Genomic DNA, 144,179 nt, shown 5'->3' with positions numbered 1-144,179 from the left:
TTCACATCATTTGTCAGCAGGATCAAAGGTCACAAGTCTAGTTCCAGCACCAGGGGCTCCTTAAATATCTGTGTGATAAATGATACCAGTGATTCCCTCTTTTTATAGTTAAATATGTCCAATCCTGAGAAAGTATAAATACCCGTGGTCAAAAACTGTTGTCTCTTAATTGAAATGTAAAATCTGTTGTTACAAATGAACCTATCTATAAAACAGAGTCATAGACAAAGAGAACAGCTGGTGGTTACCAAGGGGGTGAGGGCTAGGGGAAGGACGGAGGGGGAGGCTGGGGTTAGCAGATGTGAGCTTTTATGTTACTGTTTAGTCGCTAAGTCATATCTGACTCTTTGCGACCCCATGGACTGTAGCCCACCAGGCTCCTCTGACTGTGGGCTTCACCAGGCAAGAATACCAAAGTGGGTTGCCATTTCCTTCTGCAGGGGATCTTCCCAGACCAGGGATCAAACCCAAGACTCCTGCTTTGGCAGGTGGGGTCTTTACCACTGAGCCACCAGGGAAGCCCTAAGCTTTTATATAGAGAATAGATTAAAAAAACAAGGTCCTACTATAGAATATAGAGAACCATATTTGATATCCTATGATAAACCATAATGGAAATAATATTTTAAAGAGAATACATATACATGTATAATTGAATCACTTTGCCATACAGCAGTAATTAACACAAAACATTATAAATCAACCATACTTCAATAAGAAATAAAGTAAAATTGTTGTTACAAATAAAGAAGAAAATATAACTGCTGATAGCCCCACCTTCACAAACAGTATTTACTTCCAGTGTTATTTCTATATGCATATTTATAAGGAGAGACCATAAACATAATTTACATCTTTTTCCCACTTAGCAAAGCATCAGAAGCATTTGTATGACCTTGAAGATGTCTTTGGAAACAGGATTTTTGTTTCTTAAGTTTTTACATAGGTAATACATAACCAAGGTAAAAAAAAAAAAAAAAATGTAAAAAAATGCTGGTAAGCCTCAAGGATACCTCTCTCTCTCTCTTCTCCCAAGATGCTTTTATCTTGGTAATATATCTCATCACCATCCATTAATACCAATGCTTTTCCATTAACAAGAATGTGTAAGAGGTGGGTAATATTTTTCTGACACTTGGATGAAAAGCTATGACAAACCTTGACAGCATATTATAAAGCAGAGACATCACTTTGTCGACAAAGGTACCTATAGTCAAAGCTGTAGTTTTTCAATAGTCATGTACAGATGTAAGAGTTGGACCATAAAGAAGACTGAGCACCAAAGAATTATGTTTTTGAATTGTGGTGCTGGAGAAGACTCTTGAGAGTCCCTTGGACTGCAAGGAGATACAAGTCAATCCTAAAGGCAATCGACCGTGAATATTCATTGGAAGGATTGATGCTGAAACAAGTGCCAATATATTAGCCACCTGATGCAAAAAGCCAATCATTGGAAAAAAACCCCGATGCTGGGAAAGATTGAGGGCAGGAGGAGAATGGGGTGACAGAGGATGAGATGGTTGGATGGCATCATTGACTCAATGGACATGAGTTTGAGTAAGCTCTTGGAGACTGTGAAGGAAAGGGAAGCCTGGTGTGCTGTAGTCCATGGGGTCAAAAAGAGTCAGACATGACTTAGTGACTGAACAAGGACAAATATTAAAAGCCTGGGGAAGAGCATTAGGACCCATCAAGGTCCACCCAACGCTGCTGCTGCTGCTGCTAAGTCACTTCAGTCGTGTCCGACTCTGTGTGACCCCATAGGTGGCAGCCCACCAGGCTCCCCCGTCCCTGGGATTCTCCAGGCAAGAACACTGGAGTGGGATGCCATTTTCTTTTCCAAAGCATGAAAGTGAAAAGTGAAAGTGAAGTCGCTCAGTCGTGTCCGACTGTTAGCGACCCCATGGACCACAGCCTACCAGGCTTTTCCGTCCATGGGATTTTCCAGGCAAGACCACCCAACGCAATGTCTTGCAAAAATTCTGAAATCCCACACTGACTGGAAACACCTATGGAAATCCAGAAACCTGGCAATTTCTCCAGGGCTCAAATAGAGTTTCATTCTCAGAACAACTAAGACATTATTTTTCCTGATGAAATTTCAATGAGAAAAGTAACTTAAATATTTGTAAATCCTAAATATTTATTGAACCAAATCAGCCTTTGATCACAATTAGATTAAAGGTCATTTTTTAAGAATAAAATTGACCCTATTTCTTACCATCCCAAGCACTTTTATACATGTTAAGTCATATAATACCCAAAGCACCATCATTAATTTTACAGCTGAGGCAACAGAGGCACAGAGAGGTTAAGTAACCTGGCCAAGGTCACACAGTTTGGGAGCAGGAAGCCAGGACTTGAGAGAACCACAGCTTGTGGTGAAGGCTGAGCTCCTCCGCCTTGTGGGTGTGGGGTGCAGAGAGCAGTTGGAGGGTTTGATTGTGTAGCTTCTGGGGAGCAATTTCTTTCACTTTTCCTTAGGAGCTGTCTCTCTCTCTCTCTCCATCACCACCAGCCTTGGCAATAACAAGGAGCTGTTTATCATTTCTTTTCACCCTTTTGCCTGTATAAGCAAGCTTTATAGCTGCTGTTCTCTGTGGACAACATTCCACAATGTTTTCTGTTGCTTCCCTTAATACTTAAAAATTCTAGTGACCTCCCTGGTGGGCCAGTGGCTAAGATCTCACACTCCCAGTGCAGAGGGCCCAGGTTCTATCCCTGGCCAGGGAACTAGATCCCATGTGCTGTAACTAAAGATCCTGATGGATCTTGAAAGTAATAAAAAATATTACTTTAATATTATTTTAAAAACCTCCCAGATTCTAGATCCTCACCAATCCCCTTATACCAGGTAACAGGATGCGAAGCTTTTGTCCTTACTAACCCACTGAAAACTGAAAGTATTAGTTGCTTTGTCGTGTCCAACTCTTTGTGACCCCATGAACTTTAGCCCACTAGGTTCCTATGTCCATGGGATTCTTCAAGCAAAAATACTGGAGTGGGTCACCGTGCCCTCCTCCAGGGGATCTTCCCCACTCAGAGATCGAACTCAGGTCTCCCGCATTTCAGGCAGATTCTTTGCCGCCTGAGTCACCAGGAAAGCCCTATTAACTGGTTGCCAAGTATCTAACTTAAGAGATGGAATCCCATGCTGTGGCAACCCTGCCCTTAGCTCCCAAGTCATATTTAGAATCAGCCCCACTTCTGGAGTTCCCCTCTACTGATCTTGTCATTATGAGGGGCTAGGGCAGCAGCAATTATAAAAGTCCAGTAATTTGAACGTGCATCCAGGGCTGAGACCCACTTTGGAGAGAGACGGTCATGTGTGTGGAATCACTTGATGGAGAAAAAGACTTCTCAACAGAAGAATCATCATGAAAGAATGAGAGAGGTTTGTACATATTGTCTATGGTGCATCCTTTCCTGAAGGAAATAACTGGTTTTCCAAGCAGAAAAAGATTATTAAAAAGGTTTCACTTCTTTTAGAATTATGGTTTTGTCTGGGTATATGCCCAGGAGTGGGACTACTGGATCATATGTTAACTCTATCCTTAGTTTTTGTAAAGAACCTCATACTGTTCTCCATAGTGGTTTTACCAACTTACATTCCCACCAACAGTGTAGCAGGTTTCTCTTTTCTTCACACCCTCTCCAGCATTTATTCATTGTAGACTTTTTGAGGATGGCCATTCTGACTGGTATGAGGTGATAACCTCATTTCAGTTTTGATTTGCATTTCTCTAACAATGATATTGAGCATCTTTTCCTGTGTCTCTTGGCCATCTGTCTATCTTTCTTGGAGAAATGTCTATCTATTTTCAGGGCAGGAATAGAGACACAGATGTAGAGAATGGACGTGTGGACATGCGGGTGGTGGTAGGATGAAGTGGGGGACTGGAACTGACTTATATACACTACCATGTGTAAAAAGATAGCTGGGTGCTCTGCTCTGTGATGCCATAGATGGGTGGGATGGGGGCGGGTGGGAAGGAGGTCCAAGAAGGAGAGCATATACATGCATATATATATATTTACATATGCATATACATATAGCTGATTCACTTTGCTATATAGGAGAAAGTAATGCAATATTGCTTAACAACCATACTCCATTTTTTTAAAAAGTGAAATAAAGACAAGTTGTGAATGTCTAGGTCTTGGTCCAAAGTGGCTGAGTTTTCTCAGCTTCACATATGGGCAGTGACAGAACTGGGATGAGGGTAACCAAGGAAACTGGTCCCCTAGATGGAGGGGATGGATTGTGGGTTCTTGGGATGCACAACCAGCACCCTGAGTTGGGAGAACATCAGATGGAAGGAAGGTCCGGAATCACCCATTTCCTCTGCAGGGTTCTGTGGCTTGAAGGATGGGAATTGGTCGTCACTGAGTGGACACTATAAATCTAGGAAGGAAGACCGCAGGGGCAGCAGTTAGGATGAAATGAGAGCCGGAAGCTTCTTCAGTGTTTCAGGGTTGTACAAATCTCTGTGTTCCTGAGAATCACAGACAGAGAGGGAAATTTTCCACCGAAATGATTCGACCCTCTTTCCTGCCATCCCTGATGGCGGGGACTCAGCCAAACTAAGTAAACTTAGGGCCCTGAGTGGAGTGCGTCATTTACCTTGAGTGCATTTGCATTTTCCGTGTGTATTAATTTGTGCTCTAATGGACTTGAGGAAGTGGGTGTAATCAAGCTCTACCACTGCGTCAGAGAGGATGGAAAGGAGAAGGAAAGACTCATCCATCCTGAGAGTATTTGATGAAGAAGGATTGGCTATTTCTTGACAAGGTGCTTAGACTCTGAGAAAACAGGAATGGCCTGACCTCTGAGAGTTTTCAAAATAGCAACGATGATGTCACCCCAACAGGAAAACCAAATAGGTTGTTAGAGTCTTTCATTTTGTGTTGAGCTTTTGAAGGAGATGAAAACAGAAATCGATAAATCTGGGTCAAAAGTAGTGAAATGAAGTGAACAGAAAATACACACTTTATCACTCAGTCATGTCCAACTCTTTGCAACGCCATGGACTGTAGCCTGCCAGGCTTCTCTGTCTATGGGATTCTCCAGGCAAGAACACTGGAGCAGGTTGCCACTTCTTCCTCCAGGGGATCTTCCTGACCCAGGGATTGTACTTGTGTCTCCTGCATTGGCAGGTGGATTGTTTACCACTGAATCACCAGAGAAACACAGATTTTGTCTGGACTTGGTTAAAACGTGGCAAAGCCAAAGATGTTCTCGTGGGGTTCATCATGTTGCTGTCTCTTGGAGAAAGCAATTTCATTTTTATTTTTCACATGATAAGTTAAAATAGAATCAATCTACATATTTAAATAACGTGACAATGACATTCCTAAATGATAATTTATTGAAAATTAGCTGGAAATATTGAAAATCATTATTTTCCACTAGTCATCTGAAGCTGAATTCTTTTCTATCTATATGCAAATGTTGGATTCCTTAGCCTACTTTTTTTTTACAATATTGTAGAATTGCCTATTTCATAAAGTTAAAATTAATAAAGTTCTGTTATGATTGTGAGGCTTTTTGATAGCAGGTTTGAAAAATTCTTGCCTGAATGTAAATGTTGCTATCGTATGCTTTTATACTGGCATGAAGCTATAATTTACATTTTGATATTTAAGTATAATGAATTATTTTAATATCTTCCCATCACTACAAGGATTATTGATTCTTTGGAAAAAAAAATCAGACATTTTAAAATGAACATGCGCTTCTTAGAAGTAAAGCCAAGCAGTCGAGTCTCAGAGTTCATCTCTAATTATCTGAACCCTGTTCTCCATGCCAGGATCTTTGGAGATTTCTCTTTGTTCCTTGTTATTTCCCCGGGTTTTATTTGTTTATCTAATTTTTAACTGTAATTTAAGTCTTCTTTGGGAGAGCAGCATGTAATTAAAATTGGTCCTAATTGTGTGTTTTTATTTCACTGCAGCTTAATGAGAAATTATAAAACAATTTGGTACAAGCTAGGAGATCTGAGCCCAGAGAGAGATTGCAGTTGTGGGAGGCTTTCTGTCTTTTTAAGCCCTGAGATGCAGACGAAAACCTAGGTGGTCCCAGCGTGTTTATGGGGCTCAGAGCTGTGGAAATGAGGTAGAGGACACAGGCTGTCAGCTTTTGCCTGGGTTACCCATAGACATTCAGATGCAGGTTCAGAAAAGAACTGGAGGCTTCCTGTGTCTTCAGGAAATGACCAGATCCAGTTACTGCAGCCAAAAATTCTGCCGACCCTCAGCCTCTGTTACCCAGCTGGCTTTTAAGATGTTATGTGCACGTGCCTTCTCAGTGGCTCAGTCATGTCAGACTCTTTGTGACCCTATCAACTGTAGCCAGCCTGGCTCCTCTGTCCATGGGATTCTCCAGCCAAGAATACTAGAGTGGGTTGCTATTCCCTTCTCCAGCAGATCTTCCCGCCCCAGGGATCAAACTGGCGTCTCCTGCATTGTCAGGCAGATTTCTTACCACTGAGTCACCAGGGAAATCCCATAAGATGTTATGTATACCCTTCGTGCTTATTTCTTTATTCCACTCATTTCCTCCTTTTCTGCCCCATTCCTCAATCACCAGGATCCTCTCTACAAAATTATTAAGACGAGAATCCCATCAGTGTAAACAATATCACAGCTTGCACGTGTAAGACTTGCCTGGAAAGAAAAAAACTTTGTATCTTCAGTACAGTCATTATAGCCTGCATGTGAATATACTCTAGTCAACAAAAGAAAAGTGCCTGGTGGCAAAGCCAAAATAAATAAATAAGAGTGAGGAAGGGTGGGGGGATAGAGGAAGTAACAAGTGGGAGATACATTCTCTGTGATCATCAACGTGCCAGTGTTCACAGAAAATTCTGTGAGCATAACTTACGGAAGCTTTTGTAAAGAAGTAATGACCTCCCAGGGCTTCCTTGGTAGCTCAGTGGTAAAGAATCTGCCTGCGAACACAGGAGACACAAAAGACTCAGGTTTGATCCCTGGGTTGGCAAGATCCCCTGGAGGAGGGCGTGGCAACCCACTGCAGTATTCTTGCCTGGAGAATCACATGGACAAAGGAGCCTGGCAGGCTACAGTCCATAGGGTTGCAAAGAACTGGACACGACTAAAGCAACTTAGCATGCACACAATGACATTCCCACCAATAGTGCAAGTGGGAATGTCATTACTTCTTTACAAAAACTTCCACAAGTTATACCCATAAATGGTACAGATGAACCTCTTTTCAGGGCAGGAAGAGAGACACAGACATAGAGAATAAGCATGTGGACATAGGGAGGGTGGGATGAATTGGGAGATTAGCACTGACATATATACGCTACCATGTGTAAAATAGAGAGCTAGTGGGACACTGCTGCGTAGCAAAAGCTTGGTGCTCTGTGATGACCTAGAGAGGTGAGGGAGGGACTGGGAGGAAGGTGCAAGAGGAAGGGGATATATACAAATACATGTATGTATGCCTGATTTACTTTGTCATATGACGGAAACTAACATAGCACTGTAAAGCAGTTATACTCCAATTAAAAGAATGACACTGGGCTAGCATTCTGCTAAAATATCTTCCAATGTCATTCATTTTAACTCTTTACTTATGATACAATAGCTGTTAATGAAGTTCTGGAAATTATGAGTGGATTCATCAGGTAAGAAAAAGGAAGCCCAGGTTTTTCACTATGATTGCTGCCATTGCCCTAAGTTTCAGGGGTTCTCCACAGTCCAGGGATTTGGCTGGGATATACACAAACAAGGCAGGTCAAAAAAGTACTAAGCATTTCCTGAATGTTTTCCAAATTGGTCCCTAAAAAATTGTTATAGGAAATGGAGGTAAGGACAGGATGCTCTAGAACATAGAGCAGGGATATCAAAGTCTGGAGAGCAGCATTCAGCCCGTGACAATAGGATTCAATGATTGCATGCCTCCCCCCACCTCCAAAAATGCATTCAGGGTTCATGCCCTGTTGGACCCATATCCAGCCAAGTGGTACGTTCCCAGCTCATTGGACCTATTGCTTCTACACAACATCTGTACCTCTGGCCATCAATCTGGTGAAGGAATTGACTCCAGAAAGAAGGAGGTGGGGAAGAATGGGTGCATTTATGAACAGAAGTCCAAGTTCAGTAAAAGAAAGCTGGGAGAACATTTTGAAGTGCTTGATTACCTCTGTGAAATAGGAAACACACTCCTCTGCTAAAAATAAGTTGAAAAGTGATGACAGAAGGAATAGAGGGGGGACTTGGAAAAGTATTTCCAGCAGGTGAGACGGCAGAAAACATGGCAGAATTCCCACACTTTGTTGAGGACATTGGCTTCATATGATGGGGATGTGCCCTCTTGCAAGACAAACCCAGTGGAGTTTGGCCACTTAGATCCAAGCAGAGAAATTAGATCATCATTTTTATTTAAGGCTGTAAACGGAAGGGCCAGGGAGTCTGGAGGGTTGTCAAGAGTGTTTTACACATACGTACATAAGGTGCAGATTTAAGTGTTGTTACTGGGCAGATAGTAAGCTAGTCCACAGGACAAGCTTCAGGTTAAGATATTTTTATGTTTTGTATTTTAATATACATTCTGTTAAAATATCTTTCAATGTCATTGATTTTCTTTTTTTTTAAATAAGATCAAGTGGCATTCTTAGGAGACTATTACAGTTCAAACCAGGATGTCTCTTAACACTGAGATTACAGGGGATTCTCCTGACAGTGCGTTTAAAATGATACCAACCTTGGGACTTCCTCGGTGGTCCAGTGGTTAAGGAGCCACCTTCCAATGCAGGGGACATGGGTTCAATCCTTGGTCCGGGAGCTAAGATTCCACATGCCTCCAGGCAACTAAGCCCATGTAACACAGTAAAAGATCCCGCATGACACAATGAAAGACCCTGCGAGCTACAACTGGACTCAATGCAGCCAAAAAGTAAATAAACAGATATTTTAAAAAGGTAAATAAACAGATATTTTAAAAAATGATATCAGTCTTACTTCATCCAGCCATGAAAATGCAGACTCAACAAGAGTCTTCCTTCTTTAGGGAAGAGTCAATCAATCATCTCTTTTAGTTATCTAAACATCTATCTGCTTAAAAATCCTCATATAACACATGGTTAAGTTTTTATTCATCCTTCCTTTATTTTATCAAGAGGCTGGGCTTCTACTGCAGACTGTAATTGGGGTTATGAAAGGACAGAGTGTATTCCCTCATAAAGCTTCTATGCCAATGACTGAGCAAAAATGGTATCACTCTCCTGGCTTACAAAATTAATTCTGGAAAGTCAAGGACTCAATTTTCATAAGGAATCCAGAACCTCCTGGTCAGGTAGAAGTAGATACTCTAATTTCTCTAACCTGATGGGTACATTTATGCTAAATAAAATCACCTCATGGAGAATGCTAGTCTCAGCTAAAGGTCATACAGATCCATCCAGAGGGTTGTTTTCAAAATAATTCGAGGCTAATTTATCAGAATATTCATCAGAGACAACATCACTGAGCACGACCCTATGAGCTCTTCCCGGAATAGAACCTCACCCATGTCCTCTGCCCACCTTTTGTCTGTAGAAAAACTTTAGTCAAAGAATAAATTTAATCAGAGAAGTGAGAACATGTAGAGAAAAGACAGACAAGCCAAACAAAATGGTAATACTTCAGCCACCAAAGTCAAGGACCCTTAGTTCTTCCTCAAAGACTACAGATATAACTCTGAGCCACGTCCTTTGATCTGTTTTGCAGATACTGAAACCCCCATCAGGTGGGAGAAGTTTATTGTCTGCTCCCCACAAGCAGGTAGACCCCAGATCAGCTGGAACCAGAAGGTTGTTGATGCTGACTCCCAGTTACCTCACGACCAATCAATCAGAAGAATGTCCATGAGCTGACCATGCCCTTCTCTTTGAACCATCACTATAAATCTCATCCCTACCTACTGCGGGGGTGGGGCACACAGTCTTGAGGGCATTAGCCCACCATGGCCCCCTTTGCCTGGCAAAGCAATAAAAGCTACCCTTTTCTACATCACCCAAAACTGTCTCTGCGTTTCTATTCAGCACCGGCGAACAGAGGGTGAGTTTTGACAACAATAGTGATGTGGAGGAAAATGGCTATAGCTGCACATGAACTAAAAAGAACAGTAATGTGGCACGGAAAAGGAGCGGAACTTTGGTATCTGAGCAGCAGCGAATCACGGTTTGCAAATCCACACAGAACCACTCTTCAACACTGACCTCATGTGGTCAGATAGAGTAATGACAACCGTGCCTTTTCCGCTTGCTATTTAAAAGATGAACCTGTTTGCAGGGGAGGAAAAGATAGGAGATCGGACTCGCGGACAGCCCTGTTCACGAGGAAGGAGAAGGAAGGGGTGGGACACATTGAGGGAGTAGCATTGGCATATGTACACTACCGTGTGTAAACTAGCTAGCTAGTGGAGAGCTGCTGTAGGGGATGGGGAGCTCAGCTTGGTGGTCTGTGATTACTTAGGGTGGGATGTGGGAGTGGGAGAGAGGCTCAAGAGGGAGGTGATATATGGATACAAATACAGAAAGATCCCCTGGAGAAAGGAATGGCAACCCACTGCAGTATTCTTGCCTGGGAAATCCCAGGGACAGAAGAGCTTGGTGGGCTACAGTCGATGGGATCGCAACAGAGTAGCACAAGACTTAGCAACTAAGCAACAAGAAGCCAGTTGTGGCCGTTTTAGTCCTGTGTTCTTGGTCTGGAAATGAATCTGTTGGCCAATCCAGGCTCATGCAATATATTTGGAATTTTCTGGGATTTCTTGGAAAGATCTCTGAGAAAGAGAACACTGGAAGGGAAAGAGCCTGTTTCCATCTGCCCTATCCCATCCTGCTTGGAAGGTTGTCCTGTGAGGATGTGATGCCTGAAAGTGTACAGGCATTACAGTCATGGGGAGAAAAAGGGAATTCCAAGGAAATTGGTAGTAAGGAATATTACCAATAATAGCTCTGCCCCAGGTGGCACTGGTGGTAAAGAACCTCCCTGCCAATGCAGGAAAGAGATGAGGGCTCGATCACTGGGTCAGGAAGATCCCCTGGAGGAGGGCATGGCAGTCCACTCCAGTACTCTTGCCTGGAGAATCCCATGGACAGAGGGGCCTGGCAGGCTCCATGGGGTCTCACAGAGTCAGAGATGACTGAAGTGACTTAGCACACATGCCCTGAATAGTCACCACACTGCCTGTCTCCACAGTTGTTAATTTCAGTTCTTTCTATGTGACAGTTTCCTTGTCTTAGCACAAAATGCTCCCTAAATGCAGCTTTGTTTCATTACACTGAAATACACAATTGAGAAAAATTAAAAATAAAAATGCACACTAAAAATTAAAAAAAAGTTCCCCGGTAAAAATTTAAAAACATCATGCACTTCTACTTGGTAAGTCTTATCTCAAATGTCACTCAATGATTGATTTTGAAATTCATCATTTCTTATCTGGCTTTTGACTTGATAGCAGCTTTCACCAAGGGGGCAGGAGTCAAGTGTTTTGTTCATCCCCTGACACATAACAGAGGGCCTGGTAAAATAGCTGATGCTTAAAAATATCTGCCAAACAAAAGTTGGATGAGCCAAAGAAATGTTATTTCAGATTTCTATGAAACACTGAACATTGTTACCAAATTCCAGGGCAGGCTACATTTCAACTGAAAGGCAAGGGCACCTTCCAACTGAACAAATACATCTTGGAATTGAAATTATTCCTCCAAACTTTTGATGTATAAGGAACAGGTGCCCAGTTCAGGCTTCAGCAATCGCTCATGTTTGATTGATTGTGTGTCTTCAGAGGTAAAAGTTACAAATTGGCTCTAAAGGAGTGACTCACCAAGGAGGGATTGATTTTCTGTAAGTGTCCCAGGGGCAAGGCTGGTCCCTAGACAGGCAAGCACTCTGCAGGCTGCCACATCCTCTAAAGCAGAAAACCAGCATCATAAATACCACTGTTAGTGTTCCCATTGAAATCTTGCCACTATTTGCACCGAATTGTCCAGCATCTTTCCAATCATGGATTGAGTGGAGTCAAACCCTATTGGTTCCTCCAAGTATATCACTGGTCCCAAGACTATTTACACAGAAAGAGTAGATCTGCATGTGCTGAAACCCTCAAAGTTGGACTGCAGAGGGAGAGTTACAGGCACTTGATCACAGGTTGGAGTTTGTTTGGCTATACTTTGCAAAAGAGAGTCCCACTTAGTGCAGAGAGGACCTCTTTGAGCGAGGGGAAGGGAAAATAGCATGTATTTTAGTGCTGTACTTGGCTATTTATATTTGCTTAATCTTCAAAGATTTATTTTCTCTATTTTCCAAGGGACAAAATTGAGACTTATGATAGTTACACTGTGTACATCCACCCGGATCGCAGGTGTCAGATGGAGCTGGTATTTGAACCCAAGACCTCTGCACGCTCACGTCCAAACCCTATCTGTAAAGAATGGCCATTGACGCTTCAGTTCATACATCAAATCCAAAAGGATGGTTCCCCGTCCAGAGCTGTGCTGAGATATTTCTGAACGGACATCTGGGGTAAGAAGGACAAGTATCAAGATTGGCTAATAATGTGACCAAGGCTTCATTAGAACTACTTATTTGCTATTCCTGTCCCAGAGCATAATGAATGTCGAAGTGTGCCAACTTCACTTGTGTTTGTTCTATTATTCTAGATTCAGGCTTTCTTTTTTTACATTCACTTATTTTAGCAGATTTTTTGAAACAGTCAGTAACCAAAAATATCTGGTTATATTACAGAGAATGCCCTCATTCTTTTCTAGAAGTAAACATGTGCCTCATTAGGGTAGTCAAAGCATCACTTTGGAATGGCCCCAGAAGGTCAGGGATGGGCCTTGACCCAGTGAGATGAGAAGAGCAAGAAATCTACTTTGTTTTAATTATTTATGCTATTTTTGAGAAGGAAGACAAGTTTTTTGTTTTCATTTTATTTATTTGGCTGTGCCGGGTCTTAGTTGAAACACACCGGATCCTCACTGTGGCATGTGGGATCTAGTTTCCTGGCCAGGGATTGAACTTGCACCCCTTGCATTGGAAGTGCAGAGTCTTAGCCACTGGACCACCAGGGAAGTCCCCAAAGACATGCTTTCAACAAGACTTGAGTTGAAAAGGATACTGCCCTTTGCTGATTGCATCTTTCTGCCATGTGAAGCTTCACAGTTACATCAATATGCAGGAGAAATGAACCAGGAGGGGACAATAGGCCCTGGAGCCATTGTTTCAGACACCAATCCCTGCTCTGCCTGAATGCAATACTCCTCATGGACAGTTACACCAACAAACTCCCTTTTGTACCTGCACTATTTTGAATTAGATGTTTTGTGTTGCTCAAATAGTCAGGCAAGTAGCCTGAAGACATGGGGGCACCCTTTTTGTACTCAGGATGCTAACCACCTTGAGTTTGTTTTACAAGGTAGAATAAAGGGTGCATTTAGCCATTTCATCCATCCATCCATTCATTCATTCAATTACCAAACATTTACCAAGTGTCCTCTTCATATCAGGCTTGATGCTGGCTGACATCCATCTTGGTCTAAATCCCTCAACTCAACCAGTTCACCTTCTGTCATTTCAAATTCCCATAATCAGAAATCAACACCAAGCCCAGGTCTAATATCAGGTCTGTCCAGGGTCCCCTCCACATGGACACTTTTGCAGATGTGGTCACTGTCACTCCTCTGGGCATTTAGGAGGTGTTGTCAGAGATGCTCCCCTTCTGGGTGATAAGAGTGATGCTGGAATTTCTCTGGCTGTGTTCTTGTTGAGCTTGATAATAATCCCACCTCTCTTATGGATACAGTATCTCTTCTATGATACTCACTCCCACAGATCCTTCTCTGTTAGCACCTCTGATGTGTGCAGATCAGACACTTCTCATTTTTTATCAGCACTAATAAGGTGCAGGGTTTATTGATGAACACACTCTGTGATGTTCAATCACTAGTTAAGTGCTTTGATCCTGAATGTTCGAATGCAGATCTGAACAATGTCACCACCCAAGCAGGCATCTTCAATAGCTTAGATTATCAGTCCCTAATTAATGAGGATGATGAAAATTTCACCATGATGTTTTCCAAACTCCGTACACTAGGCAATGGGTTGGCTTTCTTATTTCTTTCTTTTGACTGTTAAACTCTTTTGGTGGGGGAGAGGTTTTACCGTATATTTTGAAGTCACTTTGACATACAAGTAGCCACAAAATCAAATGGCCAAAAGAGAGAACATTCTGATATTTGTCCATCTGAATGGGTTGGAATTTATGTTCTGGTTAATTTCTTTGATCTATATGTTGCTAAACCACTCAATCTAATGGTTTCCTCTTTCCTTGCAGTGAATTGGTGGAATCAACCAGCTTCATGTTAGAACGTGATGCAGAGAGAGAATTGCCAGTGAAACTCAGGGGGACCAGTGTCTCTCAGTCTCAAGCATGCTCTCCACCCAAGTTAGCTGTGCCCCCCAAAATGTGTTCTGCATCACCATGCCCACCATGGCAAACACCTCTAAAACCCATTCCAGATGTACTGAACCTGGACAGGAGTGTCTCTTTCAGCTCTTCTCCGCCTACTTCAGGCACCAGGAATATCTTTCAGTGTCGTTCCCATTGATCTTGAAAAGATCCTTTAGTGCAGGGAGAACAGATTTGGTGCCTTCTTGTCTAACTGAGTTCAGAGTGAAACTGAGCAGGACCCTGTGGGGCTCCTGGGCACAAAAGTCTTTCTGTATCTCCCCTTTTCTTGCTTGCAGGAAATAGGCTTTATTCAGCCACCCTGACCTTCCCTGAGTTCCAACGGGCAAGTTCAAACAGTTGCTAATCAGGAGAGGGAGGGCATGCAGAGACTAGGGAGAAGCAGTGGAGAAGCAACAGGGCAGCCTTGGGGCAGGGTTCTGGTCCCCCCTCAAGGGATACACAGAACAGTATCTTTGAGATGTTTTGCAGATACTGAAACCCCTACCAGGTGGGAGAAGCTAACTGTCTGCGGCCCACAAGCACATAGACCCCAGACCTGTTGGAACCAGAAGGTTGATGAGGCTTACTCCCGATTACCTGACCACCAACCGATCAGAAGAATATCCATGAACTGATCACCCCCTCTTGAACCATTTCTATAAAATTCCTCACCCGTCCAGGTCAGAACACATAGTTTTGAGGACATTAGCCTGCTGTGGCCCCCTTTTGCCTGGCAAAGCAATAAAGCTATTCTTTTCTACTTCATCCAAAACTCTGTGTCTGTGATTTAGATCAATGTGGGGGTACAGAGTCCCGAGTATCAGATTCAGCTCCAAGAGACAATGTCAACCCAATCAGAGACCAGCTGTTTGATCTTGGAAAATATGTCATTTGTTCAATGACCTGAGTTTAATATGGTACTTGGGAACATAGATGGTGGAGCCAGGCTACCTTGGTTCCAGCCCCAGCCTTGCCACTCACTAGCAAGATGACCTTGAACTAATCTCTTCATTCAACCTCCCACAAGTATATATTGTTTGAATCGTCAGCTCTCTTGCAAGCACTCTCCTTGGTGCTGAAGATATATCAGTGGAAAAAGAGAAAAAATGCTCAGATAGCTTACATCTCATAACATGTAAACAGTAGAATATGAAACTCAGAATTAAATAAGTTGCATTAAATACTGAAAAGTCATTAAGTACAACAGGGAACGAGAAGGGAACAGATAATGGGGATCACGACTGCTGATGATAAAGGTAGGTGACAATTTGAAACAGGTGGTGAGTTAATAGTCTTTTAAGCTATAGTTGATCAAAAACCTGAAGAAAATGTGAAGGATTTAGCCATGTGACTATCTGCATCTTAAAATACCACCATCACTCCAGTATTCTTGCCTGGAAAATCCCATGGATGGAGGAGCCTGGTAGGCTACAGTCCATGGGGTCAGTCAAAGAGTCAGACATGACTGAGCAACTTCACTTCACTTTCAATGGTGACAATAATATCCTTCCCCTCATAGCCTTATTGTGAAGGTTGGAATGACTCTTGTACATGAAATGCTTAAAAAAATACTTGGCTTGGACTTCCGTGGTGGTCCAGTGGTTAAGAATCTACCTTCCAATGCAGGGGACGTGAGTTTGAAGTTGCATCAAAACACTAAGATCCCACATGCTGCAGGGCAACAGCTGAGCCCACAACTCCTGAGCCAGCACGCTCTAGAGCCCAAGCTCCACAATAAGAGACCCTCTCACCACAACTAGAGAAGCCAACACATGGCCACTAGAGAGAAGCCCGTGCGCTACAACAAAGACCGAGCACAGCCGGAATTTTAAAGATCGCCTGGTTCATGGGAAGCTTCAACAAGTGTTCGTACTTAATTATCTGTAATGTCATATACAAGGATGGGGCAAAATGCACAGCATTTGTGTTATATATCCACATAATATGCAAAGTCTATAAATGGTGGCTGCTATCAGTATTCTTGTACTAGCTGTTACCATTTATGAGGAGAAAATACCTACATTTCAGAGTGCTCCATGTCTAGCTGGATAGAACATTTTATTCCTTCTTTGAGCTAAGATACATCACCCCGTGGGGTGCAGGTTTCAGCTCCATCAGGAAATCCAGAATCTACATGTTATTAACACTCCCAAGAAAGTCAAACACTTGCTAAAGGTTGAGATGTAATATGTGACACATGAGGATGGTGGTGGTGAATTGGGATGGGCTAGGTGTCTTCTGAGCTATCTCAGGCATGCAGCTAGGCCAGAGGCTGTATCTTCCTTTGTAGTCTGTATCCATGTGTTCTCTTGGTATCCCTGATCCTTGAAGGGGACTCCAAGTTCTCAGATGCGTCACCATCACATAAGGAAATTTGGTAAAGAATGGCAGTGAAGGTTGGAAGCCTCTTAAATGAAGAATCATCCCAAGTTCATGTTTGAGATGGAATTAACTTGAAGTCAAGTTCAGTTCAGTTTAGCCACTCAATCATGTCCAACTCTTTGTGAGCCCAAGCACTGTAGCATGCCAGGCCTCCCTGTCCATCATCAACTCCTGGAGCTTGCTGAAACTCATGTCCATTGAATTGGTGATGCCATACAACCATCTCATCCTCTGTCATCCCCTTCTCCTCCTGCCTTCAGTCTTTCCCAGCATCAGGGTCTTTTCCAATGAGTCAGTTCTTTGCATCAGGTGGCCAAAGTATTGGAGTACTGAAGTCAAGATCACTTTTTTTTTTAATGTATGGAGGTATAGCTGCTCAGAAAAAGGCCTCCAGAAGTCACAGCAAATCATTGTAACACAAAACCCATTCTCTCTTTAAAATTTTTTATTTTTCACCATTTCCCTCTAAATCCCCTATGCTCAAACCAAAGGTTGTTCACCAGGCTTCAAGAGCCTAGAACATTTTAAACTCCAGTGACTTGTTTTATTTTCTCTATCTCTCAGTACAATAACTGTTAATCCAATGAATAGCATGCTTGAAAACATTCATAGCAATAGCTTCTTGGAACTGTCCCCAAGGTTGCTACCCAAGAAACACCATAACAAAACAAAATAAGCAAAAATTGAAACCCTAGTATTAAATTTATTGTTTAACCCAGGCTGATTCTAAGAAATTTGAGCTAATTTACAATCCACTTCTAATGTTGAAGCTGAACCTCCAATACTTTGGCCACCTGATGCAAAGAGCTGATTTATTTGAAAAGACCCTGATGCTGGGAAAGATTGAAGGCAGGAGGAGAAGGTGATGACAGAGGATGAGATGGTTGGATGGCATCACCGACTCAACAGACATGAGTTTGAGTAAACTCTGGGAGTTGGTGATGGACAGGGAGGCCTGGCGTGCTGCAGTCCCTGGGGTTGCAAAGAGTTGGTCATGACTGAGTGACTGAATTGAACTGAACTGACAATCCACTTATTTTTTAACTTTTTCGCCGAAGTACAGCTGATATACAGTGTTGCTCCAATCTCTGCACAGCAAAGTGACTAATTTATACACATATACATATTCTTTTTCTTTATATATCATTTCCCATTATGGTTTATCCCAGGATATTGAATATAGTTCCCTCTGCTATATAGTAGGACGTTGTTGTTTATCTATCCTATTTATAATAGCTTGCATATTAACCCTAAACTCCCAGTCCTATTCTCCTGCACTCCTGACTCCGTCTACAACCACCAGCCTGTTCTCTATGTCTGTGAGCCTGTTTCTGTTTTGTCAATAGGTTTGTTTGTGCCATATTTTAAATTTCACATATAAGTACTATATGCTATTTGTCTTTCTTTTTCTGACTTAGTTCACTTAGTATGATAATCTCTAGTTGCATCCATGTTGCTGCAAATGGCATTATATCATTCATTGTTCATACTACTCAATGACTGAGTAATATTCCATCTTACAAATGTACCACCTCTTCTTTACCCATTCATCTGTCAATGGACATTTAGGTTGCTTCCATATTTTGGCTATTGTGGATACTGCTGCTATGACCATTGGGATGCATGTATCTTTTTGAATTATAGTTTTGTCCAGCTAAATTCACAGGAGTGGAATTGTTGGATCATAGAGTAATTCTATGTTTAGCTTTCTGAGGAACATCCATACTGTTCTGCACAGTGGCTGCACCAACTTACCTTCCCACCAACAGTGTAGGAGGTTTCCCTTTTCTCCACACTCCCTCCAGCATTTGCTATTTGTAGACTTTTTGATGATGACCACTCTGACTGGTGGGAGGTGGTACCTCACCGCAGTTTTGATTTGCATTTCTTTAATAATGAGAGATGTACAATAATCTATTGACTTCCTGCTTACACCCTGTCTCTGATCACCCTTTGAATGGAGTGTCTGTATTGTTCACTTTGTAAAGAGCGACTATATTTATCAGGAGGCACGATTCATCTTTAGCCAAATCAACATATTGGGGCTTCCCTGGTGGCTCAGAAGGTAAAGCATCTGTCTGCAATGCAGGAGATCCGGGTTCGATCCCTGGGTTAGGAAGATCCCCTGGAGAAGGAAATGGCAACCGACTGCAGTACTCTTGCCTGGAAAATTCTATGGACTGAGGAGCCTGGTAGGCTACAGTCCATGGGGTCACAAAGAGTCGGACACGATTGAGCGACTTCAGTTTCTTAAAGCAACGTATTTATCCCGTATCTAATGAACCAGGATCACATGTTGACAACCCAACAGGGAAGGAGAGAGAATAGTGGATTTACAGACTATGGAAACACTATTACGTCTAGGGGCAGAAAATAGAAACACAAACATCACAGAAAAGAGTGGACATGGATTTCCATCCTAGAATGATTTGCTGCATAAGTAACATCCTGTTACCCATCCAAAGAATCAAAGGTAGAATTTGGGCTACTTCCTTAGGAGAGTTAAATTTAAATTTCTTATGACCACAAGCCAAAGTTCCAAGAGGAATGGAATTTCTGGGTCCTTCTTGAAACCAGGGTTCGAACTAGTTTCTATTAGAATTCTTTTTTTTTTCCTCCCTTGCCATTTGTTAGTGTGAGAACAGCCAAGCAGATATTGGCTTTTACTGCATGCATGAGAATGACCTTGGGGTTTCTTTAACTCTGTTTTTTTTTTTACTGTATGTTTTGTCTTGATTTATACAGAAATATTAGCTTGTCAACATTCCCTCTAGCAACCTGTGTGGGAATTCAGTCCAATGTATATTTTCTTATTGCTTAATTTCTTTGCTTGCCAATAGAACCATTCATTTTTATTTCATCTAATTTTATATTGTGACTTGCTTTTGAGTCACCATATTTCCTGAATTGCAGTGCCTGCCATTTGCTTTTATAATACCACAAATAAAAGATGAGAATCCATTTACTAGTATTTTTTGTGGCATTTCTTCTCCTGATTTGTACCAGTACTCACTTAAGCCAACCTATTTCTTTTATTTCTGTAATTTTACACCCTTTTTTCAGAGCTAATGGACTGTTATTTTATATCCCAATCAGTTTCCTGCTATATTCCAATATAGAATATGATGTATTTACATGGGCAGAAGAATATATTTTCTCTACAAAACTCTTTAATATCACTTTCAGTGAATTCAGTATAAAAATCACTCAGATGCTTCTACAAATATTCCACATGAAACCAGAATGCTTTGTAATCTGATGTGTTTTAAGTGGCAGAAAATAAAATACTTGTGATTTCTTAAATGGGCCCTGAGTGAGTGATACTGAACCAGGTTTTGCTAGACACACAAGCCTCTTTGAGGCTTCCCTTGAGTTCGGTTGGTAAAGAATCTGCAATGCAGGAGACCCAGGTTCAATTCCTGGGTCAGGAAGATCTCCTGGAGAAGGAAATGGCAACCCACTCCAGTATTCTTGCCTAGAGAATCCCATGAACAGAGGAGCCTGGTGGGCTACAGTCCATGGAGTTGCAAGAGTCGGACACGACTTAGCAACCAAACCACCACCATCACCACACACCTCTTTGCACAAAATATTTAATTTCCCCAATACCCGAGGTTGTGTTGGTACCGATAACTGTGGACCTAGAGGAAGGACTACCATCCAGGTGCTGTGTTGCCCCCAGAACGTGGCAGAGGGACCCCCTCTCTGGGAGGTTGAGGGTTGAGACCCAGACTTTCTGAAGAGGTGGCACTACCCAGGGTGGGGTGATGCCTTGAGGCTTGTGATGAGGCTAGTTCTGGGAGTGTGAAAAGCAGATGTTACCACCAATTTTTGTTTGCAGTAGAAAGTTTTAGCAAATGAGATTTGACCCAGAGATGAGCAAGCAAGTGGGGAGCCAACAGAAGCTCAGACCGGCTGGGACCTGGGACCATTTGCTGCAGGGTTTGCACCTGTTGGCAAATGTCTCCTCCAGCAACAGATACAAATAAGAGACTAAAAATAACTTCATGCTTGTGCAGTTGGGGCAAATTACAAACAATAAGATACAAAAAGACCACAAACCAACTGCTGCTTCCAAGGTGCTGAAAACAGCAACAGAGGAGTCCCACACATGATTCCTGCACAGGGCATTACCAAGAGGGTGCGAAGACCACCGGAGCTGTCTGTCCTGTAATACCCACGTGTCCAAACCCCACCTCACTCCATGCAAGGAACCAGCCCAGTCTCCTCGGGGAACCCTCAAGGGAGCCTGACATTTGCCTGAATTTCTCTTCTGGCCTCTTACCAATTTCTATGAATTAAAGAGTCCAATGAATTCCCTGGTAGCTTAGCTGGTAAAGAGTCCGCCTGCAATGCAGGAGACCCCAGTTCGATTCCTGGGTTGGGAAGATCTGCTGGAGAAGCAATAGGATACCCACTCTAGTATTCTGTGGTTTCCCTGGTGCCTCGAATGGGTAAGAACCTGCCTGCAACGCAGGAAACTCAGGGTTTGATCCCTGGATTGGGAAGATCCTCTGGAGAAGGGAACAGCTACTTACTCCAGCATTCTGTCCTAGAGAATTCCAGGAACTGTATAGTCCATCGGGTCACAAAGAGTCAAACACAACTGAGGGACTTTCACTTTCCCTTTACTTTCCAAGAGTTCAATGTCTCTGGTCAGTAACAAGGCAGTAAGGATGGGACACAGCTAGAAATACCCAGGTGCCAAGCTGCCTGGTGAAAATGACCTCCCAACTGCCTGGGATAGAGTCAGTTCCACCCTCTGCCATCTGTGTGACCCTGAACAAGTGACTGGACATCTTTAAGCATGCATTTCCTTACCTATAAAATGATTATAAAAAAAGCATATGCTTTAAGAGTTTTCGTACAGACTCAGTGAGTCAACTCATGTATTATGCTCAGAAAAGCATCTAACTTAAGGGTTCCAAGATACTACTGTCACTGCAAGCTAGGTCGTTTTAATTTAATATTTCTGAATCCCAGTTTCTTCAGTGGTAGAATGGATAATATGTACAGTTTTATAGGATTAATTCACCCTGCAAATGGTTGCAAGTTACACACTATGCCAGGCGTGGCTCCAAGAGCTGGGAAAGCAGGGTTGAGGACTTCCTTGGTGGTCCAGCCGTGAACAATCCACTGGTGAGAGCAGAGGACACAGGTTCCATCCCTGGTCCAGGAAGAGTCCACATGCCTTGGGGCAACGAAGTCCGTGTGCCAAAACTACTGACGCCTGTGCACCCTAGAGCACATGCTCTGCAACGAGAGACACAACGGCAATGAGAAGCCCATGCACCACAACTCGAGAAAGTCAGCATGCAGCAATAAAGATCTAGTGCAATCAAATATAGCAATTAAGAATTTTTTTAAAAGGCAGAGTTGAATCAAGTTATACTCCACAGAGTTTTCACTGAGGGCTAGATGAGTAGCCCTGTAACAGACAATCAGCAAGGAAACAAACAAATGAACAACATAATGGGGAAACAAAGGCCCATAGCAAGGTTCAGTAAAAAGTAGCTATATTCTTATCGGGTGAGGCCTAGGCCAGACTAAATATTTATCCAGGAAGAGATACAGAGACAAAGGGCATGAGGATACAAAAGAAGGGAAGATAAAAGCAGTGTTTCTCTGTTGATGGGAATGCAAATTAGTACAGCCACTATGGAAAACAGTGTGGAGATTTCTTAAAAAGCTGGAAATAGAACTGCCATATGACCCAGCAATCCCACTTCTGGGCATACACACCAAGGAAACCAGATCTGAAAGAGACACGTGCACCCCAGTGTTCATCGCAGCACTGTTTATAATAGCCAGGACATGGAAGCAACCTAGATGCCCATCAGCAGACGAATGGATGAGGAAGCTGTGGTACATATACACCATGGAATATTACTCAGCCATTAAAAAGAATTCATTTGAATCAGTTCTAATGAGATGGATGAAACTGGAGCCCATTATACAGAGCAAAGTAAGCCAGAAAGATAAAGACCATTACAGTATACTAACACATATATATGGACTTTAGAAAGATGGTAATGATAACCCTATATGCAAAACAGAAAAAGAGACTGAGATGTATAGAACAGACTTGTGGACTCTGGGAGAAGGCGAGGGTGGGATGTTTCAAGAGAACAGCATTGAAACATGTATATTATCTAGGGTGAAACAGATCACCAGCCCAGGTTGGGTGCATGAGACAAGTGCTCGGGCCTGGTGCACTGGGAAGACCCAGAGGGATCGGGTGGAGAGGGAGGTGGGAGGGGGGACTGGGATGGGGAATACATGTAAATCCATGGCTAATTCATTTCAATGTATAACAAAAACTACTGTAATGATGTAGAGTAATTAGCCTCCAACTAATAAAAAAAAAAAAAGTATTAAAAAAAAAAAAAGCAGTGTTTCTTCAGTTCACTCCCTTATCATGGATACCAGGCAGGCAGAAAAGGGTTTTGTGATTTTCCTAGTAGTATTTTTTCAAAATCATTTTGGCCGTGCTGCACAGCATGTGGGATCTTGGGTCCTTGACCAGGGATCGAACTTGTACCCCTGCACTGGAAGCGCAGAGTCTGACCACTTCCCAGTGGTATTCTGGACCAGGTCCTATATGAATTTTGCAACTTGAGAGTAATATTCAGGACTGGAAGGGAAGAGATGATGGGGAAGTAAGATTTGCAGATCATAAGACTGCAAAAAAGATGGAAAGGAGGGGAACTCTGAGTACATTTTTAGGACTATTTTTATGACTTTAGTGTTCATATGACCTTCCCTTGGAGGGAAAGGTGAACAGGCCCTGATTAATCAATTCATCAGTCAGGGATCACACACTGCTGGATGAGTTCAGAAGGTGAGAAATGTGTGTGTGTGTGTGTGTGTGTGTGTTTGGGCTGGAGAGGGAGCAGGAAAGAGAGAGGAGAGAAGGGGCAGAAGCAGATAGAAAAGAAGATAGTCCTTCTGCTTTAGGAGCACCACATAGTCCACATGTATTTTAGAACTACATCTCCTTTTTTTTTTAACTTATGTATTTGGCTGCATGGGGAGAAGGCAATGGCAACCCACTCCAGTACTCTTGCCTGGAAAATCCCATGGACGGAGGAGCCTGGTAGGCTGCAGTCCATGGGGTCACACAGAGTTGGACATGACCGAAGAGACTTAGCAGCAGCAGCAGTATTTGGCTGCGTGGGGTCTTCATTGCAGTAAGCATGATCTTCACTGTATCATTTGGATCTTTGGGGTACCTGGTTGCAATGTGTGGGCTTAATTGCACCTGGGCATGTGGGATCCTAGTTCCCTTACCAAGGATGAAACCTGGGTCCCTTGCACTCCAAGCCAGATTCTTTTTTTTTTTTTTTCCCAGTTTTATTTATTTATTTTACTTTACAATACTGTATTGGGTTTGCCATCCAAGCCAGATTCTTAACCAATGGACCACCAAGGAAGTCCTTACCCCTGCTTCTGAGGTCACATCTAGGGAGCCAAATGGAAGGAACTGTGGGAAATTATCAACAAGAGTTTTATTTTTTTCTTTTAAACAAAAACAAACAAGAAAAGCCTCAACTCTTGGCTGCCCAGACCTATTGTGCATACTAAGTTGCTTCAGTAAAGAGCAATATTGCATAGGAACCTGGAATGTGAGGTTTGTGAATCAAAGCAAATTGGAAGTGGTCAAACAGGAGATGGCAAGAGTGAACATGGACATTTTAGGAATCTGTGAACTAAAATGGACTGGAATGGGTGAATTTAACTCAGATGACCATTATATCTACTACTGTGGGCTAGAATCCCTTAGAAGAAATGGAGTAGCCATCATAGCAAACAAAAGAGTCTGAAATGCAGTACTTGGATGCAATCTCAAAAATGACAGAATGATCTCTGCTCATTTCCAAGGCAAACCATTCTATATCACGGTAATCCAAATCTATGCCCCAACCCGTAATGCTGAAGAGGCTGAAGTTGAACAGTTCTATGAAGACCTACAAGACCTTCTAGGACTAACACCCAAAAAAGATATCCTTTTCCCTATAGGGGATTGGAATGCAAAAGTAGGAAGTCAAGAAACACCTGGAGTAATAGGCAAATTTGGCCTTGGAGTACGGAATGAAGCAGGGCAAAGGCTAACAGAGTTCTGCGAAGAGAATGCACTGGTCATAGCAAACACCCTCTTCCAACAACACAGGAGAAGACTCTACACATAGACATCATCAGATGGTCAATAACAAAATCAGACTTATTATATTCTTTGCAGCTGTAGATGGAGAAGCTCTATACAGTCACCAAAAACAAGATCAGGAGCTGACTGTGGCTCAGATCATGAGCTCCTTATTGCCAAATTCAGACTTATATTGAAGAAAGTAGGGAAAACCACTAGCCCATTCAGGTATGACCTAAATCAAATCCCTTAAAATTACACAGTTGAAGTGACAAATAGATTCAAGGGATCAGATCCGACAGACAAAGTGCCTGAAGAACTATGGATGGAGGCTTGTGACATTGTACAAGAGGCAGTGATCAAGACCATCCCCAAGAAAAAGAAATGCAAAAAGGCAAAACAGTTGTCTGAAGAGGCCTTACAAATAGCTGAGAAAAGAAGAGAAGCTAAAGGCAAAGGAGAAAAGGAAAGATATACCCATTTGAATGCAGAGTTCCAAAGAATAGCAAGGAGAGATAAGAAAGCCTTCCTCAGTGATCAGTGCAAAGAAATAGAGGACAACAATAGAATAGGAAAGACTAGAGATCTCTTCAAGAAACTTAGAGATACCAAGGGAACATTTCATGCAAAGATGGGCACAATAAAGGAAAGAAATAGTATGGACCTAACAGTAGCAGAAGATATTAAGAAGAGATGGCAACAATACACAGAAGACCTATACAAAAAAGGTCTTCATGACCCAAATAACCACAATGATGTGATCACTCACCTAGAGCCAGACATTCTGGAATGTGAAGTTAAGTGGGCTTTAGGAAGCATTACTAAGAACAAAGCTAGTGAAGGTGATGGCATTCCAGTTGAGCTATTTCAAATCCTAAAAGATGATGCTGTTAAAGTGCTGCACTCAATATGTCAGCAAATCTGGAAAATTCAGCAGTGGCCACAGGACTGGAAAAGGTCAGTTTTCATGCCAATCCCAAAGAAAGGCAATGCCAAAGAGTGTTCACACTACTGCACAATTGTACTCATCTCACACGCTAGCAAAGTAATGCTGAAAATTCTCCAAGTAAAGCTTCAACAGTACATGAGCTGTGAACTTCCAGATGTTCAAGCTGGATTTAAAAAAGGCAGAGGAACCAGAGATCAAATTGCCAACATTTGTTGGATCATCAAAAAAGCAAGAGCGTTCCAGAAGAACATCTACTTCTGCTTTATTGACTATGCCGAAGCCTTTGACTGTGTGGACCACAACAAACTGTGGAAAATTCTTAAAGAGATGGGAACACCAGACCACCTGGCCTGCCTCCTGAGAAATCTGTATACAGGTCAGGAAGCAACAGTTAGAACTGGACATGGAACAACAGACTGGCTCCAAATCAGGAAAGGAGTATGTCAAGGCTGTATAATGTCACCCTCTTTATTTAACTTATATGCAGCATACATCATGAGAAATGCTGGGCTGGATGAAGCACAAGCTGGAATCAAGATTGCTAGGAGAAATATCAATAACCTCAGATATGCAGATGACACTACCCTTATGGCAGAAAGTGAAGAAAAACTAAAGAGCCTCTTGAAGAAAGTGAAAGAGGAGAGTGAAAAAGCTGGCTTAAAGCTCAACATTCAGAAAACTAAGATCATGGCATCTGGTCTCATCACTTCATGGCAAATAGATGGGGAAACAATGGAAACAATGAGAGACTTTATTTTCTTGGCTCCAAAATCACTGCAGATGGTGACTGCAGCCATGAAATTAAAAGACTTGCTCCTTGGAGGAAAACCTATGACCAACCTAGACAGCATATTAAAAAGCAGAGATATTACTTTGCCAATAAAGGTCTGTCTAGTCAAAGCTACGGTTTTTCCAGTAGACATGTATGGATGTGAGAGTTGGACTGTAAAGAAAGCTGAGCACCAGAGAACTGATGCTTTTGAACTGTGGTGTTGGAGAAGACTCTTGAGAGTCCCTTGGACTGCAAGGAGATCCAACCAGTCACTCCTAAAGAAAATCAGTCCTGAATATTCACTGGAAGGACTGATGCTGATGCTGAAACTCCAATACTTTGGCCACCTGATGCGAAGAACTGACTCATTTGAAAAGACCCTGATGCTGGGAAAGATTGAAGGCAGGAGGAGAAGGGGATGACAGAGGGTGAGATGGTTGGATGGCATCACCGCTGCAATGGACGTGAGTTTGAGTAATTTCCGGGAGTTGGTGATGGACAGGGAGGCCTGGTGTGCTGCGGTTCATGGGGTCACAAAGAGTCGGACGTGACTGAGTGACTGAACTGAACTGAATTGAAGCTGTTTCAGTGGCATCCAACTCTTTGCAACCTTATGGACCGGACCATAGCCCGCCAGGTGCCTTTGTCCATGGGATCCTTCAGGCAAGAATACTGGAGTGGGTTGCCATGCTCTTCTCCAGGGGATCTTCCCCACCCAGGAATCGAACCCTGTCTCTTATGTCTCCTGCATTGGCAGGTGAGTTCTTTACCACTAGTGCCACCTGGTGCCCCAGATGTATTAGAGCCCACATGTAACTATGATCCCTCTGGCCTGGTGTCCTGTTTTTCCGGCTGCTTCCTCCCCATGGCTGACAGGTGGGATCAACCTGGAAACCCAGTGAACTGCCTTCACTTCAGCCTGGGTCCAGATTCTCCAAGGTGCTCTCTGGGGGGACCTGCTCCCACCCCAAGTGGTTTCTCCTGCCCACCCCCAGCTCCTTGTAGGCCTGAGTTAGGGTACACAAATGGATTTTCCCCGAGAAGGGAATGGCAATCCACTCCAGTATTCTTGCCTGGAGAATTCAGTGGACAGGGGAGCCTGGAGGCCTACAGTTCATGGGGTCACACAGAGCTGGCCACAACTGAGCAGCTAAGAACACACACAATGGATTTTCAGTTTGCTCAGAATCTCTCTAATTCTCTTTCACTGGCTTTCATTTTGTTTTCTTTTCTTTCAGAATGCTTTCTAGGCTCAGGAAGCCCTCTGTTGCTCTAATGAAACAGAAAGAAGGTGACACAGGACACAGACAGCTTGGTTTCCTTTCTGAGGTTGGACTGAACCTCCCAGGAGAGAGAGGGGTGGCCTGATCCCTTTCCTAGAAGACGAGATGGAGGCGGAGGTCCTAGCACTGGGAAAGGGGTGTGGGGAAAGGGTGGCAGCTGGGGGCTGAGTGCTGTCTGGGCACTGGGGTATGGTCAGGAGAGGGGTCCCTCTGGCTCCCACTCCCCACATATTCAGAGGAACAGGAAGAACCTGATTAGGGTGGTGGCTGAGGCAGCCAGGAGGGGAGAAGTTCCCAGTGCTCCTGAAAATCTAGAAGAAAGAGGCAGAGCAATGGGAAGTTAGGCTTTCCCCAGCCCAGTACCCCCCACCTCCGCACAAAAAAGAAAAAAGAAATGCTATTTCGGGAAACAATTCTGCAGGAGAGAGGGTTCTTTCTTCTTCTTTCTTCTTTAATAGTTAACTGAAGTGCAGTGCGTTTAAACTCCATGAGTACATAATCCCAAAGAGTCAACCGTTAACCTTTCTAACGTTACCAGTTTACGGTGGGTTTTTGCACATAACCTTTTGAGCCTTAACACGGCGTAACCAAAACACAGGTAAAGTGTGGAAGGTGCTCTCTCGTGTCCGACTCTTTCCGATTCCCTGAACTGCAGCTCGCCAGGCTCCTCTCTCCATGGCATTTCCCAGACAAGAGTATTGGAGTGGGTAGCCATTCCCTTCCCGATCCAGGGAAGGAACCCAGGTCTCCTGCATGGCAAGCAGATTCTTTACCATCTGAGCCACCAGGGAAGGCCAAATACTGGTAAATGTCCACCTCTGTAAACACAGATTCCGTGCTTCCTGTTCTCCCAGTGGAGGTCGAGGATGGTTATGCAACAAATGCATGGGATTTTTAATTCCTGAAGTCAGGAGCGTCCAAGACGACTGAGCAATTTACAAGTCGGAGGCGCTGATCGCCTGCTGAGAGGGACCGAGGGTAGATGGGGAAAGAAAGGACCCTTCTCCATATTCGGGCAGAATTCCCGAGGACCCCGCTGCAGGGGGCGAGGGGCCGAGTCTGCAACCTCGACCTCGCAGTTTCCCCGCGGGAGGACTCGGTTCGCGGGGACAAGAGATCAAGGCTGAGAGCCATCTCACCTGGTCCGTCTGCCTCCCGCGGCGCCACTTCTCCAGCGCTGGGGGCGCCCTGCGTCCCCGCCGGCGCCCTTCTACCCTGCGCCCAGCTCTCCTCCAGCTCAGCATCAAGCGCGGGAGGGTGTGGGTGCTGGGCGCCCCCGGAGGGCTGGGGATAGTCCCGGAACCCCAGAACTGGGAAGGAAATGAGGGTGGGACCGGGAAGCGGCGGCAGGAGAAAAGTTGGTGGCGGAGCGCGGACAGCGGCGAGGGCCGGGGCGCGGACAGCGGCGAGGGCCGGGGCGCAGTCTTCAGAGTCGCGACCGGGCTTGGGACGCATCAGAGTCCCTCACTCGCGCGGGTCAGCGGCGTTACGCGAATGCGGGACAGCGGGAGGCGCCCCAAGTGTGCGCCCCGGGGCTGCGCCGGTCGCTGAGCTGGATGCTGGAGAACCCGAAAAGGTGAGTGCGGAGCGCCTCTGTTCCCCTATCCCCTGTCCCTGGAGATGGGCAAGTTCTCCAGGCTTTTGGGCGCACGGGGCAGAGAGAACTTGAACTTGGGGTCCATCTCCGGGACCTAGCAAGGGCGCTGGTCCCACCTGGAGCACCTCGACGTGGCACCCCCATCCCTGGAAGCGAGGGCGCTGCGTACCCGGTCTCCCCTACCTGTGACCACCTGCAGCAGATTGCTGGTAGGTCACCCGTGGGGCTGACGAGGGGGCGACGAAGAGGATGCTGTATACTGTTTGTCCCGCACCCCAATACCCCGAAGGACTGTAGGACCGAGAATGGGGAGCCCGTTTTTTTGCACTCTCTTTCCCCAAACCCTGGGACTCCATCCGTCTCTCACCTAGATTAAACCACACAGGAAATGAGAGTTCTAGGGGTGAGCTGGCCTCTGACCCCATCTTTTCCCAGCACTCTGGTCTCGAGAGCCGACTTTAGCCCTGGGGGGACTCTCCGTGAAGCTCCCGGGGAGACCCCTGCTTGTCGGAGGCGTGGGATCATCCCCGCGGGCAACTCCCAGGGTCCTCGGCGGTCCCTGCTTGTAAGGGTTGTGGGTCTCAGTGCGCTGGTGTCCGGGAACAGTGGGTGCATCTCCAGATTTACAGTGAGTTTACTACCTTTGCCGATTTTATGATGTACTCGCGGCACCTGGGAGGAGCCAAGTACACGGGTCAGAAAGGGAGGAGGCGTCTTCCACGCCTGGGAGCAGCGTTGCGTAAGCCCTCCATGCCCCGCTCAGGGAATAAAGAGTCTCACCCCCATCCTGCCTGAGGTTGCACTCACAGTGGCTCTTCAGGTATGCTGGGATGCCTGAGCTTGAGGACAGGACGAGGTAAGAAAAACACTTTCCTCGCAGGGTGAGGGGTGTGCAGGTTCCTGGCGACACCTGTAGCTTGAACTCCTTCAAAGCAGGGGGCAGGGTCTGTCTCCTCCTTTCAGCGCCCGAGGTTCTACCGCAGTCCTGATACACATCACTAATGCTGACGCTGAAGCTCCAATACTTTGGCCACCTGATGCGAAGAACTGACTCACTGGAAAAGACCCTGATGCTGGGAAAGATTGAAGGCAGGAGGAAGAGGGGACGACAGAGGACGAGATGGTTGGATGGGCATCACCGACTCTTTGGACATGAGTTTAAGCAAGTTCTGGGAGCTGGTGATGGACAGGGAAGCCTGGGGTGTTGCAGTCCGCGGGGTCTCAAAGAGTCGGACACGACTGAGCAACTCGACTGAACTGATACAGAAAATAGATAACCAACGAGGACCAACTGTATAGCACAGAATTATATTTAACATCTTGTGAAAACCTATACTGAATATGTAATGGAGCAGGACCCTGTGAAACAGGAGGGGAAGGGTACTGGACTTCCCCCATAGCCTCTGCTTTAGCTCCCCTCTGAAGTACCTGCTGCTGCTGCTTCTGCTAAGTCACTTCAGTCGTGTTCGACTCTGTGCGACCCCATAGACGGCAGCCCACTAGGCTCCTTCATCCCTGGGATTCTCCAGGCAAGAACACTGGAGTGGGTTGCCATTGCCTTCTCCTCTGAAGTACCTAGATAATAGTATTTGATGCACATCTCCTGAGTTGTTTTGTAGATGTAAAGACCCTCACTCCCCCACCTTCCCACCCTGCACTAAATGGAATATGTTAACTATTAGATGACCCTAAAGCACATAGTCTTAGGCCTCCTGGAGCTTAAGGACTGATAATGTTAACCCCTGTGACCCCACCCTGTTCCCTCATCATTAGACAATTGGAGAATTGTGCACAAACTGATCACAGACCCTGCAATACCCCCACCCCTCACTTCAGTTCAGTTCAGTTCAGTCACTCAGTCGTGTGTGACTCTGCGACCCCATGGACTGCAACACACCAGGCCTTCCTGTTCATCACCAACTCCTGGAGTTTACCCAAACTCATGTCCACTGAGTTGGTGATGCCATCCAACCATCTCATCCTCTGTGGTCCCGTTCTTCTCTGTGTTCAATCTTTCCCAACATCAGGGTCTTTTCAGATGAGTCAGTTCTTCGCATCAGGTGGCCAAAGTATTGGAGTTTCAGCTTCAACATCAGTCTTCCAATGAATATTCAAGACTGATTTCCTTTAGGATTGACTGGTTGGATTTTCTTGCAGTCCAAGGGACTCAAGTGTCTTCTCCAACACTACAGCTCAAAAGTATTAGTTCTTTGACACTCAGCTTTCTTTCCCACATCCAAGGTCAGAGAAACTCCTCACGTCACTGGACTTTAGAAAACTTTTTAAAAATTTATTTATTTTTAGTTGGAGGAGAATTACTTTGTAATATTGTACTGGTTTCTGCCATACATCAATATGAATCAGCCATAGACATACATGTGTCCTCTCCTTCCAGAACCTCCCTCCCACCTCCAACCGCTCTAGGTTGTCTCAAAGCACCAGATTTGAACTTCCTGCTTCATACAAAAAATTCTTACCGGCTATCTATTTTACATATGGTAATTTACATGTTTCCATGCTACTCTCTTAATTTGTCCCAACTTCTTCTGCCCCCACTATGTCCACAAGTCTATTCTATATGTCTCATCTCAATCTCATCTGGCTTTTAAAAGTCCTTTGCCAAAATCCTTGGGGGAGCTTAGGGGTTTTTTAGGGCATGAGCCACCCATCTCCTTGCATGGCCTGCATCAAAACTTTCTCTGCTCCAAACTCCGATGTTTCAGTTTGTTTGGCTTCACTGTTTGTCAGGCACATGAGCTTGGGCTAACGGGAAAAGAATCTATCTATCTTTCTCTATACATAACTGAATCACTTTGCTGTACATCTAAAACACTCACACAGCATTGTAAATCAACTATACTTCAATAAAAAAAAACAAATAAATACATTTTTAAAAATTAAAAAAAGAAAACTATGGCTGTAGAGGGGAAAAGTTGGAAATCAACGTTAAACACTTCAAGGGCATGTGGGTATTTATAGCCGGATGACAAATCGAGGGGCATCGGTGGGTGGGAAACTGGACATCAAGGAGGCTTCTTGCTAAACTGTCTTAGCAAGATTCTTGCTAAAGATAAGCCAAAGGCATAGAGGTCAAAGATGGGGGCAAAGGAAATGCTATGGACTGAATGTTTGCCTCTCCCCCCACCTAAAAAAAATTGTATGTTGAAATCTTAACCTCTCAGTGTGATGGTGTAGGAGATGGCACTTGTGAGAGATGATTAGGGCATGAGGGTGGAGCCCTTGTGAATGGGGTTAATGCCCTTATAAAAGGAGACCACAGAGACTCCCTCACGTCTTTCTCCATATGAGGGCACAATGAGGAGATGGCCATCTGTGAACCAGAAAGCAGACCCTCACTAGACACAGAATCTACCAGAGCCTTGATCATCATCTTTCAATCTCAGAACTGCGAGAGACACATATCTGTTGTTTATGCCCTCCAGTCTACTGTATTTTCATTATAGCAGTCCTGATGGACTAAGACAGAAGTCAGTGGTGTGAAGATCCTTGATGAATTGATTTAGCAGCCTCAGGACATGGAAGCCACCCAATGTTAAGAACTTGTAGACTGATGCATGTGCATAGCCGTGTGTAAAGCAGATAGCTAATGGGAATCTGCTCTATAGCACAGGGATCTCAGCTCTGTGCTCTGTGATGACCTAGATAGGTGGGATGTGGGGCGTGTGGGAGGGAGGTCCAAGAGGGAGGGAATATATATGTAGATATATATAGAGATGTATAGATAGATCTCTCTATATATATACACACACAGACACACACACAGACACGGCTTCTCAGGTGGTGCTAGTGGTAAAGAACCCACCTGTCAATGCAGTAGATTAAGAGACTTGGGCTTGATCCCTGAGTCAGGAAATGCCCTGGAGGAAGGCATGGCAACCCACTCCAGTATTCTTGCCGGGAGAATCCCGTGGATAGACGAGCCTGGTGGGCTGCAGCCCATAGGGTCGCAAAGAGTCGGACACGACTGAAGTGAATTAGCACGCATGCATAGCTGATTGACTTCATTGTACAGCAGAAACTAACACAACATTGCAAAGCAATCACATCCCAATTAAGAGAAAAAGAACTTCTTTCTAAGAAGGCTCCTTTCCAAAGTAGTCTGGCTGAAGTTTGATCAATGAAGGAGTTTTTGCCAGTACTAAAATGCAAAAATCTGGAGCCAGGCCATATCAGAAATCCCTTTGCTTGTTTTCCTAACTTCATGGGTTTAAGTTCTTAAGAACCAATGCATTTTCAGCTAGTTTGGCGACAGCAGTTCTGTTGTGGTGTAGGAAAGCATCCTGGACAGAAGCCAGGAGAACAATTAGAAAAGTATTAACAGATGATTTAATATAAATGAGAATATTACAAGTCGTAGGCTTGACATGCCTCTATTAAGCATTATTAAGGCAGAAATTGTACTGCATATAATGCCACAATCTATTTTACTGAAAAGATATATGTATAGACTCTAAATGTGCCAGTGTAATTAACAGCATTCTTCCAGTGAATCTTAAAGCATCCAATTTACTCAGATTGCACTTTGCAACTCACTGCACTTACTAATCAGCTTGTCAAGCATAATAGCCATTTGGGGCTAGATGTATTTAATCCTATGTGAATACACTTATAAGAAATGTCTTAGAAAGACAATGCATGACTTCCTGGTGGAGAAATGGCTGCAATTAGGTGGTAATCATGCAATGTCTTGTTACTCTAGTTTTTAAAATTTACCAGGCTAATTCTGTGGTAGAGGAATTCAGAAGTTACAGCAGAAAGTTCAAAGTATGATTATACTGGGGATCAGAGCATTCTTGGAAGGTATTTGTTCAAGACTTAGCTGTAAAGTTCAATTCTGAAACCTTTGAGTTCATCTGTGCTGAGAAAGCATTTGCTCTGACACCTGACTCAATGGATGTGGATTGTATAGCTAATATGGTACCCAAAGTCCTGGGAAGAACTGATGCTGTTATATTCATTAGAGGGCCCTGGTATACATGGGCCGCTGGCTGGATTTGGGGACTGGACTACTTGTATTCTGCATGAGCAAAAGCACATGTGTTCAGAGTGGAATGAAGTCATTTAGTATCTTAGGTTACGACTTCTTTTTTCTCTTCATTTATTAAGGGGACATCAGTTATAACAATGCTTTTGAATAGGAGCAGAATGTCTAGAGCACCTGATCTCCTGACACAGAGCAATCAACTCCTTCTACAAGATCAGGCTGGTGAACTTAGAAATTCATAGGACCAGTGATGCAGCCTAGATCCTACAGAATAAAAGGTAGGTGAACCAACTGTCATGTCTTTTTCATCAAATATTTGTGAGTATACATCCTTGCTTTTAAAACCATGTGTCAGTACTTCCCTGGTTGTCCAGTGGTTAAGATTCTGCCTTCCAATGCAGGGGACATGGGTTCCATCCCTGGTTGGGGAACTAAGATCCCACAAATCTCAGGGCAACTAAGCCCAAGTGCCACAACTACTGAGCTCATGCACTCTGGAGCCTGCCCACCACAATGAAGATTCTGGAAGATCCTGCATGCCGCAACTAAGACCTGATGCAGCCAAAACTAAATAAATATTAAAAAATGAAATCACATGTCACAATCATAATTTTTTGCATTTTTATTATTAAAAGGAACATCACTTTTGTTACAGTTCACTCTTTCCCAAGTAGGTGATGCAAGTTGTGTAAATAGGAAAAATACATTCCAGTAGCATTTCATTTACTCCATCATCATGAATGGTCTTTGGAAATCATACAGCTCTTCAGTCTAAACCTTTTCATTTGTAGATATTACTAAACTGGCTCCCATAGAGAATCTATTGTGTATGACCTTCATCTCCATGTACATCAAGACAAAGGTCTACAATTACTGAAGACAGTTTCATTGAAAGGTATTTGGGACACAGAGTGGACACAGTAGTTTCATAAGTCAAGAAACCATCCCCCTTGGATATCTTCTTTGCTCTGAGAATCTCCTAGCTTCTCATGGACTGGAAAATCTGAAATGCAAATACAGTTAAAGAGCCTTGTTGGGAGATGATCACCTAAATATGGAGGGGGTTCCAGCATTTGTCTTGTGTTTCTGTTTCATTGGCCTAGTTGGAACCAAATTTCTCCCCCTGAGCATGGTTAAAGCTCCATATACAACAAGGCTCAGAAGCCACACCTGAGAACAGAGGTCCTGGAACCTGGAACCTGAGGTACTAATGGGTCACAAGGATGATAAAACCACCCATGGGATTGCCCGATGCTCAATACCTTTCATTGCTTCTAGAAAGTGTCCAGAGGTATTCTGTCTTGCTCTGCCTGGCTAAGATGAAGAATGAGGTCACAAACCTAAATTATCATAAGAGAATCAGTATGAATATTTACTGCACATTCAGATAGGGTTAATAGTGTTCCTCCAAATTTATATCCATCCGGAAAACCCAATGTGTCTTTGTTTGGAAATAAGACCTATCTATGCTGATGCCATTACTTCAAGATCTTGAGATGCAATTGTCCTGGATTTAGGGAAGTTCTGAAATCTGATAACTGATGTCTTTGTAGGAAGAGGTGAGAGTGCTTAGGGGCACACAGGGAGGAGAAGGTCATGTGACCTGTTGTTGCTAAGGTCATGTGACCTGTGTTCAGTTGCTAAGTTGTGTCTGACTCTGTGTGTGCAACTCCGTGGACTGCAGCAGCCAAGGCTTCCCTTTCCTTCACTTTCTCCCAGAGTTTGCTTGAACTCATGTCCATTGAGTCGGTAATGCCATCCAACCATCTCATCCTCTGTTGCCCCCTTCTCTTCTTGCCCTCAATCTTTCCCAGCATCAGACTCTTTTCCAATAAGTCAGCTCTTTGCATCAGGTGGCCAAAGTATTGGAGCTTCAGCTTCGGCATCAGTCCTTCCAATGAATATTCAGGGTTGATTTCCTTTAGGATTGACTGGTTTGATCTCTTTGCTGTACAAGGGACTCTCGAGAGTCTTCTTTAGCAGCACAATTAGAAAGCATCAATTCTTTGGTGTGCAGCCTTCTTTATGGTCCAATTCTCATATCCATAAATAACTACTGGAAAAACCATAGCTCTGACTATATGAACGTTGGTCAGCAAAGTGATGTCTATGCTTTTTAATATGCTGTCTATGTTTGTCATAGCTTTTCTTCCAAGGAGCAAGTGTCTTAATTTCATGGCTGCTCAAGAAAATAAAATCTGTTGCTGTTTCCACTTTTTCCTCATCTGCTTGCCATGAAGTGGTGGGACTGGATGCTATGATCTTAGCTGTTTGAGGAGGCAAAGATTGGAGGGATGCTGCCATAAGCCAAGGATGCCTGAGACCACCAGAAGCAGGAAGAGGCAGGAAGGATTCTTCCCTGGAGAGCATAGTCTTGCTGGTTCTTTGATTTGGAAGTCCTGGCCTCCAAGTTCCCCAGACTTGGCTTCTCTTTAATAAGTTCTCAGTACAAAATCATCTCCTTACCTCTCCTTAGAGATGCTGTCCCCAGCCTGCTAAAATAGCTCTTCTACCCTCCTCATTCATCACTCTACTCAATTTATTAGACTATTCCATTTTCTGCATAATTATAATTATTTTAGGTTTGTGTCTCCATTTGCTCCTGGTGTGTGTGACTGCATTCCATATGCACAATCAGTTAGGGAAGGAACTTGTCTCTTTTGCCCCCACTATATCCTCAGCACCTCCAAAAATGCCTGGTACAGGTAAGCATGCTGTTAATATTTGTTAAATGAGTGAATGAATGAATGAGTGAATCTCATGCTTTAACCCAAGCTTCCAAGGACATCTAATTCTTCATAACTGAGGGGAAATGTCCCCATCAGCAGGATCTGGGTTTTGGTTTTGGTGACTCCATGTCACAGCAGGGACAGAACTTGATAAAAGGCAGCAATGAATTGTTGTAGATTTTAGGGCAGAATGATGCTGTCCTATATTTTTCCCCTTGGAGTCCTTCTGTAGTTTCTCTGAAAGATGTCTCTGCTTTGGACAAAGAGACATGCCATCTCAAGCCAAACTCCCACAAATGAATCCTAACTAGTGGAAGAATTTTTCCTGCTTCACTTGTAGTCTCCACTCACTGTGGGTCCTAAAGTCCTCCAATATGACTGAGGGGGAATTTTAAAGGAGAGCATCATGGGCAGTTATGAACTCTCAATAGGCAGTTATGAATACTCAGAAGACATGGGGGAAATGGGAGCTTACACGCAGGGCCATGGGACCAGGTCCTAAGGGACAATCTTGGGCTCTCAGCACAGCCAAGTTCTCATGGTGCCTCAAGCACTGACAATCTGAGGGATCTTGTCTTGGAAACTTCCCTTTTCTAGGTGCATTTTCATGTAGGCACTCTTTTAACCAGTGTTTACTGAGCACTTACTACATACCAGGAAGCATTCTAGGTGTGAGGGATTCAAAGAGGAACAAAACAAAGTCCCTGGAGGTCATACTCTTTCAGGGCCAGTGAGCCATAAAGAAGTGAGTAAATAGAAAATATGGTTCTCATAGTGACAAGAGCTCTGAATTAGTGCAGAGAAAAGGGCTGGAGAAGAAAGGGGTAAGACTATTCTATATAAGGGGGCAACTAAGTCCTCTCTGATGAGTGAGTGCTCCTGTAGAGACTGGAAATAATACATAAATGTTATTTAAAATATACATTTAAAAATAATGTCCATTTTTAAAATAAGTTACTCTATGTGTTACTATTTGCATATAATATGATTTTGTTTTGCTTTAGTTTCCTCATTTAAAATTTTGTTGTTGATGTATAGCTGATTTTGAATATTGTGTTAGTTTCAAGTTTAGAACATAATGATTCAGTTATTATTTCAGATTATATCCCATTGTAGGTTATTATAAGTTATCATTTATAGATACTGTGCTATAGAGCAAATTCTTGCTATTCATGTATTTTATACATAGTAGTTTGTATCTCAGAGTCCCATATTCCTAATTTATCCCTTCCTCTACCACTTTCACTTTTAGTAACCATAAGTTTGTTTTTTATGTCTATGAATATATTTCTGCTTTGTAAATAAGTTCATTTGTATCATTTGTTTAGATTCCAAATATAAGTGATATTATATATTATTTCTCTTTCTGACTTACTTCACTCAGTATGAAATCTCTAGGTCCATCCATGCTGCAGTGAATGACATTATTTCATTCTTTTTTATGGGTGAGTAATATTCCATTGTATGTGTATACATCTTCTTCTTAAACCAGTCATCTGTTGAGGGCCACTTGGGTTGTTTCCATGTCTTGGTACAAAGATGTATTTTCTGATTAATTCCTCTAGCAGTGTAAATAGTTCTATCTCATTTTTTCACCCACTACAAAGTATTATCTAGTTGTACCAACATGTATTCAGATTTCTTCTGTTGATAATCACTTAGATTGTTTCTGTTTTCAGTTTTTTGTTTTTTTTTTTGTTGCTACAACACAGTCTCGTTAAGCCCTATCTGGTACCGGTAGAAAATTTGCTGAAGGGTGGCACTTTTAAGTACTGGGGCTGGAAGGATTCTCAGGTCTATTTGGGGTTCAATAGGAAAAGAATGATATGACTGATTAGCAGTCCTGATCTCAGCCACAGGAAGTGGAGAATGATGCTTTTAGTACCAAGTGTCTGCCATGATGTTTCTGCATCTCGATTTCCAGTTAGAATGAACTTTGAGAGTCATGACTCCAAACGCACCTGATGATCATCAACAACCCCCCAAAACATCTTACCTTTAGTAGTGTGACTGGATTTTGTGTGCTAAACAGTGAGTTTTTATATATTGGGGATTTATTTTCTTTTAACCCTTACTCCATACGACCACTGAGGGACTTCCTGCAACTCTCTCTGCCCCAAAGCAAGTTGGTCAGTGATTTTCTGAGGCTGTCTATCATCTAGCAGTCAGTCTGCTGTTTGGCAGAGGGTTTCCAGAATAAACTTCAAGCAGATGGTGCTTTTATGTTCTCCTATAAACCAGAATGAGCGAGGTGTTCTGCAAACAGCTGCTATCTCAGTTATATAAAAATGATTTCACAGCTGAGAAGAGCAATTGTAAAATGTCAAGGAGAATGGATATGTGCTGGGTACACCAAGCAAATGGCCAGAAATAACCACCTTTGTCTGGCCAGATTAAACACTGTGTACTTTCTAAATGTTCTGTTATGCCGATTTCTCCAGAGTGGGTGGCCACACTTGAAATGTTCCATGGAATTCAACTCCCTACGGCTAAGTATTGCTGCAGTATATGAGCCCTAATGATTATGTTCAGTAAACCTATTATGTCAATGTGCACATAATAAGGTTTAGATGTTTTGTCATTTCCTAGCACACATCAAAATATAAAAGCATAAAAGGATTTTCCTGGAGAATGAACTAGATTCTGAAAAGTGGAGAAGACAGACAAAAACCATGAAGGTGGGGGTTGTATTTATCTGTCTATATTCAATGTATGAATATGTACTGTTACTTTCTAACATGTATTTTCTCAAATATTCTTGCCTGGAGAATCCCCATGGACAGAGGAGCCTGCCAGGTTATAGTCCATAGGGTCACATAGAGTTGGACATGACTGAGCAACTAAGGTGAAAAAATGTATTTTCTGAAGGTAGAAGAGGGAAAAATAAAACCAGTTTCACAAGTTCAGGAAAGAAATTTGTTGTTGCCAGTCTGTTTCAGCCAGTGATAGATTCTGGGTATTTCTATGGCAGGAATGTGATGTGATACATGTTTAAAGCTTCCACTGATATATTAATATTTGGGAGAATTTATTCAATATCCTAAGATAAACCATAGTGGAAAGGATTGTAAAAAAGAATTGCCCTTATTCTTCCCAGCATCAGGGTCTTTTCCAATGAGTTGGCTCTTTGCATCAGGTGGCCAAAGCTTCAGATTCAGCATCTGTCCTTCGAATGAATATTCAAGGATGATTTCTCTTAGGGCTTACTGGTTGGATCTCCTTGCAGTCCAAGGGACTCTCAACAGTCTTCTCCAGCACCACAGTTCAAAAGCACCAATTCTTCAGCACTCAACCTTCTTTATGGTCCTACTCTCACATCTGTACATGAGTAATGGAAAAACCATAGCTTCGATTATATGGACCTTATACTTTGCTGTACAGAAACTTTGCAGAAACTAACACAACATTGTAAATTGACTATACTTCAATAATAAATATTTATGATATGTTCAAAAGTCAGCTATCACTGTTTATAATTGCCAGGACATGGAAGCAACCTAGATGCCCATCAGCAGATGAATGGATGAGGAAGCTGTGGTACATATACACCATGGAATATTACTCAGCCATTAAAAAGAATTCATTTGAATCAGTTCTAATGAGATGGGTGAAACTGGAGCCCATTATACAGAGCGAAGTAAGCCAGAAAGATAAAGACCATTACAGTATACTAACACATATATATGGACTTTAGAAAGATGGTAACGATAACCCTATATGTAAAAAAAAAGAAAAAGAGACTCAGATGTATAGAACAGACTTGTGGACTCTATGGGAGAACCTGGGGGTGAGATGTTTCAAGAGAACAGCATCGAAACATGTATATCTAGGGTGAAACAGATCACCAGCCCAGGTTGGATGCATGAGACAAGTGCTCAGGCCTGGTGCACTGGGAGGACCCAGAGGGATGGGGTGGAGAGGGAGGTGGGAGGGGGGACCGGGATGGGGAATACATGTAAATCCATGGCTAATTCAATGTATGACAAAAACCACTGCAATGCTGTAAAGTAATTAGCCTCCAACTAATAAAAATTAAAAAAAAAAAAAGTCAGCTATCAGTGGCATAACTGTTCATCATTTACCTTTGTTAATAAAGTTTTATTGACATAGCCATACACATTTATTTTCTCTTCTACTTTTGCACTACAACACAGAATAGTTGGGATAGAGGTCTAAATTATTTTCTATCTGGCTAATTACAGAGAAAAGTTTGCTGACCTCTGATACTTTCTACTCAGCTGCCTAGATGCAATTCCAGCTTTCCATGTACAAGCTCCATGACCTCAGGGAGTCTACACAAGCTCTGGAGTCTTGCTTTAATTAATTTTGAGTCAGTCTGCGAGAAGCAAGACCATCCCATGGGCAGACTCCTGTGTTCCCCACCTGCCTCTTGCTTGTAGAAAATCTTTAGCCTTCTAGGCCTTCTCCAGATTCCAAAGAACATATGTAATGAGAGAAGTGAGAAAATGCAGAAGCAAAGGAAAACAGTCAAGCAAGACGAAGTAATAATAATTTAGCCATAAAACAAAGTCGAGGACCTTTAGTTCCTCCTCAAGGACTATAGATAATATCCTGAGCCATATAGAGTGGTTTTGCAGATACTGCGTTCCACGCCCCTCCCCCACAGACGTTAACTACCTGGTTCCCACCAGCAGCTAGACTCCAGACCAGTTGGAACCAGAAAGCTATTGATATCGACTCCTGATTACCTCACCCCCAACCAATCAGAAGAATGTCAGGAGCTGATCAGGTACCCTGCAACCCTGTCCCTCACCCAATCTTTAAAAACCTTTCCATAGGTAAACAAAAACACCTACTGTATAACAAGTATACCATATTCAATATCTCGTAATAACCTATAATGGAAAAGAGTCCAAAGCATTTATATATTATATATAACTGAATTACTCTGCTGTATACCTGAAACACTGTAAATCAACTCTACTTCAATTTTTAAACTAGCAATAAAAAAAACTCTTCCCTGAAAGCAGTGGGGGAGTTTTGGTTTTTTGAGCAAAAGCTGCCTGTTCTTGCTTGGCCTCATGTTGGACACCCTCCAGTCAGCACTGTACTTTCCTTCACCACAAACCCATGACAGTAGATTCGCTTTACTGTGTGTGGAGAAGTGGGTCCAAGTTTGGTTTGGTTACAATTTTGCAAATTATCCAGGTGACAGTTTTAGCTGTGCTTGCTTTATCCCCTTTCTAGTCTTATGGATCGATGGGGGCTTATGCATTTTTCATTGGTGGTACTAGCACTTTTATTAACATGCTTTATTGTAAAAGATTCTAAATAGCCTAGCAAGATGAGACCAAAAATTCCCTCAAATTACAACACCCTAAAACCACCATTAATAGTATTAACAAGTTATCACTTCTATCATTTAAATCCACATGGCTGCAAGGAGATAGATACAAATGCACAGAGGGAAGGATAAATCACTATTCTAAAAAAAATATATTCTGCATGTTTTTGATAAATAGTGCTGAATTTGTTCTTGCTTGTATCTAACAGAAGACAAAGTATCCAAAATGAATTGCTAGACTTCAAGTAAAAGTTAATTTGACCTCAGAAATATTGGTGTTGAAAACATTCTGCTAAGATTGAGGGGAAAAATAGTCGGGTAAAATTAATGTTTACAGCCATCATTTAAAGTGTTGATCCTGTTCTTGTTTTAAATGTCTTGACCTCATTGTTGCTAATAAGCTGAGTCTAGTTTTAGAAGGTGAAGGGATGACCGGCTTCTTATTTCTTCCCTCTATTACTAATCATTATGATATGCTTGCATGCGTGCATGCTCAGCCTTGTCCGACTCTTTGCGACCCTTTGGACCACCCTGCCAGGCTCCTCTGCCCATGGATTACTGGAGTAGCTTGCCATTTTCTCCTCCAGGGAAATCTTCCTGATCCAGGATAGAACCCATCTCTCCTATGGCTCCTGCATTGGATTTTTTACCACTGAGCCATTATGACCTGCAGTACTCGTTAAAGTTTATAGCATTTACATTCCATAGTGCATTTCCAATCCCTGCATTTCTGAATCTTAGTTTCATATGAAGATTATCCTGCTTCTTCCATCCCTGACTTTGGATTCATCTGCTTTCCACCTTCTAGAGAAGTTTTATGTGTTTTCTTTATCTATTGTGACTCCTCAGCCAATCCCCTTCAATTAACTTACAGAGAGAGATTTCTTCGTTTCATCCTTTCACCATTTTTATGTGGCAGAAAGGAGATCAAACTGTATGTTCAAAACATTTTCTTGGGTTGGAAATCTCAAAAAGCTTTTTCAAAAGATACTATGTAGTTGTAAGGGATTCCTATTCAATCATCTGTTTAATAACTACTGATTGGTGTCCTGGGTGCCAGGCTGCGTGCCTAGTACCATGTTTATTACTCTGTTGTTGGCATCCGCGAGCTCACTGAGACGTGTTTCCTGCCCATTAACGGGCTTCTCCTTCTTTCTGGTGGAAATTTCTCTAATGAGAAATGAAGGATTATCTCATAATTAAAGTCTGAGCCTAGAACACTGATGCCCCCAGGGCAAGTAACTGCCTTCATTTATTCAGCATTTATTCACTGCTGGAGAAGTTCTGCATTCTTTCCAAAAGGCAGAAAGAAGGAAGGATGAGGGATACTTAGAAAAAGAAGAAGAAAAAGAAGAAAACCATGTATTGTGTGAACCTCAGGGTTGATTTCCTAATCTTTTCAATCTCCCCAGAAACATATCTGCTTCTGAAAAATATTTACCTTTGGCAGGTTGAGTCACCCTTTATAGACGATGATTATATAACTCTGTTCCCAATGGTGGTTGCCAGAGGGGAGGGTTTGGGGGAACGGAGGGGAGGGAGATTGGGGTTAGCAGATGTAAGCTTTTATGTATAGACAAGGTCCTACTGTAGAGGACAAAGAACTATATTCAAGTGATAAACCACAATGGAACAGAATATAAAAAGAGAAATATATTTTATATACATATATATTTATACACATAACTGAATCACTTTGCTCTACAGAGGTAATTAACACAACATTGTAAATTAACTATACTTCAATCAAAAAATAATAAAATTCTATTATCTTTCCAGGGGAGGGAAGCTTAGAGAGTGAGGTAGTAACTCAGTGCAATGAAACCTAATGGAACAGAACACAGCCTAATTCCTGGGAGACCTGTGCAGCCACTCTGAGACTTTATGACCACATCTGACTTCTCCTGTGGGTGTTCCTTATAAGGCTGCTCAAAATTCCCTAATGAGAGGCAATCACATAAAACCAGACTGGCTTCTGCACGATGATGATTTGGGTCTGGTTAGCAGAGACCTGCGTTTGCTCTTTGCCTGGTGTCTGCTGGGGACATGAGGGGTGGGGTGCTCAGAACTTTGACTCACAAGGTGTTTGGATCTTCATCCATCTTCGCTTCAAGGTAGTGACTGCACAGTGTAATGAGACATCAGAGTTAAAATGGGTCGTTTCCTAAGGAAAATGACATACATCTGATTGTTTTATGGTGTAAAGAAATAGGAAAACTCAATTAGTCAAACACGTGTGCTGACTAGTTCTTCCAGATCACTACTGTTTCGTTTTGCCTTCTGTATTAAGAGTGCCATAGGTCAGGATTGAAAATAACATTTCTCCAGGCAACCAGGCTTGTAATCTCAATGAAGGAGAAGGGTGAGTATGAGAGACAATAGGAAGTAAGGAGGCAGAGACCTGGAGAACACGTCCACTTCTTCCCATGTTTGACTCAGAGCATTGCTGGTTCTTCCAAGTGTTTTCAAAACAAAGTGTTAGTCACTCAGTTGTGTCCAACTCTTTGTGACCCCATAGACTGCATCCTACCAGTCTCCTCTGTCCATGGGATTCTCCAGGCAAGAATACTGGAGTGGGTTGCCATTCTCTTCTCCAGGGATCTTCCTGACCCAGGAATCGAACCTGGGTCTCCTGCAGTGCAGGCAGATTCTTTACTGTCTGAGCCACAAGGGAAACCCCTGATCCTGAGCTCCCTAACTATCCCTCCCCTCATCTTCCCCACCCCTCACCCCCTCAGCCATAAGTTCCTTCTCTAAGTCTGGGTCTGTTTTGTAAGTAAGTTCATTTGTATCATGTCTTTTGTATACAGTGCTATATCTGAAATGTATAACCAGCAAGGACCTATTGTATAGCACAGGAGAACTGTGCTCAATGTTACCTGGCAGCCTGGCTAGGAGGGGAATCTGAGGGAAAATGGATACATGTGTATGTATGGCTGAGTCCCTTTGCTGTCCATCTGAAAACACCACTACATTGTTAATTGGCTATATATCAATATAAGATTAAAAGTTTTTTTAAAGCTGAAATCCACTGCTGTTTTGAACGTAAAATGCTCCCCTTATTAAAAGTGACTCAGCCAACAACCAAACAAATCCATGTGCGGCCAGTTTTGCAAATTGTAAGTGTGGTTAGTCATCAAAGATTTCTGGGATCAGTAACTTTTAAATTTTTTCCTTTTCTGTACCATGCACATCATCCATCCCTCATGATGCTTGGTGTGAGGGACTATTTTGATATCACCATGTTTTTCTGGCAAAGCCCTTGGGCCACTGTTTCATCACCCTGCTAAGTTATTTGTAGAGTCACATACAACAAAAGCCCAAGGATGGCTGCAACAGTGAGGTCCTCAACTGCATTAGATTTTTATTTTTTTTTTAATCTCTACCACATTTACCAGAACTGAGTTGTTTAAAACAATATGATTATATCATTTTTGCTGTTTTTCAGGTCAAAAGTTTGAAAATGGGTCTTACCAGGCTGAAACCAAGGGGTGAGCAGAGTCATGTTTCTGACTTTTTGGTTTCTGGTTTCAAATTCAGCTCCACTAGGTTGTGGGACAGGCTTCTTTTATGCTTAATGGGAGGGGGTGTGGTCGGTTGTTGCAAATTTCTTGGTGCAAGAATCTTTTGCTCTTGCAGCTGTCCATGTAGGTCAGGTCAAGATAGATGCTCCTGGATAAATTAGAAGTTTGGGATTAACATATACACCTTATTATATATAAAATAGATAAACATGGACCTACTGTATAGCAAGGGAACTCTACTCAGGAACTTTAAATTCCTGTATCAGAAAAGAATCTGAAAAAGAATGGATATATGTATATATGTAACTGAATCACTTTGCTATATACCTGAAACTAATACAACATTGTAAATCAACTATCAGCTCAGTTCAGTCACTCATTCATGTCCGACTTTTTGTAACCCCATGAACCGCAGCACGCCAGGCCTCCATGTCCATCACCAACTCCTGGAGATTACCCAAACTCATGTCCACTGAGTCGGTGATACCATCCAACCATCTCATCCTCTGTCGTCCTCTTCTCCTCCTGCCCTTAATCTTTCCCAGCATCAGGGTCTTTTCCAATGAGTCAGCTCTTCGCATCAGGTGGCCAAAGTATTGGAGCCTCAGCTTCAGCATCAGTCCTTCCAATCAACACCCAGGACTCATCTCCATTAGGATGGACTGGTTGGATTTCCTAGCAGTCCAAGGGACTCTCAAGAGTCTTCTCCAATACCACGGTTCAAAAGCATCAATTCTCTGGTGCTCAGCTTTCTTTATAGTCCAATTCTCACATCCATACATGACCACTGGAAAAACCATAACCTTGACTAGACAGACCTTTGTTGGCAAAGTAATGTCTCTGCTTTTTAATATGCTGTCTAGGTTGGTCATCATTTTCCTTCCAAGGAGTAAGCGTCTTTTAATTTCATGGCTGCAATCACCATCTGCAGTGATTTTGGAGCCCCCCCAAAATAAAGTCTGTCACTGTTTCTATTGTTTCCCCATCTATTTGTCATGAAGTGATGGGACCGGATGCCATGATGTTAGTTTTCTGAATGTTGAGTTTTAAGCCAACTTTTTCACTCTCCTCTTTCACTTTCATCAAGAGGCTTTTTAGTTCCTCTTCACTTTCTGCCATAAGGGTGATGTCATCTGCATATCTGAGGTTATTGATATTTCTCCCGGCAATCTTGATTCCAGCTTGTGCTTCCTCCAGCCCAGCATTTCTCATGATGTACTCTGCATAAAAGTTAAATAAGCAGGGTGACAATATACAGCCTTGATGTACTCCTTTTCCTGTTTGGAACCAGTCTGTTGTTCCATGTCCAGTTCTAACTGTTGCTTCCTGACCTGCATACAGGTTTCTCAAAAGGCAGGTCAGGTGGTCTGGTATTCCCATCTCTTTCAGAATTTTCCCCAGTTTATTGTGATCCACATAGTCAAAGGCTTTGGCATAGTCAATAAAGCAGAAATAGATGTTTTTCTGGAACTCTCTTGCTTTTTCGATGATCCAGTGTATGTTCGCAATTTGATCTCTGCTTCCTCTGCCTTTTCTAAAACCAGAGGAGTTACCCCACACCCAAGGTCAGGAGTGGCGCCTGAGAGGACATACCCCATGTCCAATGTAAGCAGTAGTGGCTGCACTTTGCTGGAGCAGCCATGAAGAGATACCCCAGGTCCAAGGTAAGAGACACCCAAGTAAGACGGTCGGCACTGAGAGAGGGCATCAGAGGGCAGACAGACTGAAACCACAAGCACAGACAACTAGCCAATCTGATCACAGGACCACAGCCTTGTCTAACTCAATGAAACTAAGTCATGCTCTGTGGGGCCACCCAAGACAGACGGGTCATGGTGGAGAGGTCTGACAGAATGTGGTCCACTGGAGAAGGGAATGGCAAACCACTTCAGTATTCTTGCCTTGAGAACCCCATGAACAGTATGAAATCAACTATATTCCAAGATAAAATTAAGAAATAAGGAAACAAATATTTTCTATTTAAGAAAATAAGATAGATGTTTTTGTAAACCTCCAACAAAGAGCAATGTTATTCCCTGTTCTGCAACTTTTTATCTCTATATGAATGGAAAAGGGCTATGCCTTTAAAGGTCAGAGCCTCAGGTTTGGGCTATCCTATGTATTTCAGGCTATAGGCAACATTCCTAACTTGCAGCAAAAGCAGTACAATACAAAGGTTAAAGTAAAAGAAATAGATCCAATATGGAGCCAGATTTGTTTTTCCCTATCACAAGATCATTTCTCAAGGCAAGACCTTGACCGCTAACTCAGGTCCCTCTGTGACCTGAGCTGGCATGACAGTCAAGCACCTGTGGATTCTGGACTGGTCTCTGTAAAAATAAAGCTCCAGTGGTCAGTCATGTTTATGTTCGGGGCATCCCCTTTAAAGTTACTTTCAGCCAACAGGAAAATAAGAGCCCAAGGAAAAGTCTAAGAAGAAACCTTTCTGAGCCATGCATAGAAAGTCACTGCATAAGAGAGACTTTGGCAGCTGTTGTGACATATTGTGTATCATTGTGGGTCTTTAAAAAAATGCTTGCTGTGATAACAAGCAATCTGTTGGAACAGCTGCCAAGAAATGTTAAGGTTAATCTCCTTTATTAATGAAGACGAATGTGTCTCTGGGTGCCTGCCTTTCTGGCTCTATGGCATTAGAGATGAGGAAGTTTGTGGTTGTGTGCCCACCTGAACAGGAAACTGGTCTTTCTTTCAGACCCTGCTGTGCTTGTTAAGGATTTATTTGTCACATTACTTATTTGCAGCATTTAGGTGGGAGGGTTAGGGTTTTCTGCCCCATTGAAGAGAGAGGTTGCAAAAGGATGCTAGCAATCTCCTTCATTCACATTCTTCATGCTCCAGGGAAAAATAGTACAAAGCTTCAGAATCTTCCACAGACATCGATCACTCATCACTCTCATCTAAAGGATGTTAAGAAAGGCCGACCGGATGGAGGATGTTAAGCACTGTCCTGGGAAACACATTTTATGTTTCTCTCCTTGGCTGAACTGGTGTATGTTTGGGGGCACATTCCTTAACCTCACAGTTTTCACTTCCTCTGTGAGAAACTGAATTTCTACCAAGTTTAAAGTTTTCACCAGTTAGCAAATTCTCTCACATAGAGCAGAGTTTTATCAATTACAGGGTAAGAATCCACCGAATGGGGAGCAGCCCACAGACCTACTGGAGCCTAAAGATTGATAATGTTAACTCCTATTATCTCATCATCACCCCATCAGAGAATTGTGCACTGGCTGATCACATACCCTGGGACTCCACCTCCCTCGCACGGCTTTTAAAAATGCTTTCCTGGGACTTCCCTTATGTTCCAGTGGTTAGAACTCTGTACTTCCAGTGCAGGGGTGATGGGTTTAATCCCTGATCAGGGAACTAAGATGCTGCATGCTTGCATGAAGTGTGGAAGTGTTAGTTGCTCAGACATGTCTGACTCTTTGCAACCCCATGGTTGCTCATATGTAGCTCATCAAGCTCCTTTGTCCATGGAATTCTCCAGGGAAGAATACTAGAGTGGGTAGCTATTCCCTTTTCCATGGGAACCTACTGACCCAGGGATCAAACCTGGGTTTCCCTCATTTACAGTTAAAAAAAAAAAAAAAACTTTCCTGAAACCCACTGGGAAAGTCAGCTATTTTGACAACTAGCTATTTTGACAACTGAACTCCTTATTTGGCACCTGCAATAAATACCTTACTTCCCTTCCCTTCACCACAGCTATCAGGAAATTGGCTTTAGTGTTTGCAGGCAAGTGGACCCAAATTTTATTCAGTAACTTCAATGTTGCTTGATATTGCAATCTGAATTTTTTGTAAAATTGATGGCTTAAAAACAACTAAAATCTTAGACCCTTAGCAGCTTCAGTTTTCATTGACTTGCTATGAAAAACCTATACTTTATAATTCCAAATTAGGGTTCACTATTTCCATTACAGAAGGACTGTTTCCTTTGAAACAGACTCAGCCTTAGATCCTTAAATAATAGCAATAGACAGTTCTTATGCACTCAGCTCTTAGACAGAGTTTGAAGCATTTAGTGTTTCATCTAAATGAAGGAAAAAGGGGCAAAGAAATGTGCATTTAAAGCATGAAAAGCTGATAAGAAATACAGGAGACCAGCAGTATTTTTATTAGAAAAAGTAAGAGTTTCTTTAATGAACACACATTCATCACATGAGTCTTACAAACCATGCACTGCACATTTTGTATTAAGAGTTTTTTTCTTTTATTTTTTAGTTTATTTCTTTCACTTAAAAGGTTTGCTGCTGAGGTGGTTGGGTAGTTTTTTGCTGTACTTTGAAAGAGAATTAGATCATTAATGGAAACTAGTGCCTAAAACCTGAGACTAGTGAAGACACCCAATACTGATAAATATGCTGAAGAAAAAAAAAGAGTCGTGTCTTGGAAATGACAGTTTGCCAAGAGAAGTCAGGTGAGTGGTCATTTACAACTTCTCTGGCAGGTGACCTTTGAATCAAGACTAAAAATAAAGGAGACAGTCATGCCATAACCTGAGAGAATTTTACAGAGACTGGAAACAGCCAAGGCAAATATGCTGCTCATGTATACTCCCATTACATGAGGACCATAGAAAATCAACATGGATATAGCAGAGGGAGGGAAGGTGTGAGTGTGGGCAGTGCAGTAGGCAGGGAGTACATGAGAGAGAGCTTTATGGGTTGTGGTCATGAACTCAGATTTACTCTAAGCAAAAGGAACATGTGGGAAGCAGCCTTATGGAGAGCTAAAAGTTCCTTCACCCTTCAACATGATACCATTGTACAGTAGAACAAATAGTGGTATCAAGGTGTGTTCTTATAGTGTCACTTGCCTAGGACTATAGTAATGATGCTAGGACTAGTTCACAGGGGTAGAAGCAAAAATATTTAGTGAGCACATATTCCAACCATGAATAAAACATCTTCTGTTCTTATGAAAATCTATGATATTTTCAGCTCCTATTAGTTTCCCCCTGGTTGAGACCACGGAGCACAGCTGATCTCTGTTACGATCAACATGACCAGCCCTAGATAAGCCTGTCTTCAAAGAGTGAGGTGCTACATAAACTCATTTCCTGGGTCACAGGAAACAGGAGGACAAATTTGACCTCAGGGCTCAGAATTCCATGTTTTAGATGCTAACACAGAAGTCCTGCTCACAGTGGGTATGGTGGGAGAGGACTTGTGGACTCATCCAGTGTAGATCCAAAGATAAGCAAGCAATAGGAGAAAGGGATGGGATAAAGAGTCCCAGATGGTTGCAGAGGGGTGACTGTATGTATATAAGGATGCTCTTGTCTTGGCAAAATTGCACTGAACCAGCTGTGTGACTTTGAATAAACCAAGCAACCTCTCCAATCCTCAATGTCCTAGCCTAGTAAATTACAATAGCACTTTTCCTACCTGCCTCCCAGGACTGTTGTTTTGGGATCCATGGATGGGAAGGTGTTTAGACAAGTGTGATATGTGCAAGTGAAGGCATGGTCTTTGCAGAAGGTGGGAGGTGAGTGACGCTATAACTAGGTCAGGGAATGGGTGGTAGCTGTTTGTGCATGCAGCTCCACTGGTATGGACTCACAGCAAACCAAGAGAAGTGCTCTTGCCTCTAAATGAAACTGACTTTCTAAATGAAGATTCCATTTTTAAATTAGGCAGTGACTGAATTGGTGCCAGTACTTGTTAAGACTGTTTCCCTGTGTTTGCTAGCAAATTGGATCAGAGGCTGACATATTTGGTTCTGCAGATATTTGAAATGATTGACAGTACTTTGGAGCCAATCAGAAGCTCTGAGAGTGAATTCCAACCCTGCCACTCTCTGACTCTATGTACTTGGGCAGCAAGGTCTGTCTTCAGCATTCTATCATAGAAAAACAGTGAGATCTCTGGCGGGGCATGTAGGGAGGATGCAGTGTCTGTTCAAGGTCTATTCCTTGGGCAGGAAGGCTTGGATGGCAAATGATGGTGTTACCAAGCCCAAGCTGGTACTGCTCACTGCGTGACAGGCCAATATATCAAGAGACAAGGTGTTGGGGAAAGGAATAATGGGACTTAATTTGGAACCAGGAGACACAGAGAAGACATCGTACTAATGTCCCGAAGAACTATCTTCCCTGAGTTAGAATTCAGGCTTCTTTTATATTAAAAGGGGAAGGAGTGTGCCTGGTTCTTGCAAACTTCTTGGTGCCAGCCAGACTCGCAGATGATGTAATAAATAATCCTTTGTTTTCACAGCTATCCACCTGTCTGGTCACAATGTTCCCACACATCTTCAACAAGACAAATGTTATTCTCTGTTCTACAACTTTTTCTCTCTGTGTGAATGGGAAATGCTATACCTTTGACAGTCAAGCCTGGGAGTCAGAGCCTTGAGAATGGGCTTTCTTGTATATTTCAGGCTTCAGGCAACATTCTTTTACAAAATGTGCAGAACCAGCATGACTCAGCACAGGCCACAGAGCACAAGGGTTATAGCTGAAGGAATAGATCCAATATGGATCAGACTTGTTCTTTCCTGTTACAGTGAGAAACCCCTTCCCCATTTTGGTTGGATAAACGGAGCCAGGTGCTATTCTTGAAACAATCAGAAAAGGCCAGAATAATTCCAGGCTCTGATTGATTGATTTGGGATCTGGATACCAAACTCCACTTTTGGAGCTGGTTCCATGGTGAGCAAGTTGTCGAGGCTGAAGGAAATCAGAGGAGATTGGGGGACACTGCTTCTCTGACCTGACCACACTCATTTAAATGTGGACTCTGTCCTGAAATAATATCACCTGCCTTCTTCCTCTCTGTCGGGTTTATAACACAACACTTTTAGTGGCACTGTTGAAATCCATTTCCAATTTCCATCATGACAAATGAAAATACAGATGGTATTCACTGAGGGAGTCTGTGAGATTCTGGAACATCACACAGTCTAAATTATTTGACATAGTATCTTCATTTCTTTTCTTTGGTCACAGTCCAGTTGCCTTCTCAATGCAAAAACCAACTCCTTAAATTGAAGTATCCAGTGAGGGCATGGATTTTTTTTCTTCCTGTCTGGTAACCAGATAAGCTTAGATCAAATATCTATATTTGCTTGTCTGCCCCTCTATTACTGAATGAAATTTAGAGGCATTCATATCTGGGAACCTCCAGCCTCACCTTAGAAAAGCACCTCATTTATATTGAAAGCAGAATTAATGGACAAGGAATTTCTGAGTTGCATTTGGTGACCTGCTCTCATGTAACCATAAATATATTCATTTTCCTTTTCCCCAGGAGTTTAGCAGAGTTAATATTCCTATTATTAAATACTGTTTAATCACCTCCCTCTGTATGGCACCGAGAGGAGGTAATAAAACAGGTTTTTCCAACCAGCAGTTCTTTTTGACCTGTGAATCCCAGGTCTGATTGTTTTTTTCAGGGAAATGTGTGTAATTGACAGCATTTGAGAAAAGAGCACTGTTCAGTAGAAACAGTGAAGTTAAAAGTTCTTTCCTTTCATGAAAACAGACAAGCAGAATTACCTGGGATATACATTTTGAAAGCAAAATTGAAGCACTCAAGATTACCTGGAGTTTTTAGGTCATTGACTGTTATAATTCCCAGTAGAGATAAAGAAGCACGGACCTTTAGATAATTATTCCCTGCCATTGAGGCAAGAACCATCTGAGCTTTCTATCAAATGCCCCATAAATCAGTCAGGAACTTGATCATGATCATTAATATAGTTTCTCTTGGATGGAAACTTTTATTTGGAAAAAAAATCAGTATGTATATTTTTCTGTTTCCTGATACTTAGCATGATGCTTTCTCATAAATTTTATTAGTCTGGATGCTATTTGTTTGCAAATGACAGAAAATTTAATTCAGACTGACTTATACAAGACAGCTCGCAGGGCTGTCATTCCAGAGATAACCTGCTTCAGGCACAGCTTGATCCAGCATCCCAGACATTATTCAAGAACATGGCTCTCTCCACCCCTTTGAATATGATTTCTTTCATTTGGAATTCAGGCACACCTTTACCTTGAAAAACTCCTAGCACCCCCCAGTCTGTGTCCTTATAGCTTTGAAAACCTCAGGGAAAGATAATTGCTTATTTGTTTTTCTCCAAAACAGTTCCAGCCAAAATTGTAGGATTTAATCTCATTAATCCGAGTTGGGTCTCATGATCCCATCTGAGCCCACCAATCAGGGAACAGAATGCAGTAAGTCCCTTACATAAGAATGAGTCTCATTCCAAGAGCACCGTTTGTAAGTCCAATTTGTTCCTAAGTCCAACAAAATTAGCCTACATACCCAACTAACACAATCAGTTATATGGTACTGCACTGCAATAAGTTTACATTACTCTTCACACAAATAATACATAAAAAACAAACAAATGCAAAAAATAAAGGAAACATTTCTAATCTTACAGTACAGAATCTTGAAAAGTACAGTACCATATAGTACAACAGCTGGTGTACATGGGCTGGCATCAAGCGAGTAGGCAAGAAGAATTACTGACTTGAGGAGAGAGAGGAGGTGGGAGATGGTAGAGCTGAAGGATCATCAGCAATAGGAGATGGAGGGCAAGCTGCAACTTCATTCACACCTGACTTTGATGAAGTACGGTTTCAAGTTTCTGAAAGTTCACAACTTGAAGGTTCATATGTAGGGGACTTACTGTTCTGTGATTCTTTAGATGCGAGTTATGTGCTCAAATTCAAATCTGTGAATGGATGCCCTGGGCTCTGTCTTACCCAGGACACACCCCCAGATATTGGGAGAAGATGGCATCTGAGGGATAACCACAATGCTGCTATTAAAGGCTATGGGATTGAGTATTCATAGATATAATCACTAGCACAGAGTCCTGGTTTATAATGCAAATTATGGAAATACTATGCAGTGAAAGACTGGGTGCTATGAGAGAATAATTCTTGGGGTGCTCAGGGAGAAATATTTGGACGTCCAACTGCTCTTGGCTGCAGTCAGCATTACTGTATTTTGGCTGCCAAGTATTTTTGACTTTCTTCCTTAAAAGCCTCTCTTCAGTAGAAGTGTGGAAAACATGAAGCTTGAGGATCTTTCTTTTCTTTGTGACAAATTTATGTGCAAAGTGTGAGCCCTAAGATTGTGGTTTCAGTACACGTGCAAATAGCACATAATTAAAAGTGTTTATGTAGACAGGTTTAATGAGTGATGCAAGAAGCTGTATGGTACCATACGCTGGGTTTTAACCAGGCAAATGAGCCTTAATTCTGTTTCATGTGTTCATGCTTGCTGAGTCGTGTCTAACTCTTTGCAATGTTATGGACTGTAGCCCACCAGGCTCCTCTGTCCATGGGATTTTCCAGGCAAGAATACTGGAGTGGGTTGTCATGCCCTCCTCCAGGGGATCTTCCCACTCAGGGAGTGAACTTGAGTCTCTTATGTCTCCTGCATTGACAGGTGGGTTCTTTACCACTGGCATCACTTGGGAAGCTCCTTAATCCCTTTGGGGGCTATCATTTGATGAATAAGAAGTACTTGGATCCTTTCCTAAAAGAACAAGTGTCGATGGTGTTTTAATGTCCAAATAAAGGCACAAAATACTATAACTGTAAAAGCAAGGGGATACATCCATTTCTGTCCAAAATGTGATAACAGGAACCAGATTAGACCTCCTACTTGAAACAATGAAAAAAATGGAAAAAATACAGGAAATAATAGTTCTCAGACACTGGGGATAAGGCAACTCAGGGTTATGATCTCTTACAGGAAAGTGTTAGGTAGGTAGAATAGGAAAAAGGAGTCCAGAATGTCAGTGGCTAAAAGACAAGGAAGGGAAAAGCCCTCAAAAATAGAACAAAGGAAGGTCCGAGGACCAGAGTGAAATAAACAGCACCCCTGGCTAGCCCAATTTACATAGGGCAGGTCCAGGGGGAGGATAAAAAAACATAAAAATAGGAGCCAAAATTGGAGTGAGGGCCTCTCTTCTCTTTGTGTCTTTTGGATTGGCATGCCTCAAGGATGTATTTTCCCTTACTTTATAAATAAAACTGAGCTGTAACACAGAGCTGTAACACTGGTCCATCCAAAGGCTGTAACACTAGTCCGCCTGTCGCTTCAAATTTTTGTTGAGAAGGACAGAACCGAGGAAATTACAAGCTCCTCTGACAGAAGCCAACTAATTAAGTCCTGTAATGGCCCCACCGTGTTGCTGTGTCAACACACAGAGAGGAACCCAAGGAGATCCTGGTACTTTCCAGAGCTGAAGAGATAGAGATAGAGGTCTTAGGAGGCCGAAACAGCTGGAGTTCGCAGGGGAAGAGAAGTACAGGAGAAGAGATATTCCTAGGAATCCACAGAGGGGTCCTCTTCAAATATTTATCAGTGCATAAATGTGAGGAAACAACCTCACATTATGGAAAAATGCAGAAAAACAGCAGACTAAAGGATAATTGGGTCCTAACAGCTTAAAAGCAAGTATTGAAAGGATCAAATCTGGGACTTCCCTGGCGGTCCAGTGGCTAAGACTCCATGCTCCCAATGCAGGATGCCCAGGTTCAATTAAGGAACTAGATCCCACATGCTGCAACTAAGGGCTGGCACAGCCAGATAAATAAATAATTTTTTTTTTTTTAAAGAAAGGACCAGTTTGGTTTGAAGAAGCTGAAGTGTGTGTCTCATGGGCTTCCCTGGTGGCTGAGACTGTAAAGAACTCTCCTGCAATGCAGCAGATGCTGGTTCCATCCCCAGGTCAGGAAGATCCCCTGGAGAAGGGAATGGCTACCCACTCTAGTATTCTTGCCTGGAGAATTCCATGGATGGAAGAGCCTAGTGGGCTACAGCCCACAGGATCATGAAGATTCAGACACAACTGAATGACTGAACACACAGACAGACATATGACATCTGTTTTATCCAAAGCTAGTTTAGTGGCAATATATTTTTCTCCAGAATTAATTTTCAAATAGATGTTTAATTGAAAGGACTGGAATCTTTATGTGATTAAGATTTCCTTCTCCACTGATTTCCTGGGGTACTCAAGAATGTCATCAGGGGGATTGACATATATACAGTACTATGTATAAAACAGATGACTAATGAGACCCTACTGTGTAGCACAGGGAATTCTATTTAATACTCTGTAGTGATCTATATGGGAATAGAATCTTAAAAAGAGTAGATATATGTTTATAAGTGATTCACTTTGCTCTACAGTAGAAACTAACACAACATTGGAAAGCAACTATACTCCAATACAATTTTTTTTTTTTTTAAGTCATCAGGGCTTGCCCATTATTGTTTCATAAATATCTAAGCCAAACAGAAGCATAAGGCAATGTCTAAACACCATCCTTAAATGGATTTATTATACTTGTATCATTCTGGGAGCATACATATTCATTTTTTAATGTAATGATTCATGTACTTTGAATACCCTGTGCCAAGATGTGCATTATTTTTGAGTTTTTAAATTACTGTTGGTAAAATAATCCAAAACCTTTTGTAAAGAAGATACAGTTATTATAGTTTGAATCAAACACCAAAAATGAAGTAGGCTGTTCTTTTTAGAAATCCTTTAATTGGCAGGTGAAATCAAACAATTATGAAACGCTTTAATAAACTGGTTTGCAAATATGTTCTTTTGGCAGTCAATTAGGAAAATGTTTTGGTATAAACATCAATTACAAAGTTGGAAGTGGATATAATAAAGCTGTGATTAAAAATAAAACATCCATGGGATTATAATGGTTGATTTTCTTAAACGCTTAAATTTCAGCTTTGGGAGTTTTTGTTTGTAAGATGATGTGAAGCAGCTCAGATACTTGAGAGTCCCTTTTTCACCCTGGATATTCTCCCTCTGTCTCCAGCTCCACCCTGGCTGAGATGCAGTGATTTTCCTGGGCAAACCTGTACCCATCACAGACCTGGGTGCAGGGCTGGAAACTGACTTACCTCTCTCCTTGAATCTCCACCAAAGAGAATAAAAACTGAGCAGGACTCTGTGGGACTTCTGGACACAAAAACTTTTCTGTGTTCCCTTTTGTTTGCAGGAAATAGGTTTTATTCAGCCTCTAAGACCTTCCCTGAGTTCCAACCGAGCAGATTCAAACAGATGCTAATCAGAGGGAGGAGCAGTCAAGAAACAATAGTGCAGTCTTGGGGCAAGGTCCTTGTCTCCCCTCAGGGGATACACAGAACAATATCTTTGAGCTGTTTTGCAGATATTCAAACCCCCACCAGGTGGAAGAAGTTAACTGTCTGCTGCCTGCAAGCCCATAGACCCCAGAAGGGTTGGAACCAGAAGGTAGATGATGCTGACTCCTGATTACCTCACCACCAACCAATTAGAAGAATGTCCATGAGCTGACCTCCTTCTTGAACACTTTAAGATGCCTCACTACCCTCTCCTGGTCAGGATTCATAGTTTTGAGGGCATTAGTCCACTCTGGCCCCCTTTTCCTGGCAAAGCAATAAAGCTATTCTTTTCCACTGTATCCAAAACTCGTCAGTTCAGTTCAGTTCAGTTGCTCAGTCGTGTCCGACTCTTTGCAACCTCATAGACTACAGCACACCAGGCCTCCCTGTCCATCACCAACTCCTGGAGTTTACTCAAACTCATGTCCATTGAGTCAGTGATGCCATCCAACCATCTCATCCTCTGTCGTCCCCTTCTCCTCCTGCCCTCAATCTTCCCCAGCATCAGGGTCTTTTCAAATGAGTCAGTTCTTCGCATCAGGTGGCCAAAGTATTGGAGTTTCAGCTTCAGAATCAGTCCTTCCAGTGAATATTCTGGACTGATTTCCTTTAGGATGGACTGGTTGGGTCTCCTTGCAGTCCAAGGGATTCTCAAGAGTCTTCTCCAACACCACAGTTCAAAAGCATCTGTTCTTCAGCACTCAGCTTTCTTTATAGTCCAACTTTCACATCCATACCCGACTACAGGGAAAACCATAGCTTTGACTCTGAGATTCAATTCAGTACCAGGGTTTAGAGGCCAAATCTCAGCTAAAAGATTTAGCTGGGATCATCTTCAAGTTTCTAAAGAGGTGTAATTCCCAGACACACCAAGACCTTGGGTAATGGATAGCTAATCCTTCAGCTCTAGTGTTTCACAGGCAGGTCAGCACAGATCACTTGCAACTGAAGTTGGCCATTCTTGAAGCTCCTCCCACTTCTAGTCCGGTTTTCCTGCGTGTGAGAGCAGCTTTCGGTGACATGGTTATGTTTTCTCGTCTATGCTTTTTATATGCTCATCACAGGTCAATATGCAATTTACTTTGCAGAAGGTTTGTTCAGTTGACAGTCTCACAGCTAGACCATGACAGAATTATTCTATGTCTCCATTTTTGCCAAAACAGGCAGTTTTCCACACTTAGAAATTCCATTTCAGCTACTTTAAGTAGGTACCAAATGGCTGTCTACTTACTATAATTATTGCCAATTCCACAACTCTCCCACATCTTTACACTTTTAGCAAATCATTTTCAAAAAGTACAGGGGCACTGACAAAATAACAATGTATCTTTTTTCCAAATACCTCAAGCCAGCTCTGTGTTGGCTTTCAAAATATATGTTGGTTTAAGTGATATAATCTTGATTAATGGTCCAATTAGTGGTGCTTAAAAATAGTTAGGATGCACTGCCTAATCTTTCAAAATTGTGTTTGAGAAAAAGGAAAATTCAGTGGCATGACATGAAATAAAATAATAAATCTTTTAATGTACTTATTAAAATGTAGTATTTGTCCTTCATATTGGTGAGATATAGATCATTATTAATGACAGCACAGTATATGTCGAGAACTATTTAAGTTTGGAAAGTCCTGGAGTTTATTTTTATATTTCTATATATACATCTAAAGATTATTTTAGGAATTAACATTTATGCACTTATAACTTTATGAATTTTGACATTTGATCAAAACAAATGCTTTGGTTATGTTCATTATTTATGGATTTTATTCACTGATGATTCAGTGCCACATTTAGACATTTATGGTCTATCATATCATAAGACTAAGTACATATATATATTTTTTAATTTAATCTTTATCATAAGACTATATATCATATCATAAGACCATATCATAAGACTAAGTATATATATATATTTTTTTTTTTTTAATTTAATCTTTATTTGAAAACCAACCTTTGTAGATTCTTACCGTAATTCTTACTTAAACCTTTTATAAAAATATTACTCCACTTTATGTGCAGAATTTGGGGATTCCAGGGTAAGCTGTAGCGCACATATGCATACACACACACACACACACACCCCTCAAACCGCTGTGAACCAGTAAGGTTATTTTTTTTTTCCATTTCAGCCACTTCAATCATTTCACCACATTCCCATTTCAATCTCTGTGTTGACACAGCATGAAGGGTTTTTTAAACTAAGTGACCTTTCCTTTGGGAACATTAGCTTATAGAATGAAACACATGTCATTCACTGGACAGAAGAGCATTACGTTAAATGAATGGTGGAAAAGTTAAAGCAAAATATGGAATTTCATGTGTGCAGCATATTGAAACATTGAAAGGTGTATGTCCTGGAATAATTACATTTTTGTATTATCCAAACTATGTGTTTTAAAGTTTCGACATCCCACTCTGCCATATTTCAGAGGATGGAAGGCAGACATTCACTGTCAGAGAGCTTCACAAACTGCACCACACCAGGGGTTCTCCTCTGGAAAGAATGTGGCTTGTGTCGGAAATGAAGACGGAATCAGAAAGTGACTTCATGGGCTTCCCTGGTGGCCCAGTGGTTAAGAAGCCACCTGCCAGTGCAGGGGACATGCATTTGATTCCTGGTTCAGGAAGATTCCACAACCCATGGGGCAGCTAAGCCCATGAGCTGCAACTACTGAAGCCCGAGAGCCCTAAAGCCAGTGTTCCGCAACTAGGGAAGCCTCTGCAATGAGAAGCCCATGCACCGCAACTAGAGAAAAGCCTGTGCAACAATTAAGACCCAGCATAGCCAAATATAGAAATAAACTCTAAAAAATTTTTAAAATTAATTTTCCAGGATAAACGTTTCTTTTCACCACAGGGTAAATCATAACTTTTTACTGAGAAAATAAGCATTTCGACATTCTATTGAATTCCACTCACATATATTTTAGCTTTTCACATGCAGCTATTCAAAAGCATATCACAAACTCCTCTCACACACAATGCCTCACATGCATACAAGCTTGGGGCCCAGTGGAGGGGCTCAGAAGTCCAGACAAAAAGGAACTGTCCTGGCTGTCATGGGGATCGGGGTCCACATGCGTGCCTACTCGGTAGCTCAGTTGTGTAGGATTCTTTGTGACCCCATGGACTGTAGCGCCCCAGGCTCCTCTGTCCATGGGATTTCCCAGGCACGAATACTGGAGTGGGTTGCCATACGCTCCTCCAGGGGATCTTGCCAACCCAGGGATCAAACCCGCATCTCCTGTGTCCCCTACATTGCAGTGGATTCTTTACCGGTGAGGGACTGTGGAAGCCCCGCTGGGGTCCACATCCAATACTAAACACCCCTCCAGGTGTCCGTGCAACAGACAGGGCTTCATTTTCACAACTCCTTTCTAGGTTTGGGACACAGGAGGGGACTCCTATTCATCCAGACTCACAGAAATTATGAATCTGGGCTTTTGTTGCTAGTCTTCCAGCTGCCTGAAATGAGGGAAAGCATATCTCTGTATGATTGCACATTACTTTTCTAGGCATGCCTTTCTTTCCTTCCAGAGACTGCAACGCCTGTGTTTCAGGACTTGAGATAGCATATGCAAAATTTTAAAAGAAGGCACAGGGCTTCCCTGGTGGTGCAGTGGTTAAGAATCCACCTGCCAATGCAGGGGACTCAGGTTCGATCTCTGGTCAGGAAAGATACCACATGCCTTGGAGCAACTAAGCCTGTGCACCACAACTGCTCAGCCCATGAGCCACAAGAGAAGCCACCGCAATGAGAAGCCTGGGCACCACAACCAGAGAGTAGCCTCTGCTTCCCACACCTAGAACAAGCCCTCGGACAGCAACGAAGACCCAGTGCAGCCAGAAATAAACAAAAAGAACACACACAAAAAAATCACCTTTAAAAAAATGGTCTTTCATATTTTTCCTAGCAGTCTGGGTAAAAGTGTTTCCAGGTGCCCCAATGTGGTGATAGGAGAGAGGCCAAATGTTCCTCAAATTCCAACCCAGGGACCAGACTACATTATGACTCGGATGTGGTGATAGATGTGGCTGTGTCTCCCTTTTCCTTCTTGTTTTGAGTTAATGGCTTGATTTGGTCTATTTGTAGGAGGAGTAGTCTGTATGGGAGAAGGCAATGGCAACCCACTCCAGTACTCTTGCCTGGAAAATCCCATGGACAGAGGAGCCTGGTAGGCTGCAATCCATGGGGTCGCTAAGAGTCGGACACGACTGAGCGACTTCACTTTCACTTTTCACTTTCACGCATTGGAGAAGGAAATGGCAACCCACTCCAGGGTTCTTGCCTGGAGAATCCCAGGGATGGGGGAACCTCGTGGGCTTCCGTCTGTGGGGTTGCACAGGGTCGGACACGACTGAAGCAACTTAGCAGCAGCAGCGGCAGTCTGTATGGGGCCAAGAGTGACAAGGTGCTGATGGTTCAGACCCACAGAGCTCTGGAGATAAAAGAAAAACTCAGGACAGCTGGGGATTCTGTTTGGATCCCTTAAGATTGCTCCAGACATTTCAGCTGAAAGATGGTGGTATGTTATTTAGCAAATTTTTCTTGGACTACCTTCTATCCACATGCTTGCTTCACTGGCCGTCAGCATCACAGCATCATCTTTGCCATGTGGCCAGTGCCATTCCTTTGTTGTTGTTATGGAAAAGGAACTCTCTTTGGCAACCCAGAGTATGGAGAGCTTCCTAGGTATTCATTATTGCTGCTTACCAAACTATGCTCTCTCCCTAGCCTCAGAGACATCCTATCATAATGGACAGACAACGAAAAAGTGTCCTCTGACACTGATCTGTGAAGCTGCATGCTTTCATGCTTCTAAAAAGCTGGCAGAAGGAGCTCCCTGGGTGGTACAGTGGCTAAGACTCCACACTCCCAATGCAGGGAGCCCGGGTTCAATCCATCCTCAGGGAACTAGACGCCACATGCTGCAACTAGAAGTCTACATGCCACAACAAAAAGATCCCATATTTCTCAACTAAACTCTGCACAGCCAAATAAATAAATAAAATATTAAAAAATAAAAATAAATAAATAAAAAGCTGGCAGGAAAGGAGCCAAATTGCTCTCCCAGATTTACAAATCCATTCTCTCTTCCATCCACAGTTTTTTCTCAGCACTTTAATAATATTTTTTAAATTTTATTTATTTATGTTTGGTTGTGTTGGGTCTTTGTTGCCGTGCAGACTTTTCTCTAGTTGCGGTGAGCGGAGGCTACTCTTTAGTTGTGGTTTGCACAGGCTTCTTGATGCAGTGGCTTCTCTCTGGGAGCCTGGCGGCTCCCAGGCTCAATAGTTGTGGCACATGGGCTTAGGTGCCTCGCAGCATGTGGGATATTCCCGGATCAGGGATTGAACCCATGTCTCCTGCATTGGCAGGCAGATTGTTTACCTCTGAGGCACCAGGGAAACCCTGAGCACTTTAGATTATTGTTTCTTACTAATACTTTTTGCCTTTTCATACTGTTCATGTGATTCTAAAACTCAACATTAAAAAAACTAATGGCATCCGGTCCCATCACTTCATGGCAAATAGATGGAGAAACAATGGAAACAGTGACAGACTTTATTTTCTTGGGCTCCAAAATCACTGAAGATGGTGACTGCAGTCATGAAATTAAAAGACACTTGCTCCTTGGAAGAAAAAGCTATGGCAAACCTAGACAACATATGAAAAAGCAGAGACATTACTTTGCTGATAAAGTTCCGGAGTCAGGTATGGATGTGAGAGTTGGACCATAAAGAAAGCTGAGTGCCGAAGAATTAATGCTTTTGAACTGTGGTGTTGGAGAAGACTCTTGAGAGTCTCTTGGACTGCAAGGAGATCCAACTAGTCCATCCTAAAGGAAATCAGTCCTGAATATTCATTGGAAGGTCTGATGCCGAAGCTGAAACTCCAATACTTTGGCCACCTGATGCAAAGAACTGACTCATTTGAAAAGACCCTGATGCTGGGAAAGACTGAAGGCAGAAGGAGAAGAGGATGACAGAGGGTGAAATGGTTGGATGGCATCACTGACTTGATGAACATGAGTTTGAGCAAGCTCCAGAAGTTGGTGATGGACAGGGAAGCCTGGCGTGCTTCAGTCCATGGGTTCACAAAGAGTCCGACATGACCAAGTGACTGAACTGAACTGACTGACTAATGGATTTATCCTGTCCTTTTGCTCCTGGGTTGTAGAAGAATTGGGTCATAGATGCTGGTGGGTTATCCCCAGGTCTCAAGGAGCAGGAAAAGGGGAATTTTGAAAATGTCATTCAGGAAAAAATGAAGCCCTTTTATTTGGAAAGTTTTTGTTGGTTTATTTGCCAAATGCAAACACTGCCTTTCAGATTTCTTGTGTTTAACTTGTGAGTTCCCACCAATGATCTCTATGTATTTATAAAATGTATTTAAGTTATGCTGGTATATTTACTGTTAAGAATTTTTTAATAGAAGAGAAAGTTCACAAAAAAAACATGTCTTGGGTTTCTGAATTCTTATAGGGTCCTCTGACTCAAGATGATCAGGTCACAGTTATTTTCCAAATGGAAAATAAAGATCCAAGGGCTTTATAGTCCATTAGGGAAATTATCCTGCTGGTCCAAGAAATCAGTAATAATACTGCCTTTCATATATTCATATTCACATTCAATACTGCAATAATAAAACAATTCACAACACTGGACCATCTTCATGCTCTAAGAGTTACCTTCAAAATGTCATTGTTATATTAGGTCAAGTTTTTAGATAATATATATATTTATATATGTGCATACATATTTAATTTTTTTTCAAAATGTGAGGCTATCTCTTTAAGTCCTGCAAAAGCTGAGAGAAAATAAAACCCTTTCTGTATATTTGTATTACCCATAGGATTAAAGCACTTTGCCAACAGTGAAGTGAACAATGCTTTTTAATTTGTTGTCCATATGATTATGACTTTTTGCTTCATTAGATGGTGTAAGTCACTCTTTACACCATACATTTCCCTTTGCTTTCTTTGCAAAAGACAATGTGAAAATATAGGGAGAGGTAATCTTCACTTTTCTACTTTTTACTGTGATAGTTGGAACTGAAATGAGCCACTACTTCATTTGAGAGAGATCATAAACTCAAGTGTTTAAAGAATAGTTTCTAAGAGAAAACAGAAGAGAAAATCTTTGTTACTTTGGGTTTAACAAAGGTTTCTAAATCAGGACTCAAAATTGCTAACAATAAAGTAATTGAACTTTAAAAATTTTTTTAATTCTTCTGATTAAAGATGTAACTATACCAATTAGTAAGATGGTGATGGACAGGAAAGCCTAGTGTGCTACAGTTCATGGGCTTGCAAACAGTCAGACATGAATGAGCAACTGAACAACAACAAGTAAATCTCAGATAGGGAGAAAATATTTGCAATACATCTCTATGACAAATTTTGTACTGATTCTTTTAAATACTTCCACAACTCAAAAATAAAAGAGCTAATATAAATATGAGCAAAAGACTTGAACAGATTTTTCATAAAGAAAGTTATGCAAGTGGCCACAAAGAACCAGAAAGAAGTGTTTAACATCATTAATCATCAAGAGAATTTATATTAAAACTACAATAAGATATCCTGACATATTTTTTAGAATAACTGAAATTTAAAAGTGTGACAACAAATTCAGCAGGGAAGCCCAATGTTAATGAAAATATGGATCAAGTGAAACTCTTTTATCGCTGGTAAAAATTAGTTGGCAGTTTCTTTTTAAGTTAATCATACACTCTGGAGTGTTTCCAATACTACCAACTAATATCTGATGTTCCGGACACCAACTGGATGTCTTTCACTTTAACTCAATTATGACACTACCTACCTGGAGACAGCATCAGACTCCACAGGTCAAGGGCTGTCTCACAAGATTGCCCTGTCCCCCGCCTTTCAGGCTCCATTGCAAGTCCAAGTTGTCATCTGTACTTCTGATCCACTGATATAAATCTTAGGATGCTGTTCTCAGGTTTGAGAATTTCTACAGTGGGTAATAAAACTCGGGGATTATTTCCTTATGTTAACTGATTTATTATAAAAGACTACCACTCAAGAATATTCATATGGAAGAGATGCAGAGGGTAAGCTTTAGGGGAATGAACATGGAACTTCTGTTAGGGGAACCACTGAAAGACACCACCTAACCTGACCAGGCACCAGAGTAGCCACTTGCATGAGTTATCTTACAACAGGAGGTCCTGGTGAGAACACAGAACTAATAAGCTGCTTCCAACTGGAATAATCCAGGAAAAGTCAAAAGGAGAGAGAAGATGCCAGTCCATAGATCCTACCAATCTCCCAGAATCCTCCTTGCTGGAACCCGTCTTGGCTGAGGAATGCACACACCACCAGGGAAGACCCTGAGTCAGAGTGATTGGTCAGAGACAACCTGGAAATTAATCCCAATTATAGAGCCCCAAGACTGCGAGCCACACAGCGGAGAAGTCCTCCTAGGTTACCTTACTCTGCTGCCCTTCTCCTGGTCACCTCTTCCCAATAAAGTTTCTTGCTTTGTCAGCACGTGTGTCTCCTCAGACAATTCATTTCTGAATGTCAGACAAGAGCCCACTCTCAGGCCCTGGAAGGGGTCCACTTTCCTGTAACACTTCTATGCCCTGTCTCAATATACCACCCGCCCAGTACCACTACCTGCTCACCAACCAGGAAGTTTATCAAATCTCACTGTTCAAGACTTTTTAATAGAGTTAAATCTTCAGCTCTCCAACCTTCTCCTTCCCAGGGGTCAAAGCCCTAACCCTCTAATCACTTGGCCTTTCTGGTGATCACCTCCAAACTGAGGTTAACTGGGTGTCCCACCTGTCACCTCATTAGCCTAGTCTCAGGTGTGCTCGAAAGGAGCTCCTTGTGGATAACAAAAAATAATTCTAGGGATTTAGAAACTCTGTGTCAGAACCTGGCCGCAAAGACCAAATATATTTTTTATTATACCACATATTCTATGACTGAGCAATTTCTGGGTGGTTTCCCCTGAGGAATCACCATCAATTTGAAGAAATCCTCAGGTATCTTCTTAATGCCTGAAATACTCTTGTCAGTCATTCATTTGTGCTAAGAGCAAGGGTTCTGTCTGTCTTATTCACAACTGTGTCTGATTTACTGAAACGGTGTTTGGAACATGGTGGTTCCTGGGTCTCCCGCATTGCGGGTAGACACTTTACCCTCTGAGCCACCAGGGAAGCCCTCTAAATAAATATTCCCAGAATTTATGAATGACTATAATCCTCATGTTAACACTCTGAAGTAGACTCCTTCTTGTTTCACACAGGGCAATGATTAAGTTGCCCGTGATCACATAATCAGTAAGTGGTAGAGTTGAGATTTGATACAATATTTTCATCAAGACAACCATTACAAGGGAGCCTGAAGGTTTGCCTGACTTGGATTTCCCTGGTCTAGTGACTAAGAGTCCATCTGCCAATGCAGGGGACATGAGTTCGATCTCTGGTCAGGGAAGATCCCACTTGTCACGGGGCCACTAAGCCCATGCACCACAACTACTGAAGCCCCTGCATCCTAGAGCCTGAGATCTGCAACAAGAGAAGCCACAGCAATGAGAAGCCCATGCACCACCATGAAGAGTAGCCCCTGCTGGTCACAGCTAGAGAAAATCTGTTCAGCAACAAAGATCCAGCACAGCCAAAAATTTAAAAAAACAAACAAAAAAAAATTGCTTGACTTCTTTTAGATTCTTAAAGATGCAGTTCTACCTTCAAAGTCATTGTGATCTCTTTAGTCATTGTGATTTAGCAGAACATTTTTGTTTATGATCACCCACTAACTACTTTCTCAACCAGCCTCCTCAATGCACCTTCCTCAGAGAAACTGCAATTTCTTTGCTTGCGTGCATGCTCAGTCGTTTCAGTTGTGTCCAACTCTCTGCAACCCTATGGACTGTGGTCTGCCAGGCTTCTCTACTCATGGGATTCTCCAGGCAAGAATACTGGAGTGGGTCACTATGCCCTCCTCCAGGGAATCTTCCCAACCCAGGGATCAAACTCAAATCACTTGCATCTCCTGCATTGACAGGCAGATTCTTTTTTTTTTTTTTCCATTTATTTTTATTAGTTGGAGGCTAATTACTTTACAACATTGCAGTGGTTTCTGTCATACATTGAAATGAATTAGCCATGGATTTACATGTATTCCCCATCCCGGTCCCCCCTCCCACCTCCCTCTCCACCCCATCCCTCTGGGTCTTCCCAGTGCACTAGGCCTGAGCACTTGTCTCATGCATCCAACCTGGGCTGGTGATCTGTTTCACCCTAGATATACATGTTTCAATGCTGTTCTCTTGAAACATCCCACCCTCGCCTTCTCCCACAGAGTCCACAAGTCTGTTCTATACATCTGAGTCTCTTTTTCTTTTTTTGCATATAGGGTTATCGTTACCATCTTTCTAAATTCCATATATATGTGTTAGTATACTGTAATGGTCTTTATCTTTCTGGCTTACTTTGCTCTGTATAATGGGCTCCAGTTTCATCCATCTCATTAGAACTGATTCAAATGAATTCTTTTTAATGACTGAGTAATATTCCATGGTGTATATGTACCACAGCTTCCTCATCCACTCGTCTGCTGATGGGCATCTAGGTTGCTTCCTTGTCCTGGCTATTATAAACAGTGCTGCGATGAACATTGGGGTGCACGTGTCTCTTTCGGATCTGGTTTCCTCAGTGTGTATGCCTAGAAGTGGTATTGCTGGGTCATATGGCAGTTCTATTTCCAGCTTTTTAAGGAATCTCCACACTGTTTTCCATAGTGGCTGTACTAATTTGCATTCCCACCAACAGTGTAAGAGGGTTCCCTTTTCTCCACACCCTCTCCAGCATTTATTGCTTGTAGACTTTTGGATAGCAGCCATCCTGATTGGCGTGTAATGGTACCTCATTGTGGTTTTGATTTGCATTTCTCTGATAATGAGTGATGTTGAGCATCTTTTCATGTGTTTGTTAGCCATCTGTATGTCTTCCTTGGAGAAATGTCTGTTTAGTTCTTTGGCCCATTTTTTGATTGGGTCATTTATTTTTCTGGAATTGAGCTGCAGGAGTTGCTTGTATATTTTTGAGATTAATCCTTTGTCTGTTGCTTCATTTGCTATTATTTTCTCCCAATCTGAGGGCTGTCTTTTCACCTTGCTTAGAGTTTCCTTTGTTGTGCAAAAGCTTTTAAGTTTCATTAGGTCCCATTTGTTTATTTTTGCTTTTGTTTCTAAAATTCTGGGATGTGGGTCATAGAGGATCCTGCTGTGATTTATGTCAGAGAGTGTTTTGCCTATGTTCTCCTCTAGAAGTTTTATAGTTTCTGGTCTTACATTTAGATCTTTAATCCATTTTGAGTTTATTTTTGTGTATGGTGCTAGAAAGTGTTCTAGTTTCATTCTTTTACAGGTGGTTGACCAGTTTTCCCAGCACCACTTGTTAAAGAGGTTGTCTTTTTTCCATTGTATATCCTTGCCTCCTTTGTCGAAGATAAGGTGACCATAGGTTCGTGGATTTATCTCTGGGCTTTCTATTCTGTTCCATTGATCTATATTTCTGTCTTTGTGCCAGTACCATACTGTCTTGATGACTGTGGCTTTGTAGTATAGTCTGAAGTCAGGCAGGTTGATTCCTCCAGTTCCATTCTTCTTTCTCAAGGTTACTTTGGCTATTTGAGGTTTTTTGTATTTCCATACAAATTGTGAAATTATTTGTTCTAGTTCTGTGAAAAATACCATTGGTAGTTTGATAGGGATTGCATTGAATCTATAGATTGCTTTGGGTAGTATAGCCATTTTGACAATATTGAGTCTTCCAATCCATGAACACGGTATATTTCTCCATCTGTTTGTGTCCTCTTTGATTTCTTTCATCAGTGTTTTATAGTTTTCTATGTATAGGTCTTTTGTTTCTTTAGGTAGATATACTCCTAAGTATTTTATTCTTTTTGTTGCAATGGTGAATGGTATCATTTCCTTAATTTCTCTTTCTGTTTTCTCATTGTTAGTGTATAGGAATGCAAGAGATTTCTGTGTGTTAATTTTATATCCTGAAACTTTACTGTATTCATTGATTAGCTCTAGTAATTTTCTGGTGGAGTCTTTAGGGTTTTCTATGTAGAGGATCATGTCATCTGCAAACAGAGAGAGTTTCACTTCTTCTTTTCCTATCTGGTTTCCTTTAACTTCTTTTTCTGTGACAGGCAGATTCTTTACCAATGCTGCTGCTAAGTCACTTCAGTTCATGTCTGACTCTGTGCAACCCCATCCCTGGGATTCTCCAGGCAAGAACACTGGAGTGGGTTGCCATTTCCTTCTCCAACAGTGCCACCCAATTTTCCACTGCTTGTATGTAAATGACATCAACCATACAACATGCTTCCCCAGACTTGTAGAAAAACTCAGCCCATGTGGGCACATTGACATTCAGGCACCTCTTCGAGGACATGGTGCCTCCCAGGATATGGCATTTCATTTTGCAGTCGCTATCAAACTTGACATCCAATTTCAGTCACTGTGGGCTACAAATACAATTTTACAATAATTAATGTGCCAAATTACCACTAACAAATCCAGTTAAGTAACATACATTTCACCTTGTTAAGCATAACTATGACATGTGAAGGACGGTGGGGGAATCTTTTAGATAAGTTTTTGTATTTCTAATTGTAGTTATTCTCCCCTGGGGGTGGGGGACATCCTCTTCTCATGAATGGGATGCTTTTGTTGGAGAAGAAGGAAACTTTCATGGTTTTCCAGCTTTACTAGGGTTTAATTGACAACTAAAAATTGTTTCTATTTCAAGTACAGCTTGATGTTTTGGAGTATATTTATGTATACATTGTAATATAATCATACCAATCATGCTGATTAACATATCCATTACCTCTCATGGTCTGTGTGTGTGCACATGGTAAGAACACTTTAAGATTTACACTCTTAGCAAATTTCAAGTGTCGACTAAAATAATATTAGTCATAACCTTTAAATAGTGTGTGTTAGACACTCAGTCATGTCCAATTCTTTGCTATTTTATTCCATTAATTATCATTCTTAATATAGAGAGGTGAAAGTGTTAGTCACTCAGTCATGTCTGACTCTTTGTGACCCCATAGACTATAGCCCACCAGGCTCCTTTGTCCATGGAAATCTCCAGGCAAGAATATTGGAGTGGGTTGTCAGTCCCTTCTCCAGAGGATCTTCCTGACCCAGGGATTGAACCCATGTCTCCTGCATTGGCAGGCAGATTCTTTTACCACTGAGTCACCAGGGAAGTCCCATAAATAGATTGTCTTATTTGATAGTAGTGTCAAGGACTTTGAGCCCAGGAGGCAGTATCTCAGTAGCCCTTAGAACACTGCTTTGAGGAGACAGGAGAAGGAGTCAGGCTGTATACAAGCTTGCAACAAAGAGGACCAGCAGTCTGAACTCAGCCATAAAGAATCCGCTTGCAATGCAGGAACCTCAGGAGATGCAAGTTCAGTCCCTGGGTTGGGAATAGCCCCTGGAGGAGTCATGGAAACCCACTTCAGTATTCTTGCTTGTAGAGTCCCATGGACAGAGGAAACTGCTAGGCTACAGTCCAAAGGGTCACAAAGAGTCGGACACGAAGTGACTTAGCTCACACACAAGGAAATCTAGATATCAAGCTCAAGAACTTACCATTATTCTATGAATGGGAAGATGCAAGCCTCTGGGCTCTCTGGGTTCACTGGATTCATTACTTTCATATGCACCTCAGGTGTCTGAGGCCAAATCCTGTTTCCTGTCACTGTAAGGGGTGGCAAGCGTGGCCGATGGCTGCTTCTTGCATCCTCTCACCTAGCTCCGCAGCAATCACCATGGGGAGTTTGCAGCATCTGCAGGATTGCAGGAATTGTGTCCCTTTTGGGAGCCCTCATTCACATTAGGAGGCCAGAAATCCCTGAGAGCTGTGCCACTTTTTGCCCACAAATATGGCAAGAAGCAATTCACTTCATACAAGTATGCAATATAGTATTGGTAACTATAGTCACCATGGTGTACATGAGATCTCTGTAATTTATTCAATGTGTATCACTGAAATTTTATAGCCTTTGAGTAATATCACCTCATTTCCTTCCGGCCCCTGGAAGCATGATGTTAATCTCTCCTTCTATGAGTCTGACTATTTTAGATTCCATACACATGGGAGACCATGAAGTAATTGAAATGAGTCATCTTTACTATCTCAGTGTATTGGGTCTGTTAGTTACCCTGGGAAATAGAAATGTCTATTAGCCTCTCTGTATCTGTCTACTATATATTTATACATACATTAGCTCTACATGAATACTTTTGGACTTTGACAGAAATGGAAAATCTTGGCTCCAAGCTCTATTCAATGATCAGAGAACAGGTACTATGATAAAGGAAGAGCCTTCATTTCAATGAAATATTTCTTTATCCATGGTAAATAAGCTCCCTAGAAAATAATAATATCAAACTACTTTGCATCAGTGTATTTCAGAAAGAAAGCAAGAAAGAGAAACAGAGGGAGGAAGGAACGAAAGGGTGTGGGAGGAAGAGAGAGAGAGGAAAGAAAGAAAGAGAGAGAAAGGAAGGAAAGAAGGAAAGAAGGAAGGAAGGAAGGAAGACTGTAATTCCAGCTTGCCAGGGCTTCTCAAGTGGCGCTAGTGGTAAAGAACCTGCCTGCCAGTGCAGGAGACATAAGAGACATGGCTTCGATCCCTGGGCTGGGAAGATCCCCTGGCGGAGGGCATGGCAACCCACTCCAGTATTTTTGCCTGGAGAGTCCCACAGACAGAGGAGCCTGGCAGGCTACAGTCCAGAGGGATGCACAGAGTTGGACATGACTGAAGTGACTTAGCATGCATGCACACAAGTACCTTGCATCAACCTTACCACAAATACAAATGAATCAAGGAGTCAAAGTTTAGAGACATTCATATTTAATGGTTTTATGGCAGAGGTTTATATTCCAGAAAAGGTCATTATCATCTGCAATGGTGACATTTCACAGTTTTGCAACTTCCTGTGACATTTCTTTAATGAATAAAAGGTAGTAAGTGATTAGTGTCTGAAGAACAGTAGAACAATTGAACTAGAAATGTCAATCACAAGGAAATGTCCATAGTCAGACTATCCCAAGCAGTTTTTTCTGAATCTGAAGGAGAGACACATTTTGGAATTCACGTCTACTTCACTTACTAGACAAATCCTTGATGTATATTTGTATCAGGCAACATATTAGTCTGAATGGCATCTCAGACATTTGTTTCATTTCTTAGTTTAACACAGTAAAGTAAATGACTCATGAAGAAAAATATTATTTTTCAATCAAAAAGGTTATAAATATGCAAACAATATAATATGTAGTGGAGCATGAAAAAAAAGGAGCTTACAGCATTTTCTTAATGGAAATTTTATGAAGCTTTTAGAGGTTTGGTTACTGAGAATGATTAACGCTTTGTTGTATCACAGTCTGTAATCTGCATGTCTGAGGATTCTCACCACTTCAGTATGGACACTATCATAAATGTTACAGGGTGTTATGGCAAAGACCGAACCCCACAGACTTCATGAAACTTTCGTGATTAAACTTCAGAGATGATGGAGACTGTCTTTTCATTGCTGTCATAGTTTATCCTAATTTTTTACAGGTTTATTGTATATTACTGGATCATTACTGAATCATTGTACTCTGTATTAATTAAAGCAATCTAGCACCAGTAACAGATAAATTCATAGTCAATCCAAGGAAGCATGTTTAGACTCTAACTAGCTGCTGGGGTATGAGGGACTCTGCTCCTTGTGGTCATCTGGGAATCAAGCCTTCTGCCATCTTGCGACTACACCATCCTCTAGAATCTCAAAGACATTGGCTGCCTTCCTTGCCTTTGGCTAGTGGATGAGGAAAGAGAGTGGTAGGATGATTCCATGGGAAGCTATTAGGAATTCTTCCATGTAGGAATTTTACTTACATTGAACTAACTAGGATTAAATCACATACTCCACTTACTGAAATAGAGGCTGAGAAAGAGTCTACTTGTATAACCAGAAAGAAAAAAATCAAATATTGTAGATAGATATATAGCATACACATTCATCATACATTTTGATGGACTCCTTTATTGTGAATCTAGCTTCCTAAAATAGAAAAACAACAACAACCAAGAGCTCTGTTTATCTGGCCTTACTGTCCTGAGTGTGTAGGCAAGTGACATAGACTTTGCCAATTAGACACTCTTGTGTGAGATTTTGATACAGGAGTTACATTAGGATAGACAGGTGGGACACAGGCACGGCGAACATGCAGCATGTCTCTTGGATCAACGATGCTGGTGGCTTTCCAAGTATCATAGCTGCAACAGTTCTCTTCTATTTGAAGGTTCTTCCTGTCCCCATAGTCCCACCCATCTCATGGCTCCTTTAATAAGATGGTTCCGCCCATCTTGTGGTCCTGCCTATCTTGTGACTCCTCCAATACGATATCTTAGCCCAAGTCCCCTCCAATAAGATGGCTCCTCCCCCCCAGAGTCCCGCCCATCTCATGACTCCTCCAATAAAATGACTCATCCTAACCCATTGTTGGTCTCACAAGATGACTTCACACGTGTGGTGGTCTCTTGGCCCATGTTCATACTTTCTTTTCCCATCCTGTTCAAAGGAATATCTCTGAAAGTTGTCACTGGAAGCCTCACCAAGAACCTCATCTTGTTTACCCTTTCGTGGAACCATTCTTGAGCTTCCTATTTCCTAATCAGTCTTTTCCTGATTAAGTACAGTGACTGCTCTCTGCAACTAGTGATGCTGGAATGTAATAGATCTCTGAGGAAAATAAATACAAACTTAGCAACACACATGACTTGATACTGATGGGTCCCTTCGTCTTCAACTATCAGAAGAGTTTTTATTAAGCCACGTAATACATTACTGCTATCATTTAAAAATTATAAGATTTTTTTTCCCATTGATTTTTGTTAGTTGGAGGCTAATTACTTTACAATATTGTAGTGGTTTTTGCCATACATTGACATGAACCAGCCATGGATTTACATGTGTTCCCCATCCTGAACCCCCCTCCCACCTCGTTTCCCATCCCATCCCTCTGGGTCTTCCCAGTGCACCAAACCTAAGCACTTGTCTCATGCATCCAACCTGGGCTGGCGATCTGTTTCACACTTAAAAATTACACGATTTAATCTCTAAACCATGATATCTGACTTTGCAGTCAAAAAACAAAATTTTGGCATATTTGGGAATAGATATATGGGACACTTCATTAATTCATCAAACATGTATTTAATGCCTATGATTTATCAAACATTGGTAAAAGAAGCCAAATATTAGGGCATTTTCTTGCAGTCATGTTATGCAATGTGATGCAGATGTATGTGCTATCTCTTGTGAGATAGTCAATAATGTCTCAGTGAACCTATTTCCATTTCATTTAATGAAGATGGATCTCAATGAATGGATTTCTCATATTTATTGGCCAGTTTTAAAATGTGAGACTGTGTTTTGCAGGCTCAGGTGCATATTCCCACAATCAACCTTCCTGAAGCTGAATCAGCAGCATTCAGATTTGTCTTTCATTTGTGGTCATTTTCAGTGGACCAAAATATGGACTTCCATGAAATGACTTTACGGTGATTGAACTGCTCTTGCCCTTTGGGAATTATCAAGGTCCCAAAGATCTTAATTGGGCTTCCCAGGGGGCTCAGTGGTTAAGAATCCACCTGTCAATGTAAGAGACACAGGTCTGATCCCTGGGTGATTCTCTGGAGGAGGAAATGGCAACCCACTCCAGTATTCTGGCCTGGGAAATCGCACAGGCTGCGGAGCCTGGTGGGTTATAGACCATGGGGTCACAAAGAGTCAGCTGCAACAGCGCGCATGCAAAGATCTTAATCGCTGGGTTATTAAAGTTCTTGATGACATAAGCTTCACTTTATTTTTTAAAGGGGCATTTCCTGAGGCTAAGTAAAGGGCTTTAATACAAAGCACAGAAATATTAATGTTTAGAGGGCACAGGCTCTGGGTCATGCATTTCTGGTATAAAGTAGGGTTTTTCAACCTTGATAAGATTGACATTTGGTAGGGATTCTTGTGTGGGCTTTCCTGTGTGTTGAAGGATGCTTACAAGCATCCCTAACCTCTACCCTCAATGTTCTGGAAACACTCTCTACCCAGTTATAACAACCCAAATTTCTCCAGATATTACCAGATTCTCCTGGGAGAAAAAAAACACCCTCTCACTGAGAACCCCTGGTTTAAGAACCAAGTTTATTCTTTGTTTTTGTATTTTGGTGTGGATCATTTTTTAAAAGACTTTACTGAATTTGTTACAACATTGGTTCTGTTTAATGTTTTGTTTTTTTTCAGCCCTGAGGCATGTGGGATCTGAGCTCCCTGACTAGGCATTGAACCTGCACCCTCTGCATTGTAGTAAGTCTTAACCACTGGACCATCAGGGAAGTCCTCAGGAGCTAAATTTTGTTGTTTTTTTTTTTCCAAGGGAAGGGATATTTCTATAATTATGCCATAGGACCAAGATCTGAAAGCATACACTCCTCAATTCTTTGGAAGCATTTTTCTATCTTCATTCACATTCCTCATTCCCATGCCACAGGGCCATCAAGAGTGTTGTTGGGTTTTACTCTTTTTATCGTCCCTCTCCTACCTTCTAGCCAACTTCTGTGGTGAGCATTGCAGGTGGAGAGGAAAAAGAAAGACACATAAAATTCTGGGGGAAAGTCTGGGATTTAGGGGCCTTGGCTCCAGTCTCCATTCCTCCCCATTCAGCTACAGGATCTGGATAAGACAGGTCCCCTCTCTGAGCCTCATTTCCCTCGTCTGTAAAAACAGATGATCTAGCAAGTCCATAAAGCAGTTTGTAAGGATTTGAAGGCAATCAAGCTAGTTTACTCCAATTGTTTTTTTGAAAAGGCAAAGAAATTCTACATTTGAAAAACCGCTTACAGCTTATAAAGTATATTGTACAAGCAATTCACAAAAGATGAACAGCACATGACCAGTAAAATTAATTTAAAATTCACTAGTAATTGATGAAATGGAAATTAAAGTAATAGTGTGATAACAAAATTATACCACCTTTGGGGTAATAGAGTCTATTCCATATTCTCTCCCTTTCCCTTTATTCTTTCCATGAGTTGATTATGAGGGACGTGAAGCCCAGGTTATGACAGAGCCCCAAGAGGGAAGGAAACTGGATCCCTGAGTGTCAGCATGGAGCAGAAATGCCCATCCTTCCACACTGAGCTATCTGCGAGTGCCTGCTAAGTTCCTTCAGTTGTCCTTTGCAACCCTACAAACTATAGCCCACCAGGCTCTTCTGTCCATGGATTCTCTGGGCAAGAATACTGCAGTGGGTTGCCAGGCTCTCTTCCAGGGGGGATCTGTTCTACCCAGAGATTGAACTTGAGTCTCTTACAGTTTCCTGCATTGCTAGGTGCATTCTTTACCACTAGCACTACCTGGGACGGAGAAGGCAATGGCACCCCACTCCAGCACTCTTGCCTGGAAAATCTCATGGATGGAAGAGCCTGGTAGGCTGCAGTCCATGGGGTCGCTAAGAGTCAGACACGGCTGAGCGACTTCCCTTTCACTTTTCACTTTCATGCATTGGAGAAGGAATTGGCAACCCACTCCAGTGTTCTTGCCTGGAGAATCCCAGGGACGGGGGAGCCTGGTGGGCTGCCGTCTATGGGGTCGCACAGAGTCGGACACGACTAAAGTGACTTGGCAGCAGCAGCAGCAGCAGCAATACCTGGGAAGCTGGTACACGGAGCTATAGAGTAAGCAAAAACCCAACCTCATCAATTTAATTCAGGAAACTCATCAGTCTCCAATAACTAAATAATTCCATGTGACCTCAGTGTCTAAAGTGGCATTTTATTTGGAGTCACATTAGTACCAAATATGCCGTAAAAGAAAATTTGCAACCTTGCAGAAGCAAGCTGGACTTCAAAGATGTTCTCTTCAGCTGCCATTGGGTTGAATTAGTTACAAAAATTTTTTTAATTCAGAGATTTTATACAAAATGTGAATTTCTATAATTCTGTGAAAAGTTTGGCACTGTTGGGATGGTATAATGACAGGAGCTGAGTAAAAGTGCCCTGTAATACACTAAATTTCCCATTCACTTCTCCAGGGTCACCTTCACTCAGTTCCATTCCTTTTTCACTCTTCTGACTTTGTGACACCTGCCACTGACTGACCATGAATAACTGGTAATTCAAGATTTTCTACACTTGTAATTAGAGAACTATTCTAGTGATATAAAAATTCTATTCTACCCTTTAAAAGGAGTCTGAATGTTTCTCAAATTTAGGACACAGTTGCTTTATTCATCTCCTTTCCAAGTCTGCATGTCTGAACATTGGTTTCTTTCAAAAGCAAGGGATGGTTTAACCATTGATTTTTTTTTCCTAAAGGAAGTTTTGTTTAAGTCCAGGCCCGTAACTCTTCTCTTTTTTCTCTTACATGGCAAGACAGAAAAATAATTCAGAACCAATGTCTAATGAATATCATTTGTATTAGGGTTATAAATATACACCATTTCAGATCAAATATGAGACTTTGAATAAGAGCTCCTGAGGCAGGAAATCTAATATTGTTTTTGTTTTTTAGAAATTATTTCCCTGAAAGAAGCTTCTTTGCCAAAGCCTACTGCTTTGTATTATTCACGATCCAATTAAAATATACTTTTTTCATACTAATGATACTGTACGAGTGTTGTTTTGGTTTTAGATACATCAATGCATGTGATGATGCATTTTATTTAATGGGTGGCATCTTTTGGTGCAGAAGAATAAGATTTGCATGAAGAATTTCAGACTTCCCCTTTAAACCATCCTGGTTTGTCAGATTGGCTATTCAACTCACACTTAAACTTTATTCTCACTCTCATCTCTACCACTCGTCTTGTTCCTGCCTCCTTTCCTTCAAATCTTTCTTCAGTGTCTTCTTCTGTTTCCTAAGAAAACAGTATCCCATGATTAAAAAGGTGGCACAGTGGTAAAGAATCTACCTGCCAGTGCAGGAGATGCAGATTCGATCCCAGGGTCAGGAAGATTCCCTGGAGTAGGAAATGGCAACCCACTCCAGTATTCTTGCCTGAAAAATTCCATGGACATAGGAACCTAGCGGGCTAAAGTCCGTGGGGTCACAAAAAGTTGGACACAACTGAGCACAGACGTACACACACACACGATGAACAATAGTAGGTCCTGACCATGTGGGATAAATAAATTATGTCTCTTTTGCCAGTGGAAAAAAAATTCATTCAGTCTAGACAAAACAAGGGAATTTATTGGCTCACAAAATAAATATCCAGAGAAGCTTCAAGCTGAAGGTATGGCTGTATCTAGGGGCTCAGAAGAATATGGTTTCTCTTTGCTATCTCTCAGTTTTTTTCTTCTGTTGTGTCAATTCCAAGGAGAAGGCAACATTGACTGCCTAAAGTTCCAGACTCACATTCCTCAAGTCACATGTTTAGTGGAAATGAAAGTTATTTTTCTTCCCTGAATTTGAATGTATCTTGGATGAAGAAAAAATTCACTTTGTAGTCCTGAGAGTGCTGACCTTTGAAAGGTCAGTAGTTTACAAGCTTGACCCTTGACTAGTTTGCTGAAACTTGGATTTCAGGAGGGTTCTCACCACCCCCTTATAAGAATAGCTCACTGTCAAAATTATTTATGTATACAATACAGTTTGTTGACAATCTGCTTTCCTTCTGGGAGTCTGAGATTTTTGTATGTACCAAGCAGAGGATGCCTATGTGACCAGCTCCCCCCAACCCCTTAAAAACACCTGAGCAATGATTCTCTAAAGAGCTTCCCTAGTAGACAGCATTTCAGAAGTGTTGCCACATATTGCTGGAGGAATTAAGTGCACCTTTTTTATGACTCCACTTGGCATGCAGATGCCCAAGCTTGTGTTCGTTATGGGATACTCATTGTTTCCAAGACTCTATTTGACTGTCTGCAGAGAAGATTCCAGCATCATTGAGGGGCAAGTACCCAAATGAATGGGACTTGGGAGGAGGTAGAACTCTGTGAAATAAATCAGATTTCTGTGGCTCCCTTCTCTTTCCTCATTAGGGTAGGATTTTGTTTTCTTATTATCACGAACTTTCAATTATTGTTGTGGTTTTTTTGAATACATCTTCTCCCTTTCCATTTGTCCCCTGGATTTTGCCTTAAAGATAAAACCAATACTCTTATTTTAGTGGTGTTTGGGAAGGAGTAGAAGGAAAAAACTGTCAATTTTCACATTTTACTGAAAGCTAATTCACTGAGTGTTAAACATTTTTAGCTGAATAATTTAATATTGTGCAGACCATGTTATAACAGGTTACACAATGCAAGCTTTTAATTTATTTTCTGCCCCCTGTGATTACTATCAACTCCTTGATTATCCCATTATGGTGCATTCTCAGCTTTTAGTGCCTTCTAATTACCAATAAAATGCATAAAAATTCAGCACTGAAGGTTTATGATGACAAAATCAATATTTTCTCCTAGTAGTTTGTAAAACAAGCTTTTATAGAGAAGGAGGGAGGAAAAGAATGTAAAAATATATTAACATATTTTTTTCTGCCTAGACTTGCTTCATGTAAAATTCTTCATGCCCTTCAAAGCTCTGACCTCACTAAAAATCCATTTTAATCAAGGCACTTCTATAACTTTCCTCCCTGAAGTCCTATGGAACATAGGCAAAAGGTCAAAATATATTCATAATGTATTCATACTGTACATTTTTTACTCTAAAGATATATTTCTTGAATTGATTTTATGCCAAACAATGATAACTAGGCCTAATCCCTAGGTCTTAACATGTTAACACTATACCATGATTAATGAGCTTGCAAATATAAGTGAGGTTTTCATTTTCTATATACCACCAATCCAACAGGGAAATAAGAGAGTGCTTTTGATATTCAGCTCACCCAGTGAGTGAAAGCACCACTGTAGCTTGTAAATTAAAATAATGTCTGTATACCTTGACTCTCTTCACATTTTTCTCTTTATTACTCTTTCCATCTTATTAACTGTCACTAACTTCAAAGCAAATGATACATTCTCTACAGGATAAAGATATTTTATTAAGATTTGCAATATTAATACTAAATGATTAAAGAATTATATGCTTTTTATTGACAAAATCCCCTATGAGAGCAAAATGTCATAGGAAAGTTCCTTTCTTTCTTCCCTTATTCATTGCTTCCTTTCTTTCCTTCATTTCTTTCTTCTTTCCTTCTTTCCTTCCCCTTTTTCTTCCTTTCTTCCTTATTTCCTACCTCTCTCCCTCCCCCACTCTCTTTCTCTCTTTCTTCACAGACACCTTTGCATTTTTTAATAACCAAAGAGAGAGAAGGAAAAATGACCAAGGGTAAAAATATTCAATTAGCTTGCACTAACTCATTCTTTTGTCTCATGAATCAGGCATGATTTTAATTTTGTATCCAGTGTTTAGAAGTCTTAGCCACACTTTGTTTTCAATTCCATTGACTTCACCCGTTCCTTAAAACCTTCCTTTTCTTTACTTTCTTAGGAGTTGCCTTTTATAATTTACTGGGAAATCAAAATATTATTTTAATTTTGATTTAATTTAATAAATCAAATTATTATTTTAATAGCAACAATGGTTGCTATATACATCCCTAACAGAAAAGGAGTTACACATAAGAAGCTGATAAAATCCCACACATAGGAGACTAATCTACCTGAAGGAGGTGGGGTAAGGACAGCAATCCTCAGAACCTGAGAGAACCAGGAGGCATCTGAGCTATTAAACATCTGAGCATTTATCCTCACACTGGGTTAGGGAAGTGTTCTTTTCATATGGATTTTTAAGAGGCTCATGAAGAGTAGCCAGCTTGGCTAACTTTTCTAGATTTTAGGGGCATCAATAAATGATATAGAGAATTAAATTGTATTTTATAATTTGCAGTGGTGGGAAGGGGAACTCTTACTAGTGTCTTCAGATTCCAAGTGGCATCTCTCTGTCATAGACTCTTAATAAAATGTCCAATGCACTCTCCATTGGAAATCTATTTCTGTAAATTAGTCCATCAGTTACCAGAATTCATTTTACATCTAATACTATGTTCTGAGAAGACATTAGCCCTTTCATGCCATCCTTTCAAATGGATTTCCATGGTCCTAGGAGATCCTGGAGAACATCAAGTCAGACCTTGGGCAAAGAAACAACGGCTGGATTATGGTTTCTTGGCATCTGTGGGACGTATCCTGTCCAGAGAAGTACAGTTTCATTTTCCTAAAAATCCACCCTAACAATGAAGTTGATTTCGTGTGTGAGCTCTCCTGACAAACTCTCCTCTGGATCTTATTTCTGACATACCTAGTAGCCTACACTGAACTGGTGAGTCCAGCTCGGTGTCTTTGTACACCTGAGTCAGACAAGGATGCCGTATGTTGAATGCCATATCAGCCAAGAGAGAAAAACAGATGTCAGGTTAAAGCTGGACAACCCATGCATCCATCATCATTAAAAACACATGATTCATTAAACTTCAACCATTCACACAATCTTTAAGCAACCAAAATTTATTTTAACCACTTTCATGGGCATCCATCCAAAATGTGTTCTGCTTTCGTGCTCTGTAAGCAGAAAATGATGACTGTAGGATCATGTGTCTGTGTGTATGTGTGATCGTGTGTGTGTGATTGTAGGCACGTGTGTGTCTCACAAAGAATCATCCCTGTAAACACTGGTGGTATGGTTGAGTACACGTGATTATCTCTGGAACTAATTCTTTTTATGAAACACTGAATTAAAAAAATAATTTTATTTGTTTTTGGTTGTGCTGAGTCTTCATTGCTGGGTGGGCCTTTCTCTAGTTGTGGTGAACAGAGGCTACTTTTGAGTCGTGGTGAACAGGCTTCTCATTGCAGTGGCTCCTCTCATTGCAGAGAACCGGCTCTAGGGCACACAGGCTTCAGTGGTTGCAATATGTGGGCTCAATAGCTGCAGTTCTCGGGCCCAAGAGCACAGGCTCAATAGTCATGGTGCAGGAGTTTAGTTGCTCCACAACATGGGGGATCTTCCCAGATCTGGGATCAAACCCGTGTCTCCTGCATTGGCAGGCAGATTCTTTACCACTGAGCCACCAGGAAAACTCTGGAAATAATTCTTTAATACTACTTGTTCCTTTAGTCCATTGTCACGGACAAACAAGCTTTATGAATTCTTACCTTTGGTTTTTATCATTTCACCCCGGAATCTTACTACATATGCTGTCACTTTCCATTGCTTTTAGAATGCTTTCTTAAAAGTTTGACGCAGGCCAATTCGCCTCCTGTAAACAACTTTAGCCTGAAAAAATGTATTTTCTGTAATATAAGTTCCAAAAAAGAAGGATCTTTTTCCCCTTGTTCATCTAGGAACTGACGCATAGCTGGGCTATACTGAGATCCCATCAATATTCTTTTAACAAATAACCAATTCCACTGGAGCTGTATGTAAAATAAGAATACATAGCTTTGAGAATCCAAGTGGCTTTACTTTGCTTACAGTTTATGAGCTTAAACAGAAACCTGGCTGGTCTGTATTGGCTTCTAAGTGGTTTTTGGTTATGTCACTAGAAAGTGTGTTTTATTATTTATTTTTAAAAATGATTTATTTCTCTTTGGCTGCGTTAGGTCTTCATTGTTTGTGGGTTTTCTGGGGCTACTCTAGTTGTGGTGCATGGGCTTCTAATCGTGGCCGTGTCTCTTGTTGCAGAACACAGGCTCTAGGGTGCATTGACTTCAGTAGTTGAAGGACGTGGGCTTAGTTGCCCTGTGGCATGTAAAATTTTCCCAAACCAGGGATCAAACCTGTGTCCTCTACATTGGCAGATGAATTCTTAACCACTGGATGACTAGGTAAGTTCAGAAGTTTGTTTTCTTGTCACAAATTCTCCTAACATTACCACATCATCATTATTATTTTGTGTATTTATTTTCACCCAAGTATCTTTGGCCACTTATGGGGAATTCTTCCTCCTCTCCACCTAAGTGGCCCCTGGCTGTGCAGTGGGTAAGACTCATGTTTACAATGCACAGGGTGCAGGTTCCATCCCTGGTTGGAGAACTTAGATCCCACATGCACAGCCAAATTTTTTTTTTTAATCCAAGTAGTTCTAGGAAAATCTGTAGTGATTGACTTGTGAGAGCTCTCCAGCCAGGGATTTCAACTTGAACTCTGCCAGGAAAGCCAGGCTGGGTGAAAGTGAAAGTTGCTCAGTCGTGTCTGACTCTTTGCGTCCCCATGGACTACACAGTCCATGAAATTCTCCAGGACAGAATACTGGAGTGGGTAGCCTTTTCCTTCTCCAGGGGATCGTCCCAACCCAGGGATTGAACTCAGGTCTCCCACGTTGCAGGCAGATTCTTTACCAGCTGAGCCACAAGGGAAGCCCAAGAATACTGGAGTGAGTAGCTTATCCCTTCTCCAGGGGATCTTCCTGACCCAGGAATCGAACCAAGGTCTCCTGCATTGCAGGCTGATTCTTTACCAACTGAGCTATCAGGGAAGAGATGCTCCAAGAGATCTGAACACTCATTGCTTCTTGCATTTTTTTCTTATTCCATTTGACTTTAATTTCCTTGCCCTACTCCAAACTCTTGAGTGCCCTCCTGGTTTATTTATGTTTGTTTACTTCCATTTAAATCTCTCCACATCAACCAAGCCACTTATTTTGTCTGGGTAATTTATTGGCCCAGATGTTACTTCTTGCCTGCAGATTTTTTTGCAAGTTAGTCCAAGGTCTGGCCTATTATCCTGTCTACTTTCTGCATCAGTTCTCCTTCAGAAAACATGATGAGCTTATTTTAAGGGGAGACAATTGATAGGTTCTTTTGCCAATCATTTCCATTTGATTGGAGAATCTTCCTTTCATATTACACATGGAGATTTCTCACCTTGAATGCGATGATGTAACATGATGATGATTCTCATGGTTAAAAAGAAGATTATCTTTCAATCACTTTTTCCAATCCAATTGTAATAATCTACTTTGTTCAATTGAATTTTTCAATTTGGTAACTCTCCTTAACGTTCTATTAGATTGAAAATGATCACAACACCATGTCCTCTATAAAATTATCTATTGCTTTAAAAATGAGAAGGAAATGACAAGCCACTCCAGTACTCTTGCCTGAGAAATCCCATGGACAGAGGAGCCTGGCTGGCTACAATCCATAGGGTCGCAAAAGAGTGACACAACTGAGTGACTGAAAAAGAACAAGCATCTCAATATATTTTATTTGATAATGAGTTTTACTAATAATTGCTATTGGTTAGATTATTCTGCCAAATATGTCATATTTGTCTTACCCCATGAGAAATTTATTTCAGCTATGGTAAATGTCAAATCATTCAAAGTGTTATCATTTTTAAAATATTGTCTCCTCATAAATTATAGTTTTCTAAACCATTCCTTGTGAAAGGAAATGAATTTGCACTTGGTTATGGATTATATGTTTGCTTTTTTTTTTTTTTATTCTTTGAGAATAAAGCTGGCAGACGACAGATATGGAAGTAGGTTATTTAAACTATCTTTCCTAGGCATCTCATTCTCCGTAGGCTGACATTTCTAAGACCCCAGAAAGGCATAAGCTAAGATGGAAATAATTTGGCAGGATGTGTTCACACATTTGCTAGAAAAAGTGGCAGGAAGGGGCAAGCGTGTCAAGTGTGGCTGATGGTGGGGGTTGCAAGGGTAGGAACTTAGAACATTTTGAAATATTTTATGGTATTTTAGGCCTGCAATATTTTACAACTTGAGAGACAATGAATTAACTCTGAAAGAAGTTAGAAAAAGGAATGATGGGTTTGTTCAAGTAAAAACAGAGACCTTGTCTAACTTTTCAGTTTGCATATTTGTATGTGCTTTAGTGTGTTTAATCAGCTTTTCATGCGATAGTTCTGTTCTGATTCTGAGATTCTGACATCATGTGTGCACATGTGACCTTATCATGGATATGACAGATGTTTGCAAAGAGAAAGTCTGTGAAGAGCATTAGATTTGAACTCAAACGTCGGGGCTTTGTCTAGGAGGAGAAACTTACTAGGCAAACCTGGGCAAGTTATGCGGCTTCATTTTGACACCTAGAAATTAGTTTATGATCTCTCCCTTGCATACTTACAAGAACACAGGAATAGTGTGAAAATCAAATGAGATACCAGATGTGACAAAGTCAGTTCAGTTCAGTTGCTCAGTAATGTCCAACTCTTTGCGACCCCATGGTCTGCAGCATGCCAGGCCTCCCTATCCATCACTAACTTCCAGAGTTTACTCTAACTCATGTCCACTGAGTTGGTGATGCCATCCAACCATCTCACCCTCTGTCGTCCCCTTCTCCTCCTGCCCTCAATCTTTCCCAGCATCAGGGTCTTTTCAAATGAGTCAGCTCTTCGCATCAGGTGGCCAAAGTATTGGAGTTTCAGCTTCAGCATCAGTCCTTCCAATGAACACCCAGGACTGATCTCCTTTAGGATGGACTGGTTGGATCTCCTTGTAGTCCAAGAGACTCTCAAGAGTCTTCTCCAACACCACAGTTCAAAAGCATCAATTCTTCAGTGCTCAGCTTTCTTTATAGTCCAGCTCTCACATCCATGCATGACTACTGGAAAAACTATAGCTTTGACTAGATGAACCTTTGTTGGCAAAGGGACGTCTCTGCTTTTTAATATGCTGTCTAGTTTGGCCATAAATTTTCTTCCAAGGTGCAAGCGTCTTTTAATTTCATGGCTACAGTCACCAACTGCAGTAATTTTGGAGTCCCCCAAAATAAAACCTATCACTGTTTCCATTTCTTCCCCATCTACTTGCCATGAAGTGATGGTACCAGATGCTATGACCTTGGTTTTCTGAATGTTGAGTTTTAAGCCAACTTTTTCACTCTCCTTTTTCACTTTCATCAAGAGGCTCTTTAGTTCTTCTTCACTTTCTGCTATAACGGTAGTGTCATCTGCATATCTGAGGTTATTGATATTTCTCCCAGCAATCTTGATTCCAGCTTGTGCTTCATCCAACCCAGCATTTCTCATGATGTACTCTGCATAGAAGTTAAATAAGCAGGGTGACAATATACAGCCTTGACGTACTCCTTTTCCTATTTGGAACCAGTCTGTTGTTCCATGTCCAGTTCTAACTGTTGCTTCCTGACCTGCATACAGATCTTAGGAGGCAGGTCAGGTGGTCTGGTATTCTCATCTCTTTCAGAATTTTCCACAGTTTTTGTTGCAATCCACATAGTCAAAGGCTTTGGCATAGTCGATAAGCAGAAGTAGATGTTTTTCTGGAACTCTCTTGCTTTCTCGATGATCCAATGGATGTTGGCAATTTGATCTCTGGTTCCTCTGTGACAAAACTGTGACAAAATGTGGATGTGACAAAACATGAACAGAAATCACACAGGAAGGAAACATTCTTAATTATTCAGATTATCCAAACTGTACAGGCTTCCCAGGTGGCGCAGTGGTAAAGAATCTGCTTGCAATGCAGGAAACATGGGTTCAAGCCCTGTGTAAGGAAGATGCCCTGGAGGAGGGAATTGTAACCCACTCCAGTACTCTTGCCTGGAGAATTACATGGACAGAGGAGCCTGGTGGGCTACAGTCCATTGGGTCACAAAGAGTCTGACATGACTGAGTGGCTAACACTAACTACTAATACTACTAAACTATACGTGCTGGCATAGTACTTCTCCAAATATGATCAGGAGAAGCCTTGAGGGTCTCAGGAAACCACTTTAGGAAGACAGTAAGTTCTGAAAAGTGTTTATATTAATACAGTGGAATTTTCCAGAGGCTATACCATGTGTGATGTTGTCATCACTGGGAAGACAAATGGGATGTGTGTGTGTGTTCTTGTATTTTCTAAAACATTCTAAAGTAGACAGTTTAGAGCAAAGTTATGCACAGTTCCAAAGAATAACTCAGTTTTTTTTTTTTTTTCTGTACCTCCACTGGGCTTGTACTATGAATCTTTAGTTCCACTAGCTAAATCTTTGCAACTTCTCTTTCATGTAATAAAACATCATTGTGAAAACACAAACTTTTCCTAGAACCTGTAAGGAAACACAAGAAATACACTGCTACCTTGTCTTGAACCAATTTATTAATTCTTTCCCAAAATTCATATTTAAAATTTTTCCACAATGTTGTGTTTATATGATTCAATATTTTATTTAACAGGTCAGAATATTTTTTATAACATAGTTTTCTTATATTTAAAGTTAAATCATTGGATTTCAAAATGGAGATTTGGAGATTTGCTTTCTCAGCCCAAAGCTTTAAAATCTGCATAAAATGCTGAAAAACTGAAAATTGACTTATAGCCTAGTGTTCTAGCTCACGAAAGGGACAATTCTATTTAAAAACAACAACAACAACAAAAAAAAAACAACCAAAAAAAACTAGCTTGACCTTTAAATGAGAAATAAAACATAACACAACCTATCTTTCCCTTAGCTTCACAAGTGTTAATTTGTGGTCTTCTTCACTAGAAACTCAAATAATAAAATGGCAGCAGATTTTGTGATCTTTCAGAGTTAAAGATGAAGGAATTGAACCTTTTTAATGTAGATGCTTTATGTTTATAAAAAGTCAAAACTTAATTGGTTACTTGCTTTCACATTAGTGGGCTTGAAGAAAAAAAAGACAAGGATGCATCTTCAGGATGAATCACCATATTGCATTTACAGAAATGCTGCCCATAATAGGTGAAAAGATTTTAGTACTTTGCAGAGTTGACATTACCAAATTTCTGATGGAAGAAAAGGTAGTGAAATTGAGGACAGAACTGAAGCTTTCTGTGATTCTGATTTACTTTTCAAATGTTTCTCTGAACTTGGATATCTCCCCTCATAGTGTTATCTTCCATTAAAATCACTCTTAGCAAAGTCCTGCCATGGGGCTAGAGGACACTGAAATGAGCATTCTCCAAACCTATCATTATAGGGAATCTAACTGGGTTTCTTTTTTCTGCTTAAGTGAAACTTGTCATTTGACAGCATCAAATACCTGTCACACTTTAAACCAGAGTTAATTGTGAATTACGGCTTGTTTGCAAGAATACAGCATAAAAGTACCTACTGGGACTCTTTCCAAAGTTGGGGTGAATTTATGACACATTTGAGATTGGTTAATTATTTGTAAAGTCTATTCAATTTGTTAGGACTGCTGGTGGGAAAAGATTTATTAGAATTAATGTAAAATGTAATGAAATAGATTGACTCCTTATGAAATATTAATATTCATTAACTCTGGTCATTGTAAGTCTATATTTGTAATCTCTCCTTGGTGGATACTCCTAAGTCAAGCTGCAGGTGGTGCTTTAAGCTCTTATGACCAGAAGCAGTCAAAGCCCTAAATAAAAAGCTTCCGAGAAAGACAAACACCAAACAGGATAGTGATTATCTTACAGCGAATGATTATGTTTGGGAAAGAGAAATCAATAGACTTCAACTTCTTTCTCTCTCTATATATATATTAACATCTACAAAGTAATACAATTCTAACATTTGCTTATATACTCAATGAAGTAGTATATATACAAAGCAGATGTTTATTTATGAATATACAAAGTAAAGTATGCCTGTTGGGTTAAGTTTCATGTCTGACTCTTTGAGACCCCATTGATTGTAGATCACCAGGCTCCCTCTGTCCATGGGATTCTCTAAGCAAAAATACTAGAGTAGGTTGCCATGCCCTCCTCCAGGGGATCTTCCCAACCCAAGGATCAAATACTTGTCTCATGTCTTCTACATTGGCAGGCAGGTTCTTTACCAAATAATGCCACCTGGGAAGCCCAGATAAAGTGTATATATATATATATATATATACACATGTACATAGGTTTATATCTACTACTTCCGTCTGCCAACTGTACTGCATCTCTTGTTTAATTTCTATTAGGCATTTTAATTAGGTATTAGCACTTTTAGGGTGGAGGCTGTCTTATTCATTGCATCTGATGCAACATTTAGAAGAGTGTTTTTCTAACATGTTGAATGATTAATGTGGATCAATGGGGTAAGAGATTCTGTCACTGTAGTTGTTCATAGACCCAGAATGATGAAGGCTCAATCAAAGTACAAGATTTCACAAAAATAGAGTTCCCATATGATCCCACAATCCCACTCCTAAGCATTTAACTGGACAAAACTCTAGTACAAAAAGATACACTCACCCCAGTGTTCACAGCAGCAATATTCGCAATAGCCAAGACATTTTGTATTGTTGTTTAGTGGCTAAGTTGTGTGCAACTCTTCATGATCTCACGGATGGAAGTAACCTAAATGTCTATCAACAGATGAATAAAGAAGATGTGGTACATGTATACAATGGAATATTATTCAGCTGTAAAAGAAATAATGCCATCTGCAGCAACATAGATGGACCTAGAATTGCCATACTGAGTGGAGTAAGTCAGATAGAGAAAGACAAATACCATACGATATAGCTTATTTGTGGAATCTAAAAAAACGTATGGTACAAATAAATATATTTACTAAACAGAAATAGTAACAGATGTATAAAATAACCTTGTGGTTATCAAGGTGGAAATGGGGCAGGGGAGATAAACTGGGAGGTTGGGGTTGACATGTACACACTACTATATATGAAGCAGATAACTAATAAAGACCGACTGTATAGCACAGGGAACTCTACTCAATACTTTGCAATAACCTATATGGGAAAAGAATCTATAAAAGAGTAGATATGTATATATGTATAACTGATTCATTTTACTATACACCTGAAACTAACACAACATTGTAAATCAACTATACTATAATAAATTTTTTTAAAAGAGGAAGGCAAATACTGAAGGATATCACTTAATTGTGGAATCTAAAATGTGACCCAAATGAACTTATGTATGAAACAGAAACATACTCACAGGCATAGAGAACAGACTGGTGGTTGCCAAGGGGAAGGAGAAGTGGGGGCTGGATTGGGAGTTTGGGATTAGTAGATGCAAACTAGTACATATAGGATGGATAAACAACCGTTCCCACTGTACAGCAAAGGGAAATATGTTCAATACCCCATGATAAACAATAGTGGGAAAGTATATGAAAAAGAATGTGTATCTATATATAACTGAATCACTTTGCCGTACAGCAGAAATTAACACAACATTATAAATCAACCACACTTCAATAATGTAAAATTAAAAAACAAAGTTTCTAATCATGGAGGTGGAGAAGTGAGGTAGAGTCCAGACCAAGCAAATAAATACCTCCATTTTCATTTTTCATCAGCTCAAACAACTCACATGCCCACACCTCCTTGCAAGAAAGCCAGTCAGAACAACCAGCTGCGTTCTCAGGCCAGGGACAATGGCATCTGTGACGTTTTTAAGGTTTGCTTTTACGCTCAACAAATATATACTTGCTGAATGAACAAACTGATCAAACGACTGACTGCTATTTCTGAACTTGATTCCTTTACTGAAAAATATTCATTAACTATTTACTCTGTACCAGCAGACAGTACACAGGGCACCAGGGGATGAACTTGGAACAAAACCATGAAACACAAATAGAAGGAAACTCTTTGTAGTCAATCTGTTTATACACGGGTTCTATTTATTCACCCTTTTACATTGAACCTTGCAACTTTCAATTTCAGGGGATGGCCTTATTTTGAAAATGTGGAATCAATAGGTGGATCAACAATTTTCATTACTGGTAAATAGTTTTTAAAATAATACACAACTGAGGATCTTTCCTGTTCATCACTGACAATAAGCAGAAACATTCAATGTGCCTTAATGTCAGCAGCTTTCTGCCCTTCAAAATACCACAGAAACCTCTGTGGTCAGTGACATGTTTTAAAAGCAGGACTGGCAGAAAGGTGACATACTTTTTAACTGGCACCCTGTCATTCCTGTCCATGTTCCATTGGCCAAATTAAATCCATGGCCAAGCTGACACCAGTAGAGAAGAAAGTGAAATGGTGTAACCTAGATTGGGCCTTGAATCCACATGCTAGGACTCAAACTTGGTCAAAATCCAGTCTTCCAACTGAGATCACACACCTAGTTTCAGGACTTAGTGAAGCTCAGGTCTCATTGCATACAGAATTCAGTGACAGACAGACTTCTTTAGAGAGAAACACTCCACACACAGAGTGTGGGCCATCTCAGAAGGCAAGAGTGGCCTCAAAATATGGTGTGGATAAGTTTTTATGGGATGGATAATTTCATAGGCTGATGAGTGGGAGGATTATTCCAACTGTTTGGGGGGAAGGGGCAGAGATTTCCGGGAATTGGGCCACCACCCAGTTTTTGATGGTCTTTGAAGGTCTGCCTTGGTATTGTCATGGCACCTGTGGGCATGTCATTTAGCTTGTTGATGTGTTACAATGAGTGTATGCTGAGACCCAAGGTCTAGTGGAAGTCAACTCAATTACCATCTTGGACCCATTTGGTTCTAGTCAGTTTATGTCACGTCACGCTTTCAAAGGTTGTACCCTGCTCCCTTCCCTTCTGTTTCAAAAGCATACCTGTCCCATCTATTTGGGGAAGGGAGGAAAGACTCATTGCTGAACAATCTTCCACATTAATGACAAAATTGTCAATATCATGATCACTAACATTGTCTATCACTGTTATTTATTGCTATCGCTAGCAATACAATCCACCCTTCCCATTTGAATACCCTGCATGATCTGCTTCATGCTCCTCACTTGCCCCTCAAAATCCAGTTGCACTAAATCATCAGTGACTGTGACATAAGAGATGGGCTTTTGTCTTTTTTAATAAAACATCACACCATGTGACAGTGTGGCCAGCAGATAGATGGTCCCTAGGAAATATTTGTTGTATGAGTGGATGAACATAGTTCTTAGACCTTTCAAAGAAAGTACAAAAAGGTTTACACTTCTGTTGTGTATGTTAGTTATTGAGTGTCTATATTAACATACATGTTATATACTTAAAATATGAATATTACATATGCACATAGGTATCAGGCTCATGCTCATGCTCAGTCGCTCAGTTGTGTCTGACTCTTTGTGACCCTGTGGACTGTAACCCACCAGGCTCCTCTGTCCATAGACTTTTCCGGGCAAGAATACCGGAGCAAGTTGCCATTTCCTCCTCCAGGGGATATTCCCAACCCAGGGATCGAACACGTGTCTTCTGCATCTCAGGTGGATTTTTTTTTCTAGATCAAATACTCTTTTCTCCTTTTATTTTATTATTATTATTATTTTTTTACTTTACAATATTGTATTGGTTTTGCCATACATTGACATGAATCCACCATAGGTGTACATGTGTTCCCCATCCTGAACCCCCCTCCCACCTCCCTCCCCATCCCATTCTTCTGGGTCATCCCAGTGCACCAGCCCCGAGCACCCTGTATCATGCATCGGACCTGGACTGGTGATTCGTTTCACATATGATAATTTACATGTTTCAATGCAATTCTCCCATATCATCTCTCCCTCACCCTCTCCCACAGAGTGCAAAAGACTGTTCTATACATCTGTGTCTCTTTTGCTGTCTCACATACAGGGCTATTGTTACCATCTTTCTAAATTCCATATATATGCGTTAGTATACTGTATTGGTGCTTTTCTTTCTGGCGTACTTCACTCTATATAACAGGTTCCAGTTTCATCCACCTCATTAAAACTAATTCAAATGTATTCTTTTTAATGGTTGAGTAATATTCCATGGTGTATATGTACCACAGCTTTTTTATCCATTCATCTGCTGATGGGCATCTAGGTTGCTTCCATGTCCTGGCTATTATAAACAGTGCTGCGATGAACATTGGGGTGCACGTGTCTCTTTCAATTCTGGTTTCCTCGGTGTGTATGTCCAGCAATGGGATTGCTGGGTCATATGGCAGGTTTTTTTTTAATAGTTTTTTTTAATCTATTTTTATTAGTTGGAGGCTAATTACTTTATAATATTGCAGTGGTTTTTGTCATACATTGACATGAATCGGCCATGGATTTACATGTATTCCCCATCCCGATCCCCCCTCCCACCTCCCTCCCCATCCCATCCCTCTGGGTCTTCCCAGTGCACCAGCCCTGAGCACTTGTCTCGTGCATCCAACCTGGGCTGGTGATCTGTTTCACCCTTGATAGTATACTTGTTTCAATGCTATTCTCTCAGAACGTCCCACCTTCATCTTCTCCCACAGAGTCCAAAAGTCTGTTCTGTACATCTGTGTCTCTTTTTCTGTTTTTCATATAGGGTTATCGTTGCCATCTTTCTAAATTCATATTTATGCATTAGTATCCTGTGTTGGTCTTTATCTTTCTGGCTTACTTCACTCTGTATTATGGGCTCCAGTTTCATCCATCTCATTAGAACTGATTCAAATGAATTCTTTTTAATGGCCGAGTAATATTCCATTGTGTATATGTACTATAGCTTCCTTATCCATTCATCTACTGATGGGCATCTAGGTTGCTTCCATGTCCTGGCTATTATAAACAGTGCTGCGATGAACACTGGGGTGCACGTGTCTCTTTCAGATCTGGTTTCCTCGGTATGTATGCCCAGGAGTGGGATTGCTGGGTCATATGGCAGTCCTATTTCTAGATTTTTAAGGAATCTCCACACTGTTCTCCATAGTGGCTGTACTAGTTTGCATTCATACCAACAGTGTAAGAGGGTTCCCTTTTCTCCACACCCTCTCCAGCATTTATTGCTTGTAGACTTTTGGATAGCAGCCATTCTGAGTGGTGTGAAATGGTACTTCATTGTGGTTTTGATTTGCATTTCTTTGATAATGAGTGATGTTGAGCATCTTTTCATGTGTTTGTTAGTCATCTGTATGTCTTCTTTGGAGAAATGTCTGTTTAGTTCTTTGGCCCACTTTTTGATTGGGTCGTTTATTTTTCTGAAATTGAGTTGCAGGAGTTGCTTGTATATTTTGAGATTAATTCTTTTTCCATTGCTTCATTTGCTATTATTTTCTCCCATTCTGAAGGCTGTCTTTTCACCTTGCTTATAGTTTCCTTTGTTGTGCAGAAGATTTAAGTTTCATTAGGTCCCATTTGTTTATTTCTGCTTTTATTTCCAATATTCTGGGAGGTGGGTCATAGAGGATCCTGCTCTGGTTTATGTTGGAGAGTGTTTTGCCTATGTTCTCCTGTAGGAGTTTTATAGTTTCTGGTCTTACATTTAGATCTTTAATCCATTTTGAGTTTATTTTTTGCATGGTGTTAGAAAGTGTTCTAGTTTCATTCTTTTACAAGTGGATGACCAGTTTTCCCAACACCACTTGTTAAAGATATTATCTTTTCTCCATTGTATATTCTTGCCTCCTTTGTCAGCTGAACCATCAGGGGAGCTCACATATAGGTATATGTTTGTGTATACACATGCATACTGTATGAGTGTAAGTACGTATATGTGTACATGTATATACAGTTGTTGAAATGACTTTCAGAATTGTACTAGTGATGGAGTTAGTGCTACTTTTGTTTGTCTGGTGGTTTATGAAGATTTAGGCAGGATCATGAGAGAAACATGAGGAAAAAGAAGTTGTGTTAATGGCAAGGATGCTAATGGTGGAGTTGATTGAAAGTGAAAACTGCAAAAATGTTACATGCAAAATGTAGTGTTACACGGCTGAGAGGGAGCCATGTGAATCCCTGATGATTACAAACTGCAAATCAAGCTTTTCATTCCATCCTCCTGTTGTCTAAATGATTTTCACAAACCAAATTGTTGCCCAGGGTACTAGGATACATCAGTATAACTATTTCAGGAAAAATAGCATAAAATAAAATGGAAAATTAGATCCTAACAAAAACAACTCTCATCATTACTTGTAACTAGTCACTCTTATCAACTCATCCAATTTTGCATTAACTTCTTTCATTAGCTGCTCTCTAACCTACCTTTTGTTTTATTTGGAGCTTCGATTTTTTTTTTTAAGAAAAATATCTTTAATTGTAATGATCACTCAGACATAACTTTTTCAAGACCAAAATGCAGAATAGTAATTTCCATATTCATCATTTCCAAAAGTGCTCTACTTGGCTTTGCAACTTTTTTAATAAAAAGAGAATATGTTCATTAAGTCTCAAGTGGAGAGTGGTTATACTTCTTATTAAAACTTTTCTAAGTAGTGCAAAGAAGATAGACATAGAAAAATCAAATCTCCTAAGTGCTTATCCATCAGCAGTTTTGTTAAAAAGCTATCATTAAGAAAGAAAAAAATGCAAATTGCAGAAACGAGGTCACAATTTAATTGATACAAATTGCAGCCACCTGCTTATCTTATTTCCAAGGGAAAGGATTTTGCGTGTGCAATGAAGTAATTTCTTTGTAGGAAAGAAAAGTTGCTTGGCCATCTTTGTTGCTTAGGCATTAATTTAAATCTCCTAAATCCAGTCCACTTGGCTCTTGCACCATCTGACCAGGATGTTAGCATCTGTGGCTGACTTGGGACTCAGAATAACAACCCCATTTCATTCATTTATTTATTTAATTTATTTATTTTAGTTGGAGGCTAATTACTTTAGAATATTGTAGTGATTTTTGCCATACATTGGTATGAATCAGCCATGGGTTTACATGTGTTCCATCCTGAACCCCCCTCTGACCTCCCTCCCCATCCCATCCCTCTGGGTCATTCCAGTAACAACCCCATTTCAAATGACAACACACCCCCCAGGCCACGAGAGTCTTGAGAACCCACTGGGTAATTAATTGGTGATTTTAAAAAGGAGGACAGATCCAAAGGGTCTTGGATTGAAAATAAATTTACAGTTACCAAATGGGAAAAAGGAAGAGAGATAAACTGGGAATTTAGAATTTAAAACACACAGGGAACTATATTCAATGTCTTGTAATAACCTATTGTGAAAAATAATATGAAAAAGAATATTTAGATCTATCTATCAATTACCTATTTGTGTATATAAAATTGAATCACTTGCCTGTACACCTGAAACATTATAAATCAATTCTACTCCAATAAAATATAAAGAATGATTAAAACAACACAGAAAGTCTAGGACTGGCTTGTGAACACTACAGTATTACTTCTAGAGTTGGGTTAAAAGGGATAGAGGTTCAGAGAGCTACAAATTTAAAATGTCAATATGGTGCCATGCAGGTACTTAAGGAATAACAAGCCATGCTGTAGTCATTCTATACTTACACGTGCATGTGTGGACTTTCCCGGTGGCTCAGATGGCAAAGAATTCCCCTGCAATGCGGGAAATCTGGATTCAATCCCTGGGTCGGGAAGATCCCCTGGAGAAGGGAATGGCTACCCACTCCAGTATTCTTGCATATATATCTTCATCCTGTAAATGCAAGTCTAGCACTCATAATAAGTACTAAGTCAAAGAAAGGCCATCTGATTTTTTCTTTTCCCATGTGACATTTTGCCTGAAGCTATACCTTTTTGTATGCATGCCATTATTGTGGAAAGGCTATTTGAAACCCAATTATTTAGACACTGAAGTCAACGTATATATTAATAAAACCCTGAATAATCATTTACAACTGCATGGGAAGTTTTGCTAATTATTAATAGATTTTTCCTTTGGGAGGTAGAATTTTAATCATTTTAATTTTGTCTTTATTTTCTAATATCTATTTCATTACTTCTTTCTAACAATTGTTATCTAGCTGAAATGCTTTTAATTTGAAAATATTTTAAAGTGTCTTCTTTTTTCTAAAGGAGAGGGAGTTGAGTCGTCAGTAATTTGGAACCAAGAAACCACAGGCTTGTCAAATAGCAATGACATATTTACTACTTATCTTCCTCACTGTTGCATTGTAGTCTGATAGAAATGACTACTTTCATGGCTAGAATTAGTTTCCAAAAATTTATATCCACACTTTCTGGGCCTCTTAATTCACTCAGCTTTTTAATTCCTTTCAAAGTACTAAAGAAGTTTTGCTATGCTGAAAATAACATTGTTCTCAACTTAGCAATGAAAAAAGTCAACTATGCTAAAAATCTGACTCTTACCTAGACAATCAAAAACTTAAGGTTGTTGGGCAGTTATACATTCTGAAGTCTGCTCAGGGTCAGCCCTTCAGCTAAGGACCATGGACAGCATGATCTGTTTGTATCATGCCAGGGCACGAGGGGGAGAGATGGCCACCTAAAACTGGGTAAAAGCAATTTTAATAGCTATGTTTAGTAACTTTGTGTGGTGGCATATTTGACATAAACAGACTTAATCATGCAAATCATTTTGAAATGTACAGAAATGCAACATCACAACAATGTGTAACAGAAACTAACACAGTGTCATGGGTCAATTATACTTCCAAAACAAACAAGCTCACCCATAGAAAAAGAGATCAGAATTGTGGTCACCAGAAGGAGGGGTGGGGGAAGGGGAATTGGGTGAAGGGAGTCAAATACACCCCCAGCACACACTTATGTCGAAGTTTGTACCTCCCAGTTATAAGATAAATAAGTATTAAGGATGAGATGCACAACGTGATCCATATAATTAGCACTGCTGTACTTTCCTAGGTCGGCTTTCCTGGTTTTTCAGTGATAAAGAATTTGCTTGCAATGCAGGAGATGCAGGAGACACGACTTAGATTCCCAGGTCAGGAAGATCCCCTGGAGGAGGGCATAACACCCACTGCAGTATTCTTGCCTGGAGAATCCCATGGACAGAGGAGGCTGGTGGGTAACAGTCCGTAAGGACGCACAGAGTCAGTCACAGCTGAAACGACTCACACTGTACGTTGTTGTTCAGTCGCTAAGTTGTGTCCTGCTCTTGGCGACCGCATGGACTGCAGCACACCAGGCTCCCCTGTCCTCACTATCTCCCGGAGTATGGATGCTGAGCGTCAGGCGGCCAAAATACTGGAAAAAAGTACAAGTGGAAAAAAATAACAGGAGATGAACCGAGCCTTTCCTCTTATTGCAGGAAAAGCCGGAAGCCCTGCACCTGCCGCTCTCTTCACCCTTTCCTGACAGGAAGCAAAAGCCTTGAGATTAACAGCCTGCCCAGCATCAGGCAGGAATTTCTCAGGGAGCTATCTCAGGCATGGGAAGGGTGTGTAAATGTACCACAGGGGAGAGAAAACCAGACAGCAAGTTGGGTCAGCCTACTGAAGGAGAGACATTTCCTGCTCCAGAGCTTCCTGAATTCCTCAGTAGAACTTTTCACTAAGTTGTGGTTTGGACAGTAGCTAACGGTAACTGCCACCTTGTTTATTTTTTTATTGGTCATGCCACCTGGCATGTAGGATCTTAGTTCCCTGAGCAGGGATCGAACCCACACCCTCTGCACTGGAAGTGTGGAGTCTTACTGGGCTGCCAGAGAAGCCCCCTTATCACCTTTTTATAATAATTAAATTTATTTGGTTTTAACGGAAGGATAATTGCCCTAGGCATTGTGTTGGTTTCTGCCAAACATCAGCATGAATCAGCCGTAAGTATGTCTATATCTCCTCCTCTTGAACCTCCCTCCCCATCCCACCCCTCTAGGTTGTTACAGGGCCAGGTCTGAGTTCCCTGAGTCACAGAGCGAATTCTCATTGGCTATCTATTCTATATACGGTAACATCATCGCCTTTTAAAATTCAGTGTCTGGGGCCGCTCTCCATGGTTTACTCCATCCCTGGTTCTCCATCAAAGCAGCAGTGTGCACCAAACACTCTCGTGTTATTGTTCCTAATAAGACTAATCACTTCTGTTTGACAGCATGTTATGGCAAACCTTTTACCTAACCAAGTGTGAAAGAGAAAAGGCATTATGTGTCTATTGATTGTTGTCATATACTATTTTATTTAGCAGTAACATATTTTCCATGAGTGAGTAATACAAGGAGACATAAAATATGCATGCATATATTTGGAAATCGATTAGTCAGCTGAAAAACCCTATTACAGCCTCATTTTCTTGGTTGTGCTACAGTTTCCATTTGGACATCCTGAAAGGTAACTTTTCCTTGACAGACAGGGGCTGCTCTTCTCAAGTTCACATGTGTCAAATGCCATGTCACTGAGACAATGGGAATTATTTGTTCAGGATCCAGTGGGAAATTGAATTTAGGGTTATACAATTAGTTTTAAATTTGAGTTTAAGGATATGGTTTAGTGCTGTTTAAAATACATGAACTGTTTATTGAATATATATTATGTCCCAGGCACTGTGGAACCTAGTGATCAACAAAATCCTAGCCTTCGATCAGCTTGTGCCTAGGTAGGGAACACAGTCAATGAGCCATTGAAAGACAAGGTAATGAAATCTATGGTGGGAGGTGCGAGGAATCCTGGGACGGGGGCATAAATCAGGATGTCAGGGCTAAGGAAAGACTTTCTCAGAGATGCATGGCCATGTTGAAGAACAAGGTTGTTGGAAGTAGGCTCAGCCAGGGAAGGAAAAGGAAGTCTCTGGGCAGACAGAACAGTAGGTATAACAGATGCTACCAGGGCCACACCCACAGATCTGCCCCATGCTTCCTGCCCCCTTCTGACTGGTCCTACGTGCATCTCCTGCGCTTGAAGCCTCTTCCTCAACTCTCCAGCTTCTGAAATCTGCATGACAGGACAAAGGGCAGAGGAAAGAACCCTCCTTCCTCCTAGAAGCCCTCAATCTATAAATATTTTCCAATCCTTTCCAACCTTGAATCTTGTGTGACCATGTGACTTACTGATGTTGGATGCAGCAATGTACCATTTCTGAGTCTAGCTTCAAGATGGCTTGCATGCTTCTGCTTTTTTCTTGTACCCCTGCCTCTAGCATTAGCATAAGCCTGGGCTCACCTGCTCAGGATGAGAGATCAGGTAAATCATAGCCAGTTTTTCCAACAGATTTATCCTAAATTGGTCCATAATCAGCTGGCAGCCAGGCATGTAAATGAATGTCAGGCAAAACTGGGGAGGGGGGAAATTTGCTAAGGTAATATCAGTCAAGATCAGCACCACTTTTCAGGTTACCCAGAGACTTAGGAATAATAATAAATGGTTAAATAATAATTGCTTAACATTACTGAATTTGGGAATTACTTATTACACACCATTATTATTGCAACAGCTAACTGACACAAAATATATAATGATTTTAACTGGGCTTGTTAAGGATCTGGAACTAAATGAAAATTATAAAAATTCATGGGCTACAGCAAATCACTGTATAAAGGGAGATTTACAGCACTAAAGGCCTATATTAGGAAAGAAAATATATCTTTAATCAGTAGAAGTTCTCACCTTAGGAAACTAGAAAGAGAAAAGAAAAAAAATCCAAAATAAGAAGAAAATAATAAGAATTAGAACAGAAATTAATGACATTGAAAACAGGAAATTGGTAGAGAAAAATCAATGAAACCCAAACCAGTTTCTTTGAAAAGGTCCATAAAATTGATAAGCCTCTAGGCAGACTAAGGAAGAAAGAGAAAGGACACAAATTATTGACATTAAAAATGAATGAGGGGATATTGCTACAGATCCCATGGACATTAAAAGATATTAAAGAAACATTAAAACTATGCTGATAAATTCAATAACCCAGATGAAATGAACCAATTCCTAGAAAGACACAATTTTCTAAAACCCAGCAAGAAGCAGAAGATATTAAGAAGAGATGGCAAAAATACACAGAAGAACTGTACAAAAAAGATCTTCACGATAATCTTCACCAGATAATCACCATGGTGTGAGCACTCACCTAGAGCCAGACATCCTGGAATTTGAAGTCAACCGGGCCTTAGAAAGCATCACTACGAACAAAGCTAGTGGAGGTGATGGAATTCCAGTTGAGCTATTTCAAATCCTAAAAGATGATGCTGTGAAAGTGCTGCATTCAATATGCCAGCAAATTTGGAAAACTCAGCAATGGCCACAGGACTGGAAAAGGTCAGTTTTCATTCCAATCACAAAGAAAGACAATGACAAAAAATGCTCAAACTATTGCACAATTGCACTCATCTCACATGCTAGTAAAGTAATGCTCAAAATTCTCTAAGACAGGCTTCAGCAATATGTGAACTGTGAACTTCCAGATGTTCAAGCTGGTTTTAGAAAAGGCAGAGGAACCAGAGATCAAATTGCCAACACCCGCTGGATCATCAAAAAGGCAAGAGAGTTCCAGGAAAACATCTATTTCTGCTTTATTGACTATGCCAAAGCCTTTGACTGTGTGGATCACAATAAACTGTGGAAAATTCTGAAAGGGATGGGAATACCAGACCACCTGACCTGCCTCTTGAGAAACCTGTATGCAGGTCAGGAAGCACCAGTTAGAACTGGACATGCAACAACAGAGTGATTCCAAATAGGAAAAGGAGTACGCCAAGGCTGTATATTGTCACCCTACTTATTTAACTTATATGCAGAGTGCATCATGAGAAACGCTGGGCTGGAAGAAGCACAAACTGGAATCAAGATTGCTGGGAGAAATATCAATAACCTCAGATATGCAGATGATACCACCCTTATGGCAGAGAGTGAAGAGGAACTGAAAAGCCTCTTGATGAAAGAGGAGAATGAAAAGTTTAAAGCTCAACATTTAGAAAACTAAGATCATGGCATCTGGTCCCATCACTTCATGAGAAATAGATGGGGAAACTTTGGAAACAGTGGCTGACTTTATTTTTCTGGGCTCCAAAATCACTGCAGATGGTGATTGCAGCCATGAAATTAAAAGACGCTTACTCCTTGGAAGGGGAGTTATGACCAACCTAGACAGCATGTTAAAAAGCAGAGACATTACTTTGCCAACAAAGGTTCGTCTAGTCAAAGCTATGGTTTTTCCAGTGGTCATGTATGGATGTGAGAGTTGGACTGTGAAGAAAGCTGAGAGCTGAAGAATTGACACTTTTGAACTGTGGTGTTGGAGAAGGCTCTTGAGAGTCCCTTGGACTGCAAGGAGATCCAACCAGTCCATTCTAAAGGAGATGAGTCCTGGGTGTTCATTGGAAGGACTGATGCTGAAGCTGAAACTCCAATACTCTGGCCACCTGATGTGAAGAGCTGACTTATTGGCAAAGACCCTGATACTGGGAAGTATCAGGAGCAGGAGGAGAAGGGGACGACAGAGGATAAGATGGTTGGATGGCATCACCAACTCGATGGACATGGGTTTGAGTACACTCTGGGAATTGGTGATGGATAGGGAGGCCTGGTGTTCTGTGATTCATGGAGTCGCAAAGAGTTGGACACGACAGAGTGACTGAACTGAACTGAACAAGAAGAAACAGACACTCTAACTAAGCTTATAGATATTAAATAAATTAAATAAAAAACTCAGAACCTTTCCAAACAGAGGCTCCAGACCCAGAAGCAACATGAATGGATAAACTGCGGTACATTCAAATGATGGAATATTATTCAATGCTAAAAAGAAGTGAGCTATCAAGACATGAAAATACACAGAGGAAACTGAATTGCAGATTACTAAGTGAATGAAGCCAACTTGAAAAGGCTACCTGTCAGGCTACTTACTGTGCAATTCCAATTATATGGTATTCTGGAAAAGGCAAGACTAGTGAGACAATAAAATCGTCTGTGGTTTGCCAGGGTTTGGAGATAGAAGTGCAAAATAAACAGAACACAGAAGATACTTGGGCCAGTAAAATTACTCTATGATACCATAATGATGAAAAAAATAGTCACTCTACATTTGTCCAAATTTATAGAATGGCCAAGATGACGTTATGGATTCAGGGTAATTATAATGTGTCAACATAGGTTTAGGGCTTCTCAGGTAGTGTTAGTGGTAAAGAACCCTCCTGCTAATGCAGGAGACGTAAAAGACACAGGTTTAATCCCTGGATCAGGGAGATCCCCTGGAGGCCCTCTCCAATATTCTTGCCTGGAGAATCCCAGGAACAGAGGAGCCTGGTGGGCTATAGTCCATAAGGTTGCAAAGAGTCAGGCATGACTAAATTGACTTAGCACATGTGTCCAGCATAGATTTGACTTATAACAAACATAGTTCTCTGTTGGGGGATGTTAAAAACAGGGGCGGCTGTGCAAGTAGCGGGGCAGAGAATATATGGGAAGCCAATCACTTTCCCCTTAATTTTGCTGCAAACCTAAAACTGCTCTAGAAATGGTCTTAATTAAAAAAGAAGAAGAAGAAGAAGACTCTAGGGAGTGGAGAGAATCTCAAGAGGGAGCGGACATCTATATACATGTGGCTGATTCACTTTGTTGTATAGCAGAAACTAACACACATTGTCAAGCAATTATACTCCAATAATTAAATGAAGGGGCTTCCTTGGTGGCTCAGCAGTAAAGAATCTGCCTGTCAATGCAGGAGACGCAAGTTTGATCCCCGGGTCCAGAAGACCCCCTGGAGTAGGAAATGTCAGCCCACTCCAGTATTCTTGCCTGGGAAATCCCACAGGCAGTGGAACCTGGAAGGCTATAGTCCATGGGGTCACAAAAGATTCAGACACCATTTAGGGACTAAACAACAATAAAATAAGAAAATAAGAATAAATGCGTGCAGACATACATAAGAGAGAGGCTGAAGAGAGGTTAATAACTTTCCCATAAGTTTGGGAAGCAGAAATTCAATTTAGATTGAGAGTTTTCCTTCCAGAACCCAGGGGGCTCAATGACTCAGCTATCCACAGCTGCTTCCATTGGCCTCCTGCTGGTTTGCTGCCCAGGTGGTACTAGTGGTAAAGGACCCACTTGCCAATGCAGGAGATGTAGGAGCCCCGGGTTTGATCCCTGGGTCAGGAAGATCCCCTGGCGTGGGAAATGGCAACCCACTCCACTATTCTTCCTGGAGAACCCCATGGACAGGGGAGCCTGGTGGGCCACAGTCCATGGAGCTGCAAAATGTCAGACATAACTGAGTAACTGGGAGCATCATGCACGATTTGCTGCCTGATTGGCATCCTCGTATAATCAGTACATGGTCAGCTCAGTCCTTCATTGTCTACTTCAGACTGTCTTGCTGTATATCTGGCCACTCTAAAGAAATTTACCAGTTCTGACCTCCACTAGAATAATTTTGAATAGCCAAGAACCTGCTACTGAGAATACTATAGCGGCCACAGAATTCATCAGAAGATGCCTCTCACATTTATGCAAGAAAATTGCAAGATGATAAACAAGACCCTTTCTGCTTTTCTGTTCAATGTTTTATTATGTTCCTCCTCAACTTCATGCATGAAGACTACAGAGAGTTTTAAAAATTAATATCTGTACCTTATCTATACTGACTTGTCTTCCCCCTAAGCCACGGGAAGGCTTAGATGTAAAAACAGCTGTTAAATCTTTTATTACTCCCGCTATTTTGAAAAGGAGTTCACAAAGTCATCTCTGGTTGTGTATGAATCACCCCTGTTTCTATTTTGCTGTACCGTCTGGAAAGGAGAAAATTGAACACTTCCCCACTAATCGCTGATCAACAAGCACATATTAGCTGTGGTACAAAGAGGTCCTTTAGTGCATTCATTGAAAGTATCACTGAGTAAGCTGGAGGATCCCAGCTAATGACTTTGGAAAAACACTCTAAACAATGAATGCTGACTAATGAAATGAAATAGTATAATAAATACTGGGGCTTACAGTTTGATAGGCATGGTCACCAGCCAGAGCTGTCCTCATTTTGGAGTTTGGAAGCATCACAGAGGAGGAGTTTATCACTGGGACAGAACAGCAGGATGGTCTATTTCTGGTTCATACTTACTCCATGGATATAGTCTTCCAGGGTCCTCATGTGAAGAGTGGGGTATAGACCTAACTCCCCCATTAAGTTTAGTCCTTAAACTCTGTTCCTTACCCTTCATCTTTCAATATTGAAATGTGAGTTTAGCCATGATTTCCAGAATTATATTCCAGGGATAAGAGGCCTGGAAAACTGTGCTTACCTCCTGTGAGCATTTACCTTATCCTTCCCTGGGCTCAAAGACAGGAGGAAGATGGCTCTCCTGAGATGTTCGTGCTTGGGGAGGATCTTCAGAAGAGAGATATAGCTTCTGGTCGAATAAAGACCTCACCCCAGAGGCCCCATAGGAGGCAGCATGTCCCCTGGCTGGTGATAGTTCAGTCATTAAATTATGTCTGGCTCTTTGTGACCCCATGGACTGTAGCCTGCCAGGCTCCTCTGTCCATGGGATTCTCCAGGCAAGAATGTTGGAGTGGGTAGCCCTTTCTTCTTCCAGGGGATCTTCCCGACTCAAGGATTGAACCTGAGTCTCCTGCATTGACAGGTAGATTTTAGTTCCCTGACTAAGAATTGAACTCCAGCCCCCTACACTGGGAGCTTGGAGTCTTAGCCACTGGACTACCAGAGAAATCCCCTCCTGGAAATTTTGTTTAGACTTCTTATAGCAACTTCTTTCCCTTGTAGTGTAATTATCCACCTCCTGTCTCCTAGGTAATGACTTCCTAGAAAATACAGGCATTTCTTTGTACCACTGTTTACTAAGGTAGGATATAATGAGTTACTGGTATGTGATTTAAATGTATGTTCTGTGCGTAGTCGCTCAGTCATGTCTGATTCTTGGCAACCCCATGGACTGTAGCCCACCAGGCTCCTCTGTCCATGGGGATTCTCCAGGAAAGAATACTGCAGTGGGTTGCCATGCCCTTTTCCTAGGGATCTTCCCAACCCAGGGATCAAACCCAGGTCTCCTGCATTACAGGCAAATTCTTTACCATCTGAGCCACCAGGGAAGCCCAATTTAAATATATAAATAATTACAAATAAGTAACAGACATGTATTTTCATGTGTCTGAATACATGACATCACAATTTCATAGAGAGATTTGCTTGTCAGGTGGCTGAGGAGGTAAAAAATGTTTAAGCTCCTTTCACTGTCTAATGGGTTATAGGTATTGCATGCCATGGAATACCTTAAAATATGCTTTCTGTGCATGACTGCATGCGAAGTTACTTTAGTTGTGTCTGACTCTTTGTGACCCCATGAACTGTAGCCTGCCAGGCTCCTCTGTCCATGGGATTCTCCAGGCAAGAATACTGGAGTGGGCTGCCATGCCCTCTCCAGGGGATCTTCCTGACCCAGGGATTGAACCCACATCTGTTATGTCTCCTACATTGGTAGGTGGGTTCTTTACCACTAGCACCACCTGGGAAGCCCATATACTTTCTACTTTAGGAAATTGCTACCTATGATTTAATATACAGAGCATACACATGAATTATGGCACTAATATTCTGAGTAGCAGTTGTTCTTTCCGGAGCTTCTATTCATCTATAAAATGGGAACATATCACATCTTCAAGTGACGCTTATAAGTCACTCTGTACTACTTGCACAATCTTCCAGTTGACTATAGTCTGCCTACTTGGTTCATTGATTGAAATCACTTCTTGGCATATGATGACCCTTAGAAAATTCCACAAATCATTTGCATTCATAATCTGTGCCACAAAGGGAAAACCAAAACCAAGACAAACAAACAAAAAAACAGGGAGTTTGAACAGTATGTTATAAAACAGATGGATCATACCTGGTCTCTTAGTTTCAAGCCCTGGTAACTCCTTCAAGTCAGGCTGAAGGCATAAACGATGGACACGACCAGCAGGTGAAACATATCTTCCTATTGAGCTTGACACAGTGAAGTAATTTCAAGCTCCATTAAATCATGATTCATCTCTGCTTGGTGATGTACATATTAATCTGTCTAAATACATTTGTTTCCATGAACTGATATGCATCAGAAATTGTATACCTGGGACTGGCTGGGACATTCTAGTCATTCTGAGGGGTTTTAAAGCTGTAAAAAAAAAATGTGCTTATGGTTGAGAATTATGCAAATCCCTGTGTTTCAACTTTAAGAAAGACGCTAAGCCATCACAGTATTTAATTATTTAGCAGTTGTAAGGCTGCTGTTCCAGGTCTGCCATATTAGTTGTCTTGATATCCCAAAATTTATGATAAAAGTAGAACTATCACACACCCGGCAATTCCACTCTTGGGTATGTGCTAAGTCGTTTCAGTCATGTCCTACTCTTTGCAGCTCTGTGGACTGTAGTCCACCAGGCTTCTTTGTCCATGGGATTCTCCAGGCAACTTCTTTCCCACTGGAGTAGGAAAATAATACATGTGTTTATGTATATGTAACTGAATCGCCTTGCTGTGCACATGAAACACTGTAAGTCAACTATCAGCTCAGCTCAGTCACTCAGTCGTGTCCGACTCTTTGTGACCCCATGAACCACAGCACGCCAGGCCTCCCTGTCCATCACCAACTCCCAGAATTTACTCAAACCCATGTCCATCGAGTCAGTGATGCCATCCAACCATCTCATCCTCTGTCGTCCTCTTCTCCTCCTGCCCCCAATCTTTCCCAGCATCAGGGTCTTTTCAAATGAGTCAGCTCTTCTCATCAGGTGGCCAAAGTATTGGAGTTTCAGCTTCAACATCAGTCCTTCCAATGAACACCCAGGACTCATCTCCTTTAGGATGGACTGGTTGGATCTCCTTGCAATCCAAGGGACTCTCAAGAGTCTTCTCCAACATCACAGTTCAAAAGTGTCAATTCTTCAGAGCTCAGCTTTCTTCACAGTCCAACTCTCACATCCATACATGACCACTGGAAAAACCATAGCCTTGACTAGACGGACCTTTGTTGGCAAAGTAATGTCTCTGCTTTTTAATATGCTATCTAGGTTGGTCATAACTTTCCTTCCAAGGAGTAAGCGTCTTTTAATTTCATGGCTGCAATCACCATCTGCAGTGATTTTGGAGCCCAGAAAAATAAAGTCAGCCACTGTTTCCCCATCTATTTGCTATGAAGTGATGGTACTGGATGCCATGATGTTAGTTTTCTGAATGTTGAGTTTTAAGCCAACTTTTCACTCTCTTCTTTCACTTTGATCAAGAGGCTTTTTAGTTCTTCTTCACTTTCTGCCATAAGGGTGGTATCATCTGCATATCTGAGGTTATTGATATTTCTCCTGGAAATCTTGATTCCAGCTTGTGCTTCATTCAGCCCAGGATTTCTCATGATGTACTCTGTATATAAGGTAAATTAGCAGGGTGACAATATACAGCCTTGGTGTACTCCTTTTCCTATTTGGAACCAGTCTGTTGTTCCATGTCCAGTTCTAATGGTTGCTTCCTGACCTGCAATAGGTTTCTCAAGAGGCAGGTCAGGTGGTCTGGTAGTCCCATCTCTTTCAGAATTTTCCACAGTTTATTGTGATCTACATAGTCAAGGCTTTGGCATAGTCAATAAAGCAAAATAGATGTTTTTCTGGAACTCTCTTGCCTTTTTGATGATCCATTGGATGTTGACAATTTGATCTCTGGGTCCTCTGCCTTTTCTAAAACCAGCTTGAACATCTGGAAGTTCACAGTTCACGTATTGCTGAAGCCTGTCTTGGAGAATTTTGAGCATTACTTTACTAGTGTGTGAGATGAGTGCAATTGTGTGGTAGTTTGAGCATTTTTTGGCATTGTCTTTCTTTGGGATTGAAATGAAAACTGACCTTTTCCAGTCCTGTAGCCACTGCTGAGTTTTCCAAATTTGCTGGCATATTGAGTGAAGCACTTTCACAGCATCATCTTTTAGGATTTGAAATAGCTCAACTGGAATTCCATCACCTCCACTAGCTTTGTTCGTAGTGATGCTTCCTAAGGCCCACTTGACTTCACATTCCAGGGTGTCTGGGGCAAGTCAACTATACTTCAATAAAATACATATATTAATAAAAATAAATAAATAAAATAAAAAGAATACTGGTGTGGATTGTCATGCCATCATCCAGGAGATCTTTCAGAACCAGGGATTGAATCCACATCTCTTATGTCTCCTGCACTGGCAGATGGGTTCTTTATCACCAGCACCACCTGGAAAGCCCACTCCTGGGTATATATCCTCCCCAAATGAAAAATATTAATTTAATAATATACATGTTGCCCAATGTTTATAGGAGCACTATTTACAATAGCCAAGTTATGGAAACAATCTACTATAAGAGTCTATCAACAGATAAATGGATAAAGAGGGATTACATATATACATACATGTATAACTCAAGGAAAGTCATATCTCCTTTCCCAGCCAGCCTGGGAAGTCACAGACAATCATGTCTCCTGCTTTCTCTTCCTTGAGGTAATCACAAATTCAGCCCAATTTCAATGGAGAGGAAAACAGAGACCACCTGGAGAAGGTACTGGAGAGAATGGGAAACTATAAATATCACTATGGTAAATTTTTAGAAGATGGAATTTGAAAATCTTTTGATTCATGTTTATAATTATCTTATTTTTAAAAAATGGAACTTAAAAGAAATGAAAGAAACAATAGTTAAGATTAATAAAACTAAAAGCCAGTTCTTTGAGAAGATAAATGAAATTGACCAGCCTTTAGCCAGACTCAACAAGAAAAAAATAGAGAAGAATCAAATCAACAAAATTAGAAATGAAAAAGGAGAGGTTACAACAGACAATGCAGAAATACAACGGGTTATAAGAGACTAACCTGGAAGAAATTAACAGATTCTTAGAAAAGTTCAATCTTCCAAGACTGAACCAGGAAGAAAGAGAAATTATGAACAACCCAATTACAAGCACTGAAATTGAGGCTGTGATCAAATATCTCCCCAAAAACAAAAGCCCAGGACCAGATGGCTTCACAGGAGAATGCTATCAACCATTTAGAGAAGAGTTTCCCTATCCTTCTAAAACTCTTTCAAAAAATTGCAGGGGACGGAACACTTCCAAACTCATTCTATGAGGCCACCATCACCAGACAGACAACACAAAAAAAGAAAACTACAGACCAATATCACTGATGATCATAGATACAAAAATCCTCAACAGAATTTAGCAAACAGAATTCAGCAACACATCAAAAAGCTCACACACCATGATCAAGTTGTGTTTATTCCAGGGATGCAAGGATTCTTTAATATATGCAAGTCAATCAATGTGATACACCATATTAACAAACTGAAAGATAAAAACAATATGATCATCTCAATAGATGCAGAAAAAGCCTTTGACAAAATTCAGCATCCATTTATGATTAAAACTCTTCAAAAAATGGGCATAGAAGGAACCTACCTCAACATAGTAAAGGCCATATATGATAAGCCTACAGAAAATACTATTCTCAGTGGTGAAAAACTGAAAGCATTCCCCCTAAGATCAGGAACAAGACAAGGGTGTCCACTTTTACCACTATTATTCAACATAGTTCTGGAAGTCCTAGCTACAGCAATCAGAGAAGAAAAATAAAAGGAATCCAGATTGGAAAAGAAGAAGTAAAGCTCTCACTATTTGCTGATGACATGATACTGTATATAGAAAACTCTAAAGATAGTATCAGAAAATTACTAGAGCTAATCAGTGAATTTAGCACAGTTGCAGGATACAAAATCAATACACAGAAAATACACAAAGTTGCATTTCTATATACTAACAATGAAAAATCAGAAAGAGAAATTAAGGAGTCAATCCCACTCACCATTGCAACAAAAAGAATTAAATATCTAGAAATAAACTTACCTAAGGGGACAAAAGAACTGTACATAGAAAATTATAAGACACTAATGAAAGAAATTAAAGACAACATAAACAGATGGAGGAATATTCCATGTTCCTGGATAGGAAGAATCAATATTGTGAAAATGACTGTACTAGCAAATGCAATTTACAGGTTCAATGTCATCCCTGTCAAATTACCAATGGCATTTTCACAGAATTAGAACAAAAAATTTCACAATTCATATGCAAACAAAAGACCCCAAATAGCCAAAGCAGCCCTGAAAAAGAAGAATGGAACTGGAGGACTCAACCTTCCTGACTTCAGATTATACTACAAAGCTACAGTCATCAAGACAGTATGGTACTGGCACAAAAACAGAAATAGAGACCAATGGAACAAGGTAGAAAGCCCAGAAATAAACCCATGCACCTACAGGTACCTTATTTTTGACAAAGGAGGTAAGAATATACAGTGGAGCAAAGACAGCCTCTTCAATAAATGATGCTGGGGAAACTGGACAGCTACATGTAAAAGAATGAAATTAGAACACTTCCTAACACCATACACAAAGATAAACTAAAAATGGATTAAAGACATACATGTAAGACCAGAAACTATAAAACTCTTAGAGGAAAACATAGGCAGAACACTCAATGACGTAAATAAAAGCAAGATCGTCAATGACCCACCTCCTAGAGTAATGGAAATAAAAACAAAAGTAAACAAGCGGGACCTGATTAAACTTCAAAGCTTTTGCACACCAAAGGAAACTATAAGCAAGGTGAAAAGACAACCCTCAGAATGGGAGAAAATAATAGCAAATGAAACAACTGACAAAGGATTAATTTCCAAAATATACAAGCAGATCATACAACTCAATGCCAAAAAAACAAACAACCTAATCAAAAAGTGGGGAAAAGACTTAAACAGACATTTCTCCAAAGAAGACATATAGATGGCTAACAAACAGATGAAAAGATGCTCAACATCACTCGTTAATAGAGAAATGCAAATCAAAACTACAATAAGATATCACCTCACACTGGTCAGAATGGCCATCATCAAAAAGTCTACAAACAATAAATTCTGGAAAGGGTGTGGAGAAAAGGGAATGCTCTTGCACTGTTGGTGGGAATGTAAATTGTTTTCCTCAATATGGAAGATGGTATGGAGATTCCTTAAAAAACTAAGAATAAAACCACCATATGACCCAGGAATCCCACTCCTAGGCAGATACCCTGAGGAAACTAAAGTTGAAAAATACACATGTGTCCCACTGTTCATTGAAGCACTATTTACAATAGCTAGAACATGGAAGCAACCTAGATGTCCATCAACAGATGAATGGGTACAGATAAATGGATAAAGAAGTTGTGGTACATATACACAATGGAATATTACTCAGCCATAAAAAGGAATGCATTTGAGTCAGTTCTGATGAGGTGGATGAACCTAGAACCTATTATACAGAGTGAAGTGAGTCAGAAAGAGAAAGATAAATATTGCATTCTAATGCATATATGTGAATATAGAAAAACAGTACTGAAGAATTTATTTACAGGACAGCAATGGAGAAACAGACATGAGAGGATAGGCTTATGGACATGGGGAGAGGGGAGGAGACGGTAAGATGTAGGAAAAAGTAACGTGGAAACTTACATTACCATATGTAAAATAAATAGCCAATGGGAATTTGCTGCATGGCTCAGGAAACTCAAACAGGGGCTCTGTAACAACCTAGGGGGTGGGATGGGGAGGGAGATGGCAGGGAGGTTCAGAAGGGAGGGATTATATGTATACCTATGGTTGATTTATGTTGAGGTTTGACAGAAAATAACAAATTCTGTAAAACAGTTATCCTTCAATAAAAGAATAGATTTTTTTAAAACGGAACTCAATTAAAACAAATTGAAAATTTTATGGTCCTATGGTTAACACTCTGCACTTGCAATGCAGGGGTGCAGGTTGATCCCTGGTCAGAAAACCAGGATCCCACATACTGTGAATCATAGCCAAGAAAATATATTAATTTTTCAAAATTTAGTTTAGATTTGAGTTTAGTTTAAATTTAGATTTAAAGAAAATTGGGAGGATAGTACAGAGATTCTATATATACCCTACACTAAACTTTCTTTATTCTAGGTTCTGATGATTTAATAATGCTAATTTACTTTACATCTACTGCTATATTATTTCTTTTAAAATGAAGATAAAAGATCTAAAAATAATTTTAAAAGGAATTTAAGTATAAAATAGATAATGAATATCGATTCAAGTTCCTAATACTTAAAGACCTTTTATTAAGTGAATTAACCTACAATTGCCTATTAGTTCAGATTTCAATCATCACTAAAATTAAATCTGTGCATTAGCTCTTCTTTTTTGGAGCAGATTTAGCACTTTGATGCTACCTCATCAGACAGCTCCAGTCCCTCATTCTAGCACCCTGAAGCATTATTAAGTGTCCCTGAAAATGACGACACTCTTCTCTTTTACTGGTAGAAAGATCAATATCAATTTTTAAAACCTATAATAGACTCAAATAGAAAAATGATCCTAGAAGTGGACAGAAAAATCAACAGAGATTGGCTCTATGGCAAATTTACCAAAATGATAAAAAATTCTTCTTATCAAAATACCTAAGTCTCCAACTTTTATGGATTTCCAAGGAAACACAGTTCCACTCATCCAAAGTTATCTGTGCTTTGTAACACCCTGTCTATGAAGAATGTGGTTGCTCAGTGTCAACTCTAGAGTCAGCTCCCTCATTCACTGTGTCTTCTTTGAACTTGAGTCCAAAGGAGAAAAATACGGGTTCTTCTCCTGGATGGATTCTCAGCCTCCAATGTGCAGCTGATAACTCAGGATTTCTGTGGGTAAGTCTTCACTTGGTTCGTCATCCTCTAAAGTGATGGATGAGATCCTTACATCTGAGGACCCAATTTGCAAGCATCATCTGTGCCAGTCCATTTTCTATCTGTCTTATTTCTCTTATCTCAGACCTTGGAACTTCCGCACATCTACTGAATCTGCATATGTTTCCATGGCAACTGCATCAGAAAATCAGGGCCAGGGAGTGAGGAATTCAGGTATAAAAATTTAACACAGGTCACTGAAATGTGGGAGCACAAGTATTTGAGTTTGCAATCATTAGCTTCCTTTCCTTAAAAAAAAATAATTGTCCAGGGGCTTCCCCGGTGGTTCAGTGGTAAAGAATTGACCTGCTAATGCAGGAGACACAGGTTCAATCTCTGATCCGGGAAGATCCCACATGCCATGGAGTAACTAAGCCTGTGTGCCACAGCTTTTTTTTTTTTTTTTTCAGGGACACAACATGCTTGGCACACCTGTGCAAATCCTTTATTAGAGCAACAACCAAAGTACAGGATGGCTCACACTTTTGTTCCTGCTATAGCAGCTACTGAGCCTCTGCTCCACAGCCCAGGAACTGCGACTGCAGAGCCCAGGTGCCACACTACTGAAGCATGCATGCAATAGAGCTTGTTCTCTGCAACAAGAAAAGCCACTGCAATGAGAAGCCCACGCCCTGCAGCTAGAGAATAACCCCCACTCACTGCAATTAGAAAAGAACCCCGAGCAGCAATAAGACCCAGCACAGCCAAACACAAATACATAAAATAATTTAAAAAACCATTGTCCAGAAGCTTTCCTATTGGTCATAGGAAAACTAGTCTGGCAATTATTTGTTCATCCAATCTTAAGACCTATTGCATTAGGAGGTAGAGTGTATGTGATGCAAAAATAAAGTAAGTAATTTAATATTTTTATTTTAGAGTCTGATGTGATTATTGGAAAAGATTCTAACATTTTTGAAATGCACAGTACAGAAAATAAAAGATGTTCCTCTTCCTCCCACCATCTTATGCCCCCAAAATAACTACTGCTGGCATTCCTGTGTCCAGACTTGTAGCCCAAATTAACTGTTCAAATGAGAAGCAGATGATTAACAGAGCTAGGGAAGGTTTATTTATATGGTGTTATGTCAAATACACTAAAGATATTTCTGACTGATCTTCCCTCTGCCTGAAATACATTATTCTCCCACATCCTGACTTTATTCAAGACTTTGCTATAATATGGCAATCAGTTCAGTTCAGTTGCTCAGTCATGTCCAAACCTTTGTGACCCCATGGACTGCAGCACGCCAGGCTTCCTTGTCCATCACCAATTCCCGGAGCTTGCTCAAACTCAAGTCCATAAAGTTGGTGATGCTATCCAATTGTCTCATCCTCTGTTGTCCCCTTATCCTCCTGCCTTCAATCTTCCACAGCATCAGGGTCTTTTCAAATGAGCCAGTTCTTTCCATCAAGTGGCCAAAGTATTGGAGCTTCAGCTGCAGCATCAGTACTTCCAATGAATATTCAGGACTGATTTCCTTTAGGATTGACTGGTTGGATCTCTTTGCAGTCCAAGGGACTCTCAAGAGTCTTCTCCAACACTAGAGTTCAAAAGCATCAATTGATCAATTCATCAGTTACTTAACATTGCAATCAGTTCAGTTCAATCATGTCTGACTCTTTGCGACCCCATGGACTGCAGTACGCCAGTTCTCCCTGTCCATCACCAACTCCCAGAATCTACCCAAACTCATGTCCATTGAGTATCGTCTCTGCTTATTAATATGCTGTCTAGGTTGATCATAACTTTCCTTCCAAGGTGTAAGTGTCTTTTAATTTCATGGCTGTAATCACCATCTGCAGTGATTTTGGAGCCCCCCCCCCCCCAAATAAAGTCAGCCACTGTTTCTACTACTTCCCCATCTATTTGTCATGAAGTGATGGGACCAGATGCCATGATCTTAGTTCTCTGAATGTTGAGCTTTAAGCCAGCTTTTACACTCTCCTCTTTCACTTTCATCAAGAGGCTTTTTAGGTCCTCTTCACTTTCTGCCATAAAGGTGGTGTCATCTGCATATCTGAGGTTATTGATATTTCTCCTGGCAATCTTGATTCCAGCTTGTGCTTCCTCCAGCCCAGCATTTCTCATGATGTACTCTGCATATAAGTTAAATAAGCAGGGTGACAGTATACAGCCTTGGCGTACTCCTTTTCCTATTTGGAACCACTCTGTTGTTCCATGTCCAGTTCTAATTGTTGCTTCCTGACCTGCATACAGGTTTCTCAGGAGGCAGGTCAAGTGGTCTGGTATTCCCATTTCTTTCAGAATTTTCCACAGTTTATTGTGATCCACACAGTCAAAGGCTTTGGCATAGTCAATAAAGCAAAAATAGATGTTTTTCTGGAACTCTCTTGCCTTTTTGATGATCCAATGGATGTTGGCAAATTGATCTCTGGTTCCTCTGCCTTTTCTAAAACCAGCTTGAACATCTGGAAGTTCACGGTTCACGTATTGTTGAAATCTGGCTTGGAGAATTTTGAGAATTACTTTACTAGTGTGTGAGATGAGTGCAATTATGCAGTGGTTTGAGCATTCTCTGGGATTGTCTTTCTTTGGTATTGGAGTGAAAACTGACTTTTTCCAGTCCTGTGGCCACTGCTGAGTTTTCCAAATTTGCTGGCATATTGAGTGCAACACTTTCACAGCATCATCTTTTAGGATTTGAAATAGCTCAACTGGAATTCCATCACCTCCACTAGCTTTGTTTGTAGTGATGCTTCCTAAAGCCCACTTGACTTCACACTCCAGGATGTCTGGAGTACAGGATGAAGCAGGGCAAAGGCTAATAGAGTTTTGTCCAGAGAATGCATTGGTCATAGCAAACAACCTCTTCCAACAACACAAGAGAAGAGTCTACACATGGACATCACCAAATGGTCAGTACCAAAATCAGATTGATTATATTCCTTGCAGCCAAAGATGGAGAAGCTCTATACAGTCAGCAAAACCAAGACCAGGAGCTGACTGTGGTTTAGATCATGAACTTCTTATTGCCAAATTCAGACTTAAATTGAAGAAAGTAGGGAAAACCACTAGACCATTCGGGTATGACCTAAATCAAATCCCCTATGATTATACAGTGGGAATGAGAAATAGATTTAAGGGACTAGATCTGATAGACAGAGAACCTGATGAGCTATGGACAGAGGTTCGTGACGTTGTACAGGAGACAGGGATCAAGACCATCCCCAAGAAAAAGAAATGCAAAAAGGCAAAATGGTTATCTGAGGAGGCCTTACAAATAGCTGGGCAAAAATATCGCAATAGGGAAGAATAAATCTGACTCCATATTGGATCAGTTTCTTTTACTTTAACCTTTGTATCTTATTGCTTTTGCTACAAGAATGCTGCCTATAGCCTGAAATACACAGGACATCCCATTCTCAAGGCTCTGACCTTTAAAGGTGTAACACTTTTCCATTTTCTTAGGGACAAAAGGTTGCAGAAGAGAGAATCACATTTGTCTTGTTGAAGGTTTACAGGAACATCATGACCTTACCTATGTGGACAGCTGCCAGAACAAAGGATTCTGACACCAAGAAGTTTGCAGCAACCAGTCACATCCTCTCACCTTTCAATACAAAAGAAGCCTGAATTCTTTCTGCTTGTTTTTTATTTTAAAAGCCAGTATTTATTTAGAGTTGCCCATCTGTTTGTCTTTCTTTTAATTTTTATGTTTTACATTATGAAAGTATGATAATACATTTACAGGAAACTTGGAAAATGCAGAAGAATGTATTATCTAATAAATTAAGATTTTTAGTTGGAGTTTCAGTATCAAACTCTCAAAAATTAATAGAACGAATATACAGACAAGTAGAAAGATACAATAGACCTGAATAGAACTTGAACCAATTCAACATAATTAATATTTATACAGTTTTCACACAACAGTAAGATGCAAATTCAAGTTCTCATAGACTGTAAACCAGGAGACACTGGAACATATCCAGGGACTTATAAAAACAAGATGCAAAAATTTCATGATCTAAAGGTATTGATTTCATATAGAGTCTGAAAAGAAACTTGAATTCTTACTTGGGGAAGAAAGTTATTTGGGACACTAGTCCGCTATATTCTTGGTCTGCTGGCTTTCTAAATATAGCTGCAATGCCTTGCCACAGCACATCATCTCTCAGTTTTTTGGCCTGCCATGCCATGGTGAGCAGTATGAGCTTGAACTCTCCCACGCTTTCATTCACAAAGACTTTGCTGACCACCTTAACTGAAATAACAGCCACTGTCTCTCCAGGCAGCTCTATCTTTCCCCTGCTTTCTATTTCTTTAGAGCACGATCACCCTCTGAGAGTTATTATATATTCATCTGTATACCTGTCTCATTGACTATCTTCCCCTCAGTTCAGTCGCTTAGTCCTGTCCGAATCTTTGCAACCCCATGAACCACAGCATGCCAGGCCTCCCTGTCCATCACCAACCCCTGGAGTTTACCCAAACTCATGTCCATTGAGTTGGTGATGCCATCCAACCATCTCATTCTCTGTCATCCCCTTCTCCTGCCCTCAATCTTTCCCACCATCAGGGTCTTCTCCAATGAGTCAGCTCTTTGCATGAGGTGGCCAAAGTATTGGCGTTTCAGCTTCAACATCAGTCCTTCCAATGAACACCCAGGACTGAACTCCTTTTAAGATAGACTGGTTGGATCTCCTTGCTGTCCAAGGGACTCTCAAGAGTCTTCTCCAGCACCACAGTTCAAAAGCATCAATTCTTCTGTGCTCAGCTTTCTTTACAGTCCTACTTGATGATAATCCTTATGAGGACAGAAGCTCCATCCCTCTGAGTCACAGTATATCACAGCATCACCAGGCCAGACACAGACTGAGACCGTGATGTACGTGTTTGTTGAATCAATAACATGTGGAAGATGCTATGCGTGTCTCTTCTCTCCTACTTGTACTCAGAGCAGACATATCTAATCACTTGAATGATTCCATTTTCCCTTAGATCTGCTCATTTGGATACTCTTCCCCATCTGGGGCTTCCAGAAGCTACTGAGAAGGTACTGGAACTGTTGATGACCAGCAAACCCTGTCCTTGCTGGTCTCGGGTATAACATCTGTGACTTGGATAACTGTAGAATACCGATGTATCAGATGTTAGTACAATTGTTAAAGTCATTTTTATTCCCTTCTTATCATCACTTTGAAAACTGAGTAGTGTGTATATGTCAGTCCCAGCCTCCCAACTTATCTCTCCTCCTGCCTATATCCTACTAACCATAAGTTGGTTTTCTACTTCTGTAACTCTGTTTCTGCTTTGTAGATAAGTTCATTTGTACTCCTTTTTTTTTTTTTTTTTTTAGAATCCACATAAAAGTAATATCACATACTATTTGCCTTTCTCTGTCGAACTTCACTCAGCATGATAATCTCTAGGTCCATCTATATTGCTGTAAATGGCATTATTTCATTATTTTTTTCTGGTATGACATAGATACACTATTATATATAAAACAGACAACTAATAAGGACCTACTCTATAGCATGGGGCAGCCTACTCAATACTCTGTAATGACCTATATGGGAAAAGAATCTAAAAAAGAGTGGATACATGTATATGTATAACTGACTCACTTTGCTGTATATTGGAACTAATACAACGTAAGTCAATTACAATAATTCTTTTTAAGTAAACAATTGACCTAATAAAAGGTGAACGAACTGTCTCCATTGGATCAGAAGGAAACACTGCCAAGGACACAGGATAAGCAGTCACATTTACAAAAACGACAGACCCTCCACTTGCTTTTGAATTCTGTTTTCCCAACTTGCTACCGTCTTTTTACTGATGTTTTTTGACGCTAAAACTGGAATATTAATAGAATCGACCTCTCAGAATTGAGTTGTAAAATTTAACGCTAATAAATATAGAGCAGTTGGAAATTTGGTACATGATAATTTATTTGCTAGTACTATTATCGTAACATTCAATCATAAGAGCCTGTGTTATCAGTATTATTCAACAGTTTTTCTTTTTAGTGTGAACATTCCTGATTATAAGTTCTAAAGAAATGGATTTCAAATATTTTGATCACAACTCACTGCAAGAAATATATTTTATACTTTGAGCAATACATATGTTTACAAAAACATGTGTCCACACACATATACTAAAACAAAATTTCACAAATCTATTTTTATCCTCACTAGCTGCAATGTTGTCAAGTACATCCTACTATGCCCAGTTTTGTTCTATTCTAAGCTAGAATGCTCTAATTGATTTATAAAATAAATATTGGCTCTGACCTATTAACTTATTTCACACCACTAGTGTGCTGTGGACTGCAGCTTGAGACACTGCCCTAGAAGCAGTCTTGGGCTCTTAGAGCAGCAAAGCTTATTGGATATTTATTTTTTCTTATTTTCTGATTTCTAATGTTTTCATCACATCTTCTTTGTTCAATATTATTTTTCCCACTGGTTTCAAATTGTGTTTTACCTATATTAGCTTAGTGGCTAATCTTAAATTTTCGTTAACATATTGTAGGTTTCACCCAATTAATTTATATATATATATATGTATATTTTATTGAAGTATAGTTGACTTACAATGTTTCAGATGCACAGCAAGGTGATTCACTTATTCATATACACATACATTATCTTTGAGATTATTTTCTATTATAGGTTATTACAAGATATTGATTATAGTTTCCTGTGCTATACAGTAAAGCTTTGTTGCTTGTTGCATATCTATTTTTTAAAAATTAGAAATCTAGTATTCTATTCATACTAAGTCAAACAAGTTCACACAGACAATTTAAAAGGCAAAATGCATGTTCTTTCTTAAAATTATATTCCTGGGTCTGTGCATTTGATATAGTCTAGTATTTGAATTTCTTTTTTTTACACTTTTACAGAAAAAAATCAATTCTTGGGCATGGATAATATTTTTTAGAAAACTAGAACAAATGGTAATTAGAACTCTCCACCAGGGAGATGGATCGACCGACTCAGGCACAAGTTGTCTCAAATATCCTTAGGCTTAATTAGACACAAGTTACAGCTGTGGGTATTATTTCTGATTTGCAAAATATATCAGCAGGCATGAAAAATTAGCAAGACATATGTGTAGACTAATCCACCAAATTAAAAGGATTCTGTTTGAGGCTCAGTTTTGCAGATACTGGCCAAATGATTTTGGACACTTCTTTTAATCTGCCACTACATCAGATGCACTATGTATAAAATGGAGGTGTTCATTGCTGCCAAGCAATGTTGTTACAAGATTAATAGAATTTCCTACCCTGTGTTGTAGAGAAACATAGTGTACTTCAGACAAAGAAGATATTTAAGGAAGAAAGCAATGGCTCCAAACAAACAAGCACAAGGAATAGAAGGAAACTTTTCGAGGTGTTGATCATGTTTATTATCTTGATAGTGGAGATGGTATCATGGGTATTTACATATGTCTAAACTTATCAAATGTGCACATTAAATATGTGTGATTCTTTCTATGTCAATTATAACTCAATAAATCCATGTTTTAAAATAAGAAAGTGTGGATCATTTGATTTTTTTGAACTGGAGGTTTTCAAATAACTCATAACCACAAAAATTGTTTATCAAGGTCCTCAACAAATTTTGAACTGCATTTTGTAGTTTATAAACTGAATTGTTAAATAAAACATATGCTCTAAAATTTTTAGTCTGATAAAATTGATTCAATTATTTTTATATAAGACCTCACTTCTATCTGAAGTTCTAACAAAAAATGACTTTTAGAAAAAGAAGTATATTAGTTAATGAAGTTATTCCTCAACAGGAACAATTTAGGATGCTCACAAGGTTATATGAATAAAGTGACTTGTCCATCTAATATTGTCTTGAAAGGAACTTGTGCTATATGCACTATAACCTGGGCTGCAGGAATAAACTTTCACTGGGGCTTTGTTTATATCTTGTATTGTTGTTGGTGCTAAAGAAAAGAGCCCATTGCAATCCTTTTGTCCTTAAAAGGGGACACTCATATGGGGAAACAGAATTCAACACAAGGAATTTCACTTTACATCCAAACTTATTGACTTTTATTGCAAAAGTCAAAAGAATCCTTATATGTAACCATAAGAAGGAAAAACTAAAAATCAGATTTATACCATCATCATGAGACATTCACAAAAAAATAATTTGCTCAGAGTGATTTAAGGGGAATTTTTATTTCCGTAAAACTATAAGAACATTAATTTCCAATGGTGAAAATTCTATGATTAGTCAGAAAGGGCAGGGGTTGTTTTGCTGCTGAAATATGCAAACACAAACACATATCTTTTAATAGTCATAGAAAAACCTCCAATGCATTTAACTATGGCAATGATTTCTGCTCTACTTAAATTATAGGGTCCTCATCCAAGTGAGAAAGGTATTGATTAAAACCAGGGAAACTTTGTGGGCAGAGCAGGGTGGGATGAACTGGGAAAGTCTGACTGTCATATATACACCACTGATACTGTGTATAAAATAGGTAACTAATAAGAACCTACTGTACAGCTCAGGGAACTCTGCTCAGCGTTCCATGGTGACCTAAATGTGAGGGAAATCCAAAAAAGAGGGGATTTATGTATATGTATAGCTGATTCACATTGCTATACAGTAGAAAGTAACACAACATTGTAAGGCAACTCTACACCAATAGAAATTAATTTAAAACAGTAAAACCAGGGAAGCTTCCTACTGTTTGTAGTAAGATCTACTATTCAATGGAGGAGCTGAGAAGTTGATGGCATTGCTTTAGAGTTGCAAAAAGAGAATGTAGTTGGCAAAATAATGTACCCCTCCCAAAGATGTCGACGTCTTAATTCCCAGAACCTGTGTACATATGTTATCATACATTATAAAGGAGGATTAAAGGAGTGGATGAAATTAGGCTTGTCAACTAGCTGACCTTAAAATAAGGAGATTGTCCAGAATTATTTGGGTGGATCCCATATAATCATAAGGATAAAGAAATTTAAATAATGTGGACAAAAGAGGCAAAATTAGAAAGATTCAACTGGCCTTGTTTTAAAGATGGAAGAAGGGGCCATGAGCCAAGGAAAGCAGGCAAATTCTAACACCTGAAAAAGGCCAGAAAACAGATTCTCCGCAGAACTTCCAGAAGTGAGGCATGCTCCTGGCACTTTGATTTTAACCCATAGAGGCCTGTGTAGGGACCTCTCACCCACAGAGTCCATAAGAGTATGAGTTATTTTAAGTCACTAGGATTGTGGTAATTTGTTACAGCAGTGCCAGAAAACCAGTTCAGGATACTTGATCTAAAAATCTGTGAAGATTAAATCCACTGGAAATGAACATATTTTCCTAAATTGTTGAGTGAGATTTTGGTCCAGTTTAGCAGTGACATCAAGTACCTTATTTCTTCATATGAGAAATCTGTGCCAAGACATGGCTATCACCTAACGGATACTACACAACCTTGTAAGGCTGGTGTGCAACAAACAAGCTATACCGACGACCCAGTGAAGACAGTTTTGGCCCAAATTCTGTTAATGCAATAGTGCAGAAATCCTTCTTTACAGAATGGAGGTCTCAGGCCTGGGACAGTCAAAGCCAAAACTGACATCAAGATCACGGTGAGGAAAAATCCGAAAAAACAAGATGATGGAAATTTTAGTGGGTACGTGCAGTCTCTTAGGATACAGGTACTGCAAGGTTCATTATAAACATGAAAACGCACTGGTTAAATACTTTTAAAAATTATTTACTTTTGCTTGTGCTCGGCCTTCGTTGCCACAGTGCGGTCTTTCTTTAGCTGGGGGGGCTACTCTCCAGGTGCTCTGTGTGGGCTTCTCTTGCTGTGAGAGCTGACTCTAGGTGCATGAGCTTCAGCAGCGGCAGCTCACAGGCTCAGCAGTTGCATCATGCAGCACGCAGATTCTAGAATGTGAGCTCCGCAGTTGTGTCTCGTGTGCTTTGCTGCTCTGTTCCCAAATCAGGCTTCAAAGTCACATTCCCTGCACTGGCAGGTGGATTCTTATCCACTGTACCACCAGGGAAGTCCTGATTGAACACTTTAAATTACTCACGTCTCTATATGAAAATAGAGAAAATATACAGAGAGGTCAGCGGTGCCCCTTCCCCCTGATACCCCGCCACCCCACACTGCCCACTGAAGCTCCAAGCCACTTGTAACTGCATTTAAACACTGGACTAAGAGAAGTTTAAAAAAAGAAAAGAAAAAGAAAACCATAGCAAAGATTGGAGGAAATTCATTTCCCTAAATATTTCTCTGTGCCTATCTCTCTGCCTTGGTTGACTTACCCCTTAATCCATCTCTCTCTCTCTCTCTCACACACACACACACAACACACACACACACACAGGCACACACATCTTACCTAACCATGCATTTCCAAATAGGGACATTGGTTGAGAAAATCTAAGAAGATTAATAGGAATTGGGGGATCCTAAATCTCTAGGAAGCAGATCCTCAATGACTGAGAAATGTCTTTTCACCAGTAACTGAGGCAGATTTCTGTGTCAATAAAGCATAGAAGAGACTTGATCAGCTCAGTCTGCTATATTTCTTTTGCATTCCATTATTAACCAATATCAGAAGAACTTGTTTGTCTGCTCTCTGTGGGCTCTTGGGTTTGCTAGAGGATGGTGGCAATGCCTTAGATGCATCTATTTCTACAGAGCTCTGCCTGCATTTGCAGAACTCTAATTAAATACCCTGAGCTTCAGGGCATGGGTTAGGACTGCCAGACAGAGGGAATTGAGCTCTAATCTGTCTTAAAACCGTGTCCCTGATCTCCCTACTCCCTACATCCCAGTACATGTGCTCGAAAGTGAAGGAAATGGGGCAGTGATGTGATTCAGGGGGTGTGGAGAGCCATGCTGCAGAGATGGTTAGACAGCTGGCATTTCCCACATCACTTGCTCATTTTCACTCTCAGGACCACCCGATTCCTAATCAGACTTTAGATGCCTCATCAGCTTTAGATATTTTGGAATGAGGTGTGGCAGAGGGTAGAGTTGCTATAATTCCACCTGCCACATGATTGCAGGAAACTCAGTGTATTTCCCTGCCTTCTCCAGGTAAAAATAAAATTGACCAAGAGGGTCTCTTCACAGTAATGGACTTATGCTGCCAAACCCTACCTGCTGTCTGGTCAGAAACCTGGACAGGGGCTGTTCTCTCCCTTTTATATCTACCAGAGGGCACATGCAGATTGGGGAAATGGCTATTTTTTAAGATTTTTTTTTTTTTTTATGTGAGCCATTCTTAAAATCTTTATTGAATTTGTTACAATATTGCTTTGGAATTTTCTTGTGTTTTTGGTTTTTTGGCCACGAGGCATGTAGGATCTTTAGCTACCCAATTGGGGATCAAACCCACTGATTGGAAGATGAAGTCTTATCTATTGGACAGCCAGGGAAGTACGAGAAGTGGCTATTTTAATCATTTATCTATTTTGTGTTTTCCCTGCAATTGGAACAAGCATAGTGCGTTTGTTCTATGTACTACATATGAAACAAGTAGCTTTATGTGATGTCCTATAATATCTGCTTCTACCTGGATGGGGTGAAAATACATGTGGGGTCCCACTCTGTCATGCATCCTGCCATCAACACCACACATGCTCACTTCTCACCAATCCTCACTCCTGAGCATCTCTCTAAGCAACGAGTTACATCTAACATGAAAGGGGCTTCTATCAGAGAAACAGATGAGCTTGTTCATGAAGGGAATGAAAATTGAAGCCACTGATGAGCTATTGTGTCATTGCTGTAGTTTTTCAGTCACTAAGTTGTGTCTGACTCTTTGTGACCCCATGGACTGTAGCCCACTAGGATCCTCTGTCCATGGGATTCTCCAGGCAAGAATACTGGAGTGGGTTGTCGTTTTCTTCTTCAGGGGATATTTCTGACCCAGGGATTGAACCCTCACCTCCTGCATTGGCAGGCGGATTCTTTACCACTGAGCCACCAGGGAAGCCCCTACTGTGTCATAAATGATTACAAATTGCAGTGCTATTTACAGTTTCACGTGGCACAGAGCCCTGGAATTGTGTCTGCCCAGTCTTTCCATTAAGGGGTCTAGCTATGACCAGAACCCATTTGGAAACTGGACATGAGAGTGTGAGCCTACTATAAAGGTCAGGGTGCTGTGTAGTCTGAAACCAAATTGTGAGTCAAGTCTTTAAAGAAGAACCAGTTTCTAAAGAAGAGAAGCTTAAGATTTAGTCTCAACACAATGCTTGTGGGCTGGGTGGGAGCAAAACTGAAATACTATGTTAAATTCCCATTATAGTTGTTAGGTTAGGTTCAATTTCCCAGAGAAAGTGAAATCTTGCTGAAAAGCTGAGACCTTGGGTTTTTATGAGCTTTGAACATCTTTTGAATAGTTATTTGACATATAATAAGTATATGGCACAGCTATACTTATACTACTAAGGACATGCATAAGCATAGTTTCAAGGACTTATAAGTTAAGGACATCTGCAAATAACCACAATTTAATTATCTCATTTAAAATGAATACTTCTTAAAGAGAAAGACAAATATATGTCACAACACTTATATATAGAATCTAAAACATGTATGACACAAATGAACTTATGTATGAAACAGAAGCAGCTTCAGAGATGTAGAGAACACACTTGTGGTTGCCAAGGGGGAAGGGGGTTGGGGGAGGAATAGGGTGGAAGGTTGGGGTTAGCAGACGTAAGTTTTTATCTAAATAGAACGGATAAACAACAAGGTTGTACGGTAGAGTAGCGGGAACTATATTCACTATCTTGTGATAAACCATAATGGAAAAGAATATGAAAAACATATATATATATATACACATGTAAAACTGAATCAATTTGCATATAGCAGAAATTAACATAATATTGTAAATCAACTATGCTTCAGTTTATAAGAGAAAGAAAATGAATACTTAGCATTATTAAATTTTGTGTAAATATAAAAAATGCCCCCAATTTAGTTATATCATAAGTTGATATTATGAGGGTCCCGCCTCCAACTTAACAAGTCGGCCTTGTTTTCTTTAAACTCAACAAGTCTTGTGTTTAGGTTACTTTTCTCTAAACCACCTTTGGCTGCTTATTCTGACAGAGCTTATTTTGTAGCTGAAGTTAATCTAAATAGCTCAACAAAGAAAAGAGTGCTTTGTTTTGTCTAAAAGCTTTTGGTCAGCAGTCTTATGGAAAATTCGAGTATTGACTAGAAGAAATAAAATCAGCTTTCATCACATAGACCTGAATATGAAGTTTCAGCTACTCCAACTAAAGTAAGAATTATAACCTCAAGGGGAGAAAATGGACAATAGGTTTGTTTTGGCTTATGGAATTTCCAGGGCAATTCCCACAATACCACATGTCATGGGGCAACATGGAGCTATTATCGTCCCCATTTTACAGACAGGAACACTGAGGTATGGAGAGGCAAAAGTGTTCCATGAGGCCAGGAGCAGTCAGACCTGGGATCAGACCCAGACAGTCTTGCTCTGGTATCCAAGCTCCTATTCACATTCTGACTCGAGGACCTGCTGGGCTATCCAGCACCCAGGTGACCTTGAATCTTTTTTTTCTTTTTTTTTTTTTGGTTGCTCTGTGAGTCTTTTGGGATCTTAGTTCCCAGTGAAAGTCCAGAGTTCTAACCACTGGACCACCAGGGAATTCCCAAATGACCTTGAATCTTAAATGTACCCTTATGTATCGCGAAATAACACTGTGGAACTTGTGAATATCAATGAGGTAGTCAATAGGTTGCCAAGGTATATTAACCTGGGCTCTAGAAGGTAAGGGCTTACTTGCTGGCTTAGACAGTGAAGAATCTGCCTGCAATTCAGGACACCTAAGTTCAATCCCTGAGTCAGAAACACCCCTGGGGATGGGAATGGCTACCCACTCCAGTATTCTTGCCTGGAGAATCCATGGATAAGGAACCTGGCCCACTATAGTCCGTGGGGTCACAAAGAGTCAGACCCGACCGAGAAACCAACAGTTTCACTTTTTTTTCATCTTACTCATGCCAGGCTAGGCAGTTCTGTGTGCATGACTATCTGGGCTGCCCAACTCCGTGCCCCCCTCATGCCCCCTACACACCACCCCTCTGGTGAGCTGCCCTCCACACCGTTAGCATCTCTACCCCCTACTCTTGTCACTTTTTCCACCTGAAATGTGCCCTCTAGGAATCCTGGATTGTCCACTCTTAAAGGACCACATTCATTTCATGATTCCAAACAGCAATGGCACACACTGTCTACACCAAACTGTCTTGCTCCTAAGTCCTGTCTACACCTTCTGTATGTTTGCATGTTATCTTCCCAAAGTGCAAGACCTCCAAGTGCAGACTAAGAGGTTGATTACAATATCTAAGGCACCTAGCATAGATTTCACTTCCCAGTGGGTGAAAGTACTATGAATTCTGATTGATCTGACTGTGTCACTCACGGAGCCCTAACCACCTGGATCATTGTTATTGATCACTGTATTCCAAAGCTCTTGTAGATCTCCCTCCACATTTTATTCACTATTACCAACTCATTACTCTTAATTCCCTAATGAGAGTGCTGTGGGGTAAATGATCCCCAAGACAGTATGTTGAGAGCTTTAGATGCCAGGCAAACCCATACAAATCCAGGTGGATCCTGTGTTTTGCAAACGGATGACTAGTATATATCTTTCAACACATGCAAATTTCTTCTTCAAAGTGTTAGAATTTGGTCTGAAGAGATGTATCTGTGAGAAAGATGATAAGTAATTTTTGATGTATTTTTTAATTGAGGTATAGTTGCTTTACAATGTTGTGTTAATTTCTGCTGTATGATGAGGTGAATCAGCTATATGTATACACACAGCCCCTCCCTCCCCAATTCCCCCTCTAGGCCATCACAGAGCACCAAGCTGAGCTCCCTGTGCTATACATCAGCTTCCCACTAGCTGTCTGTCTTACACATGGTAGTAGACATGCCAATCCCATTCTCCCAATTCATCCCACCTCTCCTTCTCACTCTGAGTCCACACGTCCATTCTCTACATCTGCCTGTCTATCCCTGCCCTGCAAGTAGGTTCATCTGTACCATTTTTCTAGATTCCATATATAGTCATTAATGTGAGATATTTGATTTTCTCTTTCTGACTTACTTCACTCTGTACAACATTGTCTAGCTTCATCCACATCTCCACATATGACCCTGTTTCATTTCTTTTTATAGCTGAGTAATATCCCATTGTATATATGTACCACATCTACTTTATTCATTCATCTGTCAATGGACAGATAGGTTAAGTTGCTTTCAGGGCCTGGCTAGTTTTTGGTGTATTTATTTTATTCATTCTTAAATGGAAGTATATTTTAAAATAAAAGTTTTGGCTCTCATAGAAGCAATTTAAAACTCAGAAATGTAAAAACACAGTAGCCCAGCTCAGAATAATACCCCATCTCTAAAACTTGTGGCCCACATGATTACAAATACTCTATAGGTCATCCAGCTGTAAAGAGAGGGATGAGTTTGGCTTTTAAAATTATTTTTTGGCTTCAACAACACTTAGAATCCAATTTCCACTGGCAGGGATGAGTCATGTCTCTCCCTGGTCCTCTCATAGCTGGTGGGGAAGAGTAATCATGTGTATTGATCTCTCTGACTTCCTATCTATTCATATTTTCAAAAGATGTGTGGGGAACACATTTGCTTTGACAGCACTGTGCTTCTGATCAAGTGAAAAACTCTGAGAAAAATCAGAAGCATCTATTACGTTTCAACCTGACTCATAACTCTGGAATACATGGGTAGTAGCATAAAGGGTGTATTTCCAGAGACATAAGGATTTTCCTCTAATAAAATTATGGTCATCAGAAACATCTTATCCATTTAATGGAAACTGAAAATATCACTCACCTAAAAATATTGTTTTGGCTACTACTTAGCAGGTTGAAATTTCTCTCTGCTACCTCAATTCCTTTTTAAGAATTCACCATGAAAATGTCCAGCATACAAAAAGACATAAAATATAATACAATATGGGGGAGGGATGAACGAGAGTTTGGGATTAGTGGATGTAAACTGTTATATATAGAATGGATAAATAACAAGGCCCTACTGTATAGTGCAGGAAGCTCTATTCAATATCTGGTGATAAGTCATCATGGAAAAGAATATGAAAAAGAATGTATATATATATGTATAAATATACTTATTTTGTATATGTTTGTTGTACAGCAGTAATCAACACAACACTGTAAATCAACTATGGTGATGGTGATTTAGTTGTTTAGTCATGGCCGACTCTTTTCAACCTACTATATGGACAGTAGCCCATCACCCTCCTCTGTCCATGGGATTTTCCAGGCAAGAATACTGGAGCGGGCTGCTATTTCTTTCTCCAGGGGAACTTCCCAATCCAGGAATTGAACCCGGTCTCCTGTATTGCAGGCAGTCTCCTGCATAGCAGGCGATTCTTTCCTGACTGAGCAAAATCAACTACACTTCAACAAAAATAATGGAGACTCCTCAATAATTGGATGCTAATTTATAGAAGTCAACATGCATAAGAAATCATTTCGATTGGGATCAGGAGCCAAGAGGAAGACAAAGTCACTTTTCGGGAAGTCTTGTCTGTGTTTAGATTTAACCTACTTTGCTTAAGAAAAGCCACCTGTATTCCGTGTCGGCAGATACCTGGGGATTTGCCAGTTATTCCCTCCAAGATAATTTCCTGACTCAACAAATGAGCATTGCAGGTGGAAGAAAATAATAACACTTTTCTGACACCGTGTCCAGGATAAAGACTCCACATTTAACAAGAATAAATAACCAATTTTCCCCTACCCAGGTTTAAAAGTAGGTCAAGAAATTAGGTTAAGGAATTCAGAAGCCCCTTGTTATCTCTGTGCCTTGAATTTCAAGGGTTTGAAGCACGTGTTGGCCTCTCAAGATCGCAGGAGGCTGCAGGGCTGGAAGGTAATTATGGACTCTTCCTCCCCTGTTCACGTTGCTCTGGACAGGTGACCCTTTATATAAAAATCTCAAAGTAGCGTGTCAATTTCCACTAACTTTCTGTAATAGAAAAAAAAAAATGCTATTGAAGCTCTGAGCAGAAAAATGCAGCTATTGTGTTCAAAGCTCTTTAGTTTCCATCTGACAGCAAAAGACAATGGTTTTGGGTGTGACAAGTCAATCCATTGTGCTCCATCCTTACTAGAAGCACTGCTCAATACCTGAGCCTTCAGCCTGGGAGAACTCTATTCAGGTGACTCTTTGCAGAGGTCTCAATTTTCAAGAGAAAAAAAAAAGAGTGATTTCCACGATGGAGATTAACAGGAAGGAAAGCCAAAAGCTAGAGGTGATGCTCGATTTTTCCACTGGCCAGGCAGGCAGTGGGAGTCAGTGGAATAGTCTGTGTTGGGATTTTATAAAACCTTACCAGCCACAAGAGATGGTCCAGGATTCCAGAAAAGTGATACTGATCCAAGTGATCTGGAGCCACAGTATTCATTAACCTCCTTCTAGCAATAGCAAGAATGTATTTTAATTTCAAATGACATATTATTTGTAACATGATGAAAGTGTGATTGGTATTCTTTGTTGATGGAAGAAATAAATTACAGTATCGAGGTTGATGGCAAGACCAGAATTAAGATTCTCTTTCTGTGTGACTCATTGGGACCAAATTGGTTTCTAGACAAGGCAACGGATACAGGAGGGTTTCTGAATTTTGAATACAACTTCATGAACTTGTTCAGAGGCTTTTAGTCAGTGTTCCGACAGCTAATTACCTTCCCTTTCCAGGCAACCGGAAAAGAATAGTTCTTATTTTTTTAAGTGGTTTATCACTACTATGATAAATCAATCTAACCACTCAGTCAAATGGTATAAAATTATTTCTACATATTAGCAATAAAATAGATATATAACTTATATGGCCTGAAATAAATATTGCTCCTTTTAAACTGATCATATAGGAAAGAGCAGTTGCATAAAAGGAAAGCAAACAAACATGGACATTTTAAGCTAAAAAGGGTTTTTATCATTGCTACTCCTGATACTATTTAATTGTAGCCTCGGATTAATCATTTCAAAAACTGTGTTTTTGAGATAATAACCTTCATATATTTTTTCAATGACTACAAAAGAAAAATATATTCATTGCAGAAGTTAGGGGATGCAAATAATTTGTGATATAAGTCATACATCTACCAAGAACAACTATTTTTATTGTATATTCCTGGATGCTTGCTCCTTAGAAGAAAAGTTATGACCAACCTCGATAGCATATTAAAAAGCAAAGACATCGCATTGCCAACAAAGTTCTGTCTAGTCAAAGCTATGGTTTTTCCAGTAGTCATGTATGGATGTGAGAGTTTGGACTATAAAGAAAGCTGAGTCTGGAAGAATTGATGCTTTTGAACTGTGGTGTTGGAGAAGACTCTTGGACTGTCCCTTGGACAGTTGGAGAGTTGGAGAGCCCCTTGGGCTGCAAGGAGATCCAACCAGTCCATCCTAAAGGAGATCAATCCTGAATATTCACCGGAAGGACAGATACTGAAGATGAAACTCCAATACTTTGGCTACCTGATGTGAAGAACTGACTCATTGGAAAAGACCCTGATGCTGGGAAAGATTGAAGGCGGGAGGAGAAGGGCACGATAGAGGATGAGATGGTTGGATGACATCACTGACTTGATGGACATGAGTTTGAGTAAGTTCCAGGAGTTGGTGATGGACAGGGAAGCCTGTCGTAGGACAGTCCATGGGGTTACAAAGATTTGGACATGACTGAGCGACTAAACTGAACGGAAACACATACATTTCTTGTGTTACACAGAAACTTCGAATTAGCTAACTCCTTTACACATGGTAATGCATATGCTTCAATGATACTCTCTCAATTCCTCCCACCCTCTCTTCCCCTGCTGTGTTCACAAGTCTGTTCTCCATGTCTGAGAATTCCTGCCCTGCAAATAGGTTCATCAGTACCATTTCTCTAGATTCCATATATATGCATTAACATGTGATACTTGTTTTTCTCTTTCTTACTTCACTCTGTATAACAGGCTATCCAGGTTCATTCCACTAGAATGCATGGGTGGGGGGTGGCAGGGAGGTTCAAGAATGAGGGGATATATGCGCACTTATGACTAATTCACATTGCTATACAGCAGAAATTGACACAAAATTGTAAAGCAATTATCTTCCAACTAAAATAAATTTTAAAAAAAGAATACATATATTTCTTTATTTACTGTATGTGTATAATTACAGCCTACTGTTTTCACTTACTGTATCATGAAGCTGTACAATGTATTATGTATTTTTTTCTATAGCATCAGTTTTAATGTCTTCACTGAATTCAGTTGAAAACAGTGTATTTTATGTATCTGATTTCATAATCTTGGGACTTCTGACGAGTTTCATAGTCATTGATAATTACATCATTCACAATATCTTTGAACATATGTCCAATTATTCCCTAGGATAATTTCTAGAGGTAGAATTTCTGGGATTTGCATACATTTGAATACATTTGCCCCTCCAAAAGTACCATTAAGAGTGTTTCTTGATATCTACTCATTTTACCCTGTGCAGAAATTGTCCTATAATTGTCCCCTTGATCTATGGATTAACAACCCCTGGAAAACAGCAGACTTGTGGCAGCAAACTAGATAAAACCTAGAGTCTCAAAAAAATAAAAAAAATAAAAAAAATAAAAAAAAAAACCTCGAGTCTCTATATAGTCTCTCTATAGGCCTCTTCATAGGGGCCACCCACTCTTTTCCTAAGACTGGCTCCATGCCATCTTTCTTGAGTTTTCAGACAAGGAACTGAGGGCTCCTGAGAGATGCAGGGAGATTCTTGGGGACATCTTATACCCTACGACACTGTTAGGAAGGAGAGCGCTTCCCAGTCTTTCCCGAGCCAGCAGAATGCTCTGTCTGCTTTGTATCTGTGTCCATGTGTGTGTGTGAAAAATTTGGACATAGAAGGCAAAAATCAAACAACCCAAAACAAAAGTTAAGCAGCAAATTCACTATTAAATGAAGGTCAACTCAATTAAACCATAATGTAGGTGTTTAGAGCATGATGAATACTCAGAATATCATTACACCCGTGAGACCAGCTCCCAGCTCAAGAAACAGCATGTGACCAGCCTGGGTGGCCCATGCTCCCTCCCTTCCTGTTACCACCTACTTAAAGACAACCACCGCCCTCACTTCTAACAGGAAAATGGATTGATTTACCTGTATCTGTACTTTATAGAATTAGAATCATACAAGTATGTAGTTTGCTTTTTCGTTGACTTCTTAAGCAAACCTGTGATGTCTGAAAGATTGGCAGCCTGTGTTTCTGAATATATCTGGCTTCTTTTGCAAAACATTATGTTACCAGAGCTACTGCAGATTTTTCCTCAAAGCCTATCAACCTCCATCTCTAACAGAAGTTAGCATAAGTCTTTAAGTTCTAGGGTCCAGAGTTAATAAAGAAGGCTATCAACCAACAAACAAAAGTACCCAAATGGAACCAGCTGGGGCCAAGATGGCACTGAATCTGACTTCCAACATATCCTGTCTCATTATATGCTTATTTGACTATATTAGCATATTAAATGACACAGCTACCAGCAGGCAGGGTTGGACATGAAGGAGGGAAAGAGGACAAAAGAGGGGTGGCACTCTTCTCCCTTGAGAAGCCCTGCCCCTCCGTTGGTAGACTAATGCATATGCCTCCCCATCCCTAGCCTCATGCCTCCTCTCTTTGTCTTTACTTTCTAAAATTAAATCCCTCTCCAGGTGGGTGAGAAGCTGATCTGTGAACTTAGCTCTCCTTCTCCATTCTTCTACCACTGAATAAAGCTCACGCTTCTGATTCACTATTTGGCTGCTCAAAACCTAATGGAAAAAGTTTTAAAAAGCCTCAGTTGGACTAGTGCCAAGCAGGATCCATACAACTTAATTTGGTAACAATTATGGTACATGGAGTTGTGGATAAGTTTTCTTGTTGCTGTAGAATATTTCTGAGTATGAAGATCACTTTATCATTCCCACAGGCGCTTCTTGAGACTCTACTACGGGCCAGCTATTTTCTAGATTTTTAAGAATATTCAGGTGACCAAGGTCAGATAAAATTTGTATTTTATTGGAGGCACATATGACTCAAAAGTTTGGGGGAAAAATAAGTATTCCATGGACCATAATGCTGTGAGTGTGAAGGAGAGTGAGATGATGAGTAGGAAATACAATTTAGGGGACTTTCCTGATGGTCCAGTGGCTAAGACTCCACACTCCCAATGCAGGGGGCCTGGGGTTTGACCCCTGGTCAGGAAACTGGATCTCACATGCCACAACTAAATATCCCATGTGGAGCAATGAAGATCAAAGATCCTGTGAGCTGCAATTAACCAAATAAATAAATATTTTTAAAAAGAAAGAAAGGAAAATGGTCTTCAGAGGTCATTTAAAAAATCTCCAAATGGGGGGTCTTGGACTGAGATCTAAATGAAGATTGGGGGCCAGCAAAAATAAGATGGACTGTCAGATCATTCCATAAGAATGAGACAGGTCAGTGAGACAAAGGCCCTGAAATGGAAACAAATCCAGTCTCTCTGAGGCAGAGATATGAAGGGCCCTGTGACAAGAACATGATGAGAACAGGGGGGAAATGCATGATGGGATTTAAAGGTTGGAAGGAACCAAATGCTCAAGATTTCTAAAGGCTCCAGATTCTCTTCTATTGGTGCATCTATGTCCCAGAGCCTAATCCCACCCTTCTTCCAAGGGCTCCAGTCAGATAAGTTTAGTTGCTGTTAGCTGCTAAGTCATGACTGACTCTTTGCAACCCCATGGACTATAGTCCACCAGGCTCCTCTGTCCATGGGATTTCCCAGGCAACAATACTGGAGGGGGTTGCCATTTCCTTCTCCAGGGGGTCTTCCCCACGCAGGGATCGAACCTGAGTCTCCCACATTGTCAGGTGGATTCTTTACCACTGAGTCACCTGGGAAGCCTCCGATTAGTTTAAGGGGCTCCCTAATCACTTCCTCTGAACTCTGTTGTATTTTCAAAGACAATATTTCCAAGGAAGGTTAAGTTTACAGGTACTAGTGATAGGACTTCAGCATTTATTTCGAGGGACCTACTTCAACCCACTAAAATGATGGTCAGCAAAGTCTGATTTCTCTAGACTGCAGTTTCCAAATTAGTAAAATAATACAAGAAAATAATAATAATAGGAACAATGAAATCAGCACCAATCAATGGGTTATTCTAAGAATTAAAGGTGATCACGGTGGAAACTGCATCTTTCTAAAGGCATACTCCTTTATATTGGAAGGAATTGGACGATATTAGAAAGTCTTTTTCCTTGTTTAGGTCTTTAGGGAGGAAGAATATGGTGGGGAAAGTATGGGTAAGCAGACAGAGAATGGGTGTGAATCAGAAAAATAGTTTTACTATTTTCAGGTTCTACATCAAATCTATAATGAAACAGGAATTAAAAAAAAAAAAACCAAAATGGAAACTCTTAATCCAACTTGGGAAACCTTAGCATTTGAGACTTTCCATAATTGAAATGCTTAAAAATTAGGGCAGAATCTGAGAAAATATCATATGAAAACACTTTAAATTGTATAACATCAGACAACTCTTTATTACTAAGCAATCTGAAAAGCCTATACAAAGAAAATCGTATATACATAGTCACAAGACTGAGCCAACAGAACTAAAATCTGTGCTGTATGTCTACATGGACATTTTCTGTATTAGATCAGAAATTCTTACTTTATTTTCAGACATACCCTCAGGGCACCAATAACTTGATTTTTGCTCATGGAGAAATCACCCATTTCGGCCTCCTGCAAACTGTAGTGACAACATTTCGTTTGCCTTTGGAATCTTCTCTGAATTCCCTGAATTCAAGTTTCCAATGCTATTAGCTTGCCACCTTTTCTCAATTTAGAAATTCTCATGGTCCCCAGGGGAAAGTTCCAAAGGATAAATTTAGGAGACTGCTTAGCTACTCAATGTTCTGTTCTAAATATCCATTTCTAAGTGCAAATTTGCCAACCATGCACAGATGCACATGGCATGAGTTAAGTACAAATGTATTTCAAGAACAATGCAAGACTCTGTAACTCTAATACAGTTGGTCCCAAGCGGGCAATTTCTGCACCTGTTAGAATTACCATTCTTCTGCTGATAGCTTTGAAACACCTTCAAAGTGACAGCCACACATAGAAGAAAGCACTCAGGAAAAAGTTAACAAGAGACAGGAGTGTGATATGCCAGGGACATTGGAAAATCATCTGATGAATATAATATTCAAGTTTCACTCTCTGAGAGATACAGTACAAAGGACACATGTTCCAAGACAAATAATTCTCCATAAGCTGCTGCATGAATAAATGAAGCAAGAATATCCCATAAGTGCAAGTTCTGATGTTAGGAAATTAGCCCAGGTTGCTGGGCTGGAGGGTCAGCTAGTCTCAAAAGACTTGTGTGTTGGCTGTTGGCGGGAATATAAGTTGGTTACAGCCACTGTGAAAAACAGTATGGAGGTTCCTCAAAAAACTAAAAATAGAATTACCTTATGATCTGACAATCACACTCCTGGGCATATATCCAGACAAAAGTATTATTAAAAAGATACCTGCCCCCCTATGTTCACTACAGCACTATTCACAATAGCTAAGACTTGAAATCAGCCTAAATATCCATTGACAGATTAGTGGGTAAAGAAGATATGGCACATATATACAATGGACTATTATTCAGCCAGAAAAAAAGAATGAAAGACCGCTGTTTGTGAATGCATGAATGCATTCATGAATGCAGCTAGAGATTATCATACTAAGTGAAGTAAGTCAGAAAGAGAAAGACAACATATGATTTCACTTACATAGGGAGTGAGTTGGGAGAGGGCCAGAGTGGGGTCAGCAGATATAAACTTTTATATATAGAATGGATAAATAACAAGGTTCTACTATACAGCACCAAGAACTATACTCAATATCCTATAATAAACTCTAATGGAAAAGAATATTTTTAAAAAGAATGCATATATATATAAAAGAATTATATATATATATATGTGTGTGTGTGTGTGTGTGTGTATATATATATAGTCTCTAAATCGTGTCTGAGTTTTGTGACCCCAAGAGTATAGTCCTCCAAGATTCTCTGTCCATGGGATTTCCCAGGCAAGAATACTGGAGTGGGTTGTTCTTTCCTTGTCCAGGGGATCGTCTTGATCCAGGGATAGAATTGATATCTCCTGTGTTACAAGTGGATTCTATACATATATATATATCTGTCAACCCATTCCAGTATTCTTGCCTGAAAATCCCATAGACTAAAGAGCCTGCTGGGCTGTAGTCCATGGGGTCGCAAAGAGTTAGATATGGTTGAAGCAACTGAGTCACTTCACTTTCACTTTTCACTTTCATGCACTGGAGAAGGAAATGGCAACCCACTCCAGTATTCTTGCCTGGAGAATCCCAGGGACGAAGGAGCCTGGTGGGCTGCCGTCTATAGGGTCGCACAGAGTCGGACACGACTGAAGTGACTTAGAAGCAGCAGCAGAAGCAACTGAGTATGGCACGGCATATATATACACACATACATACACACATATATATTTACTGTACTCATGTATATATAACTGAATCTCTTTACTATAAAGAAGAAATTAACACATTGTGAATCAACTATAGTTCAATTAAAGATGTGTGCTGGTAAAATTTTCAAGAAGTTTGAAGAGCTATTTGCATTTCTGGGATTCTTTCGTAAAGCTAGCTAAATAACAGATAAAGCTTTCTCTCTTGAGCATTGTTTCCATGCCCAGATATCTCTGAAGATTAGTTTGTTACTGAGATTTGGTGTTGCTAAGTTTGGTTGATTCAATTTCTAGAATCCCTCCCTTTTTTGTTGTTCCTGTTGCTTTGACTGGGATAGACAGTGCAGCACATATGTAGCCTACAGGTTTATAGCAATGCACGTAAATTTCTTTGAATGCCCATCTCACAGAAATGCCCATCTCTTATTTGGCCAATGAAAAGCAGACAGAAACCAAGCACTTTTTCCCAAGTCATATTCATATATCTTTTCTCATGAGTGTTTGTTGTGAGTCTAGTAACTGAGTACAGATTTCCAACTTCAGAAATTAGTTTATGAATATTTCATTCATATCTGAGAAAATAATTTGCCCTACAGTCATGTTGACAGCTTGGAGACTGAAATATGTCCTGTTGTTCATTTTTCCTGGAGGTGGGATATTCAATCCTACATGCTGATTAGTGTATCTATCTTATTGGGATTAAAAGTCACATCCTTAGATAAAGACATGATATATACACACACACACACACACACATATATATCAATACCTCATATAATATTCCATTGTGTGTGTATACACACACACACACACACACAATGGAATATTACTCAACCATAAAAAGAATAAAACAATGCCATTTGCAGCAACATGGATGGACCTAAAGATTATCATACTGAAGTAAGTCAGAGAAAAACAAATACCATATGATATCACTTATATGAGGAATCTAAAATATGACACAAATGAATATATCTGCAAAACAGAAACAGACTCAGGTAAAGAGAAAAGATTTGTGGTTGCCAAGGGGAAGGAGATGAGGGAGGTAAGGGCTGGGAGATGGGCATTAGCAGATGTAAACTAGTATGTGTAGGATGGATATATTTGCATCCATCTCTATAGCACAGGGAACTATATCCCTGGTCCCATATCTTGTGGAAAACCATCATTAAAAGAATATGAAATATATATATATATACTTTTCTATATATATGTATACACTTTGTGATATATAAATATATCATTTTGCAGTACAGAAGAAATTAATATGGCATTGTAAATCAGCTATACTTCAATAGAAGTTTCTTTTAAAAAGTCGCATCCTTGACAACTGCTTCCTACTGTCAATAGCCCAAGAAGGGGAGTGGAAGGCAGAGATTAAAAATCAGCACAGGACTGACTTGAATTCAGGCCAAAGGCTGAATAATATAGGCTTTCAACAAACTCACCTGTTCACTAATATTTCTCTCTTAATCCATTCTCCAGGGAGCAGCCAGAGTGATCTATTTAAAACGTAAGTCATATATTGTCTTTCTTTGCTTAAAACTCTCCAGGAATCACTCACTTTCACTTACAGTAAAGTGCACACACCTGGCCATAATCCACCAGTCTGCCTCCCATCCTGAACCTCCATCTCCTCTTCACCCTCTGCCCACTGCCTCCAGTGGGGAAGGCAATGGCACCCCACTCCAGTACTCTTGCCTGGAAAATCCCATGGCTGGAGGAGCCTGTTGGGTTACAGTCCATGCGGTCACGAAGAGTCGGACACGACAGAGCAACTTCACTTTCATTTTTCACTTTCATGCATTGGAGAAGGAAATGGCAACCCACTCCAGTATTCTTGCCTGGAGAATCCCAGGGACTGTGGAGCCTGGTGGGCTGCCGTCTATGGGGTCGCACAGAGTCGGACACGACTGAAGCGACTTAGCAGCAGCAGCACCAACACCACCTCCAGTCACATCGACATCTCCATCGGCATCAGCCCCGAAAAGTCACTTTAGACAAGTTACCAGCATAAAACCCTTTAAAATGATCACTCAACTCCTCTGTTCACACAAAAACCCTTTGGGTGCAGAAATGGCACTTTATATAGTTCTGTTTCTTCCATGATGTTTCCTGCACTTACTCAACAGGTCATATCTAATGCTGGTGTGAGGCTTGTAAATTCAGAAACCTAGTGGAAATCTCCTGTAGAAAATGGCCTTTGAACACCTCTTAAGATATCCTTAAAGTATGCAGTACACAGGTTTTTCATATACATAACATTGTTCTCTGTAGTAATAATACCCGTAGAAGATGGAAACCACTGAGACAAAATAAAGTGGAAAACCCAAAGATTCAAAGCAGACATTTAAAGGTCCAAATCCTTATTCTATTAGGACAACTATCAAGTCCTTAGCTGTCAATGAGAGATGGTGGAGAATTTACAAGCATTCCAGATTGCCTTGATGTTTCTTCCTTTCCATTTTAATACTTAGCCTCTATAATCTCAGGCTTCCCAGATCATGCTAGTGGTAAAGAACCTGCCAACAACACAGGAGACATAAGAGATGCGGGGTCGACCGCTGGGTGAGGAAGATCCCCTAGAGAAAGAAATGGCATTCCACTCCAGTATTCTTGCCTGGAGAATCCCATAGACAGAGGAGCCTGGCAGACTCCAGCCCATGGGGTTACAAAGAGTCAGACATGATTGAAGTGATTTAGCATGACACACACACACTCTATAACCTCAGCACGTGTTAGTATAGGGGTTCCCAAACCCCAGGATACCAGTCTGTAGCCTGTTAGGAACTGGGCCACACAGTAGGAGGTGAGCAGCAAGTGAGCAAGTGAAGCTTCGCCTGTATTTACAGCCCCTTCCCATCACTCATTTTATGACTTGAGATTGCAAATGATCATGGCCTTAAAATTTTAAGACTACTTCAAATCTCCATATCTTCTGGATGGAAGTCAAGGCAGAATATCCTGAGATTGCCACAAAAGCACTAAAAAGTCTGCTTCCACTTCCAACATCCTTTCTTCGTGAAGCAGAATTTTCCGCAGTGATAGCAACCAAAATGGGAGAAGGCAATGATAACCCACTCCAGTACTCTTGCCCGGAAAATCCCATGGACAGAGGAGCCTGGTGGGCTGCCATCTATGGGGTTGCAAAGAGTCGGACATGACTGACACAACTTAGCAGCAGCAGCAACAACCAAAATGAGATTAGGGAGTAGGCTGGATATAAGCAACCACACTTCAGGTGTCACTGTCCCCCATCACTCCCAGATGGGACAGTTTAGTTGCAGGAAAACAAGCTTAGGGCTCCCACTGATTCTGCATTATGGTACAATTATATATCACAATGTAATAATAACAGAAATAAAATTCACAATAAATGTAAAGTGCTAGAATCATCCCCAAGCCATCCCCCTACCACCCCAGTCCATGGAAAAATTGTCTTCCACAAAACCAGTCCCTGGTGCCAAAATGGTTGGGAACTGCTGTGTTAATAGATTTCCTCGTTGGGAAGATTTGATGCGATTGCATGCTCACACCTCACTCACCCATGGCTTAGGTATTAATCCTGTCAAAACACTTGCCCTTATGATGTCACACCACTATCTACAGAAGATGTTCAACATGTGTGAAGCAGGAAGTGTTGACCAAAACATCAAGATTTCCAAAGTAAGGCCACAGATCAGAAAGCAGATTTTCAAAGGAGTATCTGAACAGTTAGCTATTCAATGGTTCTTAAAGCCTTTCAACCACTTCAGGAGCATAAAAGATGCTGGAGAAGGGAGGAGATGGCAAGTTGCAAGAATTTCTGGACTGATCAAAGAAACAGCATTCCCAAGATGGCAGCAGAACATCTTTATTTGAATGTTTCCTTGGCAGGTTGCATTCTGGGAAGTCTCTCAGCACAGACAGTTCAGAGGTCACTCCTGCCTTTTGGAGCTCTCAGACCCAGAGATTCCAGCCCACCTAGACACTCAGCTCCTTCCCCCATGAATTCCCTTGCTCTTCATCCTTTCTGTGTGGTGGAGGGAAGAAGGGGAGGAAAAATAGACAGTGGTTATTTCCATAGATGCTTCACAGAACATTGGCACATTCCTAATGTCAAGAAAGTAAAAATGGTGGATGTAGACCTCAATAGTAAAGCCAATAATTTATAAAATGGGGGAACCTTAGAAAGATTTCCACTGAGATCACGAGCAATGCAAGAAGGTCCACCATTTCCATATTATTTAAAGATAGCCTTGAGATACTAGTTAAGACAGACTACATGAAACAATCAAGGGTATACAAATCAGACAGAAAAAATAAAACTGTCTCTATTTGCAGAGGACCTCACCATAAACCTAGAGAGCCAATGATGACACTAACTCAAACTCTGTAAGAACCCTGCAAAATATAAAATTAAGTTACAAAAATTAATAGCATTTATATGCATCTGTAATAACTAGTTAGATGATGCAAGGAACCTGTGGATCTCATTTTCAATAGCAACAAAGTAGATAAGTATTTTGGGATAAACGTAAGCAGAAATGTGCAAAACCAACCTGCAAAAAAATCTATAAAACTCTCAAGACAAAAATAAACTTGAACATTGTATGGTCTCCCTTTTTCTAAGTAGGACATTTCAAGATCATCAATATTTTAAGTCACTGAAGTTTTAATACTTTTTTTGGACTGACACAAACTGACGTTACTTTAATATAGAAAGTAAACACACAAGAATAGCTGGGAAGATATTACTGAAAAGTAAGTCTGAGAGGCAATTAGACTTACCAAATATCAAAATAAATAAATAAACAAGAGCAGTGAGTGGCTGGCATTAGTACATGAGTTGCCAGATCAGTGGACTGGAATAGGAAGTTCTGAATAGACCTAAAGGCATGTAAATATATAGTCTACGGTTAACATGACATTTCAAAACATGGGGGCAACATAGTCTTTAAAAAA

At 40.8% G+C, this 144,179-nt stretch overlaps 1 long non-coding RNA gene across 10 annotated transcripts; it reads left to right on the top strand.

The window, feature by feature from the left end:
* Positions 1–29,483: 29,483 nt before the first annotated feature.
* On the top strand, positions 29,484–122,282 carry LOC139037765 (uncharacterized). Of its 10 annotated transcripts, none has more exons than XR_011490656.1 (4): positions 29,484–29,572; positions 34,721–34,876; positions 119,196–119,504; positions 119,618–122,282. It is a non-coding gene; the product is annotated as an uncharacterized lncRNA (long non-coding RNA). The 10 variants fall into 10 exon arrangements; XR_011490659.1 differs by lacking the exon at positions 119,196–119,504 and adding an exon at positions 115,062–115,203 and having other exon boundaries at positions 119,618–122,281; XR_011490663.1 differs by lacking the exon at positions 119,196–119,504 and adding an exon at positions 84,080–84,222 and having other exon boundaries at positions 119,618–122,281.
* The last annotated feature ends 21,897 nt before the right edge of the window (positions 122,283–144,179 follow it).

The sequence above is a fragment of the Odocoileus virginianus genome, chromosome 12 (genome assembly GCF_023699985.2).
Source record: "Odocoileus virginianus isolate 20LAN1187 ecotype Illinois chromosome 12, Ovbor_1.2, whole genome shotgun sequence".
NCBI classification, from domain to species: Eukaryota; Metazoa; Chordata; class Mammalia; order Artiodactyla; family Cervidae; genus Odocoileus; species Odocoileus virginianus.
This window is presented reverse-complemented; position numbering and strand designations above follow the sequence as displayed.